We start from the raw sequence: 142,748 nt of genomic DNA on the forward strand, positions 1-142,748 counted from the left end.
CGCACTGAGCTTCCCAGTGCAGGGAACAGACAGGCTTCCAGAGGCATGAGTGTGAGATGCCTGATGGCAGAGACAGAGGTCCTCCCAAGGGCTGTGGCCAGCCCCTCACCCCCACTGCAGTGGGGAGGAAGTCAGAAAGCAGAAGACTGCCTCCTTCCAAATGCCTGGGTGGCTCAGTCAGTTAAGCGTCTGCCTTCTGCTCAAGTCATGATCCCAGAGTTCTGGAACCGAGCCCCATATCAGGCATCCGGCTCCTTGTTGGTCTGGGAGTCTGCTTCTCCCTCTCCCTCTGCTGCTCCGCCTTCTTGTGCTCTCTCTTTTTCTTTCTCTCTCAAGTAAATAAATAAAATCTTAAAAAAAAAAAAAAAAAAAGATTGCTCTCTCCAAGACACCTTGAAAAGCACTCGAACTTCCAAACCCGTGCCAAAGCCATTTCATCCTCCCTGCCTCCCTCCAAACTTCCTATAGTCACCTCTGTGGTTCACATCACTCAGGCAGGAATTCCTGTGTCATCCTCTTCCGCTTCTCTGTCCCATCTGACCATTCTGTGAACCGTACCTTCCCAATAATATCTATAAAATTCCTACTGTGTGCCAGACTCTCCACTGGGAGGGAGGGAACCAACCAGTCTCTGTAGCCACTGGGAGAACAGTTCATTGAGGGACTGTCCTTACAACCGGAAATGCATAATGACAGACTCTGATGAGTGTTCGCTCTCAAGGACAAAAAAGGGTAAAAGACAGCATAAGGGGGCACAGTCCAGGTGTGGAAACCAGGAAGGGCTTCCTTGAGGAAATGGCATTAGTCCTGAGAAGACAACAGGAGGGAAGGAGAGGCGGGGGGTGGGGGGGAAGCAGTGTTAGGGGCAGAAGAAACAGAACATTGCTAATTCTTCCCACCTTCTCTGCTCTAACTAGCCGCTTCTGACTAGCGGGCAATGTGAGGCAGATCCAGACCCGGGGTTCTGCACCCACACAGCCTGGGTTCCAGTCCCAGCCCTGCCACTTGTATGCTGCTCCCATAGTAAGCTCTCAGATCCATTCTTATTATCTTCTCCTGGGACCAGTTCTGTAATTGGTGGGGTCTGCTGCAGAAGGAAAATGCACAGCTCCTTGTTAAAAACCCAAGGATGACGACCCAGCAGAGCATGAATCCAAGCACCGGGAGGGCACTGCAGGCCCAGGGAGACTGTGTACCCCCGAAGTCAGAAACCAGCCCCATCCTCTCCCCGGACTCCTAAAATGGTCTCTTCACTGCCCCACTCCCCCACCCCCCAGCCATTCCTGGACATGCAGCTGAGTGTTTTGAGATACACAGGTTATTCCTAGAGTTGAAACTCCTTGTGCTAAGGTTTTCACTTGGAATAATAGGCCGAGGGAACAGTGGGAACTTTTCTCAGCCATGCTTGGCGAGGAACAGCTGTGTCCCACCGGTTTCTATGACCAGGCGGGCTTCCAGAGTCTGTGAAGTCCCTGAGATGATATGCAAAGCTTCATGCGAGCAGATGTGCCTTTTTCTGGGGAGAGGCTTTCATCAGATTCTTCAAAGAGTCTGTTTCCACAAAAGAATGAGAACTAGCCCCACGAAGCCTCGGCCCAGATGTAACAGTTCTCCAGCAGATCCTCTTTGGGGTCTCTTCCAGAAAGAGCCTCTACCAGCTTCCTCCATGACTTCAACGAAGCAATTCAATAATATTAACAATAATAGCTACCACGTCTTGAGTGCTTACTCTGAGCCGGTTGCTTGACATATATTATCTCATTTAAGCCCTATAATAGCAGTGGGTTCCATTGGGGCTGGAACCAGCCCTTTCCAGGCTCTCGGGTGGATCACATCCCACCCAGGACACCCTGTTCCAAGGCCTGGCTGTAGCACTCTTAAGTCCATCCCACGGGACAAAGGAGGGTCTGTCCTGACCTCAGCAGAATTAGCCACTGGCCCCAGGTCATTCCACCGAGTCTAAGCCTTGCTCTAATGAAGCCACGCACACACCGTGACATCTTCCAAGCTTTGTGTGTTTTGTTCTGTCTAAAGTGTGTCTCCCGTCTAAATTCTTAGCCTGGAGAACACTAATTTTCAAATCTCAGCACAACTGTCACTTTCTTTCCCTCGGAAGCCTTCCTCACCTTCTGGGACCCAGGGCGGTGCCTTCACCTTTGGGCTAGCAGTGGTCTGGGCTACCTCCATTGAAGCTTTTCCTGGGATTTACTATACTTGTCCGATTTCACTGGTTTCCCCCAATAGACTGTGAGCTCTCTGCGGATAGCAACTGGGTCAAAAATTATCTCTATATCCCACAGGGTTTGGATGGTGCCAGGAGTCAGCAAATACATGGTGAATGAATGATCTTCCTGGCCTCAGGCTTCAGCACACCTCAAGCTCTCTTTACCCCCTGGAAGTCCAGCGTTCTCGGTGGGGGGGGGGAAGGCGGTCTAATTGTAGGAACAGCCAGAAACAGCTTCAAAAGATGTCGGGGGGTTAGGAAACGGGGGATGACGTCCAGAGGGGCTGGTAATAGCCCAGATGAAGGATGACTAACCCCTCAAGTAGGGAAAGGCTGTGGGGCAAATTAAGTAGGATTTTGAAATAAAGGACAGAGATGATTCAGAGAGTACCCACGCTTCCTGAGTGAGGAGGCAGAGTCACGGTCAGCCCTGGAGAGAGGCATGGGAGGGGCTGCTGTAGGCTTGAGATTTACCAGGTGGTGAGGAGTTCCCCCTTTGTCCTAAACCAAGAGGTCCCAGGGTCTGAATATTCCACCATAGTCCCTCTGAGGGTTAACACTGAGAGTTCCACAGAAAGTTCACTCATGAGATGGCTAAAATGTTAAGCCTATTCATTTCTGGGGTGCCTGGGTGTCTCAGTGGGGTTGGACCTCTGCCTTCAGCTCCGGTCATGATCTCAGGGTCCTGGGATCGAGCCCTGCATCAGGCTCTCTGCTCAGCAGGGAGCCTACTTCTCCCACACCCCCTCTGCCTGCCCTTCTGACTCCTTGTGATCTCTCTCTCTGTCAAATAAATAAATAAAATCTTTTTTTAAAAAAGCCTATTCAGGGGCGCCTGGGTGGCTCAGTGGGTTAAGCCGCTGCCTTTGGCTCAGGTCATGATCCCAGGGTCCTGGGATCGAGTCCCGCATCGGGATCTCTGCTCAGCGGGGAGCCTGCTTCCTCCTCTCTCTCTCTGCCTGCCTCTCTGCCTACTTGTGATCTCTCTCTGTCAAATAAATAAATAAATTCTTTAAAAAAAAATAAAATAATAAAAAAGCCTATTCATTTCTTCTTCTTCCACGTTAGAGGACAGAACGTGCTCACTAATGATCATTTCTGGGGTATTTTCTGACACCAACCAATTCTCCAGCATTGACTGGTTGTCCAACAATTCACCCCATTTCGGACACTGAGGACCCAGAATGAGCAGGGCTCCACAGCTGAAGGGTCAGTCCCACAAGACTGCCTGCCCCGCGGATGCTAGCCACAACCTCTGGTCACCCCTTCTTCTCCCCAGCCAGCTCTAAGTCGGGGATCCCTTTGACCTCCTCCTCAGCTCCCATAATTCTCTCGTGAACCCCTCACAGAACGAGCACAGGAAGGTGCTTGACTTACCTTTACTGGTTTCTTAGAAAGGATTCAAATAAACAGCCAGATGAAGAGGTGGGTCAGGCAATGTCTGGAAGGGTCTCTCCCTGAAGGGTTGGGGCGTACCATCCTTCTAGAAGGTTCCCCAGCCCAGAAGCTGCTCCGGATCTCATTGCTCGAGAGATTTTATGGAGTTCAGTCTGCAGGGCCTTCCCAACCCCAGGCCTTCCCAGAGATGAGTGGGAGCGGCTGACAGTTTCGCCTCTAGTCACTTAATCTGTCTGGTGACCAGCCCCGTCCTGAGTCCCCTCATGAGAATAAACCCAAATGTCATCCAAGGAGACTCACGAATAACAAAAGGCAATCCTATCACTGGGGAAATTCCAAGAATTTCAGGATATCTCACAAATGGGGACGAAGACCAGATATATTTTATATGATATCACAATAGCTAATGTCTCTTAAGCATTCTGGGCCAGGCACTGTTCTGAGCGATTTCTCTCAGTAAATCATTAAACCTCACCACATACCTTTAAGGTAGGTGCTATCATCGTCATCCCCTTTTTCCAGATGGGGAAACTGAGGCTCAGACAGGTTAGAGCACTTGTCCAGGGTCACACACGCAAGACAGGGACATGGCAGAAACAAGATTTGCCTGAGGCAGAAGAACTACTTAACCTGTAATATTTCTGTTTCGTTCCTTGCGTTTTTCAAGCTTTTCTTTTTTTACAGAACCTTTCCTTCCAAAGAAATCATACATTTCTAAAACAACAAAGTGGACCTGCGTGTGTGGGAGTGTGTTTGGGGAAAGAAGACCAGCAGACTGCTCTGTCCGTCTGTCCTCACCTCCTGTGCAGGCCTCCAAATTAACACCTCAATGCAAGCTCTCTCAGGGACAAGTGGGAAGGCTACTGGCCTGGATGAGCTTCCAGGGGCCTTTTTGGAAGAGGGGAGAAATGAAGAGCAGGAGAGAACCTGAAGGGGCAGAGAGGTTGTGTGAGTTCTGTTAAGCCACACTGCTCATTAAGAGACCTGGATGTCAAGACCTCCGGGTCAGGTCCAGGACTGCGCTGGGCACTGTGCTAGGAGCTCTGGAGTTGAAAATGAAGAGGGCAGGTGCCCTGGAGAACCCTCGGGATAAAGGCTTGGGGGTTAGCACACTGGCCAACAGTGTGGTATCGCCTATCGCTGCTGCTGCTGCTGCTTTTTTTTTTTTTTTTTTTAAAGTAATCTCTACACTCAGCGTGGGGCTCGAACTCACAACCCTGAGATCAAGAGTCACGTGCTCTACCAAGCAAGTCAGCTAGGCACCCCCACTGCTTATCTTCTTAAACCCCAAGTTTTCGCCCACCTGCCTTCCCTCTCTGGCCCCTGACGGGCCCCTGGGTTTGTGACTCTTGGGCCTGCAGGGCAGGCAGAACAGACAAACAGGTGGTTACTGGCATTGTGTAGAGCGGCGGAGGGCCTCCGGGTGCAGAGACAGGATGGTGGAGAGAGTGGGTAACTCTGCGTGGTGATGGAAATCTTCAGAGAAAAGACAGTGCTGACTCAGGTTTAGGCTGCCAGGCAGAAGTGCGGACACACAAGCGTCAAACAGGGAGGTGTGTTTCAGGAATGGTGCCCCCTTTTCTTTAAGTTCTGCATGTACTTTTTATCTCCTCTTGCCTCCTTGCCGCCACTCCTCTCCAACCAACTGGCCTCAAAATCTCAGTTTTGGAGCAAATCTTAAAAGGAAAAAACAAATCTCTGCTAAGCGGAAATGGCAGAGAGAAAAGGAAGAGGCCGGCATAGGGTGTCAGTGAGCGGGCAAGGTCTAGGTCGAGAGACCCCAAACAGCTCGTAGAAAGTGTCATCTCCTTGTCTGGGGAGGGGTCCAGAATGCCTAGCACAGCCTCTGCGGCCAAGACGCATCTCCCTTTCCAGTAGTCCCTGGTGGCTGCGGGTTCTAGTTAAAGTCTGGCCTCGGGGCACCTGAGCTCGGGATGCGGCGGGCTGGCCTCTCCAGTCAGCCATGTACTTGGCTGGGCCTTCATGGTGCTGTGCTGGGGCTGCACTTGTCTGGGGGATCCCCTGGGATAGGAAGGACCGGCAGGGTTAGCTCAGGCCTCCCGACCCCAAGCTCTAACAGGATTCCCAATCCTCTGCTGGCTCCCCATCCCTCACCCAGGAGTCCTTTCACAACAATGCACTGAATCCTAAAATTAGCATCTTCGAGTCTGGGGCAAATGGCCATTTAGAATCATAAAACAGTGGAGCTGGGAAAGGGGTCCTCTAATTTCGTAGCTCCCAGCGTTAGTGTGTAGACACCTGCCCTTGAACCTGGGCCCCACACCAGCCCGGCTCAAACCCAATCTCTGCAGACAGGACCTGCTTACAGGTACCTTGTAATAGACGCCCCTGGGGAGTCTGTGAGCCGCTTGAGCCCTCTAAATTGATACAGCGCAAAGCTGTGCAAAGCTGCCGTCTTCTAGTCCACTTCGTCTGGGCTCTGCACTTTGAAGCCCCCCAGAGGAAGAGCCTTTTCTCTTCTCCAGCGCGGCCTTCTGGTGTATGAAGACACTGATCTGTCTTGCATGGTTCCCAAAGCTGCTCCTCACAAAGATCTTCTGGGAGGGTACCCAGAACCGGAAGCCAAGCCTCATCAGGTGTCCTTGTCAGCGTAGGGAGAAAACTGGACTGGCTCCCTTTCCACAAGACCAGCCCAGAGATGCCACACTGGCTTTCATGACCCTTTGCAATCTGGCTCCTCCAGCGCTTTCCAAGGTTCCTACTCATCTGCCTGTCACGCCTCCACCATGCTGTTCCCGCCATGTGCTGTGTGTCATTTCTGAACACTCCCGATTTGGTGATCTGTGCTACTGTCCCTGTTTTTTCCACTATCCAGGCTGTACTTCCCGGCTCCCAGCTCCCTCCCATCTCCCCAGGTTCTTTTTTTTAAAAAATTCATTTATTTGACAGAGATCACAAGTAGGCAGAGAGGCAGACAGAGAGAGAGGGGGGAAGCAGGCTCCCTGCAGGACCTGGGATCATGACCTGAGCCGAAGGCAGAGGCTTAACCCATTGAGCCACCCAGGCGCCCCTCCTCCCCACATTCTAACTCCCAGTACAACTTAATGCTAACTCCTCCTCAAGCACTGTCCCTGGCTTATAGGCATGCCTCCAGGATGGATTAGATTCTGTTTGAGTTGCTTATTTGTATCTTTTCCAAAAACGAGGGCATGAGATGACACAAAATGCAGATAAATGTGGTACCTTTTTCTGGAGTGTCAATTTTACTTGGTGCTCAGTCATTTAAAACATTTATTAGTGTAAAACAAGTACAGCTACGTTAGGAAGCAGCACACAAAACCACGCACATTTAAACAGTCAGTTTCTCTAGGAAAAAGGTAGGGGGACTGCTCTGAGTTAAGAGACACTAGAGAGACAGAATAGCCAGACACATGAAACCCAATTGATTCCAGATTGAAAAAAAACAAACAGCTATAACAGACATTAAAAAAAAAAAAAGATTTTATTTTTTGGAGAGAGACAGAGATAGCAAGAGAGAGCAGGAGCAGGGAAGAGAGGGAGAAGCAGATTCCCCACTGAACAGAGAGTGGGACGTGGGGCTCGATCCCAGGACCCCAGAATCATGACCCGAGCTGAAAGCAGAGGCTTAACTGACTGAGCCACCCAGGCGCCCCTATAAAAGACACTTTTGATACAGAGGAAATTTTAATATGATCATTGGACAGTATTACAGATTGCTGCTAATTTTCGTAGTTGTGGTAATGTTAACTGTGGTTATGGAAGAAAATTCTTAGGAGATGCTTGCTGAAGTATGGGAATATTTGGGAGTGAAGAAGTATGACGTCTCTTACTCTCAATAGTCACTGAAAGTTGTATATACGTTGTGTGACAGAGAGAGAGATTGTTGAATTATCAAATCTAGGTGGGGCATATAGATATTCACTATATTAATCTTTCAAATTTTGTTTGAATATTTTCAAAATAGTAAGTGGGGGGTCTTACATTTTACGTTTAAGGTAACGTTTCTTTTCTTTCTTTTTTTTTTTTTTAAGATTTTATTTATTTGACAGAGATCACGAGTAGGCAGAAAGGCAGGCAGAGAGAGGAGGGGAAGCAGGTTCCCTGCTGAGCAGAGAGCCCCATGCGGGGGCTCAATCCCAGGACCCTGGGATCATGACCTGAGCTGAAGGCGGAGGCTTTAACCCACTGAGCCACCCAGGCACCCCAAGGTAACATTTCAAAGTTATTAATTTCAAGTCTCTCCTGCCTCAGTTCATTCTTCTCCATCATTAAGGACACACAAGGGGAAAAGTTTGAGAGGTCCTGGCTTTTGTTTTTCTCCCCACCATTCTCCCCTAGCAACTCCCCAAAAGACTATGACTATCATTTCTGTATTCTCAGAGCCTAGCACAGCACCTGTCACAGAGGGGTGTTACATAACTCCTTCCCGAGTGAGCAAACCCCCTGACTTCATAATACGGATGTGACCTTGGGAAACCCATACCTCCTCTCAGTTTCCCCTTCTGTAAGCTGAGGCTGGACTAGATGACCCGAGTACCCGGAAGGCCCTTTATAGCTCTGGCACCTTTGGATGCTGTCCCAGGGGTTCTGAATGGAAGTCACAGGTCTATTTTCTAAACAAACCCCAAGTCATCAGGCAGAGATGATCACTGATCACAGTGGATCAACCTCTGATCTCTGGCTAAGATCCTAAGTTTTAGCTCAGCCACGGGTGTAGAAGTGGGTGTAAGCTCACACAGACCACATGTCCTAGCAGAGGTTTCCCAGAGATCCAGGGGTGGCAGGGGAAGTCAGTTTGGCTTTATGCTGCCCTCCTGGCTATGACTGTAGACATGGCTAATGTTAATATCCTTAACCTTGATTTCATATTGCAATCACCTAAGGAAGCTTTAAAAATACTCATGCTCACCCTGGAGATTCTGATTTAACTGGCCCAGGGCATGATCTAAGTGAGCATCTGGAGTTTTAAAGACTCACCCGCTGATTCTAATCTGCATTCAAGGCGAAAAGCCACTAGGGCTACAAGGTGGTGAAGAGGTAGAAGCTGCGGCTGGATTGACGTTCTGGCTTTGCTACTCACTAGCTGGTTAACCTTGGGTCTTACTCCTCTTTGAACCTGTTGCCCCATTTGACAATCAAATGAGATCATGCATGGACAGCACCGAGCCAGAAAGAACAGCTAAACACATACTCAGGGGCAGCTATTAATGAGTAAACAGAAGCCTGTGGCTCTCCTAAGAAAGATTACAACTCTGAGCCCGTGGAGCCGGGGCTCGCCGGCTTGCATCGCATCGCTTGCAGGGCTTGTGAAAACAAAATGGCTGAAGACTTCCTTCCCCCTAAACTTCTGGTTCAGTAGATCTTGGATGGGGCTCTAGAACGTGCGTTTCTAGCTTGACCTCAGGAGATGCTGCTGCTGGTGCCGTCCCAGAAAGCATACTTTGAGAATCATGGTTCTGAAGCAGGGTTTTTCAAGAGCATCACTGACCTTTCGGAACACCTCATTCTGTGAGCCATTCTGGCCCCTACTCACTAGACATGCATAGGATCCCTCCGCTTGTGACAATCAGAAGCCTCCAGACATTGCCGAAGGTCCGTTGAGAGGCAAAACTGCTGAGTGGAGAACTACTGGTCTAGAGGATAAAATTAAAGAAGATCTGAGAGTCTAAGTGGTTGTCAGAGGCAAGTGAGGGCAAGTTGAAGCCTGGAAGAAAGGAAGAGAGTTTGGGGCAGCTCAGGGATTGATAGAGAGCGGGTGCACCTGGGATACTGAGACAACTGAGCGGAGGGAGAGGGCAGGCTCAGAGCTCAGATTTGGCTTCATTTAGTCCCACAGGAATGGGGCTGTCTTTTAAGTCAGGCCCCTCCCTGTGTCCTGGGGCACAGCTGTCAAGCCCTAAAGTCTCTTGGAAGGAGCAATTCTGTCCTAACTCAAATGGCCTGACGGCCTTTCCCTGTGGCTCCACTGCCTGCAGCCCCAAATTGCTCTTTCTCTCTCACACCTCAGTTTCCTGTTCACGCGCTTCTGAGGTATGAACAAGCAGCAGGCTCCAGGTGGAGTTTTGCTGTGAAGAAGCCACTCTGGTAAGATTCCCGACCTGTCCAAATCCACCTCCCTCAGAGCTCAGCCCACCAAACTCAACCAACCAGTGGAAAAAAAAAAAAAAAAAAAAAAAGATTTGGCTCTTTAAGTGCCAATGGTATTAAGTGCTAGAGACTGTGGAAGTCATAAAGGGAAATTAACTGAAGACCAGAGATGCCATCACTCATTCGGGAGCAATCTATCTCTCCCAAAGTGAGAATACAATTTGCACCCTCTGGGGATGTTTTATACTCAAATCCTTATTCCCCACGCTAGGGCCGTTATTCCCTGCAAATTCTAAATGGTGCTGCTATTTCCTGCTAATGGCTTCTATCCAGCCTTTGAAGAAGGCACTTGGGAGGGGCAAAGAGGCTGAGATGAGAGGAAAGCCTAGCAGTCTCCAGGGCCTTGGTCTCTCCCAGGCACGGTCAACTTCTCAAGGGACTGGTAGGCTTTGAAAATGCGGTGTTAAGGTTCAAGTCTTGTTCTCCCCTAAGCTAAGACAGAGACAGGGGAGGGGTCTGGTGCTCGAGGGGGATTCGGGAGTAATATGAGAGTGTTAGAGGTGTGAAGAGCAGCCTGCGGACCATGTTGGCCAAATCTAATCCGGTTAAAGGCATAACCTTCTGTGTAATTATTGCTCACGCCTGAAATCTCCGTCACCACTCCCTGTGAAGATCCCTCTATAGTGTGTGTGTGTGTGTGTTTAATATTTATTTATTTGACACAGAGAGAGAGAGAGAGAGAGAATGAGAGAGAGCACAAGCAGGGGGAGTGGCAGGCGGAGGGAGAGGGAGAAGCAAGCTCCTCACTGAGCAAGGAGCCTGATGTGGGACTTGATCCCAGGACCCTAGGATCATGATCTGAGCTGAAGGCAGATGCTTAACCAACTGAGCCATGCAGGCGCCTCTCTAGTTTGTTTTAAAGGCTCTGAGCAGTCCTGCAGCAAAGAAACTGCACTTTATTTACCCCAGGTTACCCCCAAACTTATCTGAGCATGGGGTCTTTATGTCCTAAGGTCGCTAACGTATGGGGGAAACTGTTCTGTGGAATACACTTTAGGAAACCTTAACCTATAGGATCTAGTACATGAAGGTACCGCACAACTTGCTCCTGTTGCTTCTGAGCTGAGTCTGCTGCAGCATTCCAGCCCGCCACTCCTAACCGCTGAGGCTGCCCCCAATCCCGTGCCCACTCAGGGAGCCTGACTATAGGGACTGCTGCTCAGAACAGTGTTTTTGGCAGAAGGCAGAGTAGGAAACAGATCCTGTTCCTTAAAGAGCATGTCAAAGTGTACAGAAACTAGGTTCTTTTAGACTTTACACCTCTTGACTGCTATGCATCTAGTAGGTGAGAAACTGTTTGTTATGGATAATTATTCTCTGAGAATAAATCTTCATGGAAATAAATCTAAAAAGAAGAAAAGGGGGAAAACCCTAGACATCCCTGTAAACCTGTAAATAGCATCCTGGAAGTTTAAATGGACTGTATTCCCCTGGCCACATCATGCCCAGCTCAGATTTACAGCGATCAAACTTCAAAGACAACAATAAATCCAATCCACATGGCTCTTGTAAAAAGGCATCTATTTGGTTTTTAATACAAAATGACTCAGAGAAACACAGAAAGAAAAATATCATACAAGCCAGTTACTGAATTAAAAAAAATTTCCCAATAAACAAATTTCAGTCACATTCCCTGCTTTCGGCCTGGATTAGGAAACAGGAAACTAGAAACCAATCCATGTCTGTCTCTTTGAAAAACTTTTACTTAAAAAAAAAAGGAAAAAACCTAAACAGTCCCTGAAATCTGGCCGGTGGTTTTTAGAGGCCACTGTCAGCTTGCCTTAATCATCCTGGTGGAACGGGATAGCAGTGGTTGCTGGAATATGGCCACCTCCTCCTTGCTTTTTGCTAGGAACGATCTTCATCCGAAGGGAGGCTGCTGGCCTGGGCCCCGCTGGATGCCACTCATGCTGCCTGAGGTCTCAGGGTCAAGCAGCCGGTGGTTCTTCCTTCCTGTGTCTTCACTGAATCTCCCCCATATACAGTCTCTTGTCGCTGGACGCTGAGAGGACTGGGGTGAGGAGAATGGAGGAGATAACTGGAACTAATGAAGGCTCAAGGAGACTCAGTGCTCAAGGGCTCTTGTGTCAAGAGCCAATTTTGGTATAAAAGAGCAATTGGGTTTATTTAAATTCCCCTCCTCTTCAACACTGCTCACAGGAAACGGTAGCCTGGCTTTTCAATCCAAGTCCTCTTGAAACCACAGGGTGGACTGTGCTATGGGAAATGCATTATCAGGGTCTAAACCCTGATGTCCCGTGTCAGCCAAACCTTGTGAAAAAGACCTTCTCAGCCATTCCAGGGAAGAATCAATGTCTGTGTCAGACATTCTGCAAATGTGTTTCCGCTTGTTATAGTTAGCCTGGGAGAAAGTTACACTCTCTCCTTAAATTCAAGGTCCACTGTTTAATTAGCTAGTCAATAAAAGGTAAAATTGCAACTTATAGTTGAATATTAAGAAATATTATTTATCCAAATATATCACTGCACCAGACTTGAAGCATATAAACTCAAGAGAACTAGAAATAGATTAACCAGACTCCCTTTGAGATTAAGAAGATGGAACATGTTCTTCCTGTCACCATTTAAAACCATGGCGAGACTGTCAATGGACAGCCATAAAGCCCACATGGAAATTCACATACAACAGACACCGACCTCTGCCTTGGTATTTTCAGGGCCCCTTTAGGGAGGTTCCCATAGTTTCCCTTACCCCAAAGTTAGGACAGACTTACTGATGGGCTCATCTGGGTGAAAAGCCACTTCATTGATGGAGCCGGCATGTCCGGGCAGCTTGTACAAAATCCTCCGGCTTGTGGTGTCCCACACATACACGAACCTGCAAAGTACCGTGATGCACAATGCTAGAGCTTCCTAGAGCTCAGGGGAGGGTAGAGGCCTGGCTTTTTAAGAGAAATGGAAGCAAAGATTTACTTATTACCTCTATGTACTCAACTGTGTTTTGGAACTAGCTTTAGAATGTAGAAATTTAGAATTTAGAAACCAGAAATACAGATTTTGAATAAGGGATGGACCCTGCCTCCGAGTAACTGAACAGAGATACAGGAATAACTAAAATCTTAAGCATTACTGGTATTTCAAATGTAAACTTTTGAGACAGGAAAGAACAAGGAAGAAGGACAGTTTTTCCAATGGTCCCCACACAGAAATCTTAAAGAGTACCTGCTATTCGTCCAGGAAGTGTTATACGTAACCTAACTACGGCAGGCTGGGAGCCTAGGTTGCAAATCCACTAGAGCTTCTCAGTACTGCATTCAAATCACAGAGCCCAGAGAAGGGACAGAAAATTTCTGCAGTATAATACAACCCAAATATATACTTGACCAACCTTGCACTGAACTCATGGGAATCCCATGACCAGACCAGCTAGTCTGAACTCAATTTACAGATAAGAAGGCTAAGAACAATGACTCTTCCAAGGTGACACAGTTCATCAGTGGCTTAGCGACAGAACTAAAATGAGAACGCCGGTATTCTCCTTTCTCTTACCACCCTCACATCTTCTACTTCCCCTCACTCCTCAGAAGTTCTTATGACCTTCAACCTTGCTTGGGTCATTTTGGGCTGAAGGGTAAAATAAAGAGACATAATCTTCATATGACCATGCAAAAATTATCTATTGGTAAATTTAAAGGGCTGGTGGTTTTCAAGCAGGTTATAAATATCATTTACATATTTGTATTGTTCAGTCAACCCAAAAGGGTATAGTCACCAGTATTTGATTATAAAATGCCTGGTGCTGATGTGACATTCCATTTTTGGTCTAAAATACAACTAAATATGAGCTTCTTACTTGCACTGTTTAGCTCTCAAGGAGCACACTCCACAGGAACTAAATAAAAGTTCCAAGCAAGATGGGGAGGAAGTAGGAAGCTCATCTGTCTCCAGACTCCTTGGCTCTGATGTTCATGTTCTTCCTACGGTCTTCTTCCTTGCTAAGAGCAAATAATGCCCCCAAGATGATATGGCAGAGTAACAAAGTCTGAGCTCAGGAGTCCGAAAGACCTGGGCTCAAGTCTCATGTACCCGTTTACTCATTAAGTAACCTTAGACAAGTATTTAACTGATCTGAACTCCTCTCTCCTTCACTGTGATGATGGAGACTACGCTGAGCCCGCAGCTTGGCTGAGAGAAGTGAGGCGAGGACGTATGTGAAGCACGTGGCACACAGGAGGACAGATGCTGTTACGACGAGTACATTCGTCATCACAACAGATGAACATGAAGACAATAGGCTGACTAATTCAGGGCAGTCAGACTGGCCAGTCTTCCCACAGTCCTGGATAGGAACTGTTGAAGGGTTTTGATTTTGAACATGAGGAGGGAGGTGATTTTCAAGTAGAGAGGGGAAACTTGCCAAATCCAGGCCAAGCTGAAAAGCAATCTTCTGAGGACACATTTCCCAGGCACATAAAAGCCAGCAAGATCTCCAAGGGTTTACTTGAAGGCCTCACTCTCTATGGCCACCAGTTAGATGCTAAATTTAGAGGGTTCCTTGTCCTCCCCTTACTTTGGCATGGCGACAATTGGCAGGAACCAGGTTCCTTATATAACAGAGCTGCTTGTTGACTTGGGGCTAACTGGAGAGGTGGCCTGTGAAACGTGGCCAACCCCAGCATGGAGACACATGGCCTGTGCCCAGGCCAGAGCCACGAGGCCCCCATGTAAGGTTTAAAGGAACAGTGGGGAGGGAAAGAAGGAAGGACACTGAAAGTTAGAAAGGGTCAATGGCAGAAACAAACTGCTCAAAACAAAAGCTTAGGCAAATATGTAAAAGCTTAACTACATAAAAAAGTATCACCACTGAAAATGATGTAAAAACGCTTAAATTGGTTCTTACTCTGTCAGAACGCACCTTAGGCTGTGGGCCGTTTCTTAAGGTCTTCCTTAGCAACCTGCCTACTAAAAATCACTCAGATTCCCTCTGCAAGGCAGCTTTCTATACTACCAGGATGCAAACCTGTTTGCATGTGGACCCTTGACCCCTAGAAAACACCCCTGGTTTTTCTGGTTCTCAGGATCCTGGGATCATGACACGAGCCGAAGGCAGACACTTAACCCAGGTGTCTCAGCTCCCTTCTCTAATTCATCACTGAATGGCTGAGCCAGTTTAAATTGACAGCTAGGAAAGTCTCAACATCTCTGAATTCAGCCCGGGGCTGAAAAACACCTAGCTCACATGCTGACATAACCCGCATCTAGCAATCATGGCCCTATTGTACTCACACCCTGCTCTGAATCATCCTCAGCACGGGCAGCCGTTACCAATAGCTGAGTTGATATGCAGGCTAAGAGCTGACTGCTGTCCTCGAGCTAGGAATTCATTCGTGTAATATTCACTAAGTGCTTGGAATAGGTCAAATACCGCTCTGGGTTCTGGATGACTAAGACTCATTGCCTGACCTCTGGGAGCAAATAACTTAGTGAGGGTGCCCTACTGTGTTTGTCTTACTGTAAGATGTGATGAATGCTGATAAAGGCTGGATGTGTAAGGTGTGACGACAGAGCAGAGAGGAGAGTGATTAGTGCTACCCCACAGGAAAGGGAGAGAGAGGGCCGGGGAAAGTTTACAGACAGAACACGGAGGCGATTTCTAGAGAGATACGCAAGTCTAGAGAAAGAGGGAACATGAGAGAGAAGCCTGGAGGCACAGGGGGTGTTAAGGACAGGGAACGTTCCATGTGACTGAAGCATTGCGGCAATGGTGGGGGAGGCGAGTACACAACACGTATCTGATGAACTGAAGCACCACGAAAGACTCTGGAGAGGGAAACGGGAGCCAGATTAGAAGCCTAGACTTCACCCTGATGGCAGAGGGAATCCAACAGAAGTAAAGAAAGTGTTTGCCCTCCCCGTCGAAAATGCATCCAGACTGGCAACGCTGCGCCTGTCAGATGTGATGCTCAGGCCCTTCACACTGCACACGGCTCCCTCTCTGAGCACAGCCGTAGCTCTGTGTCTGCTCCAGCTTGGATGACGCAGAACAGGGGACTTGCCGCTCTGTCACTCTTCACCTCACACCCAGCAACCCTTACCTGTCAGCTGAACCAGCTGCTATCTTACTTCCATCAGGTGACCAAGAGCATCTCAGAAGATTCTACAAAGGTGAATAAGCAGGAATTCAATGAATACAGTAATGTACCAAGCCCCTCTTTACTAGACTTTTATATAAAATCACTGAAAGACTTTAAATTTTTATTTTTAAAATTTTTTATTTTTTATTAACATATAATGTATTATTACCCCCCGGGGTACAGGTCTGTGAATCGCCAGGTTTACACACTTCACAGCACTCATCATAGCACACACCCTCCCCAATGTCCATAACCAAGCAGCCTCTCCCAAACCCCCAAGACTTTTTAAATTTCTTTCTTTCCGTTTTTTCTATTTTAAGGGGAGGGTCAGGGAAGAGGGAGAGAGCATCTTTTTTTTTTAATTTTAATTTTTTTTTTTTAAAGATTTTATTTATTTATTTGACAGACAGAGATCACAAGTAGGCAGAGAGGCAGGCAGAGAGAGAGAGAGGAGGAAGCAGGCTCCCTGCTGAGCAGAGAGCCCGATGCGGGACTCGATCCCAGGACCCCGAGATCATGACCTGAGCCGAAGGCAGCGGCTTAACCCACTGAGCCACCCAGGCGCCCCCCCCCCCCTTTTTTTAAAAGATTTTATTTATTTATTTGACAGAGAGAAATCACAAGTAGGACAAGTAGGCAGAGAGGCAGGCAGAGAGAGAGGAAGGAAAGCAGGCCCCCTGCTGAGCAGAGAGCCCGATGTGGGACTCGATCCCAGGACCCTGAGATCATGACCTGAGCTGAAGGCAGCGGCTTAACCCACTGAGCCACCCAGGCGCCCAGGAGAGAGCATCTTAAGCAGGCTCCACACCTAGTGTGGGGGCCCAGTGTGGGGCCTGATCCCACAACCCTGAGATCATGACCTGAGTCAAAATCAAGAGCTGGACGCTTAACCCACTGAGCCACCCAGGTGCCCTGAGATTTCAAATTGCCATTATTTTATATTCTGTGGCCTAAGACCACATATTTTATTTCATATAACATACAAACCAATGTTAGAAAATGTTTAATTTATAGTAAATTAAGAGAGGAACTGGCAACAAAGTTTTATTCCGCCTACAAATGGAGACTTCCTTTGCTCCATATTTATTTTGATCCTCATTAATAATTTTATCTTGAAGGAAAATAAAAATAAAACCAAATTCAACAAAAAATAAGAATTATTTAATGGGCACCTGGGTGGCTCAGTAGGTTAAAGCCTCTGCCTTTGGCTCAGGTCATGATCCCAGGGTCCTGGGATCGAGTCTCACATTGGGCTCTCTGCTCAGCGGGGAGCCTGCTTCTCCGTCTCTCTCTGCCTGCCTCTCTGCCTACTTGTGATCTCTATCTGTCAAATAAATAAATAAAATCTTAAAAAAAAAACAAACAAAACAATTTTTTAAAGATTTATTTGAGAGAGAGTGAGAGCGAGTGAGAGAGAACCAGTGGGGGGAGGGGCAGAGAGAGAAGCAGACTCCCTGCAGAGCAGGGAGCCTGGTGTGGAACTCAATCTCAGGACCCTGAGATCATGACCTGAGCCAAAGGCAGACAATTAACAGACTGAGCCACCAGGTACCCTAAGATCTGATTTATAAAGTGAAACTGAATCAAACAGACTCTCAAAAGAAAACCATATGTCTCTATTAACAAATTATCTGGAGGAAAAGCTGCTATTAAGAGCTGACCTAGTACAGAAAAAATTCTCTCAAACTATGGGCCATGATCCATACTGAGAAGAGGGATATATTCTCAGGGCCCTATGAGCTGGGCACTGGGAAGGTGAGGGAAGCCACCATGAGTAATAGCCAGGAAGGCTGGGTTCCATATGGAACACTGACCAGAGGGTCAAAGTTGCCCAAGAACTAAAAGGATAACACTATCTTGTTGAAGTCAGAAATCTTAAATTAATCTTAAAATTAAAAAAAAAGGGGGTCCCATCACTACTTACCTATGGGCCTGCCTTCCTCCCTATGCTTCCATTAGCTTTATTTCTGGCAAGAACAGTTTTCTAATTTATTTATTTGACAGAATGAGAGGGCAGGAGAGCACAAGCAGTGGGAGCAGCAGAGGGAGAAGCAGGCCCTTCACTGAGCAGGGAGCCCCATGTGGGGGCTCGATCCCAGGACCCTGGAATCCTGACCTGAGCCAAAGGCAATTGCCTAGCCAACTGAGCCACCCAGGCAAACACAGTTTTTTTTTTTTAAGATTTTATTTATTTATTTGACAGAGAGAGAGAAAGATTACAAATAGGCAGAGAGGCAGGCGGGGGGGTGGGTGGGGTGGGGGAAGCAGGCTCCCCGCTGAGCAGAGAGCCCAATGTGGGGCTCGATCCCAGGACCCTGAGATCAAGACCTGAGCTGAAGGCAGAGGCTTAACCCACTGAGTCACCAAGGCTCCCCACAAGAACAGTTTTGATGGAGAACAGTGTTAACTGAAATGCAACCCCTTCTTAGTAGAGCTACCACCCTCTACCCTTAGTGCTACCCCCTTTTATCCCCCCTGAACTGAGATATAATTGACATTGAACATAGTTTTAGTTTTAGGTATACAACGTAATGATTTGATATATGTAAATACTGCTCTTAGCACCATCTTAAATGTTATCTTTGAGTCAAATGGACAGTAAAACTCTTTGCCATGCAGAACTTACCTTCTCAAAGTTGTGCACATTTCCTTGAAATATTTTCACACACCTCTCTTTAGGAGCAAATGGCCGGACATCCCAGACCCGCACTGCAAACAGAGCAAAACCAGTTATGGGCCAGAGGTTTCCTGAGAACCCAGCTGCAATCAACGTCATGTCAATGACACATGCTGTTTCCTGGTTTCTGTTTTTCTGTTTCCTCTTTCCTGAAGGAAGGCCAACACAGTATATTATAAGGTACATGATAAGGCTCTTTCCCCCCCTAAACAGGCATAAAATGCATTCAAATTCCATTAACAGGGTCTAAGGGCACAGTGGGAAGCTGAGCCGGCAGGAAGGGGAAATGCCAAGTGCATTGCTGGGGTGTGCAACAGAAAGTAGCTGGGTGTGACATTAACAAAACATTGGCAGATGATTCCTCTGCCAACCCAAAAAAGCCACATTTAACAAAGCTTTAATATGACAATCTAAATACCACTGACTACTGTGACAATCAATCTATAAAAACCAAACACAGGACTAATTTTGCTTAGAGGGACACCTGACAGTCTAGACTTGAGCAAGGTCAAGTTATACTAAGAGAGTATTATACTAATAGTTAGAAAAAGTGAACTCTGATTCTCATTCTAGCTGTTATATGTATGGGTGGTATCAGGTAAAAAGTGAGGTTATAGTTTAGTCTCTGTAAGATGAGAATACCACTTGTTCTTTTTCTTTTTTACAAGAGTACATTAAGGACCAGATAAGATGATACATATACCAGGGCTCTAAAAGAATAGAGGCAATAGATAAAAATAAGGATTCTGTCATTTTATTAAACAGCCATAACAAAAAATTCTTATTACTTTAATAACCATTTAGGGAACCTCATCATTCCTTACTGTGAACAATGCTAGAATTTGTCAATGGCGAATACATAAAAACCAGGATATAAACAGCACAGTAAGCAGTGGCTACAGCTGTTGGTAACAAATCCTTTATCAATAGTGGAATTCAAGGGATGTCATTTTAACCGAGTGTAACATAACAATCCTAGGATTCAGATAGGCATAGAGAGTGAAGGTAGGTGTGAAAGTTTGCTATTAAGGTGAGAATACAGTCAGAAGGTAAGGGTGTTCATTCATTCAAGAACTACTTACTCAGCACCCGCTGAGTGCTAGGCACTGTCTTCATTACAAAAATGTCAGTGAAAGCATTTTTGTTTCTGACAAGCCTATGAACTTGTACACAGAGGTGGGGGGGCGGTCATCTCTAAATTCTCCCAATATTAAGCATATAATCCACCTTCTTTTTTGTTAATAGTAAACCCATCCTCCCACGTGGCAACTCAAAAACAAGCAGAGAAGCATCTATTTGTGTGAATGCAGAATGGTGCAATGTTTTACTGTTCAATTCCCATCCCACCAGCGCTTTGGAGCAGGGAGGGAGGACACACTGGGGGACAGAATGCAACTCTACCAGCAGCTCTACTGGTCATTCAAGTTTGGTGCTCTCTGTAATGCTCGAGAACTGCTTTGGATGGATCTCAACAATCTACTAATCACCAGAAGCTTCTCGTACAATGCCTGGCTCCACAGCATACCAGAGCTGAAACAGGTCTTAAAAGCTATAAGCAAAGTTGCCCGAGGATTAGAGTAGGCAGATTTGGGACTAGAATCCTGGCTTCTTGACTTTTCTATTACAACGTGTTCTCCCAGTTGCCCTGGCAGAAACCTGTGAACCACCCTTGACTCTTTCTTTTTGTTTTGTTTTTTAAAGATTTATTTATTTGACAGACAGAGATCACAAGTAGGCAGAGAAGCAGGCTTTCTGCTGAGCAGAGAGCCTGATATGGGGCTTGATCCCAGGACCCTGAGATCATGACTTGAGCCGAAGGCAGAGGCTCAACCCACTGAGCCACTAAAGCGCCCCGACTCTTTCTTTGGATTCACATGTATCCCAGTACACATTTCTAGTACCCAATGCCCACTTTCCTTGCAGACCTTGAGGTCCACAGTGTCTGGACCCTTGGAGAGCTTTCCTTTCCGTAGTTACCTGTATTGTCCATTGCGTTGGACAAGAGATAAGAGCCTTCAGAACTTAAACTCAGGCCAGTCACCGAATCTGCATGGCCTCTCATGGTGTAGGTTAGCTTGTTTTGGCGCAAGTCCCAGACCTACAAAAACAAAAAGGTGCTCCCAGAAATCAAATTGAGAATAGCAAAGAAACATAGTTACTAAAGAGTCAACTGCCTGGAGAAACTGGTATCCCCTCTCCATCTGGCTGTGGGCCCAGTATTTAGCACAAAATAGAGGATTTCTGTCAAGAGAAAAAAACCTCGTCTTTTAAAAAAATTTTTTTAGAGAGAGAGCATGAGCGCGGGTAGGGGTGGGGCAGAGGGAGAGGGAAAGAGAATCTTTTTTTTTTTTTTAGGTTTTTAAAGATTTTATTTATTTATTTGACAGACCACAAGTAGGCAGAGAGGCAGACAGAGGGAGAGGTGGAAGCAGGCTCCCTGCCGAGTAGAGAGCCGAATGCGGGGCTCGATCCCAGGACCCTGAGATCATGACCTGAGCCGAAGGCAGAGGCTTAACCCACTGAGCCACCCAGGCACCCCAAGAGAGAATCTTTTTAAAGATTTGACTGAGAGCGACTTCCGCCACTCTGCTTTTCAGAGTCGCAGAACCTCCCCGAGGGTGCCCACCTCCTCCCGGCACAACTTTCCTGGCTCCCCTTCTCCTGAGCCCTGAAACTTCCCCGGAGAGTGTTTTTAATAAATCTTGCCTTGCACCCACAAAAAAAAAAAAAAAAAAAAAAAAAAAAAAAAAAAAGATTTGACTGAGAAAGAGAGAGCACAAGCAGGCAGAGCGGTAAGCAGAGGGAGAAAGAGAGGCAGGCTCCCTGCTGAGCAGGGAGCCCAAAGCCGGACTCCATCCCAGGACGCTGGCATCATGATCTGAGCCAAAAGGCAGATGCCCCGACTGAGCCACCCGGGCATCCTGGAAAGAGAGAATCTTAAGCAGACTCCATCCCCAGCACAGAGCTGGAGCCTGATGTGGGGTTCAATCAAGCCCTGGATGATGATTTGAACCAAAATTATGAGTCAGATGCTTAACTGAGATACCCAGGGCTATTCTTGTCTTTCTTTGCTTTTTTTAAGATTTTATTTATTTATTTGACAGAGATCACAAGTAGGCAGAGAGGCAGGCAAAGAGAGAGAGAGGAGGAAGCAGGCTCTCCGCTGAGCAGAGAGCCCCATGTGGGGCTCAATCCCCTGAGATCATGACCTGAGCCGAAGGCAGAGACTTAACCCACTGAGCTACCCAGGTGCACCACCCTTGTCTTTCTAAAAAAGGGAGTCAAACTTACTATGTCTGACTAAAGGGCTATAAACTTACATAACTTTTTTATATATATAACTACATATAAATTACACATAATATAAACATATTTAATATATATAATACATAATGTTATTTATAATAGTATAATAAAATTTAACAAAAGTTAAGTATTTGCACGGGTTATTCTTTTTTTAAAATTTTTTTGAGATTTCTTTTTATTTTTTTATTTTTTATTTATTTTTTAAAAGATTTTATTTATTTATTTGACAGAGAGAGAGATCACAAGTAGGCAGAGAGATAGGCACAGAGAGGGGGAAGCAGGCTCCCTGCCAAGCAGAGAGCCTGATGCGGGGCTCGATCCCAGGACCCTGAGATCATGACCTGAGCCAAAGGCAGAGACTTAACCCACTGAGCCACCCAGGCGCCCCTGCAGGGTTTATTCTTAAATCATAACAAAATATATTAGGAATTAAAAAACTAAGTGTCAGCTTAAAATACTTAAACTATGATTCTAAGCAATTATAACTAAACTATTAGAACTACAGAAAAACAAGTGACCACATCATTTGAAAAGGGCATTATGACTATATGTAAATATATATAACAAGATAATATACAAATACTTAAAAATTTTTCATTTAATATTATATGCACATACATACACACATATATTATGGAAAAGCATATTTATTAAAAATAAAGATAAATCGTAGATTCACTGTTGTCTGGGTGGGAAAGGTAAGAAACAGTTTGACTAAAAATAACCTATTGTCAAACAAAGAAAATAAATGGTTCATTAAGTTATCGCCCATAGGGGCACCTGGGTGGCTCAGTGGGTTAAGCCGCTGCCTTCGGCTCAGGTCATGATCTCAGGGTCCTGGGATCGAGTCCCGCATCGGGCTCTCTGCTCAGCAGGGAGCCTGCTTCCTCCTCTCTCTCTGCCTGCCTCTCTGCCTACTTGTGATCTCTGTCTGTCAAATAAATAAATAAAATCTTTAAAAAAAAAAAAAAAAGTTACCGCCCATAAACATACTGCAACACTATGGGATCTCATACTAGAGACAGTAGAGCATGGGCGCCTAGGTGGCTCAGTCAGTTAAGTGTCTGCTTTTGGCTCAGGTCATGGTCCCAGGGTCCTGGGATGGAGCCCCGCATTGGGCTCCCTGCACAGCGGTGAATCTGCTTCTCCCTCTGCCACTCTCTCTCAAAAATAAATCTAAAAAAAAAAAAAAAAAAAAAAAAGAGTACAGCAGAGTGGAAGAGTGAGGAGTTAGGGTCAGACTGCCTAAGTCCTGAGAGTTATTCGGCCACTAACCCTCTCTAAGCCTGTTTCTGGTCTATAAGATGGGGATAACAACGTTACTTCCTATGGCTGTTGGGAAGATGACAAATAGAATGCTTAGCAGATGCCTGGTACACCGCAGGCCCTCAATACTTGGTAGCTGTTATTAGGCAACTCCTAAAAATAACTCTGAAGACCAAATGTAAAACTGTTCCAATAATAAGTTATTAAACTAATAGGAAAATACAAAACACTATATACATTTACATAGACTGCAACTACGTAAAAAAAAAAAAAATTAAAGCCAACAGAAATGGTATGGAATGTCATATGGAAGAAGAACAGCAATTTTGTTAAGGTCATTGGTATTATTCAGAATTTCCTCCAAATTTGATTTAATACTGCCATGTAGTTTTTCTAAGTGGAAAAACAAAAAAAATTTTTTTTCCTGCCTGTTTAAGACACTTCTCTTACCTAGAAATGATTGGTGTTGTATGTCAAAGCAAAACATAAGGCAGACAACTCCACTTTCCCCATCAATAACTCACTCATGTGTGGAACCCAACATACTTTATATACAGTGATTTTGGTGTCAGGATGTTTGCTGCCTCAATAATCAGGAAAGCCTGAAATGGCTGACGTTTTTGTTCAAGCTATTGTTCCTTCTCTTCAGAGAAGGCATTGTTGAAGTCTTTAGCTTTTTTAGGAGAGAATGAAATGTGCCATCCCTTACAACACTTGGGCACCATTTCCAGACCTTCCTTCTTATGGCCTGCACACATCGTTTGTGCACAACCAATGTGTATCTGGGATCTGTGGCAGAAAGAACTAATTTAAGCAAGATATTTTCCAAGTGCCCAAATCAGTTGTTCAGTGAATGTTTGGGTCTCTGGTTAGTGGGCATCAACAATATGAGTTTTTATGCTAGAAACAGTTGAGCAGAGTAGAAATTTTCCCCCAATTTTTGGAGTACTGGGTACATTCTTTTTTTTTTTTTTCCTTAATGATTTTACTTATTTTATTTGACAGGCAGAGATTACAAGTAGGCAGAGAGGCAGGCAGAGAGAGAGAGAGGAGGAAGCAGGCTCCCTGCTGGGCAGAGAGCCCGATGCGGGGTTCGATCCCAGGACCCTGGGATCATGACCTGAGCCGAAGGCAGAGGCTTTAACCCACTGAGCCACCCAGGCACCCCTACTCGGTACATTCTTTAAAAAAAAAAAAAAAAAAAAAAAAAAAATTCTGGGGTGCCTGGGTGGCTCAGTTGGTTGAGTGTCTGCCTTTGGCTCAGGTCATGATCTCAGGGTCCTAGGATCAAGCCCTGCATCGGGCTCTTTGCTCAGTGGTAAGTCTGCTTCTTCCTCTCTCTGTGCTCTTGCTCTTTCTCTCTCTCAAATAAATAGTATTTTTTAAAAATGATGTTATTTATTTATCTGACAGACAGAGATCACAAGTAGACAGAGAGGCAGGTAGAGAGAGGAAGGGAAGCAGACTCCATGCTGAGCAGAGAGCCCGATGCAGGGTCGATCCCAGGACCCTGGGATCATGACCTGAGCTGAAGGCAGAGACTTTAACTCACTGAGCCACCCAGGTGCCCCATCTCTCTCAAATAAGTAAATAGAATTTTTTCTTTTTAAAGATTTTATTTATTTGTCAGAGAGAGAGAGAGCACGTACGCACAAGTAGGCAGAGGTGGAGAGAGAAGCAGGCTCCCAGCTGAGCAAGGAGCCCAATGTGGGACTCGATCCCAGGACCCTGGGATCATGACCAGAACCAAAGGCAGCAGCTCAACCAACTGAGCTACCCAGGTGTCCCAATAAATAGACTCTTAAAAAAAAAAAAAATCCTGAAAACAAAGCATTGGCAGAAAAATTTGAATATTTGCAGACAGAATAAACTTCCTATTTACTTATTACTCATTTATTTATTTATTTATTTTTTGGAGAGAGAAAGAAAGTGTGTGCACACACACATATTTGGGGGAGGGGCAGATTCCCCATTGAGCAGGGAGACTGACATGGGGCTCCATCCCAGGACCCTGGGATCATGACCAGAGCTGAAGGCAGACACTTAACTAACTGAGCCTCTGAGGCATCCCGCATGTGACTCTTGACCTAGGAGTCATGAGTTTGAGTCCTACATTGTGTGTAGAGATTATTAAAAAAAAAAAAAAAAAAAAAAAAAAAACCTTAAAAAAAAAAGAAAAGAAAAAACAAAAAAAAAAACAACACAGTTATAGTAAGTAGGAAATAATTCATCAAATTACACGAAACTAGAATCAGGGAACTTCTCAAAGAAATATGAAGGTCATTCATTTATTCATTCATTTTCTCAGGAGGCTCCACAGCCAACATGGAGTCCAGTATGGGGCTTGGACTCCTGACCCTAAGATCAAGACCTGAGCTGAGATCAGGAGTCAGATGCTCAACTGACTGAGCCACCCAGGTACCCCTGAAGGACATCCTCTTAGAAAAAAACCTAGTGACATATGTTATTACTGTACTTATAGAACTTTATTTGCACATTCTCTGTGAGATAAATTCGGCCTTCAGAACAGAGTTGAGATTAGCTGTCTACAGAAACTGCCTACCCTGACAGAAGGTATAACATACATTGCGTGTCTGAGAGGTCATGGAAAACCTTCAAATCCTAAAAAGGGATCGGGTACCCCTTAAGGACTATAGCATAATTAAATATATCTGTTTAGAGAAGACCCAGGGAGAGTCTAGAATAAGGAATGTGGAATAAGCCACACTCTATGTCATAAGAAGGCTTTCCTAGCACAAGAGTATTACTCTTAAGCTGATCTATCCTCATAGTGGAGATGAGGGCATCAAATTCTCAGACTTAAAAAAAAGAAGCCAGTCTCAAAAGGTTATACATACTGTATGATTCCATTTGTATGATATTCTACAAAAAGGAACTACAGGACAAAGAAGAGATCAGTGGTTGGAATGAGTCAGGAATGGAAAGAGGGTTTGACACAAGTGAACATTACAAAATTTTGGGGATGATGTAAATTGTTCTGTACCTTGTTTGTGGCAGCTACACAAATCTATGCAACCATAAACATTCATAAAACTGTATACAAAACAAACTTGATTTTGCCATATGTAAACTTTAATAATTATTTTATTATTATTTTTTAATGGGAATTCTTTTTCTTTTTTTTTGTAACCTCTATGCCCAATGTGGGGGGCTTGAACTCATGACTCCGAGATCAAGAGTTACATGCTCTACAAACTGAGCCAGCCAGGCACTCTTAATAATTTTAAAAGTATGAAAATTATAATAACTTAATGACACTAACCTGTCATGTGTATGAGATGCCCTCTAGTGATTCTAAAGCTAAAGGGCTCCCAAACTTCTCTCTGGAAAATACTGCATTAGCTATTAAGATGATCTAATTAAGTTCCCATGCCCTGATTTGACATTCTCCATACAGTTATAAGATAGAAAAAGGATGGGAAGTTAAATTTTGGAAATGGCCAATTTTCAAATATTATGGGACATCTAAGCGGGGGAATGTAGAGAGGTTGGCTGTATGCAGAGGTCTGGAGCTGAAGATCTGGGCCGGAAATATAAAGTCAGCATACAGATGATAAAGCCATGGACTTAGGTGAGAACTGTCCAGGGAAAAGGGATATAGTGAGAAGCACCTAGGAAAGGACCTTGAGGAATAACGACATTTCAAATATGTATAGAGAGTTTTCATAGTGTAGTGGTTATCACGTTCACCTGACAAGTATACATACAGAGAATGGCTCTCAGAGGTATTTGAAAATGATATGCCAGAGGGGGTAGGAGAGTATACTGTCACAACTACTAAAAGATTAAAAGAATCTACTGAATTTAGGAACAGGGAGGAGGATTATTGGTGACCTTGAAGAGAAGGTCACCAATGAAACAATGGAGGCAGAAGCCAGACTGCTGAGGAGTGATCAGGAGACATGGAGTGGAGGAATGAAATGGGGTGGAACTGAAGACAGTGAGTGTAGAATAATCGTCAGAGGGCACTTCTCATAGGCATTAAGAGCAGGACTCTGAAACCCGAGTCTGGGTTTTGCCGGACTTCTTTTAATTCAGGTTCTTCATCTGTAAAATGGCGTGAATAGCATTTATTTCATAGGGTGCTATGAAGTTTAAATGAGTAAGAGAAAGCTCGAAGACCAAGGCCTGACACTGACAGTGAGGGTCCCACGGTAACGATAACATTATTACTGTCACCACCACGAAAGAAGTCTGGCTGTGAAGGGGAAGACGGACAGGGCAACAACAGGAGGAAGTGGACTGAAAGGAAGACTCCCCACCCTGACGCCAAGAGCTGAGGGCAGTGGAGTGATGATGCGAAGACAGAAGAGCAGACTGGAAACACGATCTGGGAAAACAGACGGTATGAGGGCCCAGTCAGGGAAAAGGAGCCAATATCCTTCCACTGAAGGGACTACCTTTAAACAAAAGCAAGGACATTTCATCTGTAGTAGCAGCAGAGGAGGCAGGGAGGGAAGGGCACACAGCACTTACATTTTTAGGTAGGGACAGTAGGAAGCTGGATATTTACCTACAGTTCTCACTCTAAAGGTAAAACAGAAGGCCAAGAATCTTTGAAACACTTAAGGAAGCCAGTATGTAAAGACAGACACAAATTGTGTAACCCCCAAAACACTTTCCAACCACTGGCATGTCCAGAAACTGCTACGTGCTCTAATTAATGCATTAGGTTCATTTAATCCTCACTACAACCCCATGAAGTAGACGTTATTATTGTGGTTATTAAGAGGCTGTTAGAGAACTTGCTTGCAGTCCTAAAAAACTAGAAAATGACAGAACTGGGATTAGAAACCAAGTTAGTTGGTCAAAAGCCCGAGTACACTGTGCTGCTGTGCGGACCACCGCCACTCTCACATCACCGCCCTCCCTCTTTCGTGGCTGTGGATTCTCTGAAACTTCCTTTGTGCAGTCTCAAAGAGAAAGACACACTGAGAGATCAGAGCTGAGAATCACAGGGTGATTCAACGCTATCTCAGCAGGCCAACAGAGTGAGGGGGAAAAAAAGGCTGCAAATGTCTTTAGCCAGGGAACGCACTCTTCACGTTCACAGACTCCACACATGGGGTCTCAATCCACATGAACTGTCTGGTCCCTGATGGCATTTATATGCTGTAATGCAACCCTTGACTTAGAAGTCAATGAGGATAGGGCAGAAAGAAAACAAGATTTAAGTTACTATCTTCCTTGTAGTTGGTATAAAGTACAAAGCTATCACAAACTCAGAAGTTTGAAAAGACTACCATCCGCGAATGGAGACAGGTGAAAGGGAGGTGTAACGCAAACATTAAACATACCTTGATATCGTTGTCTATTCCACCAGAAATAATCTGGTCACTTGTGTCATTGAAGGTCACAGCTAACACCTGGTAGGTGTTCTGAAATGTCTGGATGGCTGCTTTCTTCCGGATGTCCCATAGCTGAAGCAGAGGAATAGGAGGGTCTATGGTCAAATATCATTGTAAGTAATTGCATAGTACATCCTGAAGTCTTAAGGATTTTGTAGAGGTAAATACATTTTTTTTCTTTTTTGAAAGACTTTATTTATTTATTTGATAGAGAGAGAGAGTGTGTGTGCACAAGCAGAAGGAGTGGCAGGCAGAGGGAGATGGAGAAGCAGGCTCCCTGCAAAGCAGACAGCTGGATATGGGACTTAATCCTAGGACTCCGGGATCATGACCTGAGCTGAAGGCAGTGGCTTAAACAACTGATCCACCCAGGTGCCCAGGTAAATACATTTTTAACAGGGACACCATTCAGAAACTTGTCTGGATATTCTACTAACATGGTGAGAAGTGATGTAATTTGGCCAATGTATCTGAAAGTTGGGATAACAAATTACTTTGGTTGTATTTTCAGACACCTTTGTTAAAGTATGAATAATCATAGTTCATCAACATGCCTTAGAATGGAAGTCCTCTGCTTGCTCTTTGCACAGCAAGGATGTCAGACCAGTGCTTTCAAACTGCAGCATTAATGAGCTGTGGCTCACATTAAAAAATATACAGAGAGAGGTTACATCAATGAAAACAGCAGAGTGGGAATGCTAAAAGGTTGCCCCTCTATAATGCTAAAAGGTTGCCCCTCTATAAAAGCAGAGAATTATGTGGCAAAAAACCTGGCAGAATTAACTTTATCAGAACTCTAGAAACTATTCAAAACTTTGTAGCAACCAGTAAAATGCTTAATGAGGACCCCCCCCCCGAGTCTTGGTAAGAGTTTTACAGTGTTTTAACTTACCCTGTCTCCCTCTCCTACTCAGCAAGAGCTCTGAAGACAATGGCCCATATTCCCAGTATAGGTTCCTATACCAGAGGGACCAGAATGGACCTTATTCTCAAAGAACTGTGGTTGTTTTTAACTTTCTGGTGGCTCCCTGAAGGATGAACTTAAAAGGTTTGACTTCATTTTGCATAACTTGGAACTCTGCCAGGGCAGAGGCATTTGTCTAAAACATTTAAAGGCAAATGCATTAGCCTCTGCTGTCTGGGGCCAGGGATGAGAGTTGGGACAAACTGTACACAAACCAAAAAGCTTGGGAGAAAAGCTGGGGAATGACACAATCTGGAGAAAAAGAGCTTTGAAAAGCTGACGTATTCCTAGGACTCTAGAAGGCCATTTGCATGCCCATGTCTGGCACATGTTCAGAAAAGACCTGAGAAGGTCCTAAGCTCTCTCGCAGACCTGCACAAGCTCCGCACAAGCAGGAAGTGAAGGCTAACAGAAAGTTGTAAACTGACACAGAGCTATAAACTGCCTGGTAAAGACAGACCCCCCAAACACACACAATGAGTCTGCAAAGACTGGGGAGAGGTTTTTTTCCCACAAGTGATTAAGAAAATCTCTGTCAAATCATTACTGAGCCACCAAGCTAATGCAACAGAGATTTCAGTGGCTACACATGGCAAATAATACAGACTTTATAAAATTACCTCAGAAAATTCACTTAATAGGAGTGCCTGGGTGGCTCACTTGTGTGGCTGACGTCTGGTTTCGGCTCAGGTCATGGTCTCAGAGTCCTGGGATTGAGCCCTGTGTTGGGCTCTGTGCTTAGCAGGGAGTCGGCTTGAGATTCTCTTTCCCTCTCCCTCTCCCCCTGCTCATGCACTCTCTCTCTCTCTAATAATAAGTAAATTCTTTTTTAAAAAGATTTTATTTATTTATTTGACAGAGAGAGACATAGCGAGAGAGGGAACACAAGCAGGGGAAGTGGGAGAGGGAGAAGCAGGCTTCCTGCCGAGCAGGGAACTTGATGCAGGGCTTGATCCCAGGACCCTGGGATCCTGACCTGAGCAGAAGGCAGATGCTTAATGACTGAGCCATCCAGGCTCCCCAAATAATAAGTAAATCTTAAAAAAAATAAAAGAAAAAAAAAGAAAGGTGGGGCACCTGGGTGGCTCAGTCATTAAGCAGCTGCGTTCCACAGTTACCACATTATAATAATCAAATGTTTTCAACAGGAAATTATGACACACGCAAAAAAGCAAAGTATGGCCCGTACAGAAGAAAAAAAGAAATTAAGTCTTTTCAAAAAATGATGATGGGACAACTGGATAACCATACTCAAAATAACGAAAGCAGACCTTTATCTCATACCATATGGAAAAATATACTCCATGTGGATCAAAGACCTAAATGTAAAGTTAAAACTATGACATTCTTAGAAGAAAACAAAGGGGTAAATTTTCATGGCCTTGGATTTGGCAATGAATTATTAGCTATGAAACCAAAAGAACAAGTGACCAAAGAAAAAACATAAACTGAACTTCATAAAAATGAGAAACTTCTGTACAAAGGATAATATCAAGAAAATGAGATGAGAAGATAACCAACAGTGGGAGAAATATTTGCAAATCATGTATCTGATAAAGATCTAGTATCCAGAATAAAAAAAAAAACATAGTTCAACAACATTGCAAATAGCCCCCAAAATGGGCAAAGGTCCTGAATAAACATTTCTTTTCAGGAGCTGTAAGCACAAGAAAAGAGGCTCAGCATCATGAATTAGTTGGGAAATGCAAATCAAAACAACGATTAGAAATTGCTTCACACTCACTACGATGGTTATAATTAACAAAAAAACAAAAACAAAAAAGGAATCACAGAAACTAACAAGTGATGGTGAGGAAAAATTGGAACCCTCGAACACCACTGGTGGGAATATAAAATGATCTGGCTGCTGTGGAAAAGCCTGGATGTTCCCCAAAAAGCTAAAGCAGAATTACCATACGACCCAGCAATCTTCCTCCTAGATAAATACCCAAGAGAAATGAAACAAAAACTTGTACACCAATCTTTGTAGCAGTGTTAAAAAGGAATGAAATATTAATACATGTTACAACAAGGATGAAGCCTGAAAACATTAAGCTGAGTGAAAGAAACTGAACACAAAAAGGCCACTTATATGATTCTATTCTATTTATATGAAATGCCCAGAAGAGGCAAGTACATAAAGACAAAAAGGAGATTAGTGGTTGCCAGGGGCTGGAAGGTAGGGAAAAAGTACTGACTGCTAAATGGGTATGGGGTTTCACTTTTGCCCTCCTAATCTTTGTCAGTCCCCGTCTCCCTATAATGGACCGTTCCCACCCTTTTCTAATTTTTATTGGGGGGGGCGGTTTTGGTATTGGATCATGGTGATAAGCACACATATTGTGAATGTACTAAAAGCCACTGAATTGTATACCTTTTAAAATGGTTAAAATGGTAAATTTACATTATATGAATTTTATCCCAATTAAAAAAAAATATAGAAGAAAATGTCCCCTATAGAAAGGGTTGATTCATAAACACAGATGTATTGAGGGGAGTATATTCTGGGTCATAGTATAAAATGTATTCCTTAATGCAGACTGTGATTTAAAAAATGTTTACAACTAGTTAATCCCAACTTTCATGGATGAATAAACTAAAGAGCAAAGATAGAACTAACTTGATGAGAAACACCCAGTAGGTCAAGGGCAAAACAAGGACAAGAATTTAGTATTGTCTGATTCCATTACATTCATGTTGAATTTACTAAAAAGTGTTAATTTCTTATAAATTTCTTATAAATACTAAACATATGTTTGTTTCAAAAAGTTAACATTTATTTTTGACTTATTAACAAAAGAAGATAAAGATTAGGTACAACTCTAGAACCCTATACTCTATAAACAACTAGGCTCTATTTAATAAAAAACAGACTTAACATGGATCTACATTAAAAAAAATTTTTTTTTAAAAGTTTATTTATTTTTAGTAATCTCTACAACCAACATGGGGCTCGAACTCACAACCCTGAGATCAAAAGTCCCATGCTTTGGGCGCCTGGGTGGCTCAGTCGGTTAGGCATTTGCCTTTGGCTTGGGTCATGGTCCCAGGGTCCTGGGATGGAGCCCTGGGTTAGGCTCCCTGCTGAGCAGACTCTGGAACCATGACCCGAGAGCTTCACCACTCCTAAATACCTGGGTGCGTTTGTCCTATGAGATACATATAATAGGGGTGGGGTGTCTGGTGGCTCAGTTGGCTAAGCATCTGCCTCCAGCTCCAGTCATAACCCCGGGGTCCTGGGATCTAGCCCTGCGCTGGGCTCCCTGCTCAGTGGGGAGCCTGCTTCTCCTTCTTCCTCTGCTGCTCTCCACCCCCACCCCCCGCCCGTTCATGTGCTCTCTCTCTCAAGTAAGTAAAATCTTTGAGGTGCCTGGGTGGCTCAGTCCTTAAGTGTCTGCCTTTGGCTCTGGTCCTGATTTCAGAGTCCTGGAATAAAGTCCCATATTGGGCTCCCTGCTCATCAGGAAGCCTCTTTCTCCCTCGCCCTCTGCCCCTTCACCCCACTCATGCTCTCTCTTGCTATCTCTCTCTCTCTCTCAAATACATAAAATCTTTAAAAAAAATCTTAAAAAAAAAAGAGATACATATAACACACACACATATACGTACACATATGTATATGTGTATGTATGTGTGTGTATTATATGTATCTCTTTTAAAAAGATTTTTTATATTTATACACATATATATGTGTGTATATATATTCCTAGAAAATCTTAACACAACCTATCAAAATTAACACCAATACATTATTATCATCCAATCCTCAGATTTCATTCAAGTTTCACAACTTGTCCCAATGTCTTTTATTGCAAAGAGAGTCAGTTCAGATTCATGTGCTGAATTTATGGGTCATGTTTCTTTAGTCTCCTTTAGCCTGGAAGAGTGTCTTGGACTTTTCTTGACCTTGATGCTTCTCAAATAACAGGATAGTTATTTTGTAGAATGTCCCTCAGTTTGGGTTTGTCTGATATTTCTTCATGATTAGATTCAAGTTATGACTCTTTGGCAGGAATCTCACTGGAGTGATGCTGTGTTTTCACTGTATTTTGTTTAGTGGCTCATGGTTTTGATTTGTCCCATCATGGATAATGTTCAGTTGATCATTTGATTAAGATGTTCTTTTGACAAGCATTATTGCATAAGATGTTCCAGGTTCATCTTGTACTTTCCCTGCCCAGGCCTAAAATAAGGAGTCCTGGTTTCTTTAGTGGAAAATGGTATTGAAAGACCAAGATGTGCCCAGTAGCTATGCTCACTGCTTTGGGGGTATTGTTCCTAAACCCTCTCAGTGGATAGTTGCCAATATATGCACACACAGGCACATGCACATCTGTAAGCATACACTTAATCTATTGTTTTTCTATACCTATCTGTTTTATGTGTTGAATCCCACGAGTTCTCACTGATACATCCAGTTCAATGCCAACAACACAAGATGCATTTTAGTCCTCTCTCCTGTATGGTAACTCCTTTCTCTGACAATGAGAAGTCTGTCTCCTGTTATACTTATTATACTTACATGATGAAGATTCCTGTATGTAATTAATCTCCTATATCCTTTTCTACTCTTCCCCTGCATGAATGTCTTCCTTTCTCTGTTTGAACTGTGATTCACATTTCCTATGTGGACCCCCTCCTCACCCCATTTGGGTTATCCCTTTGTATGAATGCTCCCTTCACTCTGCTCTGGCTCTAACACCCCTCTCCGGGCTGCCTTTCCTCAGGAATGCTATCCTTAGCCTCAGACTTTGGACCTAAACTGCTCTCATCCCATGTGGACACTCTCAACTCAAGCTCATACCCATACTTTCTCCCCCACCAATGCACAGATGAAACATTTACTCTGCTTAGGCACTGACTCTATGTTGGGCCGCTCTCCCCTCCAATTCCCCATACTGGGCTACCTACTCTGTGTCATGTGGACATCCTTACCCTTGTCAGTCCCCGTCTCCCTACAATGGACTGCTCCCATCCTGCATCGATGCTTTCCTCACCTCACTTGGGCCCTGACACCACTTTGGGCCTTGATGGCCCACCCGCACCTCTAACCCAAACACCTTCCCTGCTTTGGTCTGTGTAATGGCACGAGGACTAAATTGTTTATAAAAGGGAACAATCTTTATTTATATATATATTTACATATATAAAAGATAATAATAATATGTGTGCTTTTAAACCTATATACAATATAAAAAATGATTTCCTTTAAAATTTTTAAAAATATTTTATTTATTTATTTGAGAGAGAGAGAGCATGTGCACATGAGCAGAAGCAGGGGGAGGGGCAAAGGGAGAGGGAGAAGCAGGTTCTCCCCTGAGTAGGGAGCAGACACAGGGCTTGATCCCAGGACCCTGGCATCATGACTGGAGCCAAAGGAAGACATTTAAGTGACTGAGCCACCCACGTGCCCCTAAAAAATGATTTCCTAGGGGTGCCTGGGTGGCTCAGTGGGTTAAGCCTCTGCCTTCAGCTCAGGTCATGATCTCAGGGTCCTGGGATCCAGCCCCGCATCGGACTCTCTGCTCAGCAGGGAGCCTGCTTCCCCATCTCGCTCTCCGCTTGCCTCTCTAACTACTTGTGACCTCAGTCTGTTAAATAAATAAATAAAATCTTAAAAAAATAATAATAATAAAAAAAGATTTCCCAATTGCTTTATTAGAATGAATGAATTGTTAAAAACAGTATGAAAACTACTAGTATGGGGGCACCTGAGTGGCTCAGCTGGTTCAGCATCTGCCTTTGACTCAGGTCATGATCCCGGGGTCCCAGGATTGAGTCCTGCATCAGGCTCCTTGCTCGGCGAGGAGTCTGCTTCTCCTTATGCCTCTGCCCTTTCCCTTCCTCATGTGCGCTCTCTCCCCCCCACTCTCTTTCCCCCTCTGAAACAAATAAATAAAATCTTAAGAAAAAAAAAAAAAAAGCCAACTACTAGTATGGAGAATGTTCAGGCTGCCAGTTCTAGACCGAAAATACTAGAACTACTGAAAGCTTTGTTTTCTTTTGAGAATTCTGATGAGTAAAATACAACACAATGTTTTCCCCCTTATAAACAAAGGTTATTAAATTCCCACACTTACAAACCTAGAACAGAAAACAATAAAGTGGGCGCCTGGGTGGCTTAGTGGGTTAAGCCGCTGCCTTCGGCTCAGGTCATGATCTCAGGGTCCTGGGATCGAGGCCCGCATCGGGCTCTCTGCTCAGCAGGGAGCCTGCTTCCTCCTCTCTCTCTGCCTGCCTCTCTGCCTGCTTGTGATCTCTCTCTGTCAAATAAATAAATAAAACCTTTAAAAAAAAAAAAGAAAACAATAAAGCATTCCAACATGGCAAGTAACTAAAAGGCATATGTAAAAGGCTGTTCAACAAAGAATTGTTTATAAATAATATGTTGAAATTAAAACAAGGAACTGGTTAAAAAGCAGTCACTTCAGGTGATGTGACATACTGCACATTAAAATAAATATTATTTTCAATAATAAAATATTTATTTCAAATCTTTTTTAAAAGACTTTATTTATTAGACAGAGATCACAAATAGGCAGAGAGAGGACGGAAGCAGGCTCCCCGCTGACCAAAGAGCCCGATGCAGGGCTTGATCCCAGGACCCTGAGATCATGACCTGAGCTGAAGGCAGAGGCTTTAATCCACTGAGCCACCGAGGTGCCCATCAAGTCATGTTTAATTAAGGGAGAAGAAAAGTAAGAAACTAAAAGGAGAATAAAAAAGACATACAGGGGTGCTTGGGTGGCTCTGTTGGTTGAGAATCCGACTCTTGATTCTGGCTCAGGTCAGGATCTCAGGGTGGCGAGATGGAGCCCCACGTAGGGCTCCACCCTCAGCAGGGAGTCTGCTTCTTTCCTCCTCCCTCTCACCCTGCCCCCCTGCCCCGTTTCCTCTCATGCTCTCAAATAAATAAATAATAATAATAAAAAAGACAGACAGATATTCATAATGGAGAGTAGTTGAAAAAAGAAAAGCCAAGTAAAGGCAGAAAGATAAACATGAGGAAAGAGATAACGACAAAAAGAAAGAAAGTCAGAGAAAAGGTAAAGGAAGTGAAGCCGGAAACAAACATGAGTAAGTTCCTAGGTGTTTATCATATAGCAGGCCCTTGATGAATATAAATAAAATTCCTTAGGGTATTTTCATCTTACTGCCTTTTTGAAAAGCCAATGAGCAAATAAGTTACTGTTAAGACTCTCCAACTACGGCACACGTAGGTTAAGATCTCCGGGCTTTGGAACGATTCCTAAGCAGCAGCCTCTCTACCTAGCCAAACATCAAGGGGCCCCAATTGATTGGGTTTATTATAAAAATGATTTAGTAGGAAAAAAATGATTTAGTAGAAAAACATCCCAAAGCAGATGATTCAGTATGTCAATGTCACAACCTTGAACTATGAAAAGAAAAAAAATTCATTTAAAAAGCAACAATCATAGGTTTAGTGTGGTTTCTCAGAGGTACTCCTTTGAAATCCATCCTGATTTAATCATTAAAAGACTACCCAAAGGGGCACCTGGGTGGTTCAGTCGGTTAAGTATCTGCCTTTGGCTCAGGTCATTATCCCAGGGTCCTGCGATCACACCCCTTGTCAGGCTCCTTGTTCAGCAGGGAGCCCATCTCTCCTTCTCCCTCTGCCTGCTGTTCCCTGTGCTTGTGCTCTCTCTGTCAAATAAATAAAAAAACTACCCAGAACCCAAAATTCGTGCCAAAGAAAGAGTAAAATGATTGGTCCTACAAAGTAGTATGTCCTTATGTGCCCCTGAAATAAAAGTCACTATTTTTAGGTCTCATTTTCCTCATTTGAAAAGGAGGGTGCAATGGTGAGTATAGCATAATGTATAAATCTGCTGAATCATTATGCTGTATACCTGTATCTCATTTAACATGCATCAACCACACTCAAATACAAATAATCATAAAAGAGTAAAATGACGATGCTGGATGAGATCAATGGCTCCTGAATTGTCAGACCTGCTACACCAAATCAGACGAGGAACAGGTTTAAAAATTCTGGTTCTTGGGGCACCTGGGTGGCTCAGTGGGTTAAAGCCTCTGTCTTTGGTTCAGGTCATGATTCCAGGGTCCTGGGATCGAGCCCCGCATCGGGCTCTCTGCTTCCTCCTCTTTCTCTCTGCCTGCCTCTCTGCCTACTTGTGATCTCTGTCAAATAAATAAATAAAATCTTAAAAAAAAAAAAAAATTCTGGTTCTTAAAAAGAAAAAAAACCCCAAAACCATTTACATTAGCACCCAAAAAAGAGGAATATTTAGATATAAACTTAACAAAATACGTACAGGAACTAAATGAGGAAAACCTCACAACTCTGATGAGTGAAATCAAAGAACTAGGAGTGCCTGAGTGGCTCAGTCATTAAGTATCTGCTTTTGGTTTGAGTCATGATCCCAGGGTCCAGGGATCGAGCCCTGTATTGGGCTCCCTGTTTGGTGGGAAGCCTGTTCCTCCCTCCCCTACTACCCCTGCTTAGCGTTTCCTCTCTCGCTGTCTCTCCTTCTCTGTCAAATAAATAAATAAATCTTTAAAAAACAAAACAAACAAAACAAAAACCCAACTAGATAAATGGAGAGCTATTCCATGATCATGCATAGGAAAACTCAATATTGTCATTCTCAACTTCATAGATTCAATGCAATTCCAACCAAAATTCTAGTAAGTAGTTTTGTAGAAATCAACAAATTGATTCTAATGTTCATATAGTGACAAAAGATCCAAGATTGCCAACACAATACTGAAGCAGAAACTAAAGTTGGAAGACTGATGATAACTGACCTCCAAGACTTACTGTAGGGGCACCTAGGTGGCTCAGTTGGAAGAGCATGTGACTTGTGATCTTAGAGTTGTGTGTTTGACCCCAGGTTGGGTATAGAGATTACTTAAAAAAAAAAAAAAAAAAAAAAAAGACTTACTATAAAACTACAGTAATCCAGACAGTATGGTCCTGGAGAAAGAATATATCAATGGAAGAGAACACAGAGCTCAGAAATAGACCCCCATAGGGACGCCTGGGTGGCTCAGTTGGTTGGACGACTGCCTTCGGCTCAGGGCGTGATCCTGGAGTCCCGGGATCGAGTCCCACATCAGGCTTCCAGCTCCATGGGGAGTCTGCTTCGCTCTCTGACCTTCTCCTCGCTCATGCTCTCTCTCACTGTCTCTCTCTCTCAAATAAATAAATAAAATCTTAAAAAAAAAAAAAAAAAAAGAAATAGACCCCCATAAATACAGTCAACGGATCTTTGACAAAGGAGAAAAGGCAATGGAGCAAGTGAGTTTCTTCAACCAATGGCACTGGAACAACTGGACATCCACATGCAAAAAACATGCATCTAGACACAGACCTTGCACCTTTCACAAAAATTAACTCAAAATGTATCACACAGAAGAAAACACAGATGACCTGAGGTATGGCAATGACTTTTTAGATACAACATCAAAGGCACAATTCGTGAAAGAAATATTTGATAAACTGGACTTCATGAAAGCTAAAAACGTCTGCCTGAGAAAGACAATGTTAAGAGAATGAGAAGATAAACCATGAGACAGGGAGAAAATATTTGTATATCTGATAAGGGACTATTATCCAAAATGTACAAAGAACTCTCAAAACTCAGCAATAAAAAAACAACACGATTAAAAAATGAGCTAAAGGGGCACATGGGTGGCTCCAGTCGCTTAAGCATCTGCCTTCTGCTCGGGTCATGATCTCAGGGTCCAGGGATCAAGCCCCACGTCAGGTTCCCCACTCAGTGGGGAGCCTGCTTCTCCCTCTTCCTCTGTCTGCTGCTCCCCCTGCTTGTGCTCGTTCTCAAATAAGTAAATAAAATCTTAAAAAAAAATGAGCTAAAGATCTTAACAGACACCTCACCGAAGAAGGTACACAGATGACAAAAAGCATATGAAGAGATGCTCCACTTTATGTCATCAGGAAAATGTAAATTAAACTAACAGCGAGGTACGACTACATACCTATTAGAGAAGCCAAAATCCGGAGCACTGACACCACCAAATGATGACGCGGAGCAACAAGGATTCTCACTCATTGCTGGTGGGAATGTAAAATGGTACAGCTACTCTGGAAGACAGATTTGTGGTTTCTTTCTCCTTTTAAGATTTCATTTTTAAATAATCTCTACATCCAACGTGGGGCTCAAATTTACAGTTCCAAGATCAAGAGCTGCACGCTCCATCAACTGCCAGCTGGGCACTCAGACTGGTGGTTTCTCAAATACTAAATATGCTCTTACCATAGGATCTAGCAACCGTGGTCCTCAGTATTTACTCAACAGAGTTGAAAAATTTAGGTCCACACAAAACTCCCACATGGATGTTTACAGCAATTTTATTCATAACTGCAACTCTGGGAAGCAACTGAGATGTCCTTTAGTAAGTGAATGAATAAACTGTGGTATGTCCAGACAATGGAATATTATTTGGCACTAGAACAAATGAGCTACAAAGGCTGGAAGAATCTTTTTTTTTTTAAGGAGATAGGAATTTATTGAACACACTACAAGGCAGCGGTGGGCAGGACAACAGAGGAGAGGCTGTCTATAAGACATGGAAGACTCTTAAAATGCATGATTACCAAGTAAAAGAAACCAATCTCAAATAAGACAAAACTATGGAGACAGTAAAAAGATCAGTGGCTGTCAGGGGGGGAGGGATGAACAGAAGGAGCACAGAGGATTTTTAGGGCAGAAAAAATACTCTGTATGATACCACTGTGATGGATACATGTAATTATATGTTTGTCCCAAACCACAGAATGTGTAACATTAAATGTGAACCCTAATATAAACTATGGACTTGGGTGATTAGGACGTGTCAGTGTAGGTTTTTTTTTTTTATTAAAGATTTTATTTATTTATTTGACAGACAGAGATCACAAGTAGGCAGAGAGGCAGGCAGAGAGAGAGAGGAGGAAGCAGGCTCCCTGCTGAGCAGAGAGCCTGATGCGGGGCTTGATCCCAGGACCCTGAGATCATGACCTGAGCCGAAGGCAGAGGCTTTAACACACTGAGCCACCCAGGCGCCCCTGTGTTAGTGTAGGTTTATCAACTGTAAAAAATGTACCACTCTGGTGGGGGATCATGGGAGAGGCTATGGATGTGTGGGGGAAGTGGGTATATGGGAAATCTCTGTATCTTCTCCTCAATTTTACTGTGAACCTAAAACTGCTCTTTAAAGAAGTTTTTTTTTTTTTTTTTTTTTTGTTTTTTTTGGCTATTAAAAGCTCAATATGAAAATGCACACGATCTGATTTTTATATTATAATAAAACAAATACTATGGAGAGGGGACATGTGGAAGCAGTTGATTCTTCTGATGAACACATCCATTGTTTATACTCGTTCTAAGGCTTCTAACATGATGATACTATTTCCTCATATTACCACCATTCCAATATTGTTCTGTTGCCCACTAGTTGCCATCTCCACACATTCATCTATCACAAGATTCATAAATGGATCGAACCCCCGCAATATTCCTTGAACATGTCTGCCACCATTTAATTTCAATGATAATTTCTTGTCCATAAATATTTTCAACTCGGGAGGGTGAGCTTTGCTCGGGGTGTCTACTCGGTGAGCTTAAAGATGCCTCCAAACGGAATTCATGGCGTCCCTTGCGCTCTAAAGAAGTCTTAATTTAAAAACAAAAATTCCCATTCTAGACCTACTGAACTAGAATCTTGAGTTTTTTGTTTTTGTTTTTAAGATTTTATTTTTTATTTGTCAAAGAGAGAGACAGAGAGTGAGAGTGAGCGCACAAGCAGGGGGAGCAGCAGGCAGAGGGAGAAGCAGGCTCCCTGTTGAGCAAGGAGCCCAATGCGGGATTTGATCCTAACTCCCTGGGATCATGACCTTAGCGGTAGGCAGATGTTTAACAGACTGAACCACCCAGGCGTCCTGAGAACCTGGTTATTTTTAATAGGTTCTTCAGGCAGTCTGACATGAAGACAAGCTGGAATCACTGAACTAAAATGATCTTGTTACTAAACCATATACTGACCTTTTTATATAGTGACTATACTTTTACAACAGCTTTGTAAGACATGTATATTGCTGTCACTGTTCTAAAGACCGAGAAACAGGATCAGAAAAGTGAACTGCCTGAGATCACATACTTAGGTAAACAGCTCAGTCAAGAATCCCAGGGAATGCCTGGTGGCTCAGTTGGCTAAGCGGCTGCCTTCAGCTTGGGTTATGATCCCAATGTCCTAGGATCGAGTCCCGCATTGGGCTCCTTGCCAGAAAGGGAGCCTGCTTCTCCCTCTGCCTGCCACTGCCTGCCTGTGTACGTGCTCGCTCTCTCTCTCTCTCTGACAAATAAATTAAAAATAAAGATCCAATTCAGGTGGTCCATTTTATTCCAAGTCACAAAGGTTCAACATGGTTCTAACATGCTACAAGATCCTTAAAAATACTGCATATTATTTTAAAAAACCTCTGTTTTTGGGGTGCTTGGGTGGCCCAGCCAGTCAAGTGTCTGCTAATCTTGGTTTCAGCTCAGAGCATGAGCTAAGGGTTATGAGACTGAGCTTTGCACTGGGCTCCACAAGCAGCATGGAATCTGCTTGTCCCTCTCCTTCCCGATCTGCTCCCCTTCAACCCTACTGGCTCGCTCTCTCAAATTAAAAAATCTTAAAGTAAAAACAGAAAGACCTCTGTTTTGGGAAATGACCGCTAAAACAAAGTTGTGGACAGTAGGCTACGCCATAGATGGAAAGCAAAGTAAGTTCACATTGTGGAACCTCTGAACCAGCAACAACATACAGACAGACAACACCCACCTTAACTGTCCCATCATCACTGCCAGTGCAGACAAGCTGGGGGCCCCTCCTGGCCGGGTAACAGGAATTCACAAAGGAAGTATGTCCTTTTAGCCTTTTAACCCTCTCGCCTGTTTCGCTATCCCACACTGCCACAGTTTTATCTGTGGATGCGGAGAAGAGCATACTGCAAGAGGAAGAACAAAAAACGAGTGAAGACGAACAATAGCCATCCATCCTCCCCACTTGTCAAAATGAGCCAGACTCTTTAAGGCCACTGACATGTTGTACTCACATGACGTAGGCATGCCTCGCCCTACCTACCAAATCCTACTGGTGCTCTAGACTGGGTTACGCGGTCTACCCCATGAAAATGTAAAAAAATTTCCTTCTGTCAGTCCCCATGATATATCCCAACCTAATACAGCAGTTTCCCCGATTTCTTCCTCCTTTTTGATAGATGACGCTTTAAACACTTTCCCATCTGGAAATGTTTAATCACTCCCTGCTACAGTAGGAAGACAGACTGTGGCAATTCTTGACTCAGTAATTATAACCCTTTCTCTAAAATTAAAAGTTTTCTATTTCATCTCTAAAAATGATTTTTTAAAAAGTTATATTATTTAAGTAATCTCTACACCCAACAAGGGGCTTAAACTCCTGACCCTGAGCTCAAGAATCACATGTTCTTCCGACTGAGCCAGTTGGGCGCCCCTGACAATGATTTCTAAGTTATAATTGATTTTATAAAGCTTTCTTTACTTAAATATTAACAGGAAAAATGCATACAAGGCTATGTACCAGTTGATTTAGGGACCTTAGGATTTTAAAGGTCAGAGGTATAAAACAATGAATGTTCACTGAAATACCTAATGGGATTAATTAACTTTGCATAATCACATTTCTTTATTATGTAGTTATTGTAAAATTAGGCAGTATTTAAAATGTTCATGATAGGGGCGCCTGGGTGGCTCAGTGGGTTAAGCCGCTGCCTTCGGCTCAGGTCATGATCTCAGGATCCTGGGATGGAGTCCCGCATCGGGCTCTCTGCTCAGCAGGGAGCCTGCTTCCTCCTCTCTCTCTCTCTGCCTGCCTCTCTGCCTACTTGTGATCTCTCTCTGTCAAATAAATAAATAAAATCTTTAAAAAAAAAAATAAAATGTTCGTGATAAATGTATGTTATAATAAATGATACATTAGGTGAATAATGTTAAAGGAAAAAAGCAGCAGAAAAGATCATACATGAAGTTCTAATGTACATGTAAAACCAAATAGCTTAAAGCAGGAAAAAAACTTGAGAAGCACTAATAAAATATTAACAATGATAATCTTTGGAGTGGTAGGAATATGGGCTATTTTTAAATTGATATATTTTTGAGTTTCTCAAAGTAAATACTTTATTGCTTATATAGCAAAAATAGCTGATTTCTGCATATAAAATTATGTTTTATGTCTTAAAAAAGAAATTGTCTGGGCTATTGATGTTAGATAGAGATGTATTTATAAATGCATACATGGAACAAGAGACTGGGTTGACAGTGATAGGATAATAAAGAAACTGCCGAAAATGCGGTAGTTTTTGACAGCAAAGTCTCCAGAGAGACAGAAAACCTATGGATGAAATGTGAAAAAATGCCAAGAAAAATTAGTATGAAAGCAGCTGTCATTCTATTATGCAGACTACTTACTCACCTGCCATCAGTGTTATAATGCAGCTCCATCACGGCCCCACTGTGTCCCTTCAATGTAGCATAGTTATCACAGTCACCATAGACATTCCACAACACTGTTAGGAAGATACGGGTTATATGATCATTACTACACAAAAGAAAACTCATCATTAGCCATAGAAAAGGTACTTATAAATTTACCACAATGGTTTTGAGATTACACTCCCTTGGAACACTATTGGCTCTACTGGCTGGACCGATTTTCCTGACACCAAAAACAAAACTAATGTAATATTTTCATATTTCATAAGACTGATAAAAATTGTTAATAGATATAATTTGGGGGGATACCTGGGTGGCTCAGTTCACTCAGCATCTGCCTTTGACTCAGGTCATGATCCTGGGCTCCTGGGATCAAACCCCACACTGGGCTCCCCGCTCAGTGGGGAGTCTGCTTCTCTCTCTGCCCCTCCTCTATTCGTGCTCTCTCTCTCAAATAACTAAAATATTTAAAAAAGTAGCTATAGGGGCACCTGGGTGGCTCAGTGGGTTAAGCCTCTGCCTTCAGCTCAGGTCATGATCCCAGAGTCCTAGGATTGAGCCCTGCGCCGGGCTCTCTGCTTAGCAGGGGGCCTGCTTCCCTCCCCCACGCCTATTTCTCTACCTACTTGTGATCTTTCTCTCTCTGTCAAATAAATAAATAAAATCTTTTTAAAAAATATATAATTTTTAAAGTCTTAAGCTTTCTGCTGTAATGTTAAAAAAGTTGGTACTCACTACTACATGTTGAGTATAGAGACTACAAAATGATGGCACTTACAGAAAACCCAGGAAGCTGGAACTGACTTGAAGGTCACATGGCAATGACTTTACACTACATTTATTCATTCCACATGTACCATATACCTACAACATGCCAGGTGCTAGGATAAAAGGAGATAAATGAATAGACACAGTTCCTGTCCTCAGGGAACTTGGTCTAGCAAGGAATGAACTTTAATGAGTGTTATTAAAGAGCACCTCTATATGTTATAAGGTACATACATATTGTAGTTATTTTTCTGTTGATAAACTGTTTTTTGCTTGATGAAATAAGTGTATTGATTCAAGGATGTTCTGCAAAACTGCAAGTCTTCTAGATGCTTGGCCACTGTTAAGTTTAAGGATCACAGAACTAGAACAGCTAAATTAAGACAGCAATGTCAGCTCTCATCTATTCTGAGGTACAGACTTATAAGCAAAGAACTCAAGGACTCACTTCATCCCATAAAGCAACAAATGATGTAAGAATAAAAGACAGTCAGATGCTCCTGATATCTTCTCTCTTGCTTTTTTCTCATGACTCCTCTAAAGTAATTTTTTTCAACTTATTTCTCAAAAATGGGTACTGCCAACTAGTAGCTGAGAATCTGGATGCAGAGTTTTTTTTTTTTTTTTTTAAGATTTTACTTTTAAGCAATTTCTACACCCAATGTGGGGCTTGAACTCAGGACCCTGAGATCAAGAGTTACATGCTCCACCAACTGAGCTAGCCCAAAGCCCCCAATTTTTAAAAAATTTTTAAGTAGGCTTCACACCCAACATGAAGCTTGAACTCAGCCCCAAGATCAAAACTTGCATGCCCTACTGACTGAGCCAGCCATGTGCCCAGAACTCTTTTTTTTTTTTTTTCCCATTCGTGGCTTTTATTAAGCGGCTACGATATACCAGGTTAAGGTTCATCTTCACTGTGGGGATAGAGAAGGAACAAGAAAAGTCTGTGCCCTCGAGGAGTTAAAGGATTTTATTTTTAAGTAATCTCTACGCCCAACATGGGGCTTGAACCCACAACCACAAGATCAAGAGTCACACGCTTTACTGATTGAGCCAGCCAGATGCCTCTTGGATGCAGATCCTAATGATTTACAGGGAGATTATCCAACTGAGTTGCCACTTTACCATCTCCACCCCCCCCTTTCTTTCCCATGTGCTAGGATTCTATGAATGGATCAAGAGGAAGGTCTCACGGAAAAGGAAGCTCTCTCTCCCCTCATTACTTCCATTAACCTGGTATGCCTAGATCTCTTGTCTGGCTCAACCCACTCAAGATCTGTCTCCATGAGGAAGATATTCTCAAAGTAGGGCAACTCACTTTCCAACTAGTAACATAATCCCTTTTATATTTACCACATGGACCTTGAGGTCTATACCCAAGATCATTCAATATTCTTATTGTACTGTATAAGAATATTCAATATTCTTATTGTACATTAGCTATGTAGTTTATGACATGACCAATTCAGACTGATAACCTTCTTCGGCACTGGAGGTTTTAAAAAATAATCACAACTTAGCAGACAGCAATTATTCCAACTTCAGAAACTATCTCTTACATATCAGTCGATCAAATCCTGCAGATGCTAAGGTGGATCCATTGGGGTGAAACTTGCAGCAGTACACTTCCCCTTCATGTCCTGAGAGCAGCATGATTGGGGCCTGAAGGGAGGAACACCTTGGAGGTCCCTGAACAAAAGACAGAAGTATAGAGTAGTCACTACCTACAGGCAAAGGAGGGTGCAAAAGACATGGGAAACAATAATTGAGTAGATTTCTCCTGATTTAGAGAATGGCAACTCTTCTTATACTAACTTATGCCTCCAATTGGATCCCTTCTGCTGTAGTGTCTAGTGTCTACCTGTTTACTAACTACTCGCTCACTCTCCTCCGGTCCCATAGCCAACTTTTAATTGCTCAAACATGTTAAGCTCATTTCTGTCTGAGGATCTTTACACTTGTTGGTCCTGATCAGAACCCTCTTCCCTTGATCCTCTTGTGTTTAGCTCCTTCCAATGTTTCCTCTTCAGAAGGTCTTTCCTTCATCACTCAAACTCAAGCAGCACCACACCTCCCCTCTGTATTCCAATACTCCTGCTGGACTTCTTCACAGCACTTACCACTACCTGAAATTACCTTAAATATTTGCTCACACATTTTCTTCTTTTTCCCCAGTAGAAAAGCAGCCTTGTAAGTGTAGGGACCCTGCCTGTGTCATTCAATACTGTTTTCCCAGTCTCTAGCTCATTGAATGACTGGACTGTCACAGCCTCCCAAACATCCTGCAGGGTACATATTACCCAGCAGTTTTGATTATGGTCTTGACACCAAGCCTAGGCTTGGACAATTCAATGAAACCCAGGCTGATACTTTTTTCAGAGAGAAGGATGGGTGCTACTATTAGTGCCAAATATCTTTAGTGGTTTCTGGTTTAGTCAAAAAAATATTATGTGCTGGGCTATTTTTCTTTGCATTGGAAAAGTAGTACTGAACAAAATAAACAATCGAGTTTCTGTTCTAGGAAAGGAGGAAGAGGAGAGAGGGAGAGAGAAAAACAAAACATACAGCAGGTGGTAGGTGCTATGGAGAAAAAAAAGCAACGTGGATTAATGCATATGGGGTACTGCAATTTAAAGCAGTGTAGTCAGGAAAGCCTTCCCTGAAAAACGGGATATCTGAACAAAGATTTGGAGGAGCCGGAGTGTGTAAACCATTTAAGAGCACTCTGGTAGAGTGCAGCAAATGCAAAGGCTTCGAGGCAAGAGCATGGAAGCCAGCAAAACGAGCAGCATTAGCAATGGAAAATAGGTAGATCTGAGAGATAAATGGAAAATGGGCAAAAAATTTTAAGGATTTTGGTTTAACTGGGTGTGGTGGAAAGCCACTGAAAGTTTTCAGCTGAGGGAAACATGATCTGACCTTTAGCAAGGTTCTCCAGTCGGCGGACTGAGAATAGACTGACCATACAACAGCAGAAACAGGATTACCTTTTAGGGCCTCACTACAATAATGCCAAATGAGAAAATAATGGATTAGACCACGAGTTAGCAGTGGAGGTGGCAGAAGGGGTAGCAATTTGGTATATATATATATTTTGAGGATGGTGCCAGCAGGATTTGCTCACCCGCCAGTGGAACGGTTGAGAGAGGACACACGTATTTCTTGATCTGAGCCTAGCAGCACAGGAAAAGAGATGTGATTATTACCTCCATCTTACAAGAAATGCAGTTAAGACTATGGATTTGGGATTTAAAGTCTCTTTCTATCATTTACCGGGTAAATTTACAAGAGACTGCGCGAAGAGTTCTTAACTCTTAAGCTGTTACCAAGATTAATGGAGTTTTCGCATACAAAGCCCTGGGTGCACGGACTCCATGAATGTTAGCGATTGTTCGGTTGTCGTTAATAACAGCACCAGTGCTGAGAAACAAAGGGGTGAGCAACTTGCCCAAAGTCCCCAAGCGAGCGGGTCTCATTCATTTCCTTCCTTCCCTCATTCATTCATCCTTTCATTCACTCATCCATCCATTCTACCACCTTTTCTGAATGTTTACTCTATGCCGGCTCTCTGTGGAAGATGAAGTATGAAAAAGCCCTGGTACCGGTTTTGAGTTCAAGGAATGTAACTTTAATTCTAACGCCCCCTCACAGGGTGGTCGAGACGCTGAAAACAGGCGTCCAACCTGGGAACGAAGGGAGCAAGTGCAGGGTTGTTGACCACCTGCACAGTGCTCCCCTATTTTAACTGCAGGTAGCTATTCTCGTTCCGCCCTCGCAGTGCGGGATCACCGGGTACTAGGCTTTCAGAGAGGAAGATGAGCGGAGGGCCGAAGGCTGTCTACTACTTCACTTACCGCTTGCAGCAAAGCGCCAGGCGCCGTCGGCTGCTGCCCGGCTCCGGGGCCCGACCCCGCGGCTCCCAACAACAATTCATGCCGCTGTCGCTTGACTGGAACCAGTGGCAACTCTGGGCCTTTGCGCTTTTGCTGCTCTATCATGGCGGCAACCACTCTCCTCAGCGCCGCCACTGACCGCGCCGACACACTCAGGCAACGCGCGATTGGTTCCAACTTAGTTCTTCCCCTAAAACTTCCGGCTCCGAGAAACCAATCGCCTTCCAGTATTCCCCTCTGCACCGCCCCCCTGAGTTCTCTCCTTTTATTGGTCAGATCTTTCTAGCGTCACGAGAGTACGGTGCCAGGATTGGTGGGTGGGGCTGGAGTCCCACCTAGGCGCGCTGTGTCTTGTGGGTGGGAGCGCTGTCTGGTTTTGGCGTTCCGCGCAATGCTGCGGCGGGGAGACCGGGAGCTGACACAGAGTAAGTGGAAGGAAGGTCGGGGGTGGGGGGCTGCGGCATCTGGAGGCGGCACCTCGGTTGTGTGGCCTGAGTCTGGCCCTTCTCAGCTGATGGTTTTCAGGGGGCCCAGGCAGGCCCCGAGGTCCCAGCGCCTGCATGTAGCAGCCTCGGTTCCCCTTCTTGGCCGGAGCAGAACGTTGGGGTCTCTGCAGCCGCCTGAGGCCCTCGACCGCAGGCTTGTTCGTCCAGCGCTTGCCTTGTCCAGCCCTGTGCCTGTGCCGGACGCCCCCAGGGAGGAAAGCCTTGTCTCCTGGCTCCACCAGGCTCCTCTCTGGCTAAGGAGGCCGACTTGTTTCTGCCATTGATTGTGCAGTCTTTGACTAGGGCCTGCTCTGGGCCTCTCAGAGAGACGGACATGAGAGGAATATCCGATCCCTGCTTCTCCAGAGCACGGTCTTGTGAGAAATTTGGATTCATATCCGGGAACTAGGTCTCTCCTTAATCGTCCAGCTGGTGCTGGAAAGAGCCTTGAGGATACATGGTGAACCAAAGATGGTCCATGACCTCAGGGGTTTGAGTCCGGGAGGGCAAACCTGTTAAACGGTGATCTCACTAAAGATCTGTAGAAGACCTGCTGCTTAGGAGACATGCCTGATGCTATGAGTGCCTGAAATAAGCAGAAAGGCGTCTGTGAGGAAAAGGTGCCTGAATGGATACCTGAAGGAAGGATTCTAATTACTTGGGTCAAGGGAGGAAGGCAGAATATCCCATAGAGAGCAGCATGTGCAGGGGCCCTGTGGTGAATCGGAGGAAAATGACTATAAGGCAAAAAAAGAGGCCACTGTGGCCAGTACAGAGAGAAAGAAGAAGAGTCTCCTACAGGTTGCAGCGGGAGGTGGGTAGAGGTGCAGGACTTTTACTTCAAGACGGATGAGAAACTGCTGCGTTTTTGTTTTTGTTGTGGGAGAGAGTGGTGAGGTGGGAGAGGTGGCTTGATCCCTCAGTCTCAGTAGCATAAACAGGTTGGAGGAAAGATAGATGCACCAAGTGGTGAGAGAGATAAGCAATGAGGACTGAGGTATTGGTATTGGTACAACTGCAGAGAACTGGACAGATTCTAGAGATAAGGAGGTAAAATCAGTAGAACTTAGTGATGGATTAGATTCAGGGAGTGAAAGAGAAATCAAACATAACTCCTGGGTTTCTGGCTTATGCAACAGGGTAGTTCTTTTTTTGGATGGGGAAGGGAGAGGTCATTTATGAGACCCAGGAGGCAGTTTGAAATACAGCTTTGGAACTCAGAGATGTTTTGGGAAATATTGAGCTGGGAGTAATTTGCAGATGGGTGATAATTGAGACATAGGTGTGGGCAAGATCAACTGAGAGAACCTCGAGTGGTCCCAGCATGAAATGGCCAAGAACAGGAACAGGACTCCACAAGAGAAACAGAAGAGCTAGGGTAGAGGACCAGAAGAATGTTGTCTCAGCAGCAGGAAATTGTCTGTGTTAGGAAATCCTGGAATTCAGGAGTGCCTGGGTGGCTCACATGGTTGAGCGTCTGCCTTTGGCTTGGGTTGTGATCCTAGGGTCCTGGGATCAAGTTCTGCATCGGGCTCCCTGCTCAGTGGGGAGCCTGCTTCTCCATCTCCTTCTGCTGCTCCCCCTGCTTGTGCTCTTTCACTCTCTCTCTCTGTCTCTCTGTGTCAAGTAAATAAATAAAATCATAAAAAAAATGATGTCCATGAACTGATCCCATTAAAAGAAAACCTGGAATTTAAATATCATCAGAATTGAAAAAAGTCTGTTGGCTTTATCTTCATGGAGCTTACGGTGTCCTTCATGAAAGTTAGTGTGATGGGGCCAGAAGCCAGATAGGAGGCAAAAACTCAAGAGAAGGAAAGAAGGCAGTGAATCTAGAGAGTATTTTCCATACATATGATTGTAAAGGAAAGGAGAGGATGTGGAAGCTAAGGGAGATGAGAGGTCATCAAGGACCCAATTTAGAGGGCGATGAAAAAATTGAAAATGCAAGAGAGAAATTGAGTCATTGATAGTGTTCTGAGAACATGGGAATGGATGGGATCCAAAGTACAGTTAGAGCAATCTTAGGAAGATGGGAATGAAAGAAGTTTTTGCAGTTAATAGAAAGGAAGAAGAAAATGAAGGCAATAGGCACAGGTTGTTTCTGTGTTTTGTGCTGGTAAAATGAGTTTTCTCATGGCTTTTATTTTTTCTGTAAAGCAGGTGATGGGATCATATACTTAGAGTGAGAGAAGGTCAGAGATTTGAGTGTAGAAAGTGTGAAAGTCATTGTAGATTGTGGGAGAATGAGTAGACCAGAGAAACATAGAATTGTCTTGCAGAATTAAGGGCCCATTTGAGGGGCGCCTGGGTAACTCAGTCGTTAGGCATCTGCCTTCGGCTCAGGTCGCAACCCCGGAGTCCTGGGGTGGAGCCTCACCTCAGGTTCCTTGCTTGGCTGGAATCCTGTCTCTTCCCCTCTCTCTCCCACTTCCCCTGCTTGTGTTCCCTCTCTCACTATGTCTCTGTCAAATAGATAAAATATTTGAAAGGGAAAAAGAATATAGTGTCTTTATAGAATTGTAGTATGTGCTTAAAAAAAGGCCCACTTGAGGTTGGAGATCATATTTTTTTTCTAGGAACTTTAGGCTGTTCAGTGTAGGCATGGAGAAGACATATCCAGGGATAGTGAGAACCAGGGATTTGACTTGCTCAGCATACTTTCCACCTCTTAATGTGCCTTCTCTTACTGAAAAGTTTGGGATGCTAAAAGCAATTTCCTAGACTCCTCTGCACCTAAGGTGAGAATTGAATTTGGATCTGAGTTAGATGTGGAGACAAAAAGGGTGAGAGCCATCCAGTTTTGCTGACAAGTATCATAGCAGAGGCACTGGATTTCTTTAGTCAACAACTTTCTGGTTTAGTGACTTTCTGCAATGATAGCCATAACTTTTTCGATCATGGCAAAGAGTTATTTTGTGGGTTAAGACTTGTTCCTGTAAGTTCTAAGGGAGCCTTCTCCTATAGCCCTTCAAGTAATTTTGTAAGTCACATAGTATCTGGCAATAACTCCTTTTCTGCTTAACTTAGCTAGCATGGGGTCTGTTGTCTGCAGTTATACTCCACTCATGCCAGAAAGGTGAGCTGTAAAGATAAGGAGTTAAAGGGAGGTAATTCTAATTATTAAAATGATGGGCTCTGGAATCCAAGCTGGAGAGGGCTAACAGGTTGGAAGAAAGTAGAGTTCAATAGATTAGGGTTCTAATGAGGTCAAAGAACAGTATTCTCTCCTACAGGACTTCCATTTTTCCTATTTGGTTGTCACATCTTAAACTTCCCTATGTCCTCCAAACCCTTGCTCTCTCTTGTTTTCTCAGTACTTTGAACCTAGCCACCATTTTTAGTGCTGATCACACTTGTAGTTAGCTAAGACAAGTAATGCTTTTAGGTTAATGCATGGCAAATAAACACTGATGTACTAGCTGTTGTTATCAGAAGTCTTGGAGAACCTCCAGGATTATTGATTGTAACAATAGTGTGGGATAGAGTACTGGCCATGGGGTCTAGTGCCAACGTGGTTAGCTGTAGGCAGCCTTTGTCAAGTCACTTGATGTCTGTTAGCCTCATTTTAAGCTAAATAACAATAACATGCTAAATGAACTTCATAATTCCTTTTCAGCTTTCATGTTTTATGAGACCATTTTTGTGTGTGGTGTGTTATTGTTTTGTTTTGTTTCATTTTACTATTTTTTCTCTTTCCTGCTTTTGGACATTTTCTTAACTGATCCATGAGTGAAGTTCAAAAAGGAAGAATCATCTATCTAAAATAGTCAATTCTAGTAATTTGGTGGGGAGGAGGAAGTTTGGCTGTCAGTCTCCCACCTTCTGATCTGACCAATATATTGGGTGGAACTAATTTCCTCTGCTTTCTTTAGGGCAGAATGCTTTCTCCCTTCTTTCTCTACCTGTGTTTAGCACATAGTGAGTCTCTATTCACTCATTCAAAAAGAGAAAAAAAGAAAACAACAACAACAACTTTGAGTACCTACTGTATACCAGACACTGGGAAGAGAAAAACCAAGTAAGAAATGGTCCTTGGTTGCATGTTTGGATGAATGAATCCAGACCCAGCTCATCATTACCTCCTCCAAGAATGATGCCTTTCTGATGATGACTCCTCATTGGAATCTCTAATGTTGGGACTTAGTTTGTATTAGAAATTATAATAAGATTTAGGTGTGATTTGCATATTCTTTTTGAGGTGGTGTAGAATAGTGGTTGAGAATGCAGGCCCTGGAGTCATTATTCTGTCTTTGTTGATACCCCAGTATTTTTACTTTTCAGCGGATTCTCTCAATTCTTATACACAAGTTGGAGATAAATTAGAATTCCTTTAACTCTCAGGGTTTTATCTAGTTAGTATTGTTCTGTAGCAACCACAACAAATCCATATCCAAAGAAACAAATACAACAAAAAAATCATGGCCAGATCAGTAAGGTGACACTTGAAGTTCCAAAGGTGCTTTAAGTATCTTACTAATTTAGTAATTGTTCTATGGACTTCTCATTGCTTGAGAGAAGAGAGAACAGGGTTTTTTTTTTTATTTTTGTTTTTTTGTTTTTCAGTCACATGCACATTAAAAACAGCTTTTAAACAATCACAAAATTGTGGAAGTACAGTACAAATAACATTTTTTAATGAATTATTTGAGAGTTAAGTTGCTGACTGGATGCCCCATCATCCCTGAAAACTTTAGTTTTCCTATAAAAAAGGACATTCTCTTATATAATCACAATATAACTCCTGTAATCAGAAAGTTAATATTGCATTACTACCTCTACTCTCGGCGCTGCTTCCCATTCTTGGCACTGATTCATCATTCTGGACAGCCCAATACGTGGATGTCATCATTACCCTGCTTCTTTCCACACTGGGTTGCTCTTTTTTTTTTTTTTTAATTAAGATTTGATGGAAAGAGAGACAGCCAGAGAGGGAACACAAGTGGGGGTGTTTGAGAGGGAGAAGCAGGCTTCCCACAGAGCTGGGAGCCTGGTGCCAGGCTTGATCCCAAGACTTGAGCTGAAGGCAAACACTTAATGACTGAGCCACCCAGGTGCCCTGCTGAGTTGCTCTTCATTGCAGATTTCTTCCTCACCCAAATGTCTGCCCTCACTCTGGGCCACCATTTGTCTGCTACACCTCTCATTCCCACAGTGTATTTTTCTTGCTCTGTCCCTTGCTTTGGGAAGTGGGTGGCTAGTAATTGGGTCCATGTTGCATTCCTACATATTCTATTATTGTTTAAAACAGTCAAGGAAAACGAAGCACTTACGGAAGATATTCTGTTTCTAGAATTATTGCAAAGCAGCTCCAAATGATGTACCTCGATCTTTATCAATTTACTTGCTCTTTGACGTCTACAGATGTGGTCTTATTTGACTGGACTATATGTATCTCAATGTTTGTTTGTTTTTTAAAAGATTTTATTTATTTATTTGACAGAGAGATCACAAGTAGGCAGAGCAGCAGTCAGAGAGAGAGGGGGAAGTAGGCTCTTGCTGAGCAGGGAACCCGATGTGGAGCTCAATCCCAGGACCCTGGATCATGACCTGAGCTGAAGGCAGAGGCTGAATGCACTGAGCCACCCAGGCACCCCTCAAATAAATCTTAAAAAATTAAAAAACACCTGGGTGGCTCAGTGGATTAAAGCCTCTGCCTTCGGCTCGGGTCATGATCCCAGGGTCCTGGGATCGAGCCCTGCATCGGGCTCTCTGCTCTGCAGGGAGCCTGCTTGTGATCTCTGTCTGTCAAATAAATAAATAAAATCTTTAAAAAAAAAATTTAAAAACCACCTCGGATTAACTGAGGAGCTTCTGAATAACCACCATCAAACTCTAGTTTCTTTCTTACGTTTTTTTCCCCCTAAGATTTTAGTTATTTGAGAGAATGAGAGAGAAAGCAAGAGCATGAGCACACACACAGGCAGAGGGAGAGAGAGAAGCAGACTCTCCACTGAGCAGGGAGCCTGGTTCGGGGCTTGATCCCAGGACCTGGGATCATGATCTGAGCTGAAGGCAGACATTTAACCAACTGAGCCACCCAGGTGCCCCCAGAACTCTAGGTTTCTACAGAATGTAATTTGGAAGAAAATTTTAAGTTCCATTTTTAAAAAATGGCAACCCTCTGCTTTCGTGAAATTGTAAACCTGTTACTGTTATGTTTCAGGATTTCCCTCAGTAATACATACTGCTTTCTTTCCTGAAGAATTGCTCAGGGTTTCTCAGGGTAGTGTTCTATAGAAGGAGCCAATAGGAGAGCTTTAAGTTACGTGGTGATACATTTACCACAGCAGAAATCTGTAAGAATCAACTTAAGTTTTTTTCTACTTTTATCGCTCTTCCCATGACCTTTGTGTAGAAGGAACAGGGGTCCAACTAAGACGTTTGAGCTCAATTTAGGTGTTCTAACTGCCGATGCCTCTATGGATTCTATACCTCACTGTATGGATTCTATACTTCACTAGTGTTCCCAGAGCTGGAGGAATTAAGGTCTCTTGATAGAGCCACTGGCCTCAGGTCAATAACCTTTATTCTAGGATGTGAGGTGAGAAATGCTGGCCAGAGGGAGGGAAAGATTAGAGATGAGCCTGCATAGCTGGGAAGGGGAAGAAGCAGGATCTAACCAGGTTGTGATACATGGATTTAACCTGTTTATCAGCCATTTCTCAAGAACTGACAAATATGCCTCCATTCTATGTTCTATTAGTAAAGTAATAAAAACCACTTGTGGCTGATATAACCAGAAAAGCACAAGTTTATTGCAAGGATACAAAGTTGTCTTACAGAACTCAAGGAGAAGGGTGTAGGAACCTGGGGATGATACTAGGACCAGGATTTGGAAGACTGATAGGATTTTCTCTCATTTTTGTTTTAAGTGAGGCAGTTTAATTAATGGATGGTCCTGTAGATCAGGAAGACTTTGCAAAACTAGGACCCAAAGTTGTCATATGAAAGTGAGGGGGTTGAGGAGAGAAGAAGGTATTTGGTTATGAAAATCTAAGGAAAACAGAATTTCAAGTCTTATTGTCAGGAAGTGTAATTGGGAGGAAAAAGAGACCCGAGGGCAGTACCATTAGATTTATCTTCATGTAGCATTGATTTATCCAGCAGAGTAAAGTGGCATGGTTAAGAGCCACTAGACTGCAAGTTCCCTCTCTGTTTAAAACAGGAGACTGAGCAAGACTATCCATAAGGTCCCTTCTAACTCCAAAGTGGTAAGATTCTACTCAGGCAGCATCACCATCATCCAGGAGCTTGTGGAAATGTACAATCTCAGGCACCACTTCAGACTTACTGAATTGCAGTCTGCATTTTAACATGATTCATAAATAGTTAAGTAAATTTGGTAGGGGCGCCTGGGTGGCTCAGTGGGTTAAAGCCTCTGCCTTTGGTTCAGGTAGTGATCCCAGGGTCCTGGGATTGAGCCCCGCATCAGGCTCTCTGCTCAGCAGGGAGCCTGCTTCCACCTCTCTCTCTGTCTGCCTCTCTGCCTACTTGTGATCTCTGCCTCTCAAATAAATAAATCTTAAAAAAAAAAGTTAAGTAAATTTGGTACATCCAAGAATGGATTGTTATGTGGGCACTAAAAAAAGAGGTGCAGGGGCACCTGGGTGGTGCATTTAGTTGTCCAACTCTTAGTTTCAACTCAGGTGGTATTCTCAGGGTCATGACTTCGAGCCCCACATTGGGCTCCATGCTCATTGCAGAGTCTGTTTAAGACTCTTCTGGGGCACCTGGGTGGCTCAGTGGGTTAAGCCTCTGCCTTTGGCTCAGGTCATGATCCCAGGGTCCTGGGATTGAGCCCCACATCAGGCTCTCTGCTCAGCGGGGAGCCTGCTTCCTCCTCTCTCTCTGCCTGCCTCTCTGCCTACTTGTGATTTCTCTCAAGTAAATAAATAAAATCTTAAAAAAAAAAAAAAGAATATAACCTACAGCTTGAGAGTTTTGAGGATTAAATGAGATATTGGCTGTTTGGTGCTTAGCACAGTACCTGGACATTCTTGATAAATGTTACCTCTTATTACTGTTATTCCCTTTTTAAAAATTCAGTTTCACACACACACATCTCAAAGCCTTCCTTCTAAAAAAGAATAGTAACAATAGCGATTAGAAAACAAAACAAAACAGACTAATGGCCTTGGGTAAGTATCAATTGGGAAAAAAAGGATCCAAGTTTCCACAACTTCTCATGATGACTGGGCAAAAGAGATGTGGATGAAAGTGCCTAGTGCTAAATCTAATGCCATTATTCTGTAGAGACTAGCAGGGGATTATGTGCACATTTCTTCTTTAACGCAGATGTCTTTCACATGTTGTCTGTCTTATTTCTTTGTGATAGGACACTTGAATTAGCTTCAGCAGAAGAGAAATGGAGGAGCCATAGAACATTAAGGATGAATTCAGGAAGACCCGAGACCATGGAGAACTTACCGGCTCTCTACACTATTTTCCAAGGAGAGGTATATTCTTTTTGGCCTTAAAAACTTTCCATTTGTGTTAAGCATAGTTGAGGGGTGAAAAGCAGCTGGGTTTGGAGCTTCTGTCCGCTTGAGAATATGTGGAGCATCGCAGTTCAAAAAGGAAGAACTAGTGGAACATCTGGCTACTATTTGTACCTCCTCTAAGCTCCAGACTCCTAGCTGCATACTTGACATCTTCATTTGGGTACCTCACAGCATGTCTAATTAATGTTTTAAACTGAATTTTTTCTTTCTTTATTTTAAAAGAAATTTATTTTTTTAAAAAATCTCTACACCTAACATGTGGCTCAGACTCACACTGAGATCAAGAGGCAGATGCCTCACCTTCTGAGCCAGCCAGGTGCCCCTGAATTTTTTACTTTCTAACCAGATCTTTTCTTTTAGTCTTTCCCATCTCAGCACATGGAACCACTGTCCTTTCAGGTACCCATGCTAAATGTCTGGACATCATCCTTCATTTCTCCTCTTGATTCGATCTTGATTTTCTCTCTCCCTCCAGTCCATCAGCAAGTTGTACTATTGCTTGCTCCCAGATATATCTCTTGAATGTATACTTATTTATCCCTGTGGCACCCCATTAATTCATACTCTCCATTTCTTCTTTAGCCACTGGGGTCTCTATGCCTGTCTCTATGCCTGTAGACTATATGTCTATAGTCCCTCTTTAATCTGGACTTGGCCTCTGCCTACCCTGACTGTGTGGTTTTGTTTTATTCTACTCACATACCAGCCACACTGGCTTCCTTACCACTCTGAGCATTCTAAGCTTGCTTCCTTCTCAGGACCTTCTGTACATGCTGTGTCCAACTACCCCACTCTCCCACTATCCAAAATTTTATTTATTTATTTGACAGACAGAGATCACAAGTAGGCAGAGAAGCAGGCAGAGAGAGGGGAGGAAGCAGGCTCTCTGCTGAGCAGAGAGCCCGATGCAGGGCTCGATCCCAGGATCCTGGGACCATGACCCAAGCCGAAGGCAGAGGCTTTAACCCACTGAGCCACCCAGGCGCCCCTCCCGGTAACTTCTTTCCATATTTTAGGTCTTGACCCTGAGGTCTCCTCAGAGATATTTTCCCCACCATAAATATATAGGCTCACCCTATATTTGTATACTTGTGTAATATCTATCTTTCTCATAAGACACTAAGCTCCATGAGGGCAGACCCCTGTGTGTTTTGTTTGTGGTTGTAGCTCTCAGTCCCAGCTAGTTGGGTAGAAAATAACAGGTGCCCATTACATCTTTGGTGACTGAATGATCAGCCTTTGAAGAAGAAGGCATTGTATTTCTAGAGCACGCAAAACCTGGATTCCTGTCCTAGTGCTTTTACTTTGTGATTCTTTTTTTTTTTTTTAAGATTTTTATTTATTTGACAGACAGAGATCACAAGTAGGCAGAGAGGCAGGCAGAGAGAGAGGAGGAAGCAGGCTCCCAGCTGAGCAGAGAGTCTGATGCGGGACTCAATCCCAGGACCCTGGGATCATGACCTGACTGTGTGGTTTTGTCTGTCAAATAAATAAATAAAATCTTTAAAAAAAAAAGTTTGTCAGCATCACATATGTTAGTACTTTTATACATTCTGTGTCATTGACTCTCCAAAAAATTATTACCCTCGTTTATGGATAAGGAAACTCCTCTCAAAAGTTAATTAATTACCCAGTGATTAATAAATAACAAAGCTGGGATTTTATTTTATTTATTTTTTAAAAAGATATATTTATTTATTTTGGAGAGAGAGAAGGAGAGTGGGAGAAAGGTTGCAGGGAGTGGGGAAGCAGACTCCCTGCTGAGTGTAGAGCCCTGTGCTCGCTGATCTCACAACCCTGAGATCATGACCTGAGCTGAAACCAAGAGTCAGATGCCCAACCGACAGAGCCACCCAGGTGCCCCCAAAATGGGATTTTGAATCAAGTCCTTTCTCCAAGTCTGCTTTCTGCTAAACTGCTCCTGGGATGTCCAACTTATCAAAAATGCATGGAGGAACCAAAAGAACCTTAGGAGAACTCTTCTAACTGAATTGAAATATAGAAAAGGGGTCAGTAGTAAATCTAGTTGTTCCAGAGTTATTTGGTTTTCAGTAACAGCATTTATCAGTCTGTCTTGTATGATTATTACTTGTGTGTGTGTTTGTCTCCTCCACTAGAGAATGAGTTACTGGAGAGGAAGGACCGTGGTTGTCTCATATATCTTGGTAACGACATCAAATTTATTTAAAAATAGGCTGGACATTTTTTTAAGTGTTTTTATTTCACAGTACCTAACATGATATCTTGCATGTAAGTGCTCAGCAAATTTTTTTTTTTAAGATTTTATTTATTTTTTTGATAGACAGATCACAAGTAGGCAGAGAGGCAGGCAGAGAGAGAAGTGGGGGAAGCAGGCTCCCTGCTGAGCAAAGAGCCCGATGCAGGGCTCAATCCCAGGACCCTGAGATCATGACCTGAGCTGAAGGCAGAGGCTTAACCCACTGAGCCACCTAGGCACCCCAGTACTCAGCAAATGTTTGAATAAAATTGAACCCAAGCCTCTTTGGACCAATCTGCCTTGAAGAAACCAGTAATATAGACCATAACCTGCAGTTTTTCTCTTAGCTCAGCAGGGTTGGGGAGCCCAGTGACTGAATAAGTGAGAAGCCAGTATTCATCCTCTCTCATCCTCTGAGAGGTTGTCTTGGTGTTGGAGTTGATGAAGTGTGGTAGCAGGTATAAGCGTAGTAGTGTGAATTGGGATTTGGCTCAGCCCAGCCATAGCCAAAGAAATGCTTAGGGAAGTTTGGTGTCGGCGAGGTGGAAATGGCATTGAACTAGAAGTAAAAAGACTTCTGTTCTTGCTACTTTCCACCTTTGTGACTTTGGGCAAGTAATATAGGCCTCTGAGCCTCAAGTTGCTCCCTCACATTATGGGGTCACTACTTTTAAGGCCAATGCAGCCTCTACTTCAAAGTTGTTAAATTCATTTTACCTGAGCCCTGAGTTCAGTTGATATAATTACTGAATTTTTCCCCCTGAGTTATTTGACTAATTATTCTTGGGACACCAGGCAGACTGTGTGATCATCTACAGCAGGTGCCATTCTGTTAATTTCAACTCTGACTGCACCCTCGGAGACACAGTGATGGAAACACCTGGTACTGGAAATAGGCAAGAATGCCTTTTCCTGACTAAACAGTTGAGTGCATCCATTCTGGAGCACATTAACTTTTCCTTTTGGGAGAGGCCAAATTAAGGTCTGTTAATGATATTTCCTCAAAAGATCATAATGTGACACTGGAGCTCAGGATTGAAAAGTGAGATGGTCTTAATTTACAGCAGCAAGGTGAGTTGGGCTCCAAATTCCAGATGATTCTTTTAAGTTTGTTAGATAACTCTGTCCTTAATAATGTTGTTATGTAGTATGAAACACCTCAGTCATCTTTCTAGATCTGTGGAGCAAAAGTCAGTTACTAAATTAAAGCAAAAGCTGAGGCGCCTGGGTGGCTCAGTCATTTGGGTGGCTGACTCTTGATTTTGGCTCAGGTCATGGTCTCCAGGTCATGGAATCTAGGCCCAACTGGGCTCTGTGCTGGGCATGGAGCCTGCTTGGGATTCTTTCTCTCCCGCTCTCCTCTTTTCCTCACTTCTTGCATACATGTGTGCATGCACATGTTCTCTATCTTTCTCTTTCTTAAAAAAAAAAAAAAAGAAAAGTTTAAAAGCAAAAGCCTTTAGTTGGTCCAGAAAGAAGGGATTTGCTTTTATTATAATTAAAAATTTACAATCTTGGGCACCTGGCTGGCTCAGTTGGTTAAGTGACTGCCTTCGGTTCAGGTCATAATCCTGGAGTCCCAGGATCAAGTCCTACATCGGGCTTCCTGCTTAGCAGGGAGGCTGCCTCTCCCTCTGACCTTCTCCCCTGTCATGCTCTCTCTCTCTCATGCTCTCTCTCTCTCAAGTAAATAAATTTTTTTAAAAAACTTTAAAAAAAAGTTACAGTCTTGTCTGTATCCCTGTAGCCCTGTTTTGCAGAAAACAACTTGCTTTGTGTACTTGGTTAAGCACTTTGTGTCTCTGGTCTTCCTTTCCTCATTTGAAGCGTGATAGGATCACACCAGCTAATCTCTGATAACTTTCCTCCAGTTTCACCTTACCTTGATTTTAAGTACTAGTATCTGCCTCATTGTACTGTTTCTTTGGGACTGTCTGGTCCTTACCCCACTATAACATATTCACCAGTATAAAAGAGGACTTTTGGTTCTTGGCTTAGTCATTTAGGTGTCTAACTTTAGCTCAGGTCATGATCTCAGGATCCTGGGATTGAGTCCCTCTCCTGGCTCTGTGCTCAGCAGGGAGTCTACTTCTCCTTCTCTCTCCACCCCTCCTCCTGCTTGTGTGCACTCTCTCAAATAAATAAAATCTTAAAAAAAAAAAAAGGCTTTTGGTTCTTAACCCATTAATGTTGTATCATAGAGTTATTTCAAGTGTTCATTTAAAAATATGAGGCAAATGGAAGTTTTTGTTTCTTTCCATCCTAACATTGAGATGAGTAATGATATTTGGTGGAGTGAGAGGCACTGGACTAGGCATCAGGGGATCTAGGTTCTGTGCCTGTGTCTAAGTTAGTTGCGTTTCCATTAGTCACTAACCTTTTTTTGTGCATTAGTGTCTCAAACTGTAAATTATTAAAATGCCACAATTTGTGGTGCCTGGTTGGCTCAGTTGTTACGTGTGTACCTTCAGCTCAAGTCATGATCCCAGCATCCTGGGATCGAGTCCCATATCGGGCTTCCTGCTCAGGGGGACACCTGCTTCTCCTTTTTCCTGCTGCTCCCCCTGCTTGTGTTCCCTCTCTTGCTGTCTCTGTCATAAATTAAAAAAATCTTTTTTTTAAAAAAAGCCACAATTTAAGTGCCAGGTATCACTGTGAGGTACTTTGTGTGCATCATTTGTTATCTGCTGGAGGAAAGTGACTATACTTGGATACTTAGGCCCTGAAGGGCAAGCTGTGTTCAACATCTCACAGCTAAGGAGTGGCAGAGCTGGATTAGAAGCCACATCTTTCACTCCAAAGCCTGTGCTCTTTCTAAAGCTATACTATTCCACCTCATCTGCAGCACGGGCCCTACCATGTATACTTCTGAAGATCATTCCCAGGAGCAGATAAAATGTCAAATGTCACATTGCTTCTGTGTTAGAATTTTACTTATTTATTTATTTAATTAAAGATTTTTATTTATTTATTTGACACACACACACACAGAGATCAAAGTAGGCAGAGAGGCAGGCAGAAAGAGAGGGGGAAGCAGGCTTCCTGCTGAGCAGAAAGCCCGATGTAGGGCTCGATCCCAGGACCCTGAAATCATGACCTGAGCCGAAGGCAGAGGCTTAACCCACTGAGCTACCCGTTAGCCCCTGTGTTAGAATTTTATAGTTCAAGGGAACCTATGAGCAGTTGTAGTGTAAAGACTCACTGGGTTCAGATCCCAGCTCTGCTGCTGACTAGCTTTGAGCTTTGGGTAAGTTGCTTAGTCTGTCATCAAATGAGAACAATAACAGTACCAATATCATATGGTATCATGAGGAGTATGTAAAAGAAAAGCACTTTGAGGGGTGCCTGGGTGGCTCAGTGGGTAAAAGCCTCTGCCTTCAGCTCAGGTCATGTTCCCAGGGTCCTGGGATCGAGCCCTGCATCGAATCTCTGCTCAGCGGGGAGCCTGCTTCCTCCTCTCTCTACCTGCCTCTCTGCCTACTTGCGATCTCTGTCAATATAAATAAATAAATAAAAAAATAAAAGAAAAGCAGTTTGAACAGCGTTTTACACATAGTGAGTAGTCAATGTGTATTAGTGAACAGCAGTGCAGTGGGGCTTGACTTGCCCTATTCACTCACCTTCTCTTAGTTATGGTGAAGCGATACAGTGAGTACCTGAGATGAAACAACTAATTAAAGTCACTGAAAGGGGCGCCTGGGTGGCTCAGTGGGTTAAAGCCTCTGCTTTCGGCTCAGGTCATGATCCCAGGGTCCTGGGATCGAGCCCTGCATCGGGCTCTCTGCTCAGCGGGGAGCCTGCTTCCTCCTCTCTCTCTGCCTGCCTCTCTGCCTACTTGTGATCTCTGTCTGTCAAATTAAAAAAAAAAAAGTCACTGAAAAAATAAAGCTTATTCTATAAGATTATATTGAATACTTTATAAATAATAATGAATTTAGTGATAAATATGGAATTTAGTGTCAGTTTTAATCCCAATCCCCAGCCTAGGGCATGGGCTAGAGGATGGATGGGAGGCAGAGATAGAGTTTGGGATAATGTTTTATCTGGCAGGGATTCTGGGCCTTTCATTACTATTGCCTGTTACATAGGCCCATTAAGCCTCTAACTTCTCCATCTTAGGGCACCTCCACAAAAGACTCAGATACAACTCTTTTTCTCTCTAATTACATCTTTTTAGGTTCTGTTACATATCTGTATTGGTTTTTTCTGTAGTTGTCTTGTAAAATCTAAGACTGGTTTGGAGTTAAATAGAGCAGGCTTTATCATCAGTTTTGACTTGAAGTTTAGGAAAAAGGACTGTCCTACATAATCCATCCCAAATTATTAAAGTTCTCTGTATGGGGATTGGGGATCTCAGCCCCAGCTAATAGAAAGTGTAACTTTGTTACCAGATTTTCTGCTGTGTGTTCCTTTTCTTCAGATATATCCTTCGGGGATTTCAGTATGTGTGGGATTTGGACATCCCTAGATTTTGTCATACCATCTGACAATACTCCAGTCTCAGCAGTGTGTTTCATGTGTTCAAAAAGAACAGAAAGAATATTTGACAGAACATAGTTTTAGGGAGCTCTGCAAGTAAGTGCCAAGTAGAAATTCAGGGAGACTAGGTTAAGTGCTATGGAAGAGAGATTCTCATTTGTGTGACATTGATTCTTTTTCTTTCTTTCTTTTTTTTTTTTTTTGGTCTTTATAGGTTGCTATGGTGACAGACTATGGAGCCTTCATCAAAATCCCAGGCTGTCGGAAGCAAGGTGGGAACCTGTCACTTGAAAGTCAGCCCTTCCTTTCCACTGTCTTTTGTCACCCCTCCACATCCTGATTATAGACTCTTTTTCAGACAGTACTTTGGTTTTTGTCTTTAGTGTAGAGATATGGATATAGACAAATGATGACAGTCCATGTTTTTGTTGGTCTTAACTCAGAAGAATGATGCTCTCTGACTTGGTCGGGGGCTGGGTATAGCTACTTCTGGAACCAGCTCTTGTCTAAATTTCACCTGTGACCCTAGGCAAGGCGCTTGACCTCTTTGGTCTTAGAATTTGGGGTAGGGCAGTCTAATCCCTCTCTGATACTGATGTGGATTTTCTAGTATATGGCACAGGGAATGGGAGTAGTTTTGTAATCAATATGAATATATTATATGTATTATGCTTTAATTTTTCTATTTATTTATTTATTTATTTTTAAAAGATTTTGTTTATTTATTTGACAGACAGAGATCACAAGTAGGCAAAGAGGCAGGCAGAAAGAGAGGGAGAAGCAGGCTCCCAGCTAAGCAGAGAGCCCAGTGCAGGGCTCGATCACAGAACCAGAGATCATGACCTGAGCTGAAGGCAGAGGCTTTAACCCACAGAGCCACCCAGGCGCCCCTAATTTTTCTTTTTAAAGTGATAGACATTAGTTGAATATTTCTTGAGAATCCCCTTAATATCTATAATCTTATTTGTTTCTTAAAATAGTTGTGTTAAGTAGAAAAGACAGGTTCTATAGACTGGTGGCCTGCTTAGAGTCATTTAGCTAGGTAATGGCATAGCTAGGTCTAGAACCTGAGCCTCCTACTTCTTAGCCCATAGGCTTTTTACCATACTGCAGTGCTAGTAGATCCAAAATCTCAACTTACTTATTCCTTGTGCTATAATAAATTAAGGATTTATTGAAGATTTTAATGCAAAAAAATTTAACTACAAGAATATTAGAAAAATATGGAATGGTATTTGACTTCATAAAAGTAAAAAATTTTATTTTAAAAATCATAAGCAAAGTGTATTGGGAAAAAGAATTTGTAGGACACATGACAGAAGACTAATTAAAAAAAGGGAAAGTAGGAAAAGGAGCCAAGAATATGGAAAGAATTCATAGGAGAAAGAATAACAATTGATTGATAAATGTCTTAAAAGATGCTCCTTCTCCAGATTGATTTAAAACTAATATAAAGCCTGCTGGGATTCTGTCTCTCTCTCCCCCTCTGCCCCTCTCTGCTTTGTGTGTGCTCTCTCTCTCTCTCTCGCTCTCTAAAATAAATAAATCTTAAAAAAAAAACAACAAAAACTAACTTACACGGTGGCACACTATGCAATGAACACTACTTGGCAGTAAAGTGAAATGAGATAAAGCATGGATGTATGCAACAATGTGGCTCAGTCTCCAGAGAATTATGTTGAGTGAAAAAAGCTAATCCCAGAAGGTTGCATACCTTATGATTCCTGATTCCTTTTGTGTAATAGCCTGTTTTTTTGTGTTTTTTTTTTTTGCAGTTTTATTGAGAAGGAATACATATACCATGCATTTCACCCAAATGTACAAATCAGTGTTTTTTTTAATATATCCACAGTTTTGCAACCATCACTACAATCTAATGTGAGAACATTTTCATCATGCTCAAAGAGAAACTCTGTACCTACTAGCAGTCACTCCAAATTACCATCCTGCCTGCCCAAACCTTAGGCAGCCACTAGTCTATCTTCTGTCTTTATACATTTGCCTCATCTGGGCATTTCTTATTAAGTGGAATCATACAGCATGTCTTTTTGACTGACTTCTTCACTCAGCATGTTCCCTAGGATCTTTTCTGCTGTGGAAAGTGTCAGTACTGCAGGTGTTTATTGCCATTGCCGAATGTGGCAGGTAATTAACCAGTTCTCCAGTTCTTCAGTTCTCTGACACCAGCTGGGTATCCTACAGTTCAATTCAATTTTGACTCTAACTGCCCAGAGGTAGAGCCCTCCGCTACTCCACAGACTTCAGGGCTGCGTTCCACAAGATTGCTCTCACTTCAGACGCCAGTTACAAGCATCAAGTCCCCAGATTACCCACACTTCTGTCCAACTTGGCTACACATTTGAATGTTCCCGCACCACCCACCCCACCCCCTCATTCCGATAATTTGCTGGAATAGCTCAGAGAACACCAGAAGTGCGATACTTAATGTTACAGTTAAGAAACTGGGTAAAGGGTACCCAGGATTTCCCTGAATTATTTCTTTTGACTACATGTGAATCTAAAATTATCTCAAAATGGTTTTTTAAAGTGATTTAAAACACTCATAAGATTTTTGAGATTAACAAATGCTAAAGACATTGCTATTACCTTGTATGTTAACTAACTGGAATTTAAGTAAAAACTTACCAAAATTACTATTAATAACAAATTTTGGAAATAGGTATTTTCAGTAATAGTTTTACTTACTTTTGGGAACATAAATTGTTGTATATTTTGGCAATGCCTATTCACATTTTTTATATGCTTCTTCTTTAATCCAGTAGTCTTTTAGCAGATTTAGTTTGTAGCATAGACTTAGATAAATTATGTACCTTTATGCAGTGAACTATGCAGATGATAAGAAGCATGATACTTTGATGCTGGTGCCTTCTTCATTTCATTTATTTATTTATTTAAGATTTTATTTATTTATTTGACACAGAGAGAGATAGTGAAAGAGGGAACATGAACATGGGGAGTGGGAGAAGGAGAAGCAGGCTCCCCACTGAGCAGGAAGCCCAATGCGATGCCTGTGGGGATCCCCAGGACCTGAGGATCATGACCTGAACCGAAGGCAGATGTTTAACTGACTGAGCCACCCAGGCATCCCGTCCCTACCTACATTTTAAAGCATGCGTACATTAGCCTGTGTAGTTTTGGAATTACTGCATATGTTTAGAAGAAAGCCTAAGAAGCGTACTCAACAAACTGTTGACAGAGGTCACCTCTGGAGTGTTCAGTTTGCTAGGGGAGACATGGACATGGAATCGGGACTTTTTCTTGGGACAGTTTTTTAAAACAAAATTTTTCCTTTAAAATAAGTCCAACAGCTCATCTTTCGATAATAAAGCCTTGCTTCCAGCCTTGGAGATTACTGTGCCACAAATTGCATCTTGATTAGAAAGGGCTCACCAGTAGTTTCCAAGCTAGCAGTAGCAATCTATTATAAAGTTTCTCATTTTCCATTGTTTGGACTTAATGGGAGGGAACTCATCCCGGTCCCTCTAGACATGTACCTTTTCTGGTCTGAAGACAGATTTTCTTGGTGTACTCGCCGTAGCTCCCAGTATTTGAAAGTCCCATCCTTGCTTGTACATTTATGTCGCACTTTGGGGACTGTATGGAGATGAAAGACCTGCCACCTCTTAGCAGTCAGTCTTCCACTCACTCGTGTCCATGCCCTGTCAGGGGATGCCTCCGACTGTGGCTTCCTCCTTACAAATGATCTGTTAGTCTGACAGCTGTTGAGAAAAGCCTCAGAGGGAGAGCTCAGGAAGCCAAGTAATTAGGTGGGAACTCTCTAATCCTGGGCTTTTCTGTGGGTTTACTGTATAACTTGAACAGTTGTATTTTGGCTTCTCTGCTCTCGAAGGGGGAAGATCATTAAGTTCCATGCCAACAGGACTGAGCTATAAAATAATTCTGGTCTCCAGATTTTAACATTTTGATTCATGAAAGGAGACTCGTGGGTTGTTTTTCTCTGCCTTCTATTCTCAGAACTTTTACCATTACTGAGCTGAAGACCTCTTCCGAGTATTCAGATCTAAATTAGATTTCCCCCCATCTATAGTGGTGTCTAATAGAACCATCTATGATGATGGAAATGTTCTATATCTGTTCCAGTGTGTTTTCTGACACTAACCAATTCTCCAGATTCCAGTAGCAGGTGTCTTAATTCTATTCTGATGCTATCTAGCTGGAGTAACTGTCAGATACCGCAAGTTAAAGGGGCTCAGACTCGCAAGACTGCCTCTGCTTCAGATGCTGGTCATAAGTCCTGAGCCACTTGTACTTCTGACTGGTGCGCTATGAAGCAAGGGTTCCCACAACCCCGTCCTTAAGTTTCTTAATTTGCTAGAATGGCAAGGTATGGGTGGTGGGTGTACTCTAAGCTTATATGTCTTCTCTGGCACACCACCCTCCCAACAAGCTGATGTTTTCACTAACCTGGAAGCTCTCTGAATCTCATTTGTTCAAGAGTTTTTATAGAGCTTAATCTCTAGCCCATTGCCCTCTTTCCTGGAGACCAGTGGGGCTGAAAGTTTCAACCCTCTCATTTGATCTTCTGGAGACTTGGCCCATCCAGAGACATCTAGGGGCCCTACCCTAAGTCACCTCATGAGCACAAACTGGTGTGATCAGAAGGGGCATATGAGTAACAAAAGACTATCCTATCACAGGAGAGATTCCAAGAGTTATAGGAGATGTGTACAGGCTGTGTAGGAACCAGGGACAAAGACCAGATATATTTTTGTATTATAGCACATCTGCGCTATCCAGTAATGTAGCCACTGACTTTTAACTTCATTTATTTTAATTTAAACTTAAAACAGCAACATGGCTAGTGACTATCATAGTGTCAGTGCAGTCTTCTGTGAAGGTCTTTTATTTTTTTCCTCAACTATCCTCTGCCCTACCAGCACGTGAAATTTTGGGATCAGAGACTCTTTAATACTTTTAAGATGTCTTGCTTATGGTAGAAGCTCAAATATTTTTACTTCATGGAGCCCAACACAAAGGCCAAGATCAAGCCCTGAGCTGAGATCAAGAATCACACACTTTACTGACTGAGCCACCCAGGCACCCTGAAGCTCAAATATTTTTAGCAGTTAATTCAGTTTAGCAAATAATTATTGAATTCTATTATCTGGTCACTATGTTAGGTGGGAACACTGAGATAAGAAAATAGTCCCTGCTGCTCTCAGATTGTTCATATGCTAGAGATATGAACAAATTACAATGCAGTGTACTAATATAAGTGAAATTGCAGTTATCCACTGAGCTGTGAAATGTTGGGGCCTAGAACAGTATTTGAGGAATAGTGGGTATTTGGTACATTTTATTAAATGAATAAATTCTAGGGGCGCCTGGGTGGTTCAGTGGATTAAAGCCTCTGCCTTCAGCTCAGGTCCTGATCCCAGGGTCCTGGGATCGAGCCCCACATTGGGCTCTCTGCTCAGCGGAGAGCCTGCTGCCTCCTCTCTCTCTGCCTGCCTCTCTGCCTACCTGTGATCTCTGTCTGTTAAATAAATAAATAAAATCTTTTTGAAAAAAACAAAAAACCCCCAGCTCTGCCTGTTACTGGTTTTTGACTTCCAGTTGCTTCGGACTCAAGCCTTAGTTTCCTTATCTGTGAAATGGGAATGATGTGTTTATTTTCGAGTTTCTTGATTGGCAGGATCATGTCTTATTTGTCCTTGAATCCATTTTACCAATAATACTGTGGATATTTATTTATTTATTTATTTATTTATTTTTAACAGATTTTATTTATTTATGTGACAGACAGAGATTACAAGCAGGCAGAGAGGCAGGCAGAGAGAGGGGAAGAAGCAGGCTCCCCGCTGAGCAGAGAGCCCGATGTGGGGCTCGATCCCAGGACTCTGAGATCATGACCTGAGCCGAAGGCAGCGGCTTAACCCACTGAGCCACCCAGGCGCCCCAATACTGTGGATATTTAATAACTATTTGAATAAACCTATAATTGCAACAAGATAAAGGGTGTGAAAGCACTTTAACTTGTGGACTTACATTATTGTCATATACCATGGATTGGTGATAACTTATTTGAAAATTCTAGAAAGGGAATTCAGATCCCTCAAAGATAATGGGAACCTTTTATTTTGACATTTTTGGGCTGTAGCTCTAATCGTTTAATTTTTAGAAACTCTTTGTAGACAGTGGGAGTTGTGAAAGAAATTGAGATTGAACAACACATTTGGGAGAATATTTTTAAGTGAACAACAAATAGGCTATTTCTGTTTTTGTTTTTGTTTTTTTAAATATATAGTGATTGAGATGCTAGCTCTTTCCACGTTGTCAAAATTTCTTTTACCAGCAGACAGTCAGATGGGATTCAGTCTGTTTAAGTGTCATGTTGGGTTTACTGAACATGATGATGGACTTGATATGCCCTTTGGGCATTTATGGCTTCATGTCAGAAATCCAGGCACAAACTGCTCTGAAGAGCTCGCTTCCATGTAGACGGACAAGCAAAGCATTTTCGTTGTTCCTGTTCATTTTGGAGTGTATGCTGGAGCAGAATTAGATGTGTTTCTACTTCTTATAGATGAGACCATCTTTTTTTTTTTTTAATGAAAACATAGATCAGTAAAAAAGAAAAAATAGAGAAATATCAGTATGTTGTAGAAGACCCGACAGACTCACATTCGAATTGCAGTTCTTAATTAGCTTTGTAATCTTGTACAATGTATTTAACATCTATAGTATTTCCTCATGTGAACTTATATCACAGGGTTGATACAAGGATTAAATGAATGTGTGAATGTTTTGTATTTAATGAGGTATCCAGCACAGAGTAAGGGGACCTTAAATGTGTTATTTTGTGCCCTCTACCATATCCACTTAATCCAATTCTGGGTGGTTTATGTGGCTGGCAGTGAAATACCTCCCAAGAATATAGATTGTCCTCTGATAATGCAGCTGGTAATGAATCCCCCATACAGAGTGTGGGATTAGCCATAGATGTATGCCAGGTAATTGCCTATAAATCTGTGACTAAAGAGATGAGAGCACTCAAGACGGGGACAAGATAATCTGGGTGTGATTCCAGAGAAAAGGGATTGGAAAGAAATTATAATTTAGGAGACTGAAATCCAGTTGTATCATTCTATTTATCTATTCCAAGAGGAAGTGATAGTCCCTTAAATTTGTGGACTGGAAACCTATCTTAAACCATGTGTCTCCATTTTGTTCTGATTCTGTGTTAAAGCAATTTGTGATCACTTACCCAATTTTTTAGGTATTTGATAGTAGTTTAACTAATAGGCAAGGACTGGGAATTTTTAAAAATTATATCCTCAGAACTGAGCCTGGGTGCCTCAGTCAGTTAAGTGTCTGCCTTTGGCTTAGGTCATGATCCCAGGGTCCTGGGATGGAGCCCTGAGTCAGGCTCCCTGCTTGGCGGAGGCCTGCTTCTCCCTATGCATGCAGCTCCCCCTGCTTATGTGTGTGTGCGCTCTTTTTCCCTCTCACAAATAAATAAATCAATCTTTAAAAAAAAGTATATCCTCTGTTGTAAATTAATAAATTGGTGAAATGTGTCTTTCCCTGTACCTGTCACTAAGTTCACAATCTGTTTAACATGTTAATATAGTAATTTATTATTTATTTTAAAAGAAGTTATTACTGGAGAGAGAATGTGTATGCACGTGAGAACACAGACTGAAGGGAGAGGGGCAGGGGAGAAGCAGACTCCCTGCTGAGCAGGGAGCCCCACACAGGCTCAGTCCCAGGACCCTGGCATCATGACCTAAGCTCAAGGTGGACACATAACTGACTGAACCACCCAGGTGCCCCTAGTTTGTTTCTGATTTTTTCTGTTTTCAAAATACATCGAAGGGGACAGAAATGCAGTTGAGAAATGTTTTGGCCATTCTTACTGTGGGTTGCAGGATAAATTTAGCTTCCCTAGGACTGTATTGGGTGCTCAGATTGCACCCTTAGGGCTTTTTCTTTTACCTCTGGCCAACTCTTGCCACCTGGTGGTAAAGATGGGCATTGGTAAATTTTTGTAGTTTTATTATCCTGACAAATGTCTTGAAAGAGATGAATTGATTTAGCTAATCACTCAGTGGAGTGAAGTATCTTGATTAATAAAGCATGTGTCATGTGTCCGCAGTTGGGGGTTACGTCAGCTTCAACCAAATCAGATGGACCAGACTTATTTTAGAAAGTAGGGAAGGTGATGTTGATTAATATTTTAATAATTTTATTCATAAAAATCTGAAATGGTCTATTAAAGTAGTAGGGAAGGTGGTTCTCCCAAGAAAGGACTTTGGACAGGCAGAAAAATATATCTATTGTAAATATTTTAAAAATAACTTAATAACTAATCCATCATTTAACTTTTAATTAGTTTTATTAAGTATTTTTACCACTCTTGTTAGTGAGTGCTAAATAATTTTTAAAATTTTATACTAGCCTTAGGAATCTTTCTTATTTTACTACACTCTCCCCCATGGGTGTTATTTTCTTTCTTTCTTTTTTTTTTTTAAAGATTTTATTTATTTATTTGACAGAGAGAAATCACAAGTAGATGGAGAGGCAGGCTGAGAGAGAGAGGGAAGCAGGCTCCCTGCTGAGCAGAGAGCCCGATGCGGGACTCGATCCCAGGACCCTGAGATCATGACCTGAGCCGAAGGCAGCGGCTTAACCCACTGAGCCACCCAGGCGCCCCGTGGGTGTTATTTTCTAAATATGCTGTTAACTTAATAGATTAAAAATGGCACCTTGTTTCGATTTTCTTTTTTCACTTACCATCTATCATAATTATTTTTTGTAATTGTAATTTAGTTGGCTTCTTACTCTTCCATTTGATTGATTTACCATAGTTTACCAAGCTAATTTTCCAATTATTGGTCATTTACATTGCTTTATATCTTTTTTTAAACCTTTGTAGGTAATAATACTACAAGTACTTTTGTATACCCTTAGGTTTTTGGTTTTTGCCTCTGTTGAGTTTTTTCTTTTGGAAAAATTCTAATGATGATATTGTTGCATCAAAGGTATAAACATTTTGATGCCCTTGCTTTCAAAGACTTTCACTGACTTGTGTTTTACTAATGTGTTGTTCTTGTATCACGTTTGCTAACATAGAGCATTATTTTTTTTTTTAAAAGATTTTATTTTATTTATTTGAGAGAGACAGTGAGAGAGAGAATGAGCGAGGAGAAGGTCAGAGAGCGAAGCAGACTCCCCATGGAGCTGGGAGCCTGATGTGGGACTCGATCCCGGGACTCCAGGATCACGCCCTGAGCCGGAGGCAGTCGTTTAACCAACTGCGCCACCCAGGCGTCCCTAGAGCATTATTTTTAAACAATATGTGTTAAGTACAAAAAATGATCTCAGATTGTTTTAATTTACAGTTGTTTTTTTAAATATTTTATTTATTTATTTGACAGAGAGACACACAGCTAGAGAAGGAACACAAGTAGGGAGAGAGGGAGAGGGAGTGAGAGAAGCAGGCCTCCTGCTGAGCGGGCAGCCGATGTGGGACTGAGCCACCCAGGCGCCCCTTAATGTATAGTTTTAAAGTAACAGACATTTTTCAGTGAATCCTCAACTCCCATCTTCTCCTTACCTCATTAGAGTATAAATACCAGATATACCCCCATGCTTTATTTCATTTTTTTCTTGTACCCAGGTCTGGTCCATCGAACTCACATGTCATCCTGTCGTGTAGATAAGCCCTCTGAGATAGTAGATGTTGGAGACAAAGTGTGGGTGAAGCTTATTGGTCGAGAGGTAAGGTTCCATGCAACCTTCACGTTGTTAGACTGAGGAAAAGCTGGGGGGTGGGGGGCAGTGTTGGTATTTAATAATAGCAAATGTGTATATATTGTTAACTGTGGCTGATGATCTTATTTTTGAATCCTGCCATTATATTCTGTCCTGAATTGAAATCTTCTGGTTGCTGTCCTCTAAACTCAGAAGGGATGTGGTATAAACTCTAATAAGTGTGGTGCAATAAGTACATATTTATAGAACTTTCCTGAAGTTTATCCAAATTGTTGGTGGGGAAAAAAGAACCAAAAAGAGAAAAGAAAACTTAATTTATGGGACTAGTCTTTGTCATAAATTTCAAAAGAATAGCTGCCAGGTACACTTTAGTTTGGACCAAAACAGTAAAAAGAGACAGAGTTTTTTGTTATTGCTCCGAATACCCAGCACCATGCAGTGTGAAGCAAGTGAGAAAGGTCTGAAGGAGCTGGTTAACAGCAGCTCACTTGAGGGCATGAGGGCTGTGGATGTGGGCAGCCTGCTCTTGTACCGGAGAATGGCAGGGGAGATAGGTCTGAAAGAGATACTATTTGAGAAGATTTGAGTGCTTAATATGTACTAGTCTGAGGGATGTAAGAGTGAGCCAGACCTAGGTCACCTCAGCTGTTATGGAGCTTATATAGAATGTAACTGGATGAAACAAATGTAAAAGTAAGCAAACATATATATAAAATAATTATAAATTATTGTAAGTGCTATAATGGGCTCAAGCATTATCAGCAGTAGATTTGGTCAGGAACAGGCTTTCTGTGGAAATGATGTATGTCTCAACCTAAAGAAAGAGGCACTGGTTATGTGAAAAATTAGGGTAAGCATATTCTAGGCAGAGAGAATGACTGATGTAGAGACCCCAAAGTGGAAAAAGGAGTCAGGTGTCAGAAGAAGCAAAAGAAGACCAACATGGCTAACAATTGCCTTCATGTTTGAAAATGCACTAGACTAAGTCCAAAAGGGGATCTAGTCTAGTCTGGAATGTTTAGGAAATGAGTTCTGGTCTCATGGATCTCTGAACCCATCATTATGCTGAACTTACCTGGAAAAACCAGGTTTTATATTCTTTTTTCTTTTTTTTTTTTTTAAAGATTTTATTTATTTATTTGACAGAGGGAGATCACAAGTAGGCAGAGAGACAGGCAGAGAGAGAGGAGGAAGCAGGCTCCCCGCTGAGCAGAGAGCCCGATGTGGGGCTCGATCCCAGGACTCTGAGATCATGACCTGAGCCGAAGGCAGTGGCTTAACCCACTGAGCCACCCAGGCGCCCCCAGGTTTTATATTCTTAAAAGGCCTTGATTTTGGTTGGATTTTGGTTACCTCCATAGCCTTGAATTTATTTATTTATTTATTTTTAAAGATTTTATTTATTTAACAGAGAGAGAGAGAGAGAGAGATCACAGGCAGGCAGAGAGAGGAGGGAAGCAGGCTCCCTGCCCAGCAGAGAGCCGGGTGTGGGGCTCGATCCCAGGACCTGCGATCTTGACCCAAGCTGAAGGCAGAGGCTCCAACCCACTGAGTCACCCAGGCACCCCAGCCTTGAATTTCTGAGCAACCATTTCTGTCTTAACTCCCCAGAAGGAGAAGAATGAGATAAAAACCATTTCCTAAAGTAATTTTGCCACAAGATCTATTTATAATGCTCATTAGTACCCCCAGGGTTTCTAGTACAGGACCCCAGCCATTAGAGGAGCTCAGTGTTTGTTATGGTGATAAAAGCTTTGATGCTTAGTTAGATAATTTTAGACCAGCAGTCTAAATGGTGTACTCTTAGCTGTTGGTGACTGTTTTTGTCTTTTACAGATGAAAAATGATAGGATAAAAGTGTCCCTCTCCATGAAAGTCGTCAACCAAGGGACTGGGAAAGACCTCGACCCTAACAACGTTATCATTGAGTAGGTAAAAGTTTTGAAAAGGCTACAGTCCTACTTCTCAAACCATCAAATACTGTAGTGAATCAGGCTGACCTAGGAACTCTACATTTATAGTCTGTGATATTGATGACTTCTGTAGCTCTTGTGATCCTTGGATATCGATAACATCATACTGCATGGAGTTCTAAGATTGGATGCTAACATGCAAAGCGTAGAAATGCCCCATTAGTGGTTTTGTTATCTTCCCCTTATTCTTTGTCTGCCCTTTAACCAGTTAGCCAGCAAACACTCCTGAAGCTTCTGCTCCTTGTTTCTCTCAGTATGGAGGCTCAAAAAAGGTAAAGACCATGTAGAAGAGTAGGGTAATCAAGAAGCAATTCCAGTGGGGTTTAATATATCTTGGGATAACTGTGTTCTGAATATGACATCTTACTTTCATTGGCTCTTCTTACCTTTCATTTAGGAATGGGAGATTTGCTATCCCTGTAGGCTGGTGATATAAGGAATTTGCTATCTGTCTCACAGGCTTTCTCTGATGTATGCCAGTGATTTCTGATCAGGAGTTCATAGCGCTCTAAGGTTCCATGAAGGGTTTCTGAACCATTTCCAGTGTTTCAGAAAGCCAACCAAAATCATGCATTTACCTTCAGGTTAACCAAGACTTTATGGTATTGCTTTTGTTGTTAAAATATCACATTGTTTATCTCATGCTAATCAGGTGCTCTCAGTGACAGTTACGTTATCGATTAATTTATTTTATTTATTGTGACTTTTTTGGAAAGATTTTATTTAGGGGTGCTTGGATGGCTTAGTTGTTAAGCGTTTGCCTTTGGCTGAGATTATGAGATCAAGCCCCACGTCGGGTTCTCAGCTCCGTGGGAAGCCTGCTTCTCCCTCTCCAACACCCCCTGCTTGTGTTCCCTCTTTCTCTGTTAAATTAAAAAAAAAAAAAAATTTATTTATCTCTGAGAGAGAGAGAAAACATGAGAGGAGGGAGAAGGGGACAGAGAGAGAAGCAGACTCCCCTGAAGCGGGAATCATGACCTGAGCTAAAGGTAGACACTTAACTGAGCCACTCAATTGCCCCAGTTATTGATTAATTTAAAAAAAAAAAAAAAAGAAAAAAAAAGAAATGTTTGAGTGGGATCTTGGTGGGTAAAAGTTGGGAAACCCTTATATTTATAGTTCTAAGCAAAATCACTGTGGATACAAAGTAATTTTACCTAAAAGGGAGGGAATTGATATTTATTGGATATATACTCCGTGCCAGGTATTATGCAAGACGCACATTTGTGCGTCTGATTCTCTTAAGAACCTCCACTGTGGGTATTATCTCCATTTTACTTTATATTCTTAGTTTCTTTCTTTCCTTTCTTTTCCTTCCTTTTTTCTTTTTTTAAAAGATTTTTTTAAATTTTTTTGACAGAGCACAAGCAGGGGGAGCAACAGGCATAGGGAGAAGCAGACTCCCCACTGAGCAGGGATCCCGATGCAGGGCTGGATCCCAGGACCCTGGGATCATGACCTCAGCCAAAGGCAGACACTTAACTGACTGAGCCACCCAGGCGCCCCTCCCCGCCTTTTTTCTAAAAATTTTATTTTTGGGCGCTTGGATGGCTCAGTTGATCAAGCATCTGACTCTGATTTCAGGTCAGGTCATGATCTCAGGGTCCTCAGATTGAGCCTTTTGTTGGGCTTCCTACTCAGGGAGTTGTCTCCTTGTTTCCCTTTCCCTCTGTCTCTCCCCAAGTGTACACTCTTTCTCTTTCTTGCTTTCTCTTTCTAAAATAAGTAAATAAATCTTAAAAAAAAAAAAAAGATTTTATTTTTAAGCAATCTGCACACCCAGTTGTAGGGCTTAAGCCCACAATTCCAAGATCAAAAGTTACATGCTCCACTGATGTGCCAGCCAGACGTCCTTAAATTCCTAGTTTCTATCTTGATGCTTGGTGATAAGTAATTTCCTTGTGGTTAATGACAAATTGTAGTAGGTCAAGGACCCGAACTAGGACACAGAAGCTAGGGCCCTTTTTACCACATGATGCTTCTAGCTGTTGCATGTGACTTTTGAGTTTTTCCATATTTCTGTAGTTTCATCTCTAAATATTGACATGTTTGTAAGTCTGATTATTGACAAAACACCTTTCATAGTAGAAAATGTTTTATAACTCAGAGCTCAGTAATTTTATTTAAGTCTGGCATTTACTGATTACATTATAATAAATTGCGTCTGTTCCAAAGAATTCTGTGCTATATACAGACTCATTAAAAAGGAACAGAATTTCCCAAAGTCACTCTTGCAGGGGTAAAATGTGAAACAAGTGAGATGAAAGGGTAGAGAAGGGAAGGGGCTTTCTGGTTTTGTGCTGTACAGGTTTCTATGTATAGGCTATTTCTAGTAATAACCGAATGGGCAAACAGAAGCATTTGTTTTAAAGTATTTCTAGAGCTGCATCCAGGAAAGAAACATGATATAGTGGAATGATGTTGAGAGTTTTTAGAGTTAGACATAAATCAGAAAGAGTCCTAGTTCTTCTGCAAGCTAGTATATGACCTTGAGCAGACTCTTCTCCGACCCTCAACTTCTTACTATCAGATAGAGGGGATGGTGCCTGTGTCTCAGAAATGATGGAATGATTTAAATACAGGCTTATTTGTAAAGAGCCAGATTAATGTCTAGTCTGTAGTAGAAACACAGTATATGATAGCTACTTTAGTTACTGTTTTTAAAAGATCTCTGTTCTTCTGTGATTATCATACCTTTTATTTTGAAAGAATATATAAGACCTAGGAGAACAGGGGACATAGCTCTTTCTTATCTCCCAGAGTGCCTGATGTGTAGTGATTATTAGTTAGTGCTTTCATTTACTCATTAATTCAACAAGTATTTTTTAGGTTCATATACTATATTAGGTACAATGGCCATACCAGGTTTTCTGCCTAAGGACCTTACTGCCTAGTGCAATGAGATAATTATGCAGGTCACTTTAATAAAAGGCAAATGTAATAAATGCCAAAAGAGTAGGTTAAAGAAAGGTTTTTAGGAATTAGCTTGAAGATGATGAATTGATTTCAGGCCCCGATGGCTGGAAGAGAGGAGGAATTTGAGCTAGTTCTAGAAGAACAGATAAAATTTTGTCAGGCAGCAGGGGAAGGAATGGTATTCCTGAAAGAAGAAATGATTTAAGGAAAGGCATGGGGCAGGAAAGCACAAGGCACATTTAGGAGTCTTGTTTAAGAAAAGAAGAGGATACAGTCAAGTACTAGAATGTAAGGCTTGAAAGGTATGTTGGGGTCAGATTGTGGAGACCGTTGACTTTAACTATCAGTCAAAGAGCATTAGTTTTTTTTGTTTTTTTTTTTAAGATTTTATTTATTTGAGAGACAGAAATCACAAGTAGGCAGAGAGGCAGGCAGAGAGAGAGGGGAAGCAGGCTCTCTGCTCAGCAGAGAGTTCAATCCCAGGACCCTGAGATCATGACCTGAGCCAAAGGCAGAGGCTTAACCCACTGAGCCACCCAGGTGCCCCAAATAGCATTAATTTTTTTAAAGCCCTGGAGCATTTGCTTTCTGCACAGGTCATAATCTCAAGGTCCTGGGATCAAGCCCCACATTGGGCTCCCTGCTCAGCAGGGAGTCTGCTTTTCCCTCTTCTCCCTGCTTGTGCTCTTTCTTGCTATCTCTGTCTCTCTCTAAAATAAATTAAAAATATATATATTAAAAATTTTTTTAAGCCTTTTAGGGGGAGAGGCTGCTGATCAGAATAATCTCTCCTTGTACCCCATTCTCTGATCTCACCCTGTTTTGGTCAGTGGCTTAGTGCTGTCTCCAGCCTCCCACATTTCCATCAGTATCTAACTTTCATTTTCCATCAGTATCTAACTATCTTACATTTCATCCCCTGAGTCCGAGAGTGTTAAAGGCAATCTGTAAATGGAAAGGGGGAAAGGCAGTTTCCAGGTAGGTTTAGCCAGCATAGCATAGTCTTTTTTAGAAGAGTGTGGTTCACCATTATAATTATCACCACATATAATTATTATTATGTCTCCTTCTGCTTCTAGACTGCAAGCTCCTTGAGAAAGACTGTATTCTGCCTTTTTGACACACTCATCATTGGCACTGGTGCTTGCCACTTAATAGTTGAACAAAAGAAAGGTTAATTCAGTTGTGTGCCTGCTTAGAGGGACTGGAGGAGGAAACTTGTTACTATGTAGCTGCAAAGTAGCCAGGCCTAAACCAGCATGGCAGTGAGCACAGAAAAGGGAGGAAGGCAAGTGATTCATTTGTTGAGTTGAGTATTGGATAGGAGTTATGATTTGGCTTGTCATATGTTAGAAACCCCATAATATTGGAATTGATTATAATAAGGGTTTGTTTAAGCTGTGACTCATAGCCACTTGAAACTCAGCTCCACAGATAAGGATATCTGAATGCCATGGAGTTTGTGACTTGCTCAACTTATGTCCCCAAGATCCTGCCCTGGTTTTTAATTAATTAATTTATTTAAAAGGATGTTACTTATTTATTTGAGGGAGGGAGAGAGTGAATGCACAAAGGGGAGGGAGAAGCAGACTTCCTGCTGAGCAGGGAGCCCAATATGAGACTCGATCCCAAGACTGAGACCATAACACAAGCCGAAGGCAGACACTTAATGGATTGAGCCACCCAGGCGTCCTTTCTCTACCCTTTTATTTAAAAATTATTTCATTGTGGTAAGAACACCTAACATGAGATCTACCCTCTTAACAAATTTTTAAGTGTACAGTATAGTATTGTTGACTAGGTACAATGTTTATAGCAGAGCTCTAAAATTTACTTCTTATTTAACTGGAACTTTATGCCTGTTGATAAGTAACTCCCATTTTCTTCTGTACCCTCGCTCCCCCACCCCCACCTTGGTTTTTCTAACTCAAGCTTTATTCTTTGAAATGACCCTCTCCCATGACCATACCAGAGCGTTGACCCCTGCCTTTGAATAAGATTATGCTAGGGCAAAACCTGGGAATTGGAGCAGACATTTTCTTTTTCTTTTCTTTTTTTTTTTAAGATTATTTATTTATTTATTTGACAGAGATCACTAGTAGGCAGAGAAGTGTGGGGGGAAGCAGGCTCCCTGCTGAGCAGAGAGCCCGATGCGGGGCTCCATCCTGGGACCCTGAAATCATGACCTGAGCCAAAGGCAGAGGCTTTAACCCTCTGAGCCACCCAGGTGCCCCACTTGAGCAGACATTTTCAAAACTTAAATCATGCTTGTTTACACTGCCCACTGGATAGCCACTAAGTTACATATGGTTACATATGGTTATTTAAATGTAAATGAAAATTAAATAAAATTTAATCCAATTCTGCAGTTACACTAACCACATTTTAAATGCTCAGTAGCCACAGATCAAAATATTAGTCAATAGTACAGACATAAATTTATAGAACTTGTCCATCATGGATTCTGTTGGACATTGGTATGCTAGATGGAATGTGTACTGCCCAGATAACAGAAAAAAATAAGACATAGACTTTATTTTTTTAAAGATATATTTACTTATTTGAGAGAGAGAGCCTGAACACAGGGAGGGGCAGAGGGAGAGGAACAACGATAATCTCAGGCAGACTCAGTGCTGAGCTTAGAGCCCAGAGGCTTGATCCCACGACCCCAGGATCGTGACCTGAGCCAAAATCAAGAGTCAGATGCTTAGCCAACTGGGCCACCCAGGCACCCCAAACATAGTCTTTTTTTTAAAGATTTTATTTATTTATATAACAGACAGAGATCACAAGTAGGTAGAGAGGCAGGAAGAGAGAGGGTGGGAAGCAGGCTCCCTGCCAAGCAGAGAGCCCACTGCGGGGCTCGATCCCAGGAACCTGGGATTATGACCTGAGCCGAAGGCAGAGGCTTAACCCACTGAGCCACCCAGGCGCCCCAAACATAGTTTTTATCTTTGATGGTATCTTTCATGGTACAAAGGTTGAGCCAAAATATAAGCAAATCTAACAAAATGACCAGATGTTGTGGGAACACAAAAGAGTAATTAACCCTGCCTCTGGTGGTAGGGAACATTTTAGCGAACATGTGGTGTTGAACTGAACTGAAGAAGCTGAACTGAAGAAGGACCAGGACGGAATATGGCGTATACTGGTCTTTCTGTTTCCTCTCCAGAACCAGTGTATCCCATGAAACTATTAGCTAAAATGCATCAGGTGGGTAGTTTTGTTCTGTTCTGATGCTGTCATCCTGTGTTTCTCTGGGTAATGCAGCTTTTTTGGCAAAATATTTTTGGTTTTGCTGGACTCTATAGACTTGGTGAATAGTTGGAAAAGCTTAGGTGAAGTCAAAGTTCAAAGTTAAAGAGGTTCAGGGTAAGGAAAAATATTTGGAGGCAAGAGCACAGAATTTTTTTTAAAGATTTATTTCTTTGAGAGAGAGAGCGCATGAGTGGAGGGAGGGACAGAGGCAGAGAGAATATCAAGCAGAATCCCTGCTGAGTGCAGAGCCCGATGCGGGGCTTGATCCCATGACCCCAGGATTGAGATTTGAGCTGAAACCAAGAGTTGGATGCTCAGTCAGGTGCCCCAAGAGCATAGAGATTTTAACAAATATTTTTAAGTTTTACTTTATTTTATTTTAAAAAAGATTTTATTAATTTGTTTGGCAGAAAGAGAGAGAGAGCGCGCACACAAACAGGGAGAGTAGCAGGTAAAGGGAGAAGCGGGCTCCTGCTGAGCAGGGAGCCCATGTGGGTCCGGTCCCAGGACTCTGGGATCATGATCTGAGCCAAAGGCAGACGCTTCATGACTGAGCCCCCTAGGCGTCCCTCAGCAAACATTTATTGATGCTGTTGCTTGCCAAGCTTTGGGCTAAGGTGTGAGGAAACAAACATAAGTAAGATACTGCAGAAAGGGCTCACAATCTAGAGAAGAAACATTAATGTGTCAGGCAATAAAGGGCTAGGACTTTATTTAGGCAATATATGCTAGGACTGCAGTGTATATAGACTACAGTTTGAGTTTGAAAAAAAGAGTGATCCAGAGTGACAGACATTCTTCTGTCAAACATTTCTGAGTACCTACTCTGTGCGGGTACCATGTGTTATGGTAAAGGTCAAAGAGAGACATCTGGGGTGTATAGGCTCTGCTGCTGGCAGGAGTGTAATTGGTAAACATTATAGAAAACTGGCTGGCAGTGCTTGCTACCTCTGATGCCCTACAACCCAGTATAGTGTTCCACTCCTACCGGGAACGGGGCATTTCCCAACAGAAATGGGTATCTGTATCTGTCACCGAAAGATGGGCTAGAAAGTTCATAGAAGAAGTATTGTTCATAGTAGAAGCTACTCAGGTATCCATCAACAGCAGAATACTTTATGGCAACGAGAATCAGTTATCTACAGCTGCACACAGCAATATGGATAGATCTCACAAGAGTGAAAGAAGCCAGACACAGAAGGATCCATACTGTATGATTCCACTTACACAATTTTCAAAAACTGATACAATTAATCTATGCTGTTAGAAACAAGCATAGTGATTAACCTTGGAGGGGCCTTGGAGGTGCTGGCAATGTTCTGTTTCCTTATTGGAGTGAGGGTTTCCTGGGTATGTTCAAATTGTGAAAACCAATCAAGCTGTATGCTTATAAACACTTTGTGCCTATATTATACTTTAGTAATAAACGTAGAATTTTTAAGAAATGATAGAGGAATGTGAACAAAGAGATGAATTCTGGCTGAGGTCCTCAGGAGACAACTTGATAGAAGGAGAGGTGGTGACTAAGCTGAGCTTTGAAATGTTTGGGGGTGGTGAGGTGGGAGGAAAGAGGGGAAGCAGCATTTCGGAGAGAGGGAACTATGAGCAAGGGCATTGAACCATCTGGAGACAGTCAACTAGTCCTGTTTGGCTAGCAAATCTCATGCAAGTTAAGTTGGGGCTGGAGAAGCAGGTTAGAGACAGATCATGGAAGGCCTCAAGTACCACAGTAAGGAATTTAAGCTTGATGGTCTAGGAAGTCTTTGAAGGTCTTTTAAACCCGGGGTTGACTGTGTCAGGGTTACTGGGGGCTTAGCGAGGTAATTATATCTTCATCCTCTGTGCATTGGTGAGCTGAAGGCATCTCATTCATAATTACTAATTCAGAGCCTGTCCTGAATTTTTAAAAATATCTGTTTCATGTTGTTGCTTTCCCCGCGTGTCTCCCCATGCAGGACACTTTTCCTTCTTCTCCCTTCTGCCTGCCAAGGACAGAACAAAAACCCAGCATACAGCATTACCTTCTAGTATCTCTGGCCCCATCTCTTAAGAAGGCCAACAGTCAGTATCCTTTTCGTTACAGACAAGAAGAGAGGCGGCGGCGGTCCTTCCAGGATTACACTGGGCAGAAGATCACCCTCGAGGCTGTCCTGAACACCACCTGCAAGAAGTGTGGCTGTAAAGGTAAGGTGAAGCCTCTGCCAGTCCTTCCTCCTTGTGATGGACCTTCACTAGGTGGGGGAGGTCGCCTATTTTGGGTGTGGCTCACCCTGCTTTTTAGTCAGTGATGGCCTCACCTGCTCGTGCTCTTAATCCTCCTAGACTCTTACCAGAGTTCATGCCCTTTCTGTGTCCTCTTCTGAATGCTGGCCCTGCTGGATACTCTGCTGTCCACCTCACCCCCACCCATGGTTGACACCCTGTGTGGGCAAGATCCCCATGTACTGCAACCGAAGCGGGGAGAGTGTTGGATTATGGTTAGCACTGTAAATTTTTATCTCCAAGGACCATTACTATTCTGCAGCAAAAATGAAGTGATTTGGAAATACATTGCTCAAGGATCCGAGTCAGACCCTTTCTTGCTCTTCTTGTTTCTTTAACTTTAGACTTCTGAATACAGTCTCCTTTTAGTACTAAAGAACCCAGGCTAGCTGCTCGCTCAGGTTTCTTCTGGTCCTGCTCAGGTGATCCAGAGCGCTCTCAGTCTGACTTCCCTCGTCAGACCTATCATGAGAGGGATTGCCAGCGTCTCATGTTCAGAGTGACCTCAATTTGTCACCCCTTCTCCCTTGCCTTATATTTACCCGGCTTTCTTGATTTTTCTACACCAGTTGGTAGCGGATTTGTGCCCTGATTGGTGTGGGAGTTAAGCCCCTACTTACCATTAATGTAGAGGGAGGAAGGAAAAAAGAAAAATGGAAAGCGTACCTCCTTAGGGGAATTGTGTAATCATTCCAGATATTTGAAAAACTATGCTGTATTCCCCTTTCAGGCACCATCTAGCTTCTGGATCCAGAGTTGCAAAGCAGTTTACGCATAGCTTTTTGATGATCTCTTGGGATCATCTGTGCCTCTGAAATAGGGTCTACACAGGCTTGGATAAAATCAGCTCTGTAGTAGCTGTTAAACGGCTGCGAAGGTTCAGGGAGGGTGGGTCCTCTTAACTTCAGCTTATGTCCAACCAGGTGTTACATGAGGCAGAGAAGAATAATGAGAGATGGAATTTGTCTTAGTTAGCAAAGGTCAGGCCCTAGGTGGTTGGTTTTGATGCAGCAGGGACAGCATTGAACAGGGAGGCATGAGACCTGGAGTAAGTTTGAGCTCTGCTGCTCTTTTTGTGACCTTGAGCTACTTTTCTACTCCGGGTCTTTATATCTGCACACGCAGTGCTGGATTTGATGATCTCTAATCTAAGGCCCTTGCCAAACCTGACAGTGTGAGTGTTGAGTGCCCCAGGTGACTGCCTGTCTCTCAATGTGTTAGTTTGGATGTGAATGCCACCTTCCTGCCAGCTGCCGAAGAGCTCTCTTTCTGTAGGGCTTGGCCTGCCACTTGGCTCGCTCAGCTAAGCATTCTGCCCTCTGGAGCAGCCTTTCAATGTCGGGAATAAGTTCCAAGCAGATCTTTAAAAATTACTAAGCCCCTTTGCTAATGGAAGGCAGCAAAAGCCTGCTTCCTCTGCCATTTCCAAAGCAGTGCCAGGGTCTCCCACAGCTCTAGGACCAGCTGCTGGTCTGGCTCTGGTTGAGTGGGCAATGCCATCTTGAGGTGACAGAAAATCTGCTTGGAATCCAGCAGCTGCTCTGAATGAACTCAGTAATACTTCTTCAACCAACCAGCCCCTTTCAGGAGCCTCTGGGGAAGCTCCACCTGCCAAGAGGAGAGGCTACTTCTCCCCTCCCTACCTTTTTTACCTCTCTTCTGCAGGCCACTTTGCGAAGGATTGTTTTATGCAACCAGGAGGGACCAAATATTCTCTGATACCTGATGAGGAAGAGGAGAAGGAAGAGGCAAAGTCAGCAGACTTTGAGAAGCCTGACCCCACGAGGAATTCTTCTAGAAAAAGAAAGAAGGTGAGTGCTGTCTTGCTTTTATTTATCATATTTTTTAGGGTTTTAAAATAAAAATGTACTAAAAAAATAGAATAAAAATGTACTTTTTGCAGAAATTTTAGAAGTCCTGAAAAACATAAAGAATATTAGGATCGGGCTCCTGGGTGGCTCAGTGGGTTAAGCCGCTGCCTTCAGCTCAGGTCATGATCTCAGGGTCCTGGGATCGAGTCCCACATCGGGCTCTCTGCTCAGCAGGGGGCCTGCTTCCCTTCCTCTCTCTCTGCCTGCCTCTCTGCCTACTTGTGATCTCTCTCTGTCAAATAAATAAATAAAATATTTAAAAAAAAAAAAAAAGAATATTAGGATCTCCTGTAATCTTTCCAACCAAAGAGACTTACAGTATGTTTGGTACATTCCAATCTTTTTACTTGGTAATGATGATAGATACCTACATCTACATTTAAACACAAAATTATGGTTGTACTAGGTCTAGTTTATATTATTCTTTTTTCATTATATGTATCAAAATAATTTTCCAATATTTTTTTTTTAAAGATTTTATTTTATTTATTTGAGAGAGAGAGACAGTGAGAGAGAGAATGAGCGAGGAGAAGGTCAGAGAGCGAAGCTGACTCCCCATGGAGCTGGGAGCCTGATGTGGGACTCGATCGTGGGACTCCAGGATCACGCCCTGAGCTGGAGGCAGTCGTTTAACCAACTGCGCCACCTAGGCGTCCCCTAATTTTCCAATATTTTTAAATGTTCAAAAACTTGATTTAAGAACAACATACAATATTCTACCCTATGACTGTATGATGGTTTATTTAATAATTTTTCTATTGTTGGATATTTTTATTACTTTCACCTGAAGTCTTTGGCCATATCTCTTACTGTTTTCTTTGGATGAATGCCTAAGTAAGATTACTGAGTTAGGGCTTTAAGGCTCTTGATACATTTTATCAAATTGTCTTTCCAGAAAGTACTTCTCTGTTCCCAGTGGTGGATAAGAGTGCCTGTCTCACAGAGTTCTGTCTCCTGAATACTGATTACAGCAGAACAGTTCATAAAACAGACATTATTATGGTGCTGAAAAAGACAGGGCATTTGTTGCATGCCAGCCAGAGAGGGAACGGAAAAAAACTGTGCTGTAGTTTGTTCAGGAAATAGTTGTTCTCATATTGTGTATTATCTTTCTAATTGTGTCCAGCTATTGGGTTTTTGTTTCATTTTATTTTTTTAAAAGCTTCAGCAATTTTTTGTTGAGTGGTCTTTTTGTTCCAGGTAGTGCAACCCTAGGAATAAAAAAACTATGATCAGGTCCTTGTCTTCAATGGGCATTCCCTACAAATTAAGCATTACTTCATTTTATAGGAGAGGAAAAGGCCCTTTATACCATTTTAAGAACTAGCTAAGTATATGAATAATAGTTTCTTGATCTGTATGTTCTCTCCCTGGTGATCACATTCCTCATAAGACTTTAACTGCCTTGATGGCTCCCACATCCCTAACTAGTATCCCACAGGTACCTCAGACTTTGGCTTAGAGTCCCTCAGACCCAGGTTTGAGGCCCTCTGTGTTATAGACCACCTGTGTAACTTTGGGCCCTCCTTAATTTTCAAAGGAGGATTGTTGTGGTCTTTGATGACATTGTTCCTTGTGAGGGCATGCCCAGCTCCCCAAGATACATAGAAAACACTGACAAGTTAAGTGCTTAATTAATGTTGGCTGTCATGACTACCATTCTGTCTTCTTCAGCCCTCCTCCCTACACACCCCCCACACACACACCCACACACACACACACACACACCCACACACCCACACACCCACTATAAAAACAACACCATCCTTCTATCTTGTTATTACTTGTTTTTGTCCTTCTATCTTGTATTACTTATTTTAATGACAGTAATAACCTGCCAGAAGGAAACCAGCATGTCATTTTTTTCCTCTCCTTTCCATCCCGTATCTGTTCAGTCACTGGGTCCTGTTAATGGCACTAAGTATTCTTTTCTCCTCCTTCCCATTCCTTCTACCATGTGCTGCACTCTCTCCTGTCTCTCACTCACAGACTATTAAACTAGCCAAGGGACATTTTATTTGCCTTTCACCTCTTAGTTCCCAGGAGTTGGGTCTAGGCATCTGATTTTTTTTTTTTTTAAAACATCTTCATCTCACTACTTGATTCTCTTCATTATTATGACTTTTTTGCTCTCTGCTTTAACTCTGAATGTTGGGGTGCTCCAAGGCTGTCTTCTTACTCCCTTCTGTTCTCTGACCACCTCCTCTCTGGGTAATTTCATCTGTCCTATGGTTTTGAATACTACTTACATAGTAATAATACCCAGATTAAGTATTTGTATCATTATTTTTATCCAAATCTGTAATTCTACCCCTGATTTTCTTTGGCACTTCAGATTTAGAACTCCATCTGCCTACTTGACATCTTCATCTAATTGTCAAGTTTGTTTTGCATCAGGCTTAACACACCCCAAAGCTCTTTAATTTTTCTATCCAAAGCTGCTCCTTCCGCATTTTGCCCTATCTCAGTGAATAGATCACCATTCTCTGAGTTGCTCAAGCCAAAATCTATAGGCTTTGCATTTAGTGTTAATGTTGTTTTCTTTAAATTGTGGTAAAATATCCATAACATAAATTTTACCATCTTAACTACTTAAAATTTTTCTAAGTTTTATTTATTTAAGTAATCTCTATAACCAACATGGGGCTCAAACTCACGGCCCCAGGATCAAGAGTCATGTGCTCTTCCAACAGAGCCAGCCAGGTGCCCCCCACCCTCTTACTCTCTCTTTCTTTCTTTCTTTCTTTCTTTCTTTCTTTCTTTCTTTCTTTCTTTGTCTTCCTTTCTCTCTCTCTCTCTAGAGAGAGAGAGAGAGATCACAAGTAGGCAGAGAGGCAGGCAGAGAGAGAGGAGGAAGCAGGCTCCCTGCTGAGCAGAGAGCCCGATGCGAGGCTTGATTCCAGGACCCTGAGATCATGACCTGAGCCAAAGGCAGAGGCTTAACCCACTGAACCACCCAGGTGCCCACCCATTCTTATTTTTAAAGATTTATTTATTTTATTTTAGAGAGAGCGCACGTGCACATGTGTGCATGTGTGGGAGGGGCAGAGGAAGAAAAGTCTCACGCAGACTCCCTGCTGAGCTAGGAGCTCTATGCAAGGTCTTGATCTCACCACCCTGCGATCATGACCTGAGCTAAAATCGAGTCAATACTTAACCGACTGAGCCACCCAGGCATCTACCATCTTAACCATTTTTTAAAAAGGATTTATTTATTTATCTTAGAGAGTGAGTGGGAGGAGCTAAGAGAGAGAATCGTAGCCCAGAGCCCCACATGGGGCTTAATCTCACGACTCTGAGATCACGACCTGAACGGAAACCGAGAGAGTTGGCACTCAACTGACTGCACCACCCAGGCACCCATAGCTTTTTTACGTGTGCAGTTCTTTGGCATTAAGTAAATTCACATTGTTGTGTGGTCATAACCATCGTCCACCTCCAGAACTCTTCGTTTTGCAAAACTGAAACTGTGCCCATTAAACACTGACTCCTCATTCTTTCTCCCTGGCACCTGGGAACCACCATTCTACCATCAAGTGAGAAAAAGAGGTGAACGTGAAAAAGAACACAGGCCTTTATTTGGGATCGCAGAATTGCAATTAGTAGATCACAGATTTGTGTCACTCATTTACGGAACGCCAAGGGTTTTTCTGAGAGAGAAGGAAAGATGTAATTACACGATGTAGCTGAAGAAGAGAAGAACAGACCCTGCTAGTTTGGTGCTGACCAGCTGAGCCACTTCTCATGCCTGTCTTCTTGATTATTTTATCAGTGCTATCAAGTAGAACTGTCACTGGCATGTCATAATTACCTTCCCTGTCCTCATGTGATCAAATACCAGTCGGTCTGTTAGAGTGGTACGAGCAGCTGCATATACAGCAATTGCTGCTTCTGTCCCCGTTCAAGAGCCCATCAATTTGGAAAGGAAAATAGAGCTTCAAAATGGAGTCTCTTATATCCAGAAATTTTAGACAATTCCACGTGACGTTCTGTCTATGATTTAGGTAGACAGAGATACCTAGGTATTTCCTGTAAGTGGAATAACACAGTATTTGTCTTCTTTTTTTTTTGTTTTTTTTTAAAGATTTTACTTATATGTCAGAGAGGTAGAGCACAAGCAGGGGGGAGCAGCAGGCAGAGAGAGAAGCAGGCTCCCCACTGAGCAAGGATCTGGACCCTGGAATCATGACCCAAACTGAAGGCAGACTCTTAACCAGCTGAGCTACCAGGCATCCCAGTATTTGGTTTTTTTATGACTGGCTTATTTGACTTAGTAAACTATCCTGAGGATATATAGCATGGGTCATTTTCCTCCCCTTTTAAGACTAAATAGTATTTCATTATGTGTACACACTACGGTTTGCTTATCCTTTCATTTGTTGTTGGCCGTTGTGTTGCTCCCACCTTTTGGCTATTGTGAATAATGTTGCTATGAACATAGTTGGGTCAAATATTTCTTCAAGACCTGCTTTCAGTTCCTTTGGGTATATACCGGGAATTGGAATTTCAGGATTATGTGGTAATTTTGTTCTGACTTAATTTTTTTTTTCTTTTTTTGAGGAACCACTGCACTGTGTTTCATAGTGACTGCATCATTCCTACCAGTAGTGCACAGGATTCCATTAGGGAGTAGTGTTTGTTAATTGTCATTTAGGTAAAAGTAGGTGATGGTGTTGTTCAGTTCAGTTCTATGTCTTTCTCATTTTTAAAAAAATTTCCAAGAGAGAATTATTAAGATATCCAGTCACACCACATGTCTTCCTATATAAAACCCTTCAGTGATTTTCCACAGTACTTAAAATAAAATCCAAACTGCCTCCTGTGAAAACAAACTGTCTAAACCTACCAGCTACTGCTTTTAGTAGGCAGTAAATTATATTTAGCCAAAGCATTGTTTTTTTTTTTAAATATATTTATTTTTATAGTTACCTTCCACTTAAAGCATGGGATTCAGGCTTTCTATTTATAGTTGTTGTTACAAAGTTTCCCTTTTAGTAAAGCATTTTTGTTTTTCTTAAAGTGGAAATAAATCAGATTTTAAGAACAACTTTAAAGGGTGGGGCGCCTGGGTGGCTCAGTGGGTTAAAGCCTCTGCTTTCAGCTCAGGTCATGATCCCAGGGTGCTGGGATTGAGCCCTACATCGGGCTCTCTGCTCAGCAGGGAGACTGATTCCCTTCCTCTCTCTCTGCCAGCCTCTCTGCCTACTTGTGATCTCTCTCTCTGTCAAATTTAAAAAAAAAAAAAAAATTAAGGGGTACCTGAGTGGCTTGGTCAGTTAAGCGTCCAACTCTTGATTTCAGCTCAGGTCATTGTCTCAGGGTTGTGGGATTGAGCCATGAGTTGGGCTCCTCACTCAGTAGAGACCGAGATTCTCTCTCTCCCTCTCTGCCCCCACCCCCATGTGTGGTCTCTTTCTCTGCCTTCAGGTCATCATCTCAGGGTCCTGGGATCGAGCCCTGCATCAGGCTCTCTGCTCAGCGGAGAGCCTGCTTCCTCCATTCTCTCTCTCTGCCTGCCTGTCTGCCTACTTGTGATCTCTGTCTAATAAAGAAATAAAATCTTTAAAAATTTTTTTTTAATTGTGGCAATATTATAGGAATGGCACTTGGAAAACACTGATTTTGAGCAGTGGGGATATTATTTTAGTTTGGTACTATTCTCCTATATTTCCAAAGACATAGAAATGTATAAACCCTACCTACTTCAGGCACTGCCTTCCAGAGGCAAACCTTCAGCATTGCCAGACTTAGCTCAGCTCCCTCACAGAGGCAACAACCTCAGACCCGTACTGCTGGCAAGATTGCTTATTTTTGAACACAGGACTTAGACATACCTTTATTTTTCATGCTGGTGTTCCTAGAGCCTTTTTCATAGAGGTCTGAGGACTGATTTAAAGAGGGAAAAGAGACGTTTCCACTATTTATAACCTCATTATTGAAATGTACAGCAAAAGAGAGGCAACCCATAACCTCACTACTTTACCAGGGTCTATACTGCTGGGGCACGTTTTTTCCACCAACTGTTTTCAGATGCACATTTTACCTAGATACGGTAAAGATGTATATACCATTTTATTTCCTCCCTTTTTACCTTGTCATGAGCATCTTTCCATGTTTGCCACACGGTCTTGTAGTGCTCATTTGCAGTGTGATCTAGTATCACGTCAGGTGGATGTGGAGGGATTTGGGGCAGCAGTGGAGAGTGGCACTTCAGAACCTGGGCTGTGAGACACATTGCCTGTGTTCTGATCTCAGCCATCTCCTCACTGTGGATCTTAGTGTAATTACTAGCTTCTCTGAATCTGTTTCCCTGTTTGTAAAATGGGAGGGATAAGCATCTACTTCATAAGGTTGTTAGGATGAGGTGATGCATGTGAAACTCTGAGCACCGTGGTGGCATATAGCACAGCCCGGCACCTGTCAGCTACGAGTGGCTGGTGCTTAAAAACGGGCTTTGTGGTCAGAGACTGGGTAAGTAGACACTAGATTCAAGTAGTTCATTATATGTTCTAGATACCATTCCTTAATTAGATGTGTGACTTCCTGCAAATATTTTCTTCCATTCTGTGACTTGTCAATCTGTTGAATTGTCTTAATCTGTTGATAGTGTCCTGTTTTTATTCCAGATTTACATTTTTATTTTTAATTTTATTTTTAGATTTTATTTTTTTATTCACGAGAGACAGAGGCAGAGGGAGAGGCAGGCCCCTGCTGAGCAGGGAGCCCAGTGTGGGACTCGATCCCAGGAACCCTAGGATCATGACCTGAGCCAAAGGCAGACACTTAACCCTCTGAGCCACTCACCTACCCCCGGATTTACATTTTTAAAAAACACACCTAAAGCTTACCATATTAGCCACTTTTAAGTGTATGGCTTTTCACGGTGTTGTGAAGTACATTCTTGTAATCATGTGTGCGTGTGTGTGTGTGTTTTTAAGATTTTATTTATTTGACAGAGATCACAGGTAGGCAGAGAGGCAGGCAGAGAGAGAGAGAGGAAGGGAAGCAGGCTCCCTGCTGAGCAGAGGACCCAGTGTGGGGCTTCATCCCAGGGCCCGGGATCATTACCTGAGCCAAAGGCAGAGGCTTTAACCCACTGAGCCACCCAGGCATCCCTGTAATCATGTGTTTTGATGCACAAAAATTTTAATCTTGTTAAAGTCCAACTTACCAACTTTTTCCTTTTGTTTCCCATAATTTTGGTGTCATACTCAAGAAACCATTGTTAAATCCTGTCATGAAGCTTCCCCCCTCTGTTTTCTTCTAAGAGTTTTATAGTTTTAACTTCTATATTTAGGTCTTTGACCCATTTTAAGGGGTTTTTTTGGTATATGGTGTGACTCCAACTTTTTTTTTTTTTTGGGTGGGGGGGCATGTGGATCTTTCCAGTTTTCCCAGCACCAGTTTTTCAAAAGAACTGCCCTTTCCATACTGACTGGTTTTAGCATCATTGTTAAAAATCACTTAACCGTATATGTAAGGTTTTAGTTCTGGCTGACTACTCTATTCCATTGGTCTGCTCATCTCTGTATGCTCTGCCACACTATTTTGATTACTCTAACTTTGTAGGAAGTTTTGGAATTGGGAAAGGTCAGTCCCCTAACTTTGTTCTTCTTTTTCAAGATTATTTTAACTGTTGTGGTCCCTTGAGATTCCAGATGAAGTTTAGGATGGATTTTTTTATTTTTACAAAAAATATTATTGGGATTTTGATAGGGTTGCATGAGATCTGTAGATTGCTTTGTGTGGTATTGGGATATTAACCATATTAAGTCTCCCAGTCCACGAATGTGGATATTTTTCTATTTATTTGTGTTATCCTTAATTTCTTTCAGCAGCGTTTTGCAGTGTTCTGTATACAAGTCTTTTTGCCTCCTTGGTGAAGTTTATTCTTTTTTAATGCTATTGTCACTGAATTGTTCTCTTTATTTCCTATTTGGATTGCGCATTGTTAATGTATAGAAAGAAATACACAAACACACACACAAAAAAATATGTATACATACAAATGTATATGTATATACACATATATGCAAATATATGTGTATATACAAATGTGGATATATATAGTTAATGTATAGAAATGCAACTGATTTTGGGGTGTTGATTTTGTATCCTACAACTTTGCTGAATTCACTTAGTAGTTCTAACAGTTGTTTTATGGAATCTTTAGGATTTTCTGCATTTAAGATCATCTCTGCAAACAGGTGATTTAACTTTTTAATAGAGCTGGGTATTTAACAGCTGTTCTATTTATATATCTGTTTCAAGGATTGTTCTTTCTCTTTCAGCCTTTTAGTGAGTAAACAATATATGTCAGATTCCTAAAGCGGTTCTGTGGATATTTCACTTCTGTTGGTCTTTGGTTAAGTTGGTTTGCACTGCTTAATACATATGAGTTATTGCTTTGTTTCTAAAGCTGCTTTGAAATATGTATTTCATTTCACCAAAACAGTTATTAAGGATCTGCTAGGTATGAGGCTCTTATATGAACTGCTTAGTCAACCTGTTATCTTACCCCCCATCACTCTTCACTTAGTAGAGGAATGGTCTGATGAACCATGGCAGTAATAATCGTCATACTTTATTATTTATTATTATTATTTTCTAAAGTGCCTTTGTGTATTTGAACTTCTAACTCATGAGTTGTCTTTGATTAAAAAGTGATCTAGGGGGTCCCTGGGTGGCTCAGTGGTTTAAGCCGCTGCCTTTGGCTCAGGTCATGATCTCGGGGTCCTGGGATCGAGTCCCACATTGGGCTCTCTGCTCAGCGGGGAGCCTGCTCCCTCCTCTCTCTCTCTGCCTACTTGTGATCTCTCTCTCTGTCAAATAAATAAATAAAATCTTTAAAAAAAAAAAAAGTGGTCTAGGGAGTTGAAATGTTTAAAAGTTCCCCCTTGATCCCCTCTGCCCGCCCGTTTCTACCAGGGTTTCATCTAGCATCATTGTCTTTTCACCTCATTGTTAATCCCTTCATGATCTTTGATGCCTTGTATTTGTTTAGTGCTGATGGTTTGTAAAATATCTTCATGTTTTTTATTTTGTTTTATCTTTATACACCCCAATGAAGTAGCCAGACTAGGTGTTACTGTTCCATTTTACATATTAGGAAAATGGAAAGGAATGTCTCACCTGAAGCTACACAACTACCAGAGATAGATTCAAAATAAGAACCCAGACCTTCAGATTGCTAGCCCTGTGTTCTTTTTTTCTCTACTGCGCTTCAGCCATTAGCTCACAGTGCCCCAGTTATTTACTCAACAGATGTGTATTGAGTACTTGAGCATGTCTGTTGTGCACTGGTAGGTGCTTGACTTATCAGGACTCACAAGGTCAGTTTTACTCTGTCGCCAGCTACTCTTAGCGACCGTTTGATATTATCTGTTGATCTATTTCTTTTTCCCCTATGGTTCTATTTCTGTTCACAACAATAAATCAAGATTCTAGGCCTCCTATCTGTTTCCTTTTACCCTCTAAATCATTTTTTTTTTTATAATTTTTAAAACTTCCTTAAGTAATCTCTAAGACCAATGTTGGACTCAAACTCATGACTCTGAGATCAAGAGGTACATGCTCCTCTGACTGAGCCAGACAGGGACCCCTACCCTTTAAATCTTTGACTTCAATAGGAGATTGACTTTCCTTACCAGAGGAAACTCCTACTGGAAATGGATGTTTTGGGTTTGTGAGAGTGGCAGATTCAGACACCCGTTCTAGCACTGGTTGGCTCTGGGAACCACATGTAGAACTGAGTAGGTTCATCTGAGGGGAAATGCCTTCAGGAGTCCATGTTGCCGAATAAATTAATGGGTAGCAAGCATGCTCAGTGTGTGGAAGCCTATGTGATGGGCAAGTCCCATGAATTAAAGGTTGTATACAACACCTACACTCAAGCAACTAAAAGCATAAGTAGAAAGATGAGGACCCAGGGTGTTTCTGGGGGCAGAGGACAGACACCCACTCCAAGGGTTTTATTGGATCACATAGAAATCCAGCAACAGGAAATCAAGTGTGGTTGGGCCACTCAGAACTGGATCCAGAAAGTCAGAAATGGGCTATTGAGTTCTCACTTCTGCTTCTTTACTAGACTGCTTCATTGTCCCACTTTCTTTTTGCAGTCTGGTGAAGAGAATATCTAAGGTAAAGGAGAAGGTACTAGGCATGTTGGGAAACCAGGAAATGGCCCCAGATAAAGAAAGGATGTCACATGTTCCACATAATGCCTAGCACTGCATTACCAGCTACCTTTGAATAGGCAGCGTCCACAAGCTCTCTATCTGTAGTTCCTTAGTTCCTTCACTCAGTGAGACCTGCCCTCAGTTGGGAGAGTAACAGAGGCTGAGTCCTGTTGCTGCTGGAAGGTAATAATGAAGGGAACAGGGGTAAGAGCATGGGATCCTTGTAGCCCTGAGGCTCCCACCTTTTTAAATCAAATCAAACATAGTGAATGCACATGTTGTCCACATACCGAGTATGCCTTGGTTTGGTCTTATATACCCATTCAGTACCATGACAATTTTTGTCCAAGTGTCTGAAAATTGTAAGTCATTTTTTGGGGCATAATTATAACAAGAGGAAACTATGTATTGAAAATGGAAATGGGCTATGAAGTGGGTGGCAAAACAGAAATAGAGGTTTTTGTAGTGAAGCCCTGGATGATCTTTCCATGAATCTTTGGCCTATACTTTGCAGGCTTCTTTCTTTCACTTATCATATGCCATCATGGATTTTTCTGAATCAGTGCTGTATAAGAAAGCATGTGCACTGAGGATCAGGCTGCCTACAATTATAGTGAAATTTAGCCGCACTTGATCCAGAATCTAATTTTCTTCTTCTGATGTTGCTACTGTATTTACTCTCTGCTCTACTATCTATAAAAGAACAGATCAAGGGTTGTCATCCCTTGACTGCAGTACTGGATTTTCCCCCTTTTCCAGAGAACTTCTTCAGGCCTATTTGAGATAGAGAGGTTGCCAATCCTGGACCCATTCTGATAGAACACAAGGTTGTCCTGCTCAAAAGCCTTATGTGATTCGCATTCTATGGAATAAAGTCCGAGTTCCTTGAAGATTCTTCACAATCCCAGCACCGTCTCTGACCAGTTCCTTCCCACACACAACTGTTCTTTAACCTCCTTTGTTAAAAGTGTCTATGTGCCAAATTCTGTTCTAGTCACTGCAGGTACAGTAGTGAACAAACAGGTAGAGTCCCTACCTTCATGGCACTTACACTCTAACAGGGGTCCCAATGAACTGGTAAACAAATACAAAATAAGACTAATATGCCAAGTAGTGGTAAGTGCTATGGAGAAAAATTAATTTGATGATGAAAGATAGGGAGTGCTGGAATGGGGGTAGTTGGGAGAGGCTACTCACCATTGTAGATAGAGTGGTGAGGGTAGTCCTTTCTCAGAGTGCCATTGGGTGGATGTTTGAAGAAAGAGAAGAAGCAAGCTCCTCTGAGAAGTGGAAAGAGTGTTTCACCAAGGGTAGTAGCCAGATGTTCGGAATGAGCTTGGTATCTTTCAGTAACAGTAAGGAGGTCGGAGTAGGTGGAGTGAAGTGAGGGAGAGGAGAGGAAGTTAGGGGAAACTGGATCATGGAGGGCCTTCTAGGAGAATACGAGGATTGCAGCTGTCCTGTTAGAGGGAAATGGATGTCGTTAGAAGTCTGACCAGGGGGACGATGTGATCTGGCTTCCCTTTTAGGAGAATTAGTCTGGCTTCTGTGTGGAAACTGGGCAGTCAGAAGGCAAGGTGGAAGCAGAAGGCTAGTTGGTAGACAATATTAATAATTCTGGTAAGAGATGGTGGTGCTGGAGGTAGTGAGGAGTCAGCAAAGCTGACAGAATTTGTTGAGGGATTAGATGTAAGGTAGGAAAGAGAATAGTTGAGGATAACCCCACAAAGTTTTTGGACTGAGTAACTGGTAGTAAGGTAGGAAAGAGAACAATTGAGGATAACCCCACAGAGTTTTTGGACTGAGTAACTGAAGATTTGCGTTGAGAGGAGAAGGGATGCAGACGTAGGTAGGAGTGTGGGGAGCATTTGGGCTTTAGTTTGAGATGCTACCTATGAAGACCGGAGGGAAGCGGAGGTGAGAGGGGGTAGAGGGCCTGTCACATCCACGTGCACCTACCAAGGGGAGGCAGCTGGATGTGTAGTTTGGAGTTCAGAGGAGAGGCCCACATAAGAGATACAAATTTAGGAGTCAGTACATACAGATGGTATTTAAGTAAATATCTGAGGTCACCTGGAGAGTAAATACAGGGAGAAGGCAAGACTTTGAGCACTTGAGCCCCAGCGTGTCCCAACTTTTAGAGTTAGGACTCCAACTGGAGGTGGGGACAGACGAGCAAAGGAGACTGAAACAGAACCGCCCGGGAAGTTAGCAGAGAAGTAAGAAAATGTAGTGGAAGTTAGGGAGGAGTGTGTTCTAAGGCAGATGGACTGTCAAGGTATGACTGATTAATCAAGTAAATGAGAACCACGGATTTGGCCCTGTGGAGGTCATTGGTAACTTGGACAAGAACCGTTTCAGTAGCGATGGGGTGACAGTGTGGTTAGGTTGTTCAGGAGGTTTTTTTCAATGGGAACTATTACGGCATATTTATTTATTGGGGGGGGGGATGAATCGGTGAAGGAGGGGGAGATGATACAGGAGAGAGGGGATGATCCTCAGATCCAGGGCTTTGCATACAAGAGAAGGGGTGGATCTGGTGCATAGTAAATAGCTACACAGGATGTGGTTTGTCGCTCGTGGTGGCTTGTCGCTCGTTGAAAGATATTTCAAGCATTTGCCTCTTTCTGACTTCCATCTAGCTGGAAGGCCCCCACTTCCTTCTTCCATCAACACTACCACCACCATTCCACCAGCCAAGACCATATTCATGCTTCAGAAGCATGACGCCTGCGTATCTTCCATGAAACCAACCTCAGATTCCTCAGACATGATGGCTTTTTCCCTTGTTTCAGTGACATGGTTTTTATACTTTTCTTATGTTACTGTCATGAACTCCCTAGTATCTTAATTAGTTTTTATCTTTGATTAGATAATGTGTTTCTTGAAGGCTTATTATCCCTGATTTCTGACCTTACTCAACTATTTTAAGAGAGATTAATTAGCAGATATTCCTGGCTCTTAAAAGGTACTCAATAAGTATTTGTTGAATGAATGTACTATATAGTTACAAGGAGTTATTCTTTCCCTGGTTTGATGAGGTTGGCTCAGGCTTGGAGGAAAGGGGCCAGGCTACACTACTCAGTGGGTTAGTAGGTACTCTGAATTCTCTTAAAAACTGGCGTGTTCTCCTTATCTCCTAAGCAACACAGTATGCAACTCGTGCTCTCCAAAGTGCTTTGTAGGTAGTAAAATTAAATACATATTTGTGAGTTGATTGATAAGCCTTTTTCTTCTGGTCTTATCTTTTCCAAGCTATGGTAAACGAACTGCTGAATTACAGGTAAGTTCTATCCAGGAATTGCATTCTATCTTACTTCCCAAAAGTTTACCCCAGTGAACTTCTCAGTTTGAGAATCAATCATTTCTCAAGAGTAATTCTTTTTTTTTAAATTATTTTTATTAACATACAATGTATTATTTGCCTCAGGGGTACAGGTCTGTGAATCATCGGGTTTACACACTTCACAGCACTCACCATAGCACATACCCTCCCCAATTTACGTATTAGGAGTAATTCTTAAGAACAGATAAAGAACATATGCTTGCTTGGTTGATTTTGGGCCAAAATCAGAGCCTTTTGGTTGGGAGGCGCTAAGTTAGTGCTGCCCATAATGCAGATGAGGCGAAAAGAACATCCACTTTGGGACCCAGCCTGAGTCAGATCCCGGTTCTACCATGTGGGCAAGTCACTTTGTCTGTCAACCTCTCTGAACTTACCATTTTCTTTCCTGAAAATATAGGGATAATTATGTCCACTGAATGGATGTGTTGTGAAGGTTAGAGGAGGTATGTGCGAAGTGCCCAGCTTAGCATCTGTAAAATTAGGTACTTTATAAATGTTTGCTGTTATTCCCCTTTCTCAGTTTTTGTTTATTTTTCTTGTGCTGGGCTGCTGCTGACCTGTTGCAGAATGAGAGAAAATGGATGGTCATCAGACATTGGCTTTTCCTGGACAACAGTTCTGAGCAGTGGCTTCTTTCCCATGTCCCCTCCTGGCCTTTCTACCAGTGGCTTATGCCCAGGGTCACTTTCTTACCCTTTATCTTCTGTTCCACTTCCCCCTTGGATGAAGTCAAGGGACCAGAATCCAGTGTCCCTTCTGGTACTCCATCTTCTCCTATCCAACCGCTGAAGTGATCGACACCACCTGCTGGAGGACGACTAGATTTTCTTTGTTCAGAGATTGAGGTCTAGAAGACTAACCACCCCTCAGCACTTTCCGTATTCTAGCGGGAGTCCACCTTACAGCCTGTGAATTCTTCTTCTTTTTTTTTTAAACATACATATATATATACATATATATATATTTTTTTATTTGACAGACAGAGATCACAAGTAGGCAGAGAGAGGGGAGGAAGCAGGCTCCCTGCTGAGCAGAGACCCTGATGTGGGGCTCGATCCCAGGACCCTGGGATCATGACCTGAGCTGAAGGCAGAGGCTTTAACCCACGGAGCCACCCAGGCACCCCAGCATGTGACTTCTTACAGCCTGCATTTTTGAGAGGGATGAAAATGAAATAATGCCAGACTCTGAGTTAGAAAGCACAATGACCTTATCACCTGAGAGGTCACTTCACTTTACTTCTCTGAGTTATAGTTTTCTTATTTGTAGAATGGGAATAATAATTCCTGAATTTTTGGCCTTACCAGATTCTTATTATAAGATAAAGGATGCAGAAAGCTTGAAAAGTGCTCTTTGGACATAAAAAAAGTACTCCTACTGTCCTTGCTCATTTATTAATCCAGGGAAGGCCAGGCTTGGAGGGGAGGGGTGTCACACTCCACCTGTGCTTCACTTTCCCAGGACCCTGTCCTACCTCAGGGGCAGGATCTGGTGAGGCTCCCCAAGCCCTGTACCCCATGATGGGCTTCCATGATCTCGTCATCTGGAAGGTGCAGTCCCATAAGCCAAACGAGTGATTTGCCAGTTCTCAACTGCCCCTAGCTGTGGTTCCTACTGCTTGGTAATGGGGGCTTGGGAAACTTTGGTCCCCTCGCTCTACTCCACTGGAGACGTCAGGAAAGAATTCTGGTTAGGGTAATCTCCTCTCAACACTTTGACTCATTTGCTGTGGATACGTGGCTAGACTGTCAGAACATTCTGGGAGTTCTCTGAAATGAGAGAATAATACTTAGAGCTGCGGCATACTGCCTGCTGTGTATCAGGCACTTAGTGCCTGGTAATTGGTATTTATCTTGTTTAATCCTCACAGCATCCTTTGAACTAAGTATTTATTATATGCAGTTTACTGAAAGGAAAATTGAGGTTCAAAAAAGTTAAGTCTCTGTTCCAAGTTACACAGCCATTAAGTGGCAGCTGGAATTTGAACTTTATTCTGTCTTATTCCAAAATCGTTGGCGCTGACCACTGTACCGTGAGGCCTGCCACTGCTCTGTAGAGGGAGGGGCCGGTCATGTGCTTCCGAGGGAAGCTCAAGAGATTTCCAGTCATCCAGTCTGTGTGCAAACCCCTCCCTGTGTGATCTGGGGCAGGCGGCTTTCAGCTGGAGCTGTAGATACTCCCTCATTACCCCTTCACCACAGACAGGCAGCCTGGGTGCTATTCTCCTCTCCATTTCACACGTGAGGAAAGTACGCCTCAGGAGATAAAGTGACTCGTCCTGAGTTACAGAGGAAGGATCGGAAGTGGCAGAGCCAGAACTTAAGTCTGGGTCTACCGCCTGCTTCGGTGTTCGTCCCTCCTTTCTCACGGCCGGCTCCTGAGGCACACGGCCATCTGCCAGGTCGGGAGCCTGTAGGGGGAGCAGGAGCTGCGCCTCTTCAGTACCCTCTCTTCGTTCTCCCTCAGTCTCTGCTTCTTAGAAACCTTCCTGAGGCAGTAGGAACATTTGAAATTCAAGGAAAAGGTTACATGTTGCTTAAAACTGCTTGAAGCCCTGCGCACAGAAGCCTGGGAATCTGCTGCCCATCTTTTGTGTGAGTTGGTGTTGCTACTTCAGCAGCACCCTGTGGTGCTTGTAGTTCGGAGAAAGTTCTTTCTGGGCTTTTCTCTTCATCCTTATAATCTTCCAAGGTTGTTGTGTTGGAGATGATGCACACCAAGGGCAGCAGCTGGAGCCGTACTCATTGATGGCAGCTGTTCTCCCTGGCAGCGGCCTCTGCTGGAAACCAGAGCAGGAGTCCAGGGCCCTGGAGCTCCCACCCAGTACAGGCCCCTGGGCATGTGAGGCACTGTCTCCAGGCAGACTGGGTGACCTCTAAGGACTCCTTTCCTCCTCAGTATCCTGTGCTTTTTTTAAATAAAAGTAAGGATGCCTTTTTTTTAACCTAACTGGACAGAATTACATGAAATAAAAAGTAAGACTATGTTCTTTCCCCCATTCATTCATTCCTGACATAACTTGTTGTCAGTCTTTTCTATTGTTCTCTGTGCATTTTAAATATATACAGGTACATGTAAATGTGTGTATGTTTATTATATGCACACACTATATAGTATGGTAAGCGCCCCAGAATCTGGAATACATACTATATTATGACTTGGTCCTTTCACCCATTTGGGGCATTTTGTCTTATTAATACTTGAAGACTTTACTTATTCTTTTTAATTAGTGCTTTGTAATTTTTAAATTTTTATTTTTTTATATTTTATTTGTCAGAGAGTGAACACAAGCACGGGGAAGGGCAGGCAGAGCAGGCAGAGGGAGAAGCAGGCTCCATGTTAAACAAGGAGCCTGATGCAGGACTCAAACCAAGGACCTTGGGATCATGACCTGAGCCAAAGGCCGTCACTTAACTGAGCCACCCAGGTGTTCCTCCTTTATAATTTATTAAATGATCCCCTATTGATTATATGCCATGATACTCTAAAGCAAATGTATACATGCAACATTGCTTTTAAATTTTCTTTTCAGGAAAAGAAGAAGAAAAAACATAGAGACAGGAAGTCGTCTGACTCGGACAGCTCAGACTCTGAGAGTGACACAGGCAAGAGGGCAAGGCACACATCAAAAGATAGCAAGGCAGCAAAGAAGAAGAAGAAGAAGAAGAAGCACAAGAAAAAGCACAAGGAGTGAGAGTGGAAAGAGTAGAGGGGGTGGTTGAGAGGAGGAGGTACCAGGAGCCTCGTGTCTTAAGCCCTGGCTCCCAGACTGACTCAGTAGTGCAAGTACGACCTCCCACCCCACTGACTCCTCATCCACGGGAGATGGCTTCCCCTCATGCAGCAGGCAGGTTTGGGAGTTAGATGTCAAAGCATCTGCCTGAATGACTTGTTAACTTATCATTCCTGGTCCCTTTGCAAGTGACCCCTGCAGCTCATCCATTCATTCACTTCAACTTCCTTCATTCGGCAGGAGGTCCTGTTACCCTCTCCAGCTGCCACTGCCAGAGCCAGATTCCTGCACAGGAGTCCAGGTTGCAGCCACAGGTACTGCTGTGGAGGCAAGTCTGGCTGTAGTTGGAACAGGGATGGGCCCCTCCCTGTTGGGTCCGCCCTGGGCTGACTGGTGAGTGATCCCTGCGGCGTGTAACACAGGCCAAGGGAGACCAGCAGGATGAGGGAGAATATGGTAAGAAGTGGTGCTCACTTTTTCCACTCCCCCTAACGTGATTCTCCCATGCTACAAGTAACAGCCAGAAAACCGTTGTTTGCAGTGACCGAGCTTGTGTGTGACTTCTGCCAGACCACTGAACCAGACAGCTAAAGCCAAGTTCATTGCTTTACTTTGTATTTACTACTGTGTGAGTCACTTGGTTCCACTTCAGGTCTCTGCTTAAATTCCTGGCACTAAATGGAAGTGTGTTTGGTTTTAAACCTGCTGAATGTTCTTATTACTATAATCCCTCTTCCTGGTAATTTAGACTTACAAGTCACCAAGTATGCATTAGTTGACAGAAAAACATTTAATATGTTACTTCAGACCTTGGAGAGAGGCCCAGCTGAGATACAGTGCCCCGACAGGTCACAGCCTTCTTAGGAGATCACGTATAAGCCCTCTCTTCTGTAATGATTAGATGACCTCTTCTCCCAGAGCTGATTAGAGAACTGGTTAAGATTTGTAACCATGAATGGTCCAGGATGCAGGCGGGAGCTTAGCTGTCATCTTGGCCAGTGGGCATTGGCTCCCACCACCAGGCACAAGCCTGCGTGCATCCCGCGTCCTGAGCCTGCATTCTGGGAAAACAGACCACAGCATCCCACAAAAAGTAACTTTCCAAACCCAGGGGCCTGCAGTGCAGAATGCGCCTGATGTGACAGTTTAGTAGCCAAGCCTAGGGAAGCCCTGCCACTGATTCATTATTCCAGACTGGACTCACTCATGTGGCCCTGGGGAGGGACAGTGGAGAGCCCAGGTGTGGGAACAGCTGTTTTATGACGGAGTAGGTCAGGTGACCAGCTACTACTGCCCCTGAGATGGTCCATTTCGGTCTCTCATCCAGTGCTGCTTCTTCGTGACCTTCAGGCAGTTGTTCCTGCCTGTTCTCCAACACACAGGGAAACTGAGACTCCCAGAATCATGTCACCAAAGGCAAAAAGGCAGTCTGGTGACCTTGGCTCTGCTTTATTGACCTTAGAGCACCCTCTGGATGCAGTTAAAAAAACAAACATACACAATGGGAGCCGGAAGTGGACCCAGGCTGGTGCCACCTGACCCCAGACGTATTTCCCCAACCCAATCAAGGTGGATTTATACAAAATGCCGGAGGAAAAAATGAGGCAATCTGGTGCTGAGTCCAGGGCTAGCCGACTGGCAGAGGAGCAGACAGTGAAGGAGTGGGCAGGTCATGCCTCTTTCTCGTAAGTACGAGTGCAAACTGCATTTCCATGGGTGAGTGTCTGGAAGGAAAGACAGAGCCAGATTAGGGCAGGGCTGAGGGCACCGAAGGTACTGGGGCAGTCTCCATTCTGATGGGGAGAGCCTCTGCCTTCATCCCAGGAGTCTCCCTGGGATTCACCACCTACTATGTGCCAGGTTCTTTTTTGTATTTTTTCCTAATACACCAAGCTTTTCATTTAGTTAGGCACTTAATTCCTCTGCTAGAATTTTGGGGAAATGACCTGTGAGAGGGGAAGTGACTGGTCACTGTCCCAGGCCGTCGCGCTCTCTCTTGCACTATTCCTCTAGTGCCTCAGATGGTGCCTGGCACGTCGTAGACAAATAGGTGAGTAAGAATGTCCAGACACTCTTGGAGAAGGACTGTCCTAGGCTACCAGTTCTCCATTCCTTCCCTGACAAGCCAGAGGCTTGAGCCACCATCGTCCATCCAGCCTCGCAGCGCGGAGCCAGGCCCGTGGCTTCACCATAGTCCGGTTACCCAGTGAGTGTTTGGTCCCGCACAGCACATGCCCACCAAAGGCAGACACCTCTTCTTAACTCTGCAGGGACCCCTGCTCGCCGTGATGCAAGAATGTAGGGAACAGGTGATAGTTGACCCAAGTCTGCAGGGAAGACGCTGCTGGGGTGAAAACCTGAGGTCCTACAGTTAGGAAGCAGCAGAGACCACAGGGGCTGCTACCTCTGCCCTGGATCTGGGGGTGTTCAGTCATGGCAACATTTCTTCTAATGAAGTCCCCAAATTTGTCTTTAAACAGACTGATGGGCCAGCCTGGTTGTCCCTTCCTAGGCTGTCAGGTACTTGCAGGCCAGGCATGCAAAACACTGGGAGGCAGTGGGGCTGGAATGAGGTGGAAGGGACTGCACTGTCATTGCCCCACCATCACCAGTCTGTCCCTGCCCAGAGGCTTTCTATGTGGCACAGCACAGTCCCAGAAGAGGAGGGTATTAGGAGCCTAGAATCTAATTTGGCTCTTCTTTCTACCTCTGCTGGGGTGGGGCAAGGTGGCAACACAGGAGGAGACTAAGGCTGTGGAGCACCTGAGCCCTCTGCCTCGCCTCTAGGATGCTCTACGTTCTCCATCAGAGTCAGGGTCTCCGGCATCCCAGCAGCCCGCAAGGTTGGTGGTGTTAATGCCCATTTTACAATGGGAGCTGGAGAAGGTGACTTGTCTTGAAGTCATGTAGCCCGTAAGCTGAGATATGAAACTAGGCCTGTGTGAGGCCACAAAACTACCACACAGAATATTCCCACCTAATCCCACCCCAGCCCTGCCTCTACCCCCATTGATCCCATGGGGGAGACCCTGGCCTTCCCAACAGGCTTGACTGAAGGGGCAGTAATGGTGACCAACTGGGGGAGGCTCCAAAGTTATCCATCTTACCAAGATGAGTTTCCCATCAACTAGCTCCCGCACAAGTGTTGTCTCTTGCCCGTCCCACTTCTGCACGTGGACAAGTTTGCCACCATCCAGCGTCACGGTGGACTGTGGAGAGAGGTAGAGGCCTGAGCTGTGATCTGAGCCAGGAGTGAGGGACAAGATGGTGTCTGGTCACTGGGGCCACAGAGGACTCCGCCCTGTGCCCCAAAATGATGATGGTGCCAGGACCAAAGCTCAGGTGGCCTGCTTCCGGCCTGGCCCCAAAGGCTGTCTTGTTCACCTCCAGCCTCTGCTCCACGATTACCTGGCTGGGCCCTTCAGGTGTTGGGTAAGTAGGCAGAGGCAGGCAATATGGTGAGGCGAACAGCCTGGCTCTGAGAAGTGCTGCTGGTCTTTAGAATGGGCACTTATCCCATCCTCACACGACACCCACTGCTCTAGAGCCCCTAGGAGACAGGGGCGTGTCTCCTACATCCCTGGGGAAGACTGGTGAGGAGTCCTGAGACTCTCCAGCCTAGTGGTGATCACACACAATGTCTAACAGACCTTGGGGTGGAAGGTATTGGAAAATAAGCTTCCCACTTTGTATTCCTATCTCTTCTTGCTCTACATCACGTGGCCCCTTCAGCTGACAAGTAGACAGCAACTGCCAGGTCCAGGGACTGGGTGCCCTTGGAGTGTTCCAAAGCCCTGGTCAGATGCCCACTTAGTCTTCTGGGCTCTGCCAGCCTACATCAGCTGGTTCTCATTTGGCAGCTCTCCCAGATCTCTTTTCTTTAGGAATTTGGGGGCTCTACGTCAGGCTAGGGGACCCTGGCTGAGCAGGGTTGAGTATGAGAGTCTGAGAAGGCTGTGTTTATGTTTGGAGCAGCATGGGGAGTGGGTGTGCATTCTTGCTCCCACTTCACTTCTCGTGCCCATCCCCCAAGCTTTTTGCCTACTTAGATTATGTTAAGCTTAGGCATCCCAGAGCATTATGGTTTATTAGGGTTCTTGTCCCTCAAAAAGGTGGGCTAGTCAAGGAAGCAGATGCATTTGATATGACAGCCACCTGTCTCCAAAGTAGAATGACATCTTTGGGCACCACCTCAGCTCAGCTGCCAGCTTCTCCACAAGGAGACCAGACCCTATCCTGTCTTTTCTGGGGCAGTTGTCAGGAAGCAGAAACAGCTGAGGGGCAAAGTGATAGGTTCTGCTGGAGGATACGGCTATAGGGACCCTCTTTAGAGGTTAAAATCCCTTAGTTCTGTCTCTGCCACGCCTGGCCCAGGGGCTGGGAGGCCTCAGGCAAGCAGCAAAGACAGCCATCGCAGGGTGACAAGCCCTGAGATTGCTGGTACATGTCCCCTCCCTACTTGGGAGGAGAGGGCCTACAGCTTGGGAAGACGTACAAATATACCTTAGAGGATGCCCTATCCAGAACATAGCTTTTCCTGGCTGTGGGCTGGCAGAACTGGAAATAGTTCCTCAGGCTCACTGGCCAAGCCTGGGAGGTGGAGGTTGGAGAAAAGGAAACATCTTGAGCAGGTCTCCACCTCTTGTCCCTCGCTGCCTCCTTTGCTGCTGGAGGCCAGAATGACCTGTTCACTCAGAGAAGAGCTCTGAATTCTCCTGGGCATTGTTCCTAAAGTACTTGAAATCACAGCCATGGCCACATAACTCTCCTGTCTGCAGATTGGAAAGAAACCCAGAGCTCGTGGATGCCATGCACAACGTCATCCAGCTGGAGCTAGAGTGGACACTGAGGTCAGAAGAACATCCAGGCTCTGTGCCGCCAACTCCCAGAGGCACCAGATACTCCCCAGGGAGGGAGGGAGGAAGCCCAAGGACAGGGCTAGTATGCTCCTAGCACCTGGGACATCCCCGCACTGCACAGGCTTTATGCCCCTTTTTCATTTCAATCCCCCCAAATCACCTGCCCCTCAAGGTACAGTAACAGGGTGCCAGGTCTCAAGGTCTCTTAATCCCCAGACACTTATGACTCACCTTGACCTTCCTGTCATCTGCTGTTGTCTCATCGAACTCCACCCCTAGCTTGAAGCTGATCTCTGTGTTCTTGAAGGTGCTGTGTGTTTTTAGGATGATAGTGTCCCCATTCATTTCAATGATTGTGGTAGGCTTGGTCATGCTGGCCACCTGCCTGGTAGCAAAACCCACACCTGCGGGCAGGGGGAAGATTATGAGCATGAGTGGAGGGGAAAGGCAGGGTACAACGACTTCAGGGAACAACTTTCAGGCCTGGATGTGGGGTAGAAGGAAAAGTACGAGAACTTTCAGAGACTCTGTTTTTTAAATTCAGTTTTCTTGTTAGCTCTGTGCAGCGAAGAGACCCTTGATTTACGGGGCAGATGAGAAGCCTAAGGGACGCAGGCATGCCACAGCAAGTCACAGCAGGTCTGAGATTAGGAGGAGCTACTTTCTGAGTGGTAACAATGAATGTGTGTTATCTCATTCAGCCCCTCGTTCTCCCTGAAGGCACAATGCTATTATGTCCACTCACAGATGCAAAGACCAGAGTTCAAGCCCAGGCTCACAGGTCTGGAATTCGAATGCAGAACTGTTATGAAGAGCTCACAGAACTGCTCAGCTACAGTCTCCTAAGGCTGGAGCACAGGGCTCCCTTCCAGGGGACCTGAGCAGCTTTCCAGCCACGGGCTGAGGAAAGAAGAGAAATGTGGACCTTGCCTTCCAAAAGCCTGAGGGACGACAGGCTTTTTCCACCTTTGCAAGTTTTTGCCCTGAAACACACCGGTGCACTTGTCCCCTGTATATGGCAGAAGAGATTTTCAAGCCCTCTTCTCCATGACCTAGGGAGGACGTTGGCAGAAGGGAGAGTGTCTCAGTGTACAGGTTTAGGAGAGGCCCGAGTGCTAGGGCAGTTAAGGACTTGAATCCAGGTATCCTGGCTTCTGGTCTAGGCCCTATGGGGAGTCCCCCACTGACTGCAGCACAACTTCCCTGAGTGTCCTGCAGGAGTGTGAAACAAAGAACTCCAGCAAAGCCTTAACCCCTTTAGGTTACAGCTTCCCCGAGAGGTGAATAACAGATCTGGATTATGAATCTAGGCTCCAAAATCTCTGGTTAGCCCCTGCTATCAGAGTGAGGCAGGCTGACCCCAGTCCCCAGAAGAGAGCAGGGCCTTGTCACCATGCAAGGAGCTCTGTTTGCTTAGGACCTACCCAGAGGTGTGGTGTGTTTGAGAAAGGGAACCACTGTGGAATGAGTAAGGGTCTGAGCCAAGAGAAACTGAGACCAAAATGGGGCCGATTTTGGAGGCTCAGAAAGAGCTGGGTTCTACATAGAAAGGAAGTGGACGCTATTTACAGAGAGAGCTGAGGATGCTCTTTCCTACCCCATGGACCTCTCTCATCCTTTCCATCTGTGTATGGAGAAAAGCAGGCTGGATGGATTCTCAGCCCTGTAGCCCAAATTTGCCCCTTATTTGGGGCAAAATAAGGGAACAGGGGGGTAAGGATGTTGCAGCTCACTTCAGGGACACAGGTCTTCTTCAGCTGGAATGTCTGCTATGGGATGCTTGGAAGGAGGGGTTTAACTCTGGGCATCTCAACTTCCCAACAGCTGCCCAGGGCCCACCGCTCCAAGAGGGGCTCCTTTCCTGGAGTCCGTGGGCATAGTACCCAGCATACTATGGCAGGGCGAGAGAACTCGGGCCCCAAGAGCCAACACTTGTGATCTCTATTTCAGGAAGGGGTTAGGAATAGAAGGAAGAGGTTGGTCCCCCCCCCAACCCCTGATTTGGGTATCTGCCAGAATCAGTCCCCCTTCCCTAGTAGGAAGGCAGGAATGTAGCTCAGCTGTGAACAATATTCTGGTTTCCTTGTCCCAACCCAGGAGACTAGGATAATCTCACAGCTGGGGATTTAAGAGAAAGGGGATCCACCTTCTCCATCTAAGCCCCTACTAGGAGGGGAAGAAGGGTGGAGGTCAATCATTAGGTAAGCAGTTCCTACCACTCCCACCCCCAGGGTCCGTAGTGGAAACTGTTGTGGGTTGCACATCTAGAAATCCAGGTTTTCATATCTGATGTGGGACTGATCTGACCAGTTTCTACTCTTTCTGGGTCTCAGTCTCCCCATCTGTCAGATTAGGCAAGGCATGGGGTATTGGTATCTCCAAGGACTTCAGATTTTAAGCACTCTGAATCTTTATTCTTCCCCATCTGAAGAATCAGACCCTCCTAGACAGTAGACCCTCTCTGCATCTCACAGATCTTGGCCTTGCTCCAGGACCCTGCTGCATCCGAAGTCCAGCGGTTTTCTCCACCAGACCCTTCCCCCAACATGTGGCTGAGCCAGCAGGGGATGGGTCCTCTTGCCCCAGTCTACCTCTAGGCTCACTGACAGTGATTAAAGCCTAGTAACACATCACTGCAGGGTAAGGTCAGAGACTCCATGACCAGGGAGAGAGCATTCTCCAGCAACCATGTTTCTCTAGTTCAACATGGAGGGGCAGGGGTTGTTGCTAACTCTGCAGGGCCCCTACCTCGCCTTCTCCTCATATCCCATTCACCCCCTCGTTCCTCTCTCTTCCTATCTCCCTCCTCCTAGGAGTTTCCTCCTCTTTAAGCTTTGCCATAGTACACTCCCCATCTGCCCCGTTCCCTTTCCGTATTCACACTTTCCAATCCCTAAACCACCCATACTCCTGCTTTTCCTCCTCCAGCTAGCCTCCCACCTTATGCGATAAATGCTCTCTTTTTACACAAACCCACCTCTTTCTAGACACTATGTATACCCCTCTTCCTCGAAAGCGCATCCGTGCCCCAACATCAACAGATACATCTTACCTCCCTACACCTCCCTATCTGGGAATCCCTCTAGCCCGGTTCAGACCAGAAAGTCCCCTTCCGATACCCCTTCCAACATGCGTGCCTTAGACCAGGCTGCCACCTTCTCCGCGTCCCCCTGTTCCCCAGCGCTGAGCAGGAGGGATGCAGCAGCCCTGCCGGCACTAGCCAGCGCTCGAACGCTGTACACCGCTGCGCACGCGGCCAGGCCCCCTCCAGCCCAGCATCCCCGAGTTGCGCTCACCGAGTGACTTCATGTAGTCATCGAAATTCTTACTGTCCACTAGCTTCCAGGTGCCTACGAAGGCGTCCACCATGGTGAGGCTGGGCTAGGCGGAGCAAGGACAGAACAAGCGTGCAAGGACTCCGGGACGCACGGTTCCCAGCCCGCGCTGCCTCTTTAAATAGCCCTTGTATCACGTGGTGAGGCGTGGCCCACACCCCCAGCTCCCGAAATAGGAAGCCGGCGGCTGGCGCTCACCCGCCAAGAGCTGGTTGCCCATCCCCCGACCCGCCGAGGGGGGAGGGGGCAGCCAGTGGCGCCGGGCTCGCCCGCGTCAGCTCGGGTCTCCGGCCTCCGAGGCAGGACCTGCTCCCTTCCCTGGCCTAAAGGCGCTCTTCGCCATCTGAGAAGGAAGCAACTGGGGGCACGGTGCCCGCGAGGTGGGGTGCGCGCCACGGACCTCTTCGTCCCCCACTGTATCCCCGAGTTTGGGGTTAGAGCAGAGATGAGAGATTAGAGGAGAAAGGAAACGCCCTTGGGCTGATGCCCACACCGGGAAAGCTCTCGCCGACTCTTCGTGGCGCAGGCATCTTGGTCCTCCTTTTGCTGGTGAGGAGTCCTAGGCTCAGCGGGGAGCTAACAAGGTCGCAGGAAATAAGGCGAAGGTTCTTTGGAGCCCAGATTGCAAGCGGGTCTAGGTGGCCCTGGTAGCCGCATTCTCCCGCCACTTCCACTCGCCGGTTGCGGGAAGAGTCACCAGGGGCACCGCGGCGGATGAGCCGGTGAGCTGCCCCTGTGCCCTCCGCCTGTTCAGGGCGAGAGCGTGACCCACCCCGCCGTGCCCTGCGCACGTGCTCGCCCCTCCCTGTGGAATGTCGCCTGCGCGCGTCTTTCCGCCCTGCGGTGCTCCTCCCCGTCCACCTTGCCAGCGCTTCGGGCTCCTCTGACCTCTACGCGGGGCTCTGAGCATTTCATCAGGTCATTCGCCCCCTCTCCTCCTTCAGAAATTCTGGCCGTCCAGCCAGCTCTTACAGGTCCCCGGGCAGCTCCCGCCCTGCCGCCCTTCTCTGACCTCTGAACAAGCAAGCAGCTTGCACTTTCACAGAATGTCACTCACCTCCTTGAAAGAGACTCCTGTGTGGTTGACGCTTTACAAATCGCTTTTAATAGATCACCCTGTATTGGTATTTATTTCATGCTGAGGGCTTCAGGTACATTCTAGCGTTGAACTTTCAGAACAAAGTCCACAAAGAAGGTTTTATATTTACTCCTCTTTTATAGATGAGCGGACTGAAGCTCGGAGGAGCCCATCCATTTCTTAATCCGGCGGTTATTAAAGCGGCCACTCTTTGCCAGGCCTTGGGCTAGGCTTTGGAGAGACAACCACGAATGAGATACGCTTGCATCACTCACTTGGGTGGACCGACACAAGACTAGTGTGGCTCTGAGGGGAGGCCTGTCCTGATCTAGCAATTCAGGGGAGACTTCCAGAGGAAGTGAGGGCTAAGCGAATGTCTAACTGATAGGAGGCCCTGCCTAAGAGTGCGGTGCCCAACAGAACCTCAGCCAGGAGAGGTCCATGGGGGTCGCGATGGGGGTCAGCCTGCAGGAGCTGCAGCACACTAGCCCCAGGGTCACATGAGTACAGTGTGGCTGACACTCCTTCCTGGGCCTCTGTTTCTCCATGTGGAGGTGGAAAGCATCTGCCCCTACCTCTGTCTTTCTGGGAAGAAGCCAGGGAGGAAGAGCCCTCCCTTGCCCAAGGTCCTGGTTCTTTGGGGCAGGTCCACTTTCCAGAAGACAGGGGCCTATTTCTGCCAAAGCTGCAGGAACAGGCCTTAGGGCTGGGCATGGAGCCCTGGTGACCTCATTGCGGGAGCAGGTGCAGGGGAGGGTTGGGGGGAGAGGGGGATGGTTTCTAAGTCAAGGTCATAGCCTTTAGACACTGAACCTCCTCCGTCAGGGACTGTGTAGCTGGAGACCCAGGGGCCAGAGTTGTCTTCCTATGTGGTCCTCACAATGCCGCCAGGGAGGGCTGGGCTGGGGCAGGTAGATCTATGTGTCAGTTCTGATTCCCAGGGGTACTTGCTGTGTGGCTGTGGCCGATTCACTTAAGCCACTTTGAGTCTCAGTTTCATCTTGAAAATGGAGGTAATGACAGTATTTACCCCTTAGAGGTATTTGGGGATCAAATGAGATAATGCATTTGAAATGCTGAGCATGGTGGACCTCGTGCTGGCTGCTGCTGCAGTTACTGTTCCTCTTAACCATGGACCGTGCAGGAGTCTCAGACCTGTTCTCAGCCCTGCCCCTCACCTGCGCCCCCCGCCCCCACCACTGCAGATTGCTTGTTTTCTCTAATCCTCACTTTTCTTACTTCCAAGACAAGATTAGAACCTGCAACAGCGGTGAGGAAGGGGCTGCAGAAATCTTTGGGATGGGTTAAGGGGGACACTGCCAGAAAGTGCTTGTGACCTATCTCTAGGGCCCTGCCTCGGCTGAGCAGCATGGAGACCAAGCCCAGACCCACCAGCCTTGCTGCCCTACCACCGTCCCCGCACCAGGCCCAGACCTGGGTCACCAAAGTTGACTCCTAAGCCACACCCTATCTGCTTTCCACTGGGCTTTCGTTAGTATCCCTCACAAGTGTGCACAGCTTCTCATCTCTCTCGTTACCTGCATCCTTCTTGCCCTTACCGCCTTTGGGGAATGAGGGGCAAGGGGAGGGAGCATGAGCCCTTCCCTTTTCCTTCCTCTCTCTCTCTCTCTATTGCCCTTGGTAGATCCAGATGTGAACACAACATCTGGCAGGCAGCAGGACCAGTCCCTGCCAAGAGCAGCATCTCCCCAGCCCTCACCCTGTGGTGATGTCACTGTTCTGTGTTTCCACGGCAACCACAGGCTGGGAAGATGGAGAAGAGGAGAGCTGAGTAACCATGAGAGAGCCAATGAGAGGGGCCAGCTGTACCGGGTGATCCATGGGGCCATGAGGCGGGGCGAGGGGAGTGTGGGGAGGCCTACTCAGCATCTCCAGCTCTTCCCAGGACCCTCCTTGCCATCTGGACGCCTCCAATAGGGGATGTGCTGCTGGCCTGGGGAGAAATGTGGGAGGTAGAGGCCAATGAGGCTGAGCTGGAACCTCCACTGACCCAGGGACATAGAGACCCTCCCCCCAACCTCCGCTTTGGCCCTTCAGGGTCTAAGTCTGTGGATGCTGACTGCCCCCACCCCACTCCACCTCCAGTTCCCAAAACTGGGAATTTTTTTCTTTGAATGGTAATGGTGGTGTGGCTTTCTGCTGTGGAAATCAAGTTCTCAACCCTTTTCTCCACACCTTCCACTGCCTCCCCTCGGGCATGATGGGTTCAGAAGCAGCATCTTTGGAAAGAAGTCTGGTTCTACATCTCAAACCGAGTGAGTCTCACTCCAGAGCCCCTAAAGCTAGAGAGGAGATAGATTCCCTCACTCATTCAGTCATTCATCTCTTCATTCAATATTCCATATACTCATTCATTCATTCATTCAATAATCCATATACTTACCAGCCACTTAGCTAGGTAAAGACTAAGAGCCAGTCCCTTCCCCTTCCTCTCCTTTCCTCCCAAATGGAAAAAGGCCATCTACTCTCAGGGTTGGCATGAAGATTAAAAGAGGTAACCTAACACACACAAATACTCAATGAAGGGTGAGTCCTTTCTCTCTCTGGGTCTCCCCAGGGCCGCTGTCCCAGAGATACACATGACCCAGCCAAGGCCCTATGAGACATTGAATCAATAGCAAAGTATCCAAGTCTATCTCTTGTCTCCTCACTTCCGTCACTGAGTGCCTTTAGCGACCATAGAGAGGTTTCCACATCTCTCCCTTTCTCTCTCTTTAAATAATGCATCCATTTCACCCATCTTGGTTGAGCACCCCCTGTGCCCAGGCACTGTGCTGGGTGCAGGGGGGACCCAGAGGAGAGCCACAGCCCCCGCCCTCCCTGAGCTCACTGCGTAAGGGGATTGCAGCCACTGTGGCAGGAATGCAGTGTTCTTCTGCCACTAGGAAATCACTTCCTCGTTCCCCAAGAGTTCTAGCTACTCCAAGGCTGAGGGAACAAATGATGGTTAAAGATAGGGATTTACTCAACATCAGTTTTGCTTCTGAGAAGCTGGTGCCCGTGGGGCGTGCTTCCTGGAAGGAGAACAATGGCCCTCTCTGCGCAGGGAGGAGAGGGGCCAGCTCAGAGTGTCCGAGCAGGCTCCTCTGCTTTCCCAGAAACCAGCTGTCCTCCGTTTTAGCAGAGTAAAGGCCAAACTCTTCCGCCTTGCTCCATCTGTTTCATTAGTCAAATTTATTACTGAAATCCTGTTCCAAGAATAGTGGCTGGCAGATAGTAGGTGTAAATGAATAAATAGTGAATGAAAGAATGAGTGAATGAATGAATGAACTAGTATATGGGATATTGGATGAATGAATGAATGAGTATATGGACTTTTGAACGAATACATGAATGAGGGAATGGGGGAATCTATCTCCTCTCTAGCTTTAGGGCTCTGGAGTGAGACTCACTTGGTTTCTGGTCCTGGGCCTTACTTACAGACCAGCTGTGTGACCTTGGGCAAGTCATTGCCTCTCTGAGTCCGTGTTTCTTATCTGAAAAAGAGCACATCACAATTCCTCCCCATGGGCCTCCCAAGGACTCTGAGAAGATAAGGTAGGATAAGCTTGGGAATGCAGTCCAAAGGCTAATTGTTTCTCTGCTCAGCCTCCCTCTGGGTAAGCAAGGTGCATGATCCTCCACAGCCCCCAGGCTCTGCCCGCCACCCCCCTCACCCCCCAGCCTCTGCACGCCCTCCACAGGCACTCTGCCCTTCTGTATCTCAAGCGGGTGCATGTTTGGGTCTCATGTTCGCCTGGAGTACTCTACCTCCTCAGCTGTTACTCCTTTAATAACTCCTGCTCACTCTTCAGCTTAAGAAGCCCCATCCTTCCTATTAGAACCCTGACCCTATTTTCATGTGCCACTCGGCTCCAAGTCTGCCTTTTCTATTAACACCGGAAGCCCTGTGACGGCTGGGACCCAGTCGGTGTGGCCGTCTGCCATGTCCGCAGAGCCTAGTACAGGGCCTGGCACGGATCTGGGGAGCGGACACACAGTCTCTCCAGAGCAAAGAAAACCACTTGTCCTCTTCAGAGCACTCTGTTTGAAAATTCTGCCCCTGGCCCTCCTTTCCTATGACTCTTAACTTTTCTCCTGTTGAAGTATCTGTCTTCTATCTTCTTTTTCACTCCATCTCTGAGGATCATGAGACTGGGTCATTTCCAGTGGGGGTAGGGCTCCAAGTGCTCCCAAGTAAGAACTGCCTTTCTGGGCACATAGGTATAGCCAGAATCTCAACTGTAGCATGCGCTCTCTCTCTCTCTTTTTAAAAAATTAACATATAATGTACTATTCGTTTCAGGGGTACAGGTCTGTGAATCATCAGTCTTTCACAATTCACAGCACTCACCGTAGCACATACCTTCCCCAATGTCCATCACCCAGCCACCCCATCTCTCCCTCGCCCCTCCCCTCCAGCAACCCTCAGCTTGTTTCCTGAGACCAAGAGTTTCTTAAGGTTGTCTTCCTCTCTGCTTTCTTCTTGTTTCATTTTTCCCTCTCTTCCCCTATCGTCCTCTGTCTTGTTTCTCAAATTCCTCAAATCAGTGAGATCATATGATAATTGTCTTTCTCTGATTGATTAATTTCACTTAGCATAATACCTTCTAGTTCCATCCATGTTGTTGCATATGGCAACATTTTAAGGTTTTTTTTGATGGCTGCGTAGTATTCCAGTATATATGTATACCACATCTTTATCCATTCATCTGTTGAGGGACATCTAGGCTCTTTCCGTAGTTTGGCTATTGTGGACATTGCTGCTATAAACACGGGTGCACATGCCCCTTTGGATCACTACATTTGTATCTTTAGGGTAAGTACCCAGTAGTATGATTACTGGGTCGTAGGGTTGCTCTATTTTCAACTTATTGAGGAACCTCCATACTGTTTTCCAGAGTGGTTGCACCAGCTTGCATTCCCACCAACAGTGTAGGAGGATTCCCCTTTCTCCACATCCTCTCCAACATCTGTCGTTTCCTGACTGGTTGATTTTAGCCATTCTGACTGGTGTGAGGAGGTATCTCATTGTGGTTTTAATTTGTATTTCCCAGGTACTGAGTGATGTGGACATTTTTTCATGTGTCTTTTGGCTATTTGGATGTCTTCTTTGCAGAAATGTCTGTTCGCGTCTTCTGCCCATTTCTTGATTGGATTGTTCTTTGGGTGCTGAGTTTTATAAGTTCTTTATAGATTTTGGATACTAGCCCTCTATCTGATATGTCATTTGCAAAGATCTTCTCCCATTCTGTTGGTTGTCTTTTGGTTTTGTTGACTGTTTCCTTTGCTGTGCAAAAGCTTTTTATGTTGATGAAGTCCCAATTCTTCATTTTTGTCCTTGCTTCCCTTGCCTTTGGCGATGTTTCTAGGAAGAAGTTGTTGTTTCTGAGGTCAAAGAGGTTGCTTCCTGTGTTCTCCTCAAGGATTCTGGTTGATTCCTGTCTCACATTTAGGTATTTCATCCATTTAGAGTCTATTTTTGTGTATGTGTAAGGAAGTGGTCCAGTTTCATTCTTCTGCATGTGGCCGTCCAATTTTCCCAACACTATTTGTTGAAGAGACTATCTTTTTTCCACTGGAAATTCTTTCCTGCTTTGTCGAAGATTACTTGGCCATAGAGTTGAGGATCCATTTCTGGGCTCTCTATTTTGTTCCATTGATCTACGTGTCTGTTTTTGTGCTAGTACCATACTGTCTTGATGATTACAGCTTTGTAATAGAGCGTGAAGTCTGGAATTGTGATGCTGCCAACCTTTGTTTTCTTTTTCAACATACCTCTGGTTATTTGGGGTCTTTTCTGGTTCCATATAAATTTTTGGATTATTTGTTCCATTTCTTTGAAAAAGGTTGATGGTATTTTAATAGGGATTCCATGAAATATGTAGATTGCTCTAGGTAGCATAGACATTTTCACAATATTTTTTTTTCCAACCCATGAGCATGGAACATTTTTCCATTTCTTTGTGTCTTCCTGAATTTCTTTCATGAGTATTCTGTAGTTTTCTGAGTAAGGTTCTTTGCCTCTTTGCTTAGTTTATTCCTAGGTATCTTTGGTTTTGGGTGCAATTGTACATGGGATTGACCCCCTAATTTCTCTTTCTTCTGTCTTGCAGTTGATGTATAGAAATGCAACTGATTTCTGTGCATTGATTTTATATCCTGACACTTCACTGAATTCCTGTTAGAATTCTAGCAGTTTTGGGGTAGAGTCTTTTGGGTTTTCCACATAAAGTATCATATCATCTGGAAAGAGTGAAAGTTTGACTTCTTCTTTGCTGATTTCAGATGCCTTTTATTTCTTTTTGTTGTCTGATTGCTGAGGCTAGGACTTCTAGTACTATGTTGAATAGCAGTGTGATAGTGGACAGCCCTGCCGTGTTCCTGACCTTGAGGGAAAAGCTCTCATCAACTGTAGGTCTCTCTATTTTTAAGTTAGTAGTAGTAGTAGTAGTAGTAGTAGTGTTTTTATTTTTATTTTTTTAAGTAAACTCTACCTCCAATGTGGGACTTGAACTCATAACCCCAAGATCAAGAGTTGCATGCTCTATGACTGAACCAGCCAGGTGCCCCTACCGTAGTTCTCTTTAGGGACAGCTTCATTCCCTGGAAATAATCAAACCAGATCCCAGCCTTGGGGCTGCCCCTGGCTCCTTCCCCACTGCTCCTCTGTCAGATGGAAAATTAACCTCTGCAAAACTACAAATAATATTAGATTAAAATAATTAGGAAGGGAAACATAATGCTTGTAAAACAGCGCTTCACCCCACCCTGAGGTCGGGGGCGGGGGGGTGCGGTTCTTGTGCCACATGACCTGGCACCAAACAGATGGTTCAGTGGTCACTCCCCAGAGCACACTTCATTCAGGAACAGTTTGCTCAAGATTCTGGAAAGATTCTGGAAAGATTCAGACAGCTCCAGACCACCTGATGAGCCTGGTTGGTGTGGACAGGTGACCACTGTGTGTCCATAGGTGAAGAGAGCTGATTAGCAAGCCCTGGCAAGAGGCCTGGCAGAGAATGGATCTTGGACTCAAGAGGCTGGGGTCAGGTGCTTTCCAGAAAGCAAGTATACACAGGCAAGGCTGTCAGCCTGGCTTTGGCTGCTGCTTCTTCTTCTTCTTCTTCTTTTTTTTTGGACCTGGAATCAGGGTTCGCTGCAGCCAGTGGGGGACAGCATCTTTGGGCTCTGCAGTAAACAAAGACACCAGATAAGAAAAGGAAGGAGGAACTGGGTGGACTTGGGGATGACCAGGACTGGAGCCTATGGTGAGAGAGTGGGGGATGGGAAAACCAAGAGATTAGAAGGATGGGGCTAGGGTCAGCAGGGTTTGATGGCAGAAGAACGATGGGATTGTTCAGTCCGGGGTAAGAAGAGCCCGGCATGGCATCAGGAGCCAAGGACTGGCTTATGCATGGTCACTCTCTCCACCTGATGAGTCATTGGATGAGCTGTCGGGAGCCAGGAGGAGGAGAAGGTGGAAAGACCACTGACAGGGCAGTTGGGAGACCTAACACCAGCTGTGTGAACTTGACCCGTCCATCTCTCCGTGCCTGTTTCCTTTTCTGTGTATTGGAGATAGTAACGTCTGCCTTGCGAGGTTGGAGGAACGAGACTGTGGGGGTAGGAGGCTTCACGTGCTGTGCAGCACGGTGCAGGAAACGATCGCTGTCTTATGAAGTGCTGGCACTGGGTTCTGCAACTTGTGGCCTTTAATGCTTCTAACTCTGACAGTAACCCAGTGATTCAGGAACTTTCATTCCCATCCCCTGTTTACAGATGAGAGCTAGGACTTGGACCCAGGACCCTGGCCCTAGATCTTGTTCAGCCTACCACTATTCCACACTGCTCTTCCCCAAGGCAGTCTTTGCCCTGTCTTGCTCTGTGACCTTGGGCCAGTCTCTTCCTTTCAGTGACCCCAGCTCCATGGCAGGGGGTTGGGCCAGATGAGCCCTTTAGTCCTTCAAGCTCTGGCACTTGGTGGTTCAGGAAGGGAACTTCCAAGTGGGGAAGAGGGTAAGGTAGGGCAAGAACCAGGAGAGGACAGACTTTTCCAGCATCCCTGCTCCAATCCTGTCGCCTTCTCAGTGGGTAGGCTGGCAGGCTCCCCTTTGCCCTACAAGCTGTGGGGCCAAGGGAGCAGGTGATCCTCAGCCCTAGCCTGAAATACTCACTGGTCATTGAGGGTCACTGAACTCTAAGTGCCAGGACTGTCCATTAACAGGCAAGGCCCATCTGCTTTGGCTAGAGACCCCAGAGGTCAGTAGGGCTGCCTGAGTCATAGCCCTTGGTCTCCACCCCGCCCCCCCACCTCCTCACTCAGGGTCAGTCTATCTGGGGACCAGGCCTGGTTTGGACCCAGGGATGTGGCTATTTCTAGATGCCCTCCCTGTCTCCTTGGCCTGGGCCTCCAGCCAGCTCAGGACATGCACACACATAGATTCTCTCTCTTCCCCTTTCTCTCATTGAACTTGATGGCTGCTGGCTTGGTTCCTTGACCCGTGCTGGGTACCAACAACCAGCAGATGGCCCAAACTTGGTTCCCACCCTTACAGAGAGAGGGGAGAGGTGGACGTGTCTACAGATGCTAATACAGAAGGCCTCTCATTGTCCCACATGCAGACTGCCCATGGACCCCTGAAGGCCAGAGGAGGGAGCCACCCACTCTGCCAGGATAGTGAGGAAAGGCTTCGCACAGGAGGTACCCCTTTGGACTGGGTCTTGAAGGTTACATAGGAGTCTGCCAGGTGTGGGCGAGAAACTGGTAAGGCAGAGGAAGAAGAGACAGTTAAGGAAGGATGAGCTTTTCCTGGTGACTGATCTGGAACGAAGGCAGAGGATAAAAATGCCAAGTGCTAAGATGGGAAGGTAGTTTTCTGTCAGCCAGATAGGAAAAGGCCTTGCCTACCATCAAGGAGGCTGGCCTTTCTTCCAAAGGCTATGGGGAGTCATCGAGGCCTTGAGCAGGGGATTATGAGGACCTGACTCAGATTATGCTAAGAGTTCTCGGCTGTTGTGTGAAGGCTGGACCGGACACTGGTCGGTTAGGAGGTTGTGGCAGCTGTCCCAGGCTCTCCCCACGCCAGCAGCCAGCAGGTGGGGGGAGAGGGGTGGCCACACCTCTCCTAATTAAAGGCATGACCTGGAAGCCAGACACATCTTCTCTCTTGGCCAGAAATTAGGCACAGGGCCACATCTAGCTGCAAGAAAGACAGGGAAATATGGTCATTACTCTGGCCGGCCTGCAAGTCTGGAAAAGGTGAGGATGGCCATCAGGGGATGGGAGGTCCCTGACACAGTGGTTACAAGTCTCTTTCTGAAAGCAGGTTTCCTGAGCTGAAGTCCTACCTTACCCCTTACCTGCTTCATGGGCATGTTACATACCCTCTCTGTGCCTCCGCTGCCGGCTTAAGTTAATATGCCAAGTCTTAGAGTAGAGCCTGGTACATAGTGAAGTCGAGCTGTCTTTAGGTTCTGAGAAAAGAGGATGTTCTGGGGACAGGTTCTGCCTGAGTCCCCCGGTGGAGCCCAGATACTGAGGCCGATGTATGGCTGGGGCAGCTGGGACTCTCCAGCCCTGGAGACTGGGCCAGGGGTCTGGTTTAGCTGAGGCACAGGATGCTGGGAGCATGGAGGTCCTGGGAAAAGAAAGGTTGACTTTGGAGGGAATTCAAGAACAGATGGCCCAAGAAGAGATACCCCTTGGACTAAGAATTTGCAGAGACGGCCCAGCCCAGAGCTCCTCACAGGACAACAGGAGACGGTGGTTAGCTTGGGGACAAGGGCGCTGGAAGCAGGGCTCAGACTGATCGCTGCTCTGTGGCCCCGGGCCTCCAGCCGCCATCACCCCACTCTAGGCCAGGGTCTTCCCACCCAGAAGTGGGGGATCCCTTATCCCTGCTTCCTGCCACATGGCTCTGGAGATTAGACTTTAGTCCTGGCTCTGAAATTGGGCTGCCTCTGCAGGGCTGATTGGCCGGGAGGGGTGGGTCATGGAAGGTGACCGTGGGGACCCCTCCCAGGAAGGGGGAGCATTGTAGCCCTATCCTGCTGAGCCGCTTGCCTGTCCTACCTTCTCCCTCCTTTGGCCTGTGCTCCTCTTCCCAGGCCCCTGCTAGCCATAAAACAGGGTGGGACCAGAGAGCTAATGTGGGCGGGGCAGTGGTGGTGGCAAAGAGCCCAGAAGAGTTTGGGGGATGGACAGAGCAAGCTCGGGGGGAAAAGAGGGAATGATAAGATTGAGGGGAGATGCGGAGTCTAAAGTGAGGGGCGAGGTGTCTAGAGTTCGCCTGGGAGGGACCCCTTCTCATTCTCCCCACAGCGAGGCCCGGAGGGGGACCTTGTAGGCTTTGTGCCTTAGGCATTTCTGTGTCCCTTCACAGGGCAGCACCTAGGTGCCCCCCAGCAAACTCCAGACTGAGCAGCCTGAGGCTACATGAAGCAGTGCCCCCAGGTCTCACTTAGGGGATGATGTGAAAGGCAGCCTTGGGGGAACAGAGATGCAGCTGGGCCCCAGGCAAGGCTCCCTCATCTCACTACCTTGCTCTGTGACCTGGGACAAATCACCTGCCCTCTGAGTAATAAGGGGGTGAGGGGTGGGCGGGCCAATGAGGTACTTTTACACCAGAAAGTCCAGTCTTCAAACAAACTTTTAGAGGATGTCCAGGAGATTTAAAAAAAAAAAATTGAGAGGGAGCCTGTTGTACAGGGGGGAGCTGAGAGGGACCTGGCCCCTGCCCATGTGGACCTGGCAGGGCCCGTGTGAAGAGTGTTGGGCAAATCGCCGGACCTCATTGGCCCCGCTGCCCCACCCCTGCCTGCTCTAGATGCAGCCTGGGGGCAGGGGTGGAGTGGTGGGGACTGGTGTTTAGCAGCTGGGCACCCAGCAGGCAGAGCCCCACCCCAGGTTGCCCTTCTCTCCCTGGGAGCTGGCATCACCCACGAACCCACCTTGGGTCCCTGCGCTGGAGGGAGCGTCCCCAGAGAGAGCCCTCAGTTGCCAGACTTGGAAGTGCTGAGGAGAGGAGAAATGAGGAAGAACCACGAGACTCAAGACTCGGGGTCAGGAAGCTTCTGGTGCCACCTGGCTAAGTGGTCTAGAGCAGCCTCTGTACCTGCCCGGGTCTCAGTTTCCCCTTCTGTATGAGGAGGGATGAGGGCGATGATGTGGGTGTCAACAGACCTGTTCTCATTTGTAGCTGGAAGGAAAATGGGGGCCGGTGGAGACTTCAGAGGCAGTGATAGTGGTTGCAGCGTCCAAGGCGTGGAGGTGGGGTGGGGGGCAGGGTTGGCAGGATGACAGTCTGAGCTCAAACTCTGCCGCTGAGTTGGTGTGAGCTGTCCCCTCTCGGGGCTGCGCTATCTCCATTGGTCTGAGTGGACCAGATACTCCCAGATCTAGGAGTCCCGGACTGGAGTCAGACTGGGAAGAGGTCTGGAACGGCCGCCCGGGGCCAGGGTCCCATTGTGTGGAGCTAGGAGTATTCATCACAGGCAGGGCGGGTACTGAGGGTAAGGTGGGATGCTAGTGCCGAGGGGAACTTAGGGGTTACAACTTCTTTGGTTTACAGGTGGGGAAACTGAAGCCAAGAAGGGCAACCAGATGTCTGAAGTCCCAGAATGGGTTGGGGGCAGAGCTGGGGCCAGAAGCGGGTCTCGTGGCTACCTGTTTCAGCTTTGCCTCACAGGAAGCCCTGATCAGGAGGTGCAGGGACTAGCTTTGTCTGGGAAGTGGGAGACGGACACCTTCCTGACCCTGGGGGTAGGGGAGGGCAGAGATGTCTCCATGACACCAGCTGGAGATTGTGGTGTGCAACGTGAACTCAGCCAAATGGGTACCCCTTCCTCTCCTCTCCCTGCCCTCTCCCCAGGACTGGTGATTTTGTTATTCCCATCGTTCTGCAGGGGCAGGGCTAGGATGCTGTGGGGCATTCGGATTTTGCAGAGACAGTGGGGTGCTGGGGTGAAGGAGTTTGGTTAGGCTGGCAGATGTAGGGAGGACCTGAGGTTAGAGGCTTTCCCTGGTGTCTTGGGTGGGGGTGGGGTAGCATTCTGGTCCCCAGGTCCAGAGGAGGACACACCCCAGACGTGCTTGTGTAAGCACACACTTACATACATACACATGAAACCCCATGTGCCCTCCCACACACCCAGACACATATACACATATACCCTACCTGTGATTGCTTAGATAATTGGCGGGCACACTGCAAAGTGAAAATAAGGGCCCCTTGTTAAGAAAAAAAACTAAGAGGGGCACCTGGGTAGGTCAGTGGGTTAAAGCCTCTGCCTTCGGCTCAGGTCATGATCCCAGGGTCTTGGGATCGAGCCCCACATTGGGCTCTCTGCTCAGCGGGGAGCCTGCTCTGCCCTGCCCCTCTCTGCCTGCCTCTTTGCCTATTTGTGATCTCTGTCTGTCAAATAAATAAAATCTTTTAAAAAATAAATAAAATCTTTTTAAAAATAAAAAAAATCTTTCAAAAAATTTTTTAAATAAATAAAATCTTTTTAAAAATCTTTTTTTTAGGGGCGCCTGGGTGGCTCAGTGAGTTAAGCCGCTGCCTTCGGCTCAGGTCATGATCTCAGGGTCCTGGGATCGAGTCCCAAGTCGGGCTCTCTGCTCAGCGGAGAGCCTGCTTCCCTTCCTCTCGCTCTCTGCCTGCCTCTCTGTCTACTTGTGATCTCTCTGTCAAATAAATAAATAAAAATCTTAGTGGGTTAAGCCTCTGCCTTCGGCTTGGGTCATGATCCCGGGGTCCTGGGATCGAGCCCCGCATCGGGCTCTCTGCTCTGTAGGGAGCCTGCTTCCTCCTCTATCTCTGCCTGCCTCTCTGCCTACTTGTGATCTCTGTCAGATAAATAAAGAAAAAATCTTAAAAAATAAAAAAAGTAAAAAAAATTTTAAAAATCTTAAAAAAAAAATCCCACTTTAAAAAAAAAGAAAAAGAAAAAAAGAATTTCAAGACAATGACAGCAGAGCCTTAAACCAAGAGCAGAGCCCTTCTGGGCAGAGGGCGTATCAGGGTACACATCCCTGAAGTTGGTCCCGTCCACAGCACATTCAAACCACTCCCTCAGGGACCAATAGTCCCACAGACATCTGGCCAGAGCCACACTCACCCAGACAGACATTCGCACCCCAGACACGCCACTGCCCCAGCCCCTGTGCGCCCCTGTGCTGCTAGAGACTTTCACTGAACTAGAGCCTGTCCCAGCTGGCCGGGTCCAGCCACCCCTAGGCCCTTACACTCATACCGTATCTGGGCTGCCTGCTCTCTCCTGCCCTTTACCCCACACAGCTCCTCCCCCTACACGCACCAGCCTGTCTGCCGGCCTGGGAGTGGATGATAGAGAGGACGGTGCTAGCCCGTCCAGACGCTCTGTGTGCCTGTCTGCAGGGGTGTAGCAGAGAGTAGAATGCTAATAATAACCATATAATAATAATAATAATACTTAAGATATGAACCTTTATGGGACGCCTGGGTGGCTCAGTGGGTTAAGCCACTTCCTTCAGCTCAGGTCATGATCTCAGGGTCCTGGGATCGAGTCCCACATCAGGCTCTCTGCTCTGCAGAAAGCCTGCTTCCTCCTCTCTCTCTCTCTCTCTCTCTCTCTGCCTGCCTCTCTGCCTACTTGTGATCTTTCTCTGTCAAATAAATAAATTCTTTAAAAAAAAAAAAAAAGATATGAACCTTTACCACGTGCCTGGCACTGTTCTGACACTATAAATACAAACTCATTCAGTCCTAACAACCATACGTGGTAGGGACAGTGATTTTTCTCCATTGGACAAATGAGGAAACTGAGGCACACTAGAGTTGTCCCTTGTCTGACATCTCACTAGTAAGGAAGCCGGGATTTGAACCCAGGCCCACGGGCTCCACAGAGCCCGTTTTGTGGGTTGTTGCCATGGTTCTGTCTATACCAGGAGTGTGTCAGCCCTGGGGACATGGTGGTTCTGGGGCCCATCCCGGCGAGCACAGGACCTCTTGTGAAATGAAGGAGAGATGTGATTATGCTGACCGGGATCCACGGGCCACCCTGGAGCCGAAGGATGGTCACCAGATTGCAGAAACAGAGAGGAGTGTCTTCTATTACATCTCAGTATTTAGAAGATGTCTTAGGGGGAGACCTACACCTGTGTTGCCTCTTTACAGACAAAAATGGTCAATTTATCTTAGAGAAAGAGACAGGGGAGGGAGAGAGAAAACCTAAAGCAGATCCCATGCTGAACTTGGAGCCTCGACTGGGGGCTGCATCCCAGGACCCGGAGATTGGGACCTGAGCTGAAACCCAGAGTGGGAGGCTTAACCGACTGAGCCACCCAGGTGCCCCAGTGACATAAGTAAGGCATTTTCAGTGACAGCAGGGTAGGCGGTAGGGGAGTGGACAGTGCATGGGGTGGCCTGTTATCCTGAGAACTTCCTCCCTGACGGGAATGAAGAGAAATCCGCCCAGCCTGGGAGTCCTGGGCATCCGCCTGGCCTCACGGGTGATCTCCTCTGATACCCGATCTGCGAGCGCCGCCCAGTTCATGCCCCACCCTCCTCCTCCCCAGAGTTGCCCCTCCTGCCTCGGTGGCACTGCCCGCTGAGGCCAGACTGCCTCCTATGACCCCGATTCTCCACGCCCATGGCCATGACGGATTGGTCCAGGAGAGCCTACCTGATCCCGGCGGGCCAATCAGATCCTTCGCAGATTATGGATCGGCACAGCTGGCTCGAGGCAGTCCCTGACCTAAGAACAGGTAAATTTGTTGACTGTAAAGCAAATGCCTTTACCCCTCCCTGCTGTTTGAACAGAAAGAGATGAATCAGGAAGCTGTGGACTGGCGAGGCTAAGGTGGGGAGGAGCTATGAAGCTTTGCAGAGGCGAGCTCTGGCACTCTGCCTCCCCTACATGAACACTCTAGGTAATTCCTGCTTTGTTTCAATGAGCCTGAGAAACTGCTATTCCTTGTAGTCAAATGGCCTTATTTAAGATACTTAAGTTGAGAAACGTAAGAAGAAAAAGTAGCACAAAGCCCCTGAATGGGTTGATTTTACTGCCATTGTTGGAAGTGGTGGACCCCGCAGTCCCCGAGCCACCTGTGTCGGGGCCGTGTCCACAATGGGAGCCTGAGGTCATCGGTCTCTTCGTCGGGAAATTACCTACAACGTTTCTTCCCCAAGAAGAAATCCACTTTGAGAAGGACTTTACTAAATTTGGATTTGGATATGTTTAGTGGTGTGCTGGTGCATGTTTGACAAGCGGTTCTGCAGAAATTCAAAGGCATGCGTTATGTATATATGTACGTTGCATGTAAATGTCACTGATAGTAAAGAATGTGTAGCACACAGTTTACAAACTACAACACGTTGCATGAACTCTGGACTATAAATTCCACATAGTCCACTGATTTCACAGACTGCTTTTGTCAATTGTTGCCAAAGTCTTGTGTCTCTGGTCCATCTATGGTTGCAGCTCAATCAAAATTTGGGGTGGGGTTGTATTTCAGCCTACTAACTCTACTCCCAATAAATTCTTGTTGTTAAATCTGATGTGTGAGCTACTGTTACACTTTATCTCACTTTCCTATGAATGTATTCATTGAACCGAAACCTCTGAGCAGTCAGCCCTCCAGTGTCATCTGTGCTGTTAACATTTTGTGCATCACTTTCTTTTGTCTAGAAGTTAAGACAGCAAGTCGAGCCCTGATGTGCAGTGTTGACCAATTCCCCGGTGGTAAATAGTCCCACCTTGGCCAATTTCAAGTTGCTGCTGTGATATCACCAAACACAGAGCTGGGAAGCAGTCCATTAGGTCGAACTTCCCTTAGATACCACAGAGGTGGACACCTCAAGAGACTAGATAGTGGTAAAATGTAAAATCATGAGGAAGTGAGGAGTTTTGAGCATTATTTTTATTTTAACAAGATGTATTTGATTGTAAATGTAGGTAATTTAAAATCTTAACAGTGACTGTCCAACAACAGGTTCGCAAAATTCCTGAACCTCCAGCAACTCATTCTTGTGAGCTGATAAGACAGTTCCCGCTCACTGCAGACGGGTCTCCACCCAAAGGCATCCCATGGGACGCTGTCAACAGGAGAGACTCCATGGCTGGAGGGACCACAGTGAGGCCATTTGTCTTGGGAAAGTCCAAGCTGGTTTGTGTCTTGGAGCAGAGGAAGAAACTTGAAGAGATTTAAGGGCAAATTTGAGGGCAGGACAGAACATCCACATGACTGGTCCATTATGGCCATTTTTATTCCCCCACGCTGAAATGTGAGATGATATTTTTTAATATATTTTTATTTATTTATTTATTCTTAAAGATTTTATTTGGCAGAGAGAGAGAGCACAAGTAGGGGGAGAGGCAGGCAGAGAGAGAAGCAGGCTCCCTGCTGAGCAGGTAGCCCGACATGGGGTTCAAACCCAGGATCCTGGGGTCATGTCCTGTGCCGAAGGTAGACCCTCAACCAGCTGAACCACCTAGGCATCCCAATTGTTGGTTTTTATTAGTATGTGTTCAGTGGACATCTCTGACCATCTTCTGCCCATCTCCGCACCCCACCCTGTGTCTCAAACTCACCCCACTCATCATGATCAATAGTTGTCGATTCTCAGCCCAGAAGCCCAGAGGAGCAGCCTTGCTTGTTGGTTAGGTTTTTCTGCCCGCATCTCAACTCACTGGCCCTCCTCCCCAGGGAAGGGCAAGCTAGCCCCAAGTTTGGTATCTTTGCACAAGCCCTTGTGGCAGAAGGGATTTTTTTTTTAAGATTTTATTTATTCACTCAACAGACAGGGATCACAAGTAGGCAGAGAGGCAGGCAGAGAGAGAGGGGGAAGCAGGCTCCCCGCTGAACAGAGAGCCCGATGCGGGGCTCGATCCCAGGACCCTGAGACCATAACCTGAGCTGAAGGCAGAGGCTTAACCCACTGAGCAACCCAGGGGCCCCAGGATTGTTTAATTTTAAAAGAATGCAGTAGTGGGATGCCTGGGTGGCTCAGTGGGTTAAGGATCTGCCTTCAGCTCAGGTCATGATCTTGGGGTCTTGGGATCGAGTCCTACATGGGGCTCCTTGCTCAGCGGGGAGTCTGCTTCTCCTTCTCCTTCTGCCGCTTCCCCTGTTTGTGCACTTGCTCACACTCTCTCTCTGACAAATAAATAAAGCCCTAAAAAAAAAAAAAAAAAAAGAACGCAGTGCCTGTTATACTCCTCTCCATTCTTCAAAAACCCACTCATGTTACCCCTGTCCTGCCATCTCCTCTCCCAGGAGTGCTGTGGCCGGGACTTGTCTGTATTCCTCCTGTTACCTGTTCAGACAAGAAGGTGAGTGTTTGTTTACTGATCAGTGCCCTTGACTAGGCTGTGCATTTTTCCTTAAGGGCAAGGACTGTGTCAATGTTGTATGTTGTTACTCTGTGGACACTGTCTAGTGCAGGGTCTGTCACTGAGTATTTTCTCAACAAATATGTCAAATTAAAAAAACTGGAATATATATTCGATGCCATGCGGACTCCTATTTATCCAGGGAGAAATGATTTGGACTCAGTCCTTCCCTCAAGGAAGCCCCCCTTGAGGCCTCTTCTACCTCCTCTTTATCTCCCTAAATACATATTTTACACTTGGACCCCCGAATATCAGAGCCAGAGGGGTCCTGAGGCCATTGTAAGGTCCAGAGAAGGGCAGGTCCAGAACTTGCCTAAGCTCACACAACTCTTTCCTAGGGTGGAAACCAAAAACCTCCTGTCTCCCAGATCAGGATTCCCTTCTTAGAGGTAGGGAAATAGGGCTGACAGGAATGTGAGCACAAACTCAGAGCAAGTGAAGGGCAGAACCAGGATCCGAGAATTCTCCTGGCCTACCCAGACCTCCTTGGGACTGTCCTCCTCCTCTTGGGACCTGGAAATGAAACTTGAGGGTGTCCTCTGCATGCACTCAGGGTGAAGAAAGGCAATTCTGGGGGTCCTGGTTTTAGAACTGACAGGTGCACATACCAGTTTTTCCACCAGGGGGCGCTACAGAGTGGCCTGCTCACTGAGCCTGGAGCGGTGGTTCCTCTGTACCGGGGCCTTCGGGCACAGCGGAGGTCCTGGGAGGAGAGGGACTTGCCAAGGTCATCCTGAGAGCCAAAGACAGAACTGGCACTTGTCCCGGGCCTCCTGACACCAGGCTGATGGATGGCCGAACGTGGCCTGGGGTGGGTCTTTGGCCCTCAGAAGCCCCTCCTGGGCTGGGCTGGGCTGGGCTGGGCTGGGCTGAGCAATATCCCCCCGCTGGGATGGCATGGCACCTCTCCCTGGCACGCTGACCAGGGCTAAGCCACACCCTGCCTCCTCCCTGCTGTGCCCAGTGATGTCCCCCACTCCTATCAGCCCTGGTCTGTGGTGTAGGGGACACGGGCCCTCTGCGTGTCTGCTTTGTCTCTGCAGGGAGGACAGGGTGGGCCTGGGGTTAGACCCGGAGGGCGGCAGGCGGACCAGCTCCTCGGCCTCAGACCAGGCCACCCATCTCTTTGTGCCTCTGCTTCCTGAACTATATAGCAGAGATCATAGTAGTTCTTTTGTGGCTTTTTTTTTTTTAAGGTTTTATTTAAATTCAAGCCCGTTAACATGTAGGGGTGACTGTGGCTCTTATCTCAGAGTTGGTGGAAGGATTAAAGGAGAGGCACGTCCTCGGGAGCTTTTTATCACGACTGAAAGCTGCACTGGCGTCCTGGGACGGGAGCGAAACCACTTCCGTCTTACCGGTGACACCCAAAGCACAGAGACATCCACGGGGAGCAACGGTAATGCAATGTCCTACTGGGCACCAGGTATGAAGGGCGGCTGCCACCCAAGGTTTAGCAAATAGAACTTTCTGTTTCCTCAGTGAGTTTTGTCTAAGGTGGGGTGGGAGAGGAACTCAACGCAGAGCTAAGGCTTGGGTGAGCCCTTGTATTCCCTAGTCTGTGTCTACACAGGTCACCTGGGTGACATGGATGTCCCTTTCGTTTTGAATGGCTGATGTCTCTCTGCACTTCTAGGTTGTACGGGAGGACACAAGGATCATTCTGCTGAGCTAGGGGGTCGTGCTGAGGCTTGGGGTCATTTTGGCAGGTTCCTCCTCTGGAGTCTGGCAGCCCTCCACAGGGCCACTGATGTCTCTATCCTGCACCAACTACAGAATTCCTCCTCTTCCTCCCTGGGGAGGCCTCCTGCCTGCCTCACTGACTACCTGCTTGCAGCCGGAGGGGTAGCTTAGGAAAAGGGCAAAATACCAGGAGAGAAAGAAACTGATGGGTTGCATCAGAACATTTTTCTGGGATGCCTTTTATAGGTACCAAGGACAGTTCAGGCCCTGGGGTTGCAGCTATGGGCAAGCAGACCTAGTGCCTTCTCTCAAGGGGAGTTGCAGGGGCCAGACGGGTGACAGTCATAATGGCTGTGATTTATGGAGCCCTACTGTGTGCCCTTATGTCCCATTTACTCCTTCCAACAACACAGTGATGTAAGTGCTCTAGGTATCCCCACTTCACAGGTGAGGACATAGAGGTACAGAGAGGTTTGGTAACTTGCGCAAGCTTGGAGATAATAGGGGTAGGATGCTGGTCCAGGCAGTCTGGAACTTTAACAAGGTCATGAGGCCAAGAGGAGCTGGCTATGCGTCCAACTGGGGAGGACGCTTACAGTTTCCCTGGCGAGGAGGTGGTGTTTGAGCAGAGACCTGCCTAATGATAAGGAACCGCTGTGCTAGAGCTGGGGGACCAGCATCGCAGGGAGGGAACAGCAAGTGCAAAGGCCCTGAAATGAGTATGGGCGTGACTTCTCCAGCTCATTGGAAAGAAAGCACCCGTGGCCAGGAGGAAGGGAATGAAAGAGAGAGGGTGGTGGGAGGGGGGGAGGGGAGGGACCCAGATTGGCAGTATAAAACCCCTTGAGGGTTTGCAGCCAGGCAGGGCCAAGCCCTAGGCCCATAAACCCCAAGAGGTCATTATTTCTCCGCCTGGCAGCTGGGTACCCACAGCTGGGGCCTCTTCTAACCTCTTACTTGTTCTGGGGTGCTGGTAACCACCAGTTTCTGGGGGAAGGAGGCCAAGGTGGGGCTTGAGGCCTATAGAAGCCTTTTTACTCATGGGGTGCTGACCCCTGAGTCGCAGGCCCTGAGGTCTGGCCCAGTGCTGGCAAAGGCATTTTGATTGGAGCCATGAAGATCACCCAGGCTTGAAGTCCTGGCCCTGAGCCAAGCTGTCCCATTGGCTCCCCTCAACTTCCTGGACTGATTTCTCCTATCCCCCAGTGACAGGAGAGGACCCTGTGAGGGCTCTCATTAACACTTCCTCTTCTGGATTCCAGGGCTTTCTCTCTGCCCACTGACAGGGAAACAGCTCCTTCCAGAGAACAGGTATTACCTCTACCCCTCCCACTTCCCCTAACTCCTGGGGGTTCAGCTGAGGTTAACAAAACCACATTTCTTGGGTCATCTGGCTCTGCCCGTGGGTAATTTTCACCCATGGGTGCCTTTCTCATGCCGTTCCCTTAGAATGCTTGGAATGCCCTTTCCACTCCTGTTTGCAGTGAAAATGCCTCCTACTTTATTCCACAAGGTGTAACAGACTAATTCTTTTTGTTCTCTTTCCTTTCTCTCCCCCTTCCTTCCTTCCTCCCTCCCTTCATATCCATTCATTCATTTCATTCATACATGGTGGGCATCCGTTCATCCGGTTCTGCCAAGCACTGGGGGCACAGAGAGGGTAGGACAGACCCTGAGGTCAAGGAGTGTAATTATCCTGGGGGACCTGGCTGACTCAGTCAGATGATGTGCGACTCTTGATCTTGAGGTCGAGAGTTTGAGCCCCACGTGTAGAGATTACTTAAATAACTATTTTTTTTTTAATTTGGCAGAGAGGGAGAGATCACAAGTAGGCAGAGAGACAGGCAGAGAGAGAGGGGGAAGCAGGCTCCCCGTTGAGCAGAGAGCCTGATGTGGGACTCGATCCCAGTACCCAGGGACCACAACCTGAGCTGAAGGCAGAGGCTTAACCCACTGAGCCACCCAGGCGCTCCTAATTTTTTTTTTTTTAAAAGGAGTCTATTATCCTGTGCAAGAGGCAGAAGACAAAGAAGTGGGACCAGCTATAGAGTTGGCGGGTGTCAGTACAAATAAAAATGTAAGATCCCGGGGCACCTGGGGAGCTCAGTCGGTTAACTGCCTGACTCTTGATTTTGGCTCAGGCCATGATCTTGGGGTCCTGAGATCGAGCCCTGATTCAGGTTTTGCGCTCAGCGGAGAGTCTGCTTGAGATTCTCTTTCTCTCTCCCACTCTGCTCCTCTACCTCCCTCCCCAAATAAAGAAATCTTAAATAAGAATGCAAGATCCCTTGTTTAAAAATTATGAAGAATTTTAAAACAGTGCGTCTGGGTGGTGCGGTCGGTTAGCCATCTGACCCTTGGTTTCGGCTCAGGTCATGATCTCAGGGTCTTGGGATCGAGCCTCCACTCAGGCTTGGCGCTCCGTGCGGAGTCAGCTTGAGATTCTCACTCCCTCTCCCTCTGCCCCTCCTGCTTGTGCTCTCCCTCTCTCTCAAATAAATAGATAAATCTTTAAAAAAAAAAAGAAAGAAAAGAATTTCAAAACAGTCACGGCAGAGCATTCAATCAGTGGAGAGGTGCTTCCTGACGATAGGGCCATTCTGCAGAGGTCACGTGCCCATGGAGCTGGCCCTGTGTAGCGGCAGGTGAACCTGGGAGTCATGCAGAACAAGGTGACACCCACAAATAGCCAAAAGCAGAAGGAGAGGGGTTGAAGGACCTTGTTCTGTCCAGTCATTCCTTTCTTCCCCAATAGAACATAAGCTCTTTAAGGGCAAGGGGTTTCGTCTCTTTGGGTCACGGTGTACTTGCAGGGCCCGGGACTGTGTCTGGCACTCACTCCATCGATGTCTGTTGAGGGGACCTGGGTGCCTGGTATCTGGGTGTGTCAGTTTCACTTTCCTGGAGCTTAACCTGCCCCTGGGACAGTGTCACCGGCAGAACCACAATACGCTAGTGGGAAGATGAGGGAATAGGAGAATTTCGGATACGAAAGCGTCATGATGTGGTTGGAGAGCTCATTTAGCCTCAGGGTCCCCAGGAGCCTTGCCAAGACAGTGACTTCTGAGTGGCTGATGTGCGCTGATGAGCCACTCTCTGTGCCGGTCAGAAATCATCGTAAGGGCAGGGAGAGGTGCGCACGGTGACCTGTGAAGGGCAGGATGCAAGCTCTTTATGTAGTGTGAACCCAGATGGTGTTCAGAAATTGTCTAAGCACTAAAATAGATCAGAATAAGATATGTATATATTTTTGTAGCTTTTCTTTTTTAGAGGGAGCGTGAGTTGATGGGGGAGAGGCAGAGGGAGAGGGAAGCAGAGTCTTGAGCAGCCCGGGCTCTGAACAAGAAGCCTGATACGGAGTTTGACCCCATGACCCAGAGATCATGACCTGAGTTGAAATCAAGAGTCCGACACTCAACTGGCCGCACCCCCCGGGCACCCCAGAGATATGGATATTTTTAAGTCATCTCTATGCCCAGTGGGGGGCTTGAACTCACGACCTGAAGATCCAAAAGTTGCATGTTCCACTGACTGAGGCAGCCAGGCGCACCTAGAAGAAGATACACTAAAGCACGTAGAGGGTGGGAATCCACCAACGATTTCTTTTTATTTTTTAAGCTTTCCCGTATTTTCCCAGTTTCCTAAGATTCATGTACTCTGCCTGCTCAGTGTCCCCCGGAGGCACACGCGGCAAGCTGGACAGATGAGGTCCCCGCTCTCAAGGAACAGGTATGATTTTACAATTGGGAGAAATGAAACCCGGAGTAAAGGAGAAAAGTTATTTTTTAAACCAACGAATAAAATTATTCAGGTGGATGTGCCAGGGAACCTTCTGGAAGCTTGGAGTCCTGTTAGGAGGCCTCCAGGCTGAGCAGGGTGTGGGGGCTGGGCTTCCTTAGGAAAGGGCAGAGAGCCAGGGAACACAGCTGCCACTCACTGTGTCAGTCCTTTCCCCTGGCTTGGCCTCGGCTTCCCTATCCGTTGAATGAGAAGAGATAGGAGATGTGGGGTTTTTTTTTGTTTGTTTTTATAACCCCCTTCCCTTCTACCCCCAGCCCCCAGCAACTACCCTTCTGTTTTTTTGTCTCTGTGAGTTTGATCACCCTTAAGTGCCTCCCATAAGTGAAATCATACAGGTCTGTCCTTTCGTGACTGGCTGATTTCACGTAGCATAATGTGCTCACGGTCTATCCATGTTACGGCGTGGGGCCGAATTTCCTTCCTTTCAAAGACTGACTTGTATTCTGTCATATGCATGTACGTTAGGTGGGTTTCAAGCTTTCTGCAGCTCCGACATGGTAGGGTTCTCGATGCCGAGTCTCTGTCCTCCTGTAGGAAAGTTGCTGCCTGGTTGGGGTTGGGGGGCTGTCCTGCCCCCAGGCAGACTTTCCCTCCCTCTGGAACAGCAGTGACCCTGGGGAGGCCCCTGGGGATGAAAGGCTTTGGTTAAATACATGCTACCTTCTCTCTGGTGCTTCTGCAGCCCGGGCGGGGCCTGGGTCAGGGCAGGGGTGGGGGAGCTAATGATGGCCTGCTGGGGGCTTGGGTGTCCAGATGAAATGGGCCCTTGCTCCACAGCCTGGCCTGATTACAGGGAGCCCTGTGCTTCTCCTCCCCAGGGCCCTGGCCTGGGCCTGGCCTCCAAGCAGCCTCTGCGTGCCCAGCTGTTCTGTAACAGCTGCTGAGACAGATGGGCTGAGGCATTTAGGGTCGCAGCTGCCAACTGCATTGGCTTTGGGGTCCAGAATGACAGATACAACTCATGGTGAAGACGGGGGGCTCATGTGTGATTTTCATCTGGACTAACTCAGTCACAACAGTCACTCTTGCTCCTAGTCTGACTCTCTTCTTCATGGGCACACACTGGAAGTGAATCGTTTAATCTTACACAGCCTTAGGAGGGTGGTATCCTTACCCCCATTTTACAGAAAGGCAAACTGAGGCCTGGAGAGCCTTGCCTGAGATCACAGAGCTGCTAAGCAGCACCGCCAGAATTGGGCCATGGTCCTGTGCTGAAGCCTGATCTCTTATCCCCTGGTTCCTCCGTTGGGTGGGGCTATCTTTGGCAAGCTTCTTGGTGGAGGACAGATGAAGGGCCTCATGGTGGGAGATCTTCTCGCCCTCCCTACAGGACTGGGGCAGTGGCTCTGGTAGCTGCCTGGGGGTTCGGCTTCAAAGCACAATGTGAAAGCCCTTGGTATAGCTCACAGGCTACAGGTGGAGAAGCTGAGCCTGGGAACGGGCCATGGAGCTGTCTAGGGTCACTCTGACAGAGCTGGGATGAGAACCGAGGTTTTGCCTCCCAGCTGCACACTCTTTCTAGTGCCCACATGGCCTCCTGGATCCCATATGTGACCTGCATAGGCAGGAGGACACTCTGGGGCCTCACCTGCTGGAGCTGCTGGGCCTGGAGGCCCCACCTACCGTTGATCAAAGGAGGGACACAGAGAGGCGGCAGGCACCAGGTGCAGAGAATAGAGCCCAGGCTGGCTTTCCATTCTGACTCTGCTGCTGATTTGTTGTGTGGCCTGGGTGACTCTATTCTCTTCAGGCCTCAGTTTCTCTATTTGTACTATGTGTGTGTGTGTGTGTGTGTGTGTGTGTCGGGGGTGCTGACAATTGGGCCTCCAGGCCCTGGGCAGGGGAGGAGGAATGGCCAGATAGGAAAGAACTGTGTGGGGAGGAGGAGGGGAGGAACCGCAGAGCCCCAGGACACGAGGAGTGCCCCAGCTCCTCCGGGAAATGGCCCGGTTTCTGCCGCCCACACTGCCACCGCTGGTCAGACGACGCCGCTTGGCCTGAGCGTGTCCAAGCTTCAGATGACAGAGCTCTCAGTGCCCAAGGCTGCCTTGGGTTGCCGGCGGCCCTTCCTCAGCCCCAAGACATCCCCTCACCCCAGGGAATGGTGCCGGCCTCCTCGGGGGTGTGGAGGAGGCTGAGCTCCTAGGTGGGGGTGCTCCCATGGACCTCAGTGTCCGTCACCCACGTGGGCTCTCATCCCTTCATATGAACCTACGCTCAAACCCACACACCCCGCAGGCAGCAGGGACTCCTAGAGTCTAAAGAGGCCTGAGAAGCTCTGGTTTTTTGACGATCCCCGTGAGTTAAAAAGGAAGAAATGCTTAAGGGGGCTGGTGGTGTTTTATGTGTTTTAACTGAACAAATTAACCTGTTAAAAAAAATTAACCTCTTTAACACACATGCACTCACAAACCCAGCGCAGTGCACCTGGGAGATTCAGATCATTGGAGGAATTAGAAAAGCCAGGAATTAGGAATTAGAAATTAGGAATTAGGAATTAGGAATTAATTAGGAATTAGAAAAGCCATGGTGCGCCGTCCAGCCGTGGGATAGGAGTTTAAAACTGTGCAATGAGCAGGTCGCCTGGGAGGCTCAATGGGTTAAAGCCTCTGCCTTCCGCTCAGGTCATGCGGGCTCTCCGCTCAGCAGGGAGCCTGCCTCCCTTCCTCTCTCTGCCTGCTTGTGATCTCTGTCTGTCAAATAAATAAATAAAATCTTTAAAAAAAAATCGTACGATGAGCAGCCTGTTCTTTCCATCGTGTGCGTGGCTCTCCGGGAGGGGACATCCAGCCCCCTGGCCATGTGCACTGTTTTCTAACATTTTATTATGGAAAATGTCAAGCGTCCAGAAAGTTTGAAAGAGTTGCACGGTAAGTACACATACCCTCACCACCTAGAATCTCCAATGAACACTTTGCAATATTTGCCTTATGACATTTTCGTGGCTCTATCCCCTCCTTCTGTCCACTTGGCCGTCCATGCATCTGAACCCGTCCTTCCGTCTACTGTTCTCTCTAGCCCTCCATCCAACTGGCTGTCTTCTCTTGCACTTCGGAGGCTCGTGAACGTGAGGCCTGGGCCAAATGGACATTCTTCTGTCCTCCTTGTCCCCAACAGTAACAGGCCCTGCTGCACACGCGTCACACACCTACACGTAAGCCCCGTGCACACACCTTGTGTGGTTGATCCATGCCCCCCATTCACACTTGTCTACTCCACACACATGGATCCGTGTGTGCAAACAGTGCACATAATCATGCATGCACATGCCTGTAAAGACACACACACACACACACACAACCTACATGGGCATTCACAGCAGACCCTAGATGTCTGTGAGGGAAGAATCCAGAGACCTTCTAGAATGCTGGAAACTATACCCCTCTTGGAATCCACGCCAGGTTCCAGCCGACTTCCCACCCCTCATTTCTGCCAAGGGTTGGGGCTTCCTCCCCAGCAGCTCCCACCCTGCCATGGCCCACCTTTGCCTCTTTTCTCCATTTTCTCTCTTACCTCCTAGCTATGTCCCACAGGGAGCACCTCGCACAAATATTCCCTCCAAGCGTTACTGCCTGTGGGTGCGCAGCTCCCCCAGCCTGTCCATCTGGGGGGGTGGGGACTGTGTTGGTCTTGTTTCTGGCACATTCCCGGCACTTGGCACTCAGCAGGCTCCCACCAGGCATGGGAAAAGAAGGATGCAGCACAGCCGTGCATACCCTGAGCAGCCTCGAGGACACCCTGTCACGCCCTTATCCGTGCACACACAATACTCGATGCTCACACACGCATGACTCATGCGTCTGCACACGAGTGAATGTGCACTGTGGACACACACCTGTCTGCCGGTTTCCCTGCTCTCCAGATGGAGTCAGTTCCGGTCCCTGGGGCCTTTCCCCAAGCCTTGGTCACCTAAGATCACTATGAGTTCGTGTGCTGGGTGTGAGATTCAGATGTGGCCCCTCGACTATGTGTTCAGGTCCTGGCTTGGTTCCATGCATCTGTGTGGTGGGGGTTAGGAGTACCAGCTCTGCTGTCCGACAAAACCTGGGTTCCACCCTTGCTCTGCAGGTAACCACTGTGTACATTCTACATCTGGTTTATGGGTGCATTACTTAACTTCTTGGAGCATCAGTTTTCCTATCTGTTAAATGGGGAGAATCGTTTCCACCTTTAAAGCATCGTACAGGAGATGCCTAGCATGTCGTAGGCACTTAAAGATGGTTGCCGGAGTCCTATTATTTTTGTCACTTTAGTCTTTGTCCCAAACTCCTGCGTACCCTTTGGGAGGGAGGGCAGCCTTAGTGGGGGACTGTGTATGGGGAGAGCAGGTGGATAGCTCCTAGTGAATGTTTCTCCCCGCCTCCTCCCCTAATCCCAAGCTCTCATTATCCTACATGCATATTCATAAGAGATAGCCTCAGCCCCATGCTGTAAATGGGTCAGAAGCAGGAAGTGGAGGCCAGTGTGGAGACCGAGGCCCTGTGGATAGGAGGCTCCAAGCCACACTGCATCTGAGTCCTCATGGACGGGAGGATGGTGAGTGGAGATGGGGCAAGAACAGACTGGGGAACACTGGCGGGGGGCACTGGAGGGCTTGAGCAGGGGGTTATTGCTATACTGAGATTTGAAAACCGAGGCCTAATTGAGATCAGATTGGTGAACCCTTGGGGTGAGCTGCCAAGAAGCAGCCAAGAAGCCAGAGGCTGTTTCCTTTGGGATCTGGAGATCTGAGCACCTGTCTGGGCTGGTTGATGGGCACAGAAGCATGGACTAGATGACTCTTGCAGGTTTCTCTCAATGGGTGTAGTTTATGTGGTATGATGTAGTTGAAAGAACAGCAGTGATCCTGAATCTCAACCTCCAGTGGGGCTCAGAGAGGCTGGGTGACTTGCCAAGGTCACACAGCTGCTGACTATGTTCTCGCCTCTGGAGGTGTGACAGAGAGAATGACTCTGGTCCTTGAAGAAGGTTCAAGACTGGGAGACAAGTAGGTGGGATGGGCAAGATAGAAGTAATGACGCCTCTTTATCTACCTCCTCATTTCATCTCTCAATAATCCCCTGAGGTAGCTCGAGCAAACACAATGGTCTCCCTTTTACAGATGAGAAGCGTGAGGCTGAAGGAGGAGGAGTCGTCACCAGGACGAGGCAACCCGGTGAGTTATCTGCAGCTCGGTTGGCCCTTCCGTGTAGGGTGCCATGGGGGCCTCAAGAGGCCTCGACGGCCACTTGCTTAGGTCTTGGGGATCTTGGGCAGGGTGGCACCAGGACAAGGGCAGTGCGATGCCCTGCTCTGGAAAACTGTAATCTAAAACCAGGTAGTGGGGGGCGCCTGGGTGGCTCAGTGGGTTAAGCCTCTGCCTTCGGCTCAGGTCATGATCCCAGGGTCCTGGGATCGAGCCCCGCATCGGGCTCTCTGCTCAGCGGGGAGCCTGCTTCCCCCTCTCTCTCTGCCTGCCTCTCTGCCTACTTGTGATCTCTCTCTCTGTCAAATAAACAAATAAAATCTTAAAAAAAAAATACTTGAGATCCCGTTAAACCCGTCCTCCCTTCAGACAACTGCCTATTTCTTCCAGTGCTTTCTCGATATTCCCAACAGCTCTGGGAGGTTAAGCAGGATAAGCATCTCCATTTCAGGGGAGAGGAGGGAGGTGAAGTGACCCCCAGGATGGCCGAGGGTGACAGAGGCTCTGATAGAAGAAGAGTCTCAGCTATGGCTTGTCTTGGTTTTGGGTGCTTTCTCCTGGATCAGACCGTGGGAGGGGAAGGGGCTGAGGAAGGAAGAGTCTGGCCCTTGGGGCACAAGTATCAAATGATGCTGAACTGGGTGGGGTGGACGGCTGTGGGAAGGGTCCCTTTAGACTGCGTGGTGGCATTGCAGACGCAGAGGATTTCTGGAGAGAGGAGGACCGTGGATGGGCTGTTTTGGGATCAGACCATTGGTCACAACCAGTTGAGGAAACTGGGCTTGGGGCGGATGTTCAGACTTGCATTCATTCCGCAAGACCACTTCCCGTGTGCCGGGCTTGGTGCTGGACCCAGGTCAGGGGAGGGGTGGCCAGACTCGGAGCCTGCGTGGCTCCTAGTCTCAGACTAGGGAAGGACCGCACCTATTCTTGCACAGAGAGAGAATATCTTCCACTCTGTTTCCCAACAGAGGCTGTGGGACATCAGGGACAGGCCTTGGGTTCCAAGGTCAAGGCCAGGCCAGGTGGTCTTCTAGCTCTGCCCTTCTGACCTGTGTGGCCTTGAGCAACAGTAACAGCAACCATAATAATCAAAGCCAATGTTGATTCAGGGCTGGGCTTATGGGAGGCATGTCACTTTACTTTGCGCCTCAGTCTCCCGATCTGCAAACTGGATGGAGTGGGGAATGAATCTCCTTCTTAGGGTGATTGTGGGGTTTGGATGGGACCATGTAGGTGAAGGAGTTCGGCACCTGCTCCAGCTTTCTGGCAACTTGAGTTATTTGTGAGACTGTAACATAGGTCCATGTGGTAGAGACTCAGGGAAGTTGGAGGATATTCATTCCTAATGGGGCCAGGTAGTGGTTTGGGGATAGTGGTGGTTCTCTTCACTAGGATATGGGATGTGAGCGAGGCTTCCGGAGGCAGAAAGCTGGCGGGGGGGTAAGGAGAAAAAAAGGACTTTCCAAGGGGAGGGCATCATGTGGACAAAAGTGGGGAGGAGGGAAGCTGTAGGGTGTGTTTGTAGAACAGTCCTGGGCACAGTTAATAGCCTGGCTCTATGAATCACCCAAGGGGCAGTCAGGCCGGATCTCTGGCCCCAGGGCCAGCTGTGAGGCACTTAGACTTCCTGCCCTAACATTATCTGTCCAGGGTTGAGCGAGGAGAGGGCTAGAGGGTAAACTGAGAATAATTACAGAGCCCCGATTCTGGGTCTCCCTCACCTACCTGTATGGGGCAGTTGGCTGGGAATGTGACCCACCCACCCTTCTGACCTCCTTAGCTTAGCTGGGGGCCAGTGTTTGGGCATCTCTGGGGAGCAATAAGCCAGCCAGCAGGAATGGCTCAGGGGAACGTGT

General features: G+C 45.4%; 3 protein-coding genes and 1 pseudogene across 3 annotated transcripts; 1 reads left to right on the forward strand and 3 right to left on the reverse strand.

Moving 5' to 3' along the window:
* Positions 1-11,255: 11,255 nt before the first annotated feature.
* SNRNP40 (small nuclear ribonucleoprotein U5 subunit 40) lies at positions 11,256-48,732 on the reverse strand. The gene is made up of 10 exons (XM_044237645.1): positions 48,555-48,732; positions 46,260-46,389; positions 43,910-44,003; positions 42,239-42,404; positions 28,414-28,536; positions 20,501-20,621; positions 18,473-18,555; positions 15,808-15,869; positions 12,487-12,590; positions 11,256-11,762 (listed from the first exon to the last, which is right to left on the reverse strand). Exons 1-10 carry the CDS (start codon positions 48,696-48,698, stop codon positions 11,713-11,715), a joined length of 1,077 nt encoding a protein of 358 aa, XP_044093580.1. The 5' UTR covers positions 48,699-48,732; the 3' UTR covers positions 11,256-11,712.
* LOC122899674 lies at positions 40,717-41,008 on the reverse strand (annotated as a pseudogene).
* Positions 48,733-48,947: 215 nt separating the features above from the next.
* Positions 48,948-104,276, forward strand: ZCCHC17 (zinc finger CCHC-type containing 17). The gene is made up of 8 exons (XM_044237646.1): positions 48,948-49,018; positions 57,417-57,537; positions 64,494-64,551; positions 73,944-74,044; positions 75,875-75,966; positions 84,269-84,369; positions 86,113-86,258; positions 103,375-104,276. The coding sequence occupies exons 2-8, from the start codon at positions 57,472-57,474 to the stop codon at positions 103,534-103,536; spliced, it is 726 nt and encodes a 241-aa protein (XP_044093581.1). The 5' UTR covers positions 48,948-49,018; positions 57,417-57,471; the 3' UTR covers positions 103,537-104,276.
* A 727-nt stretch (positions 104,277-105,003) lies between these two features.
* Positions 105,004-111,893, reverse strand: FABP3 (fatty acid binding protein 3). Its single transcript, XM_044237647.1, has 4 exons — positions 111,731-111,893; positions 108,666-108,838; positions 106,683-106,784; positions 105,004-105,299 (listed from the first exon to the last, which is right to left on the reverse strand). The coding sequence occupies exons 1-4, from the start codon at positions 111,801-111,803 to the stop codon at positions 105,246-105,248; spliced, it is 402 nt and encodes a 133-aa protein (XP_044093582.1). The 5' UTR covers positions 111,804-111,893; the 3' UTR covers positions 105,004-105,245.
* Between the last annotated feature and the right edge of the window lie 30,855 nt (positions 111,894-142,748).

The sequence above is a fragment of the Neovison vison genome, chromosome 2 (genome assembly GCF_020171115.1).
Source record: "Neovison vison isolate M4711 chromosome 2, ASM_NN_V1, whole genome shotgun sequence".
Taxonomy (NCBI): domain Eukaryota; kingdom Metazoa; phylum Chordata; class Mammalia; order Carnivora; family Mustelidae; genus Neogale; species Neogale vison.

Bases quoted from the DNA above. Each gene is read 5' to 3' on its own strand.
- FABP3 (XM_044237647.1), bottom strand. From the start codon at position 111,803: ATGGTGGACGCCTTCGTAGGCACCTGGAAGCTAGTGGACAGTAAGAAT. The intron at 108,839-111,730 runs GTGAGCGCAACT...CCCTGCCCGCAG, and splicing joins TGACTACATGAAGTCACTCG to GTGTGGGTTTTGCTACCAGG. The intron at 106,785-108,665 runs GTGAGTCATAAG...CTCTCTCCACAG, and splicing joins CAGATGACAGGAAGGTCAAG to TCCACCGTGACGCTGGATGG.
- ZCCHC17 (XM_044237646.1), top strand. From the start codon at position 57,472: ATGAATTCAGGAAGACCCGAGACCATGGAGAACTTACCGGCTCTCTAC. The intron at 57,538-64,493 runs GTATATTCTTTT...TGGTCTTTATAG, and splicing joins ACACTATTTTCCAAGGAGAG to GTTGCTATGGTGACAGACTA. The intron at 86,259-103,374 runs GTGAGTGCTGTC...TTTTCTTTTCAG, and splicing joins CTTCTAGAAAAAGAAAGAAG to GAAAAGAAGAAGAAAAAACA.
- SNRNP40 (XM_044237645.1), bottom strand. From the start codon at position 48,698: ATGATAGAGCAGCAAAAGCGCAAAGGCCCAGAGTTGCCACTGGTTCCA. The intron at 28,537-42,238 runs GTGGGTGTTGTC...CCTCTGCTTCAG, and splicing joins GTGATGATGGGACAGTTAAG to CTATGGGACATCCGGAAGAA. The intron at 12,591-15,807 runs GTAAGGGTTGCT...GGTACTTTGCAG, and splicing joins GCAGCTGGTTCAGCTGACAG to GTTCGTGTATGTGTGGGACA.